This window comes from Nothobranchius furzeri, chromosome 18 (genome assembly GCF_043380555.1).
Source record: "Nothobranchius furzeri strain GRZ-AD chromosome 18, NfurGRZ-RIMD1, whole genome shotgun sequence".
NCBI lineage: Eukaryota > Metazoa > Chordata > Actinopteri > Cyprinodontiformes > Nothobranchiidae > Nothobranchius > Nothobranchius furzeri.
Window position 1 is genome coordinate 36,703,660 of NC_091758.1, and position 144,179 is coordinate 36,847,838.

The 144,179-nt window shown below is 42.0% G+C and overlaps 4 protein-coding genes and 1 long non-coding RNA gene across 12 annotated transcripts in view; 3 read left to right on the forward strand and 2 right to left on the reverse strand.

Moving 5' to 3' along the window:
- Positions 1-2,982, forward strand: part of LOC107392564 (cell cycle control protein 50A) — a 7,307-nt gene extending 4,325 nt beyond the window's left edge. Inside the window, exons 6-7 of the mRNA XM_015970443.3 lie at positions 1-100; positions 2,512-2,982. The exon at positions 1-100 is cut by the window's left edge and continues 110 nt beyond it. Of these exons, the coding sequence (XP_015825929.1) occupies positions 1-100; positions 2,512-2,705 (294 nt within the window). The 3' untranslated portion in view covers positions 2,706-2,982. The remainder of the gene's footprint in view (positions 101-2,511) is intronic.
- A 14,948-nt stretch (positions 2,983-17,930) lies between these two features.
- On the forward strand, positions 17,931-32,229 carry LOC129163624 (uncharacterized). 3 transcript variants are annotated; one of them, XM_070546814.1, is made up of 12 exons: positions 17,931-18,112; positions 19,236-19,355; positions 20,026-20,171; positions 20,382-20,498; positions 23,959-23,998; positions 24,071-24,103; positions 24,478-24,623; positions 24,840-24,956; positions 25,233-25,272; positions 25,346-25,378; positions 25,460-25,550; positions 32,005-32,229. In XM_070546814.1, the coding sequence occupies exons 1-12, from the start codon at positions 18,073-18,075 to the stop codon at positions 32,114-32,116; spliced, it is 1,035 nt and encodes a 344-aa protein (XP_070402915.1). In that variant the 5' UTR covers positions 17,931-18,072; the 3' UTR covers positions 32,117-32,229. The 3 variants fall into 3 exon arrangements, with proteins under 3 accessions (XP_070402915.1, XP_070402916.1, XP_070402917.1); XM_070546815.1 differs by having other exon boundaries at positions 32,010-32,229; XM_070546816.1 differs by having other exon boundaries at positions 17,983-18,141.
- Positions 32,230-62,216: 29,987 nt separating this feature from the next.
- On the forward strand, positions 62,217-69,771 carry LOC107392565 (S100P-binding protein). Of its 3 annotated transcripts, none has more exons than XM_054741476.2 (8): positions 62,217-62,367; positions 63,030-63,093; positions 63,271-63,360; positions 65,285-66,177; positions 66,269-66,324; positions 66,460-66,560; positions 68,950-69,046; positions 69,116-69,771. In XM_054741476.2, the coding sequence occupies exons 2-8, from the start codon at positions 63,075-63,077 to the stop codon at positions 69,222-69,224; spliced, it is 1,365 nt and encodes a 454-aa protein (XP_054597451.1). In that variant the 5' UTR covers positions 62,217-62,367; positions 63,030-63,074; the 3' UTR covers positions 69,225-69,771. The 3 variants fall into 3 exon arrangements, with proteins under 3 accessions (XP_054597451.1, XP_054597452.1, XP_015825931.1); XM_054741477.2 differs by having other exon boundaries at positions 62,218-62,367; positions 63,271-63,342; XM_015970445.3 differs by lacking the exon at positions 63,271-63,360 and having other exon boundaries at positions 62,221-62,367.
- fndc5a (fibronectin type III domain containing 5a) lies at positions 69,599-108,489 on the reverse strand. Of its 4 annotated transcripts, none has more exons than XR_001573807.3 (6): positions 107,433-108,033; positions 84,235-84,350; positions 83,202-83,400; positions 75,940-76,029; positions 75,626-75,831; positions 69,599-73,836 (listed from the first exon to the last, which is right to left on the reverse strand). XR_001573807.3 is itself a non-coding variant. In XM_054741478.2 (6 exons), exons 3-6 carry the CDS (start codon positions 83,383-83,385, stop codon positions 73,780-73,782), a joined length of 465 nt encoding a protein of 154 aa, XP_054597453.1. In that variant the 5' UTR covers positions 83,386-83,400; positions 84,235-84,350; positions 108,350-108,489; the 3' UTR covers positions 69,599-73,779. The 4 variants fall into 4 exon arrangements, 3 of the variants coding, with proteins under 3 accessions (XP_054597453.1, XP_070402918.1, XP_015825933.1); XM_054741478.2 differs by lacking the exon at positions 107,433-108,033 and adding an exon at positions 108,350-108,489 and having other exon boundaries at positions 75,698-75,831; XM_070546817.1 differs by having other exon boundaries at positions 75,703-75,831; positions 107,433-108,043.
- A 2,406-nt stretch (positions 108,490-110,895) lies between these two features.
- Positions 110,896-113,722, reverse strand: LOC139063813 (uncharacterized). The gene is made up of 3 exons (XR_011517149.1): positions 111,362-113,722; positions 111,020-111,257; positions 110,896-110,953 (listed from the first exon to the last, which is right to left on the reverse strand). It is a non-coding gene; the product is annotated as an uncharacterized lncRNA (long non-coding RNA).
- Between the last annotated feature and the right edge of the window lie 30,457 nt (positions 113,723-144,179).

The following is a 144,179-nucleotide window of genomic DNA, read 5'->3' on the forward strand; positions in this document are numbered from 1 at the left end:
GCTCTGCCCACCTTCCGGAAGCTCTACCGCATCATCCACAAGAACCAGAGCAGCACCTCTACTCTACCCAGCGGGAGATACGTCTTGAACATCACCTACAGTATCCTTTACACTTCAAACTGTTTACAGCTTACTCTTTTCGATTTCAACAGGTCAGGAATATTATGGTGAAGCTTTAAAATCTTACTACACTTACACAGGGCTGGGCCGTTTGGGAAGATTCCTATCAGCCGTATTTCCATATCAGCCGATATTGATACACATCAGGATAAAGTTTAATATTTACATGCTCCAGTGGGCGGCTCCAAGGAAGAGGCTCCAGCTGCTACTTTACATCTGCGCGGCTCTGTTCCGGCCTCAACACGGAGCAACTCTTACCCGGCCTTTCCACTGGATGCGTAAGCGGCGTGTGACGTAGTAGATGCGCTTTACCTGCCAGCTCAGCAGCGCTGGGTGTCTCAGACACAAACGGCAGCACACACGTACCGCACAGCTGGTTCAGCAAGGTCACAAAATCACCAGAAAATCACAAGACCACGCGCGATTTCAGCAGTTCAGCCGATAGCAAGCAAGGAGGAAGTTGGCGGCGTGCATCGTAAAAGGTCTGGTTTGTGTTCCGTTCGCCTCGGCTGTGGACGTTTCTCAGATAATGACGTATACATTTTTACTAGTTGATCAACGGGAAAGCCACGTGTCTTTTATTTTGAAAGTTTCAGGTTTTTCTACGCTGCATTTGTGTTAAATTTAGCAGAGCGACGTGTCACTACGCTTATGGGATGCATCCAACATGTGACGCTTCTCAACCAGGGGAAACGCCGACTCTAACGGCGGTTAATTGCTTCGTATTAGGCTTCGTGGACGTTATGCGATGCTTACGCGTAGGGCTAGGCAATATGGCCTCAAATCTATATTGCGATATATCTGAAGCATGTGCTATTACGATATATACTGCAATATATTTTTTCCTTTGTTTATATATGTCAAAATGACATGCTTTAAAAAAATCCTCATATGGAAAATGTATTGCAGCAGAATAAAGACGTCCAAAAAGTGTAGAATGCTGCTCCTCCTCCCGCTACGTGCTTGCGGTCACTGCCATTCTGTTGTTCCAATGTCGGCGCAGGTGCACATCTTAGTGGCTTCACGTGTTATCGCGGTAGAGCCAAAAATGTATCATTACCCAGTTTTATATCGTTTCTGCCTCATATCGTTTATAGGGCTGCAGCTATCGAATATTTTTGTAATCGAGTACTCTTATCAAATCTTTTATCGATTAATCGAGTACTCTAATAAATTACTCTTTTGCGTTTGTAATCCATTATATCAAATAGCATGTTATAAAATATGAAAGACCTCTTAAAATGAGCAATTGCCAATTATTCTTCAAGTTTTATTCAAAATGAGTTTTCAAAACTTCAACACTTCAACTTTACTTCACAGTAAACAAATGCGAGCGGCTGCGGTCCAAACAGCACCAGAACCGCTCACGGCGCATGCGCAAACATGGCTCGCCAGCTGTTCCCTATTTACACACGTCCGTTTTAATTTCTACACTTTTTGTCTCACACTAACAAGGATTACAGAGAAAGCATGTTTGCCGTGGTTATGTCGACTTATACTGATCACAAAACATTTATTTACTTCATTTCATTTTCCTCCGCCACTCATAAATACCCGTCCTCCTGCAGCGATCCTGAGGGACTTCGGACATCAATAACAACACAGTAAAAAGTCCAACGTGTTGTAAAAACTGCTATTTTTAGCACATTTTAAGTCTGACGTGTTGCTACCAGACGTACGGTGTGAGCTGAAACTGAGTGCTACAAATGAAAAAGTCGCACAGCGTCTGCAGAACATATAGAAATACAGGCTAAAATGCATTATCTTGTAGAGGCTCCGAGTCCGCTTGCAGAAGTGACATTTACACGTGGGCGTTTCCTGGTCAGGTGCTGCAGCATGGAGGATGTGGTGTTGTGGTACGCTACATCCATTTTACAGTATTTACACTGGACTACGTTTTCCTCCTTGGTCCCACACCTTTGACATTTTCTGTCTTTTTCGCACTCCACCAGGATCCACGCTGTCCGCCATGACTTAAGAGAAAGTTAAGTTACATTCGCTACTCGCGTTTGTGTGCGCGTCACTTATTTCGGTCCGGGTGAAACATGACCCCGGGCGATTGCAAAGCCATGAATTAATTAAACATGAATTAAACGAAGCCTCGAGGCAGAGCATTTGACTCGAGGATTTTTTGTACTCGAGGTACTCGAGGAATCATTTCAGCTCTGATCGTTTATATTGCCCACCCCTACTTATGCGTCTGATGGAAAGGCCGGTTTATTTTCATTGGCCATTCATCCCGTTCTCTTGTCTGTTAAATGAAAGTTACTTTGAGGTTTAAATCGTTGAATCGTTTTACCGCCCAGCTCCACATAAATATAAAGCCTCTGAAATGCTGATAATCCTTTTGATACTCAAGCATCTAGTCATTCCTTCACTTCATGTAATCAGATTACCCCGTGCTCAGCTTCGACGGACGAAAGCGAATGATCCTGAGCACCATCTCCTGGATGGGAGGGAAGAACCCCTTCTTGGGCATCGCCTACATCACCGTGGGCTCCATCTGCTTCTTCCTGGGTGTTGTTCTGCTCATCATCCACCATAAGTACGACACCCGCAGCAACAGCGCAGATATCCCAAACTGAGTAGCTCCCGCGCCGTTCCCTCGTCTCTGCATGCGCCGCTGGCCCTTAAGGGCCCACTGGACTGCTGGTTTGTTTCGTTTGGTTGCACTGTGAATATTTGTGGCGTGATCAGAGAATGGCAAACGTGTTTCTAAGCCTCTGATGTTTATGTCGTGTGTTTCTGTGCATTTAGCATCAGGCCATCTGATGATGAAGTCTACTTTTGTTTCATTTACACTTTATTTATCTTTTCATAATAAAAGTGCCCCCGTGTTTTGTTTTAGCGAGGCCTTGCTAACGGCTTATTTTGAAGGATGTATCTATTCTTCAGTGCAAATGTTAATGTTCCACGTTGTATTCTGGGACGCGTCCTGCTGATGAATGTAACCCGTGGGCTCTGGCTTTTAGGATGATCTGACAGAATAGTTGTTGCTCGTGTGCCGGTGATGGTAAACATTGATGTCTAACAGATTATTTAATCCTAAAACAGACACATATCTATCCTGCTCGCAGACCGATCTTCCAACATTTACTTATTTAAATTTGTATCGATTACAAATTACTGTTAAATTCAGTATTCCTAATTCCAGAACGTTTGCAGCATCTCTCTGGCTGATTGCAGCACAAAAATATAAAACTTATAGATTCATCTGATTTTTAAATAATCTACAAAAATCTTTTAACACAGACCAAATGTAATGCACTTTACTAGAGTCACGGTATTCAGTTAGTTAGTTTCCCCCATTCTGTAATGTTGTTTTCATGAATTATTGATACCAGTAGATTATTTAAATGAGAGGTTCTTGGGTTTTTTAAGGTTTCTAGGGTCCAAATAAAGAGCTTGGTCTTTATGTTGGTGTCTTTTGTGGTTTTTGTACTTAAATGGTATTCTTAAATTGACGGTAGGCATGTTTCCATTACCAGAACTCCAGGGTAGTTCCTGGGATGGGAAACTTGACCAGGAGATGGGATGTTCCCGTCCTCTCAGCTGGTGTGTCTCCGTTCAAATTCAGCCCTTTCAGAACTTGCAGCGCATCACGACCGCTTTGGCAGTGAGTGATGTCACTGATCAGCCCCAGAAAGCGCCCAAAGTAACAATAATATTAAAAGCATATATTTTATAGAAATATATCATAATTTAATCGATTCAGAGGACAAGAGCAGCTCTTGAGTTTTGTGAGACAAGCCCCATTTGTGGAGGAATTCCACCGAGTTTTCCAGTGTGGGGCGTTAGGTTTTAAATGTGATCTGTGCTTTTTGTTTATTTTTCCTTCCATTCTGTTTCACCAGCAACTCTTCTAATGGTACTGCTGCTGGTTGTTTTGGACATCTGCTGATGTCATTTCCTACTGAGTTACAACCAATCGGCGTGCGTTAACCGGAGGTTCCGCTCACCTACTCCACCTGCCGTTCGGAGCACCTACTCCAGAGCGGGTACAGTACACGGAAGCTTCCTGAAAACGGCCGTTCGGTCAGGTGGAGACCGAGTATACATGTCGATGGTGGAGACGCATGTCGGGAGGTTCCCGTAAATCTACCCTGAAGTTCTTGTAGTGGAAACACGCCTAATGTGTAGTTTTTACTGTTGATCTCTGTAAATATCAATCAAAATGTATTAAATGATGCCCAGTTGTTGAAAAATGTTCACGGTTTCCTAACATATAACCATAAAAATCAGGTCTAAAATACATGGGAGCGGGTCTAAGTCTCCGGACGCTGCCATATCAGACGCCATGTTTCCTTCTACAGGAGTGTTTACTGCCCCCTATCGCCAGGAAAAACACATGCTGTCACTTTCATGCAGTTAGTTTCTAGCTACCTTTAGATTTTGAGAATTTAAATTAGATAAAAATAATATGATTATAAATTATTACTTTATTAGGCTCCATTATTTTGAAAGTTACACCACTGCTGCAGATAATAATTTTTTAGTTGATGATTTATATGGCTACATGTAGAAGTTTCTCATTAAATATTATTTAGGATGTGATATTTTGTTTAATTTAAAATATACTAATAATCGGCCCTTCAGAAATTCTCAGGAATCATTTTGTTTCGTTCTTTGCTGCCATCTGCTGGTCATTTTTTACTTTGCCACCTTTTTTTCACAGGGGCCTTTATAGAATACCTTGCAAAGAGGCCAGTTTTTACAATTGTCACTGTGGGCTCCATCTGCTTCTTCCTGGGTCAAGGGGACCGGGCCTTCTCGGTAATGGCACCAACCATTTGAATGAGCTCCCTCTGACAGTAAAGCAAGCTCCATTCAAGCAGGTAAGAGTTGGCACAAGAGGCTGAGGAAAGGGAAGTCTGGGCCTCTCATCTCCAAGTGCTCGCTGCAAAACCACAAAGGCGGAGCTGCATCAGAGTCAGTCCAATTCCTTCCAGTTGTCTGATAGAGTTGACTTGATAGCATTCTGGAACCAAAGAGGGTGTTATAGCTAATATCATCTAAAATGCAAGATTGAGGACGGAGTTGAGAAGTTAATTGAACCATGGACGTAATTTTCACTTTAGAAGTGGGGGGGACACGGGGGTGGGAGGGTGTATCTTTACAGTATGTTCTAATGGGAAACAGGCTTCAACACAGTTGTTTTCTGCTTGGTCCTAGAGCTCAACCAGTGTCAATTTAATATAGCGTAATATTGTTTTTGGATGGTGAAAAATGCAGGGGTCAACGCTTGACTTTGGAAAAAGTGGGGGGGACATGTCCCCCCTGTCCCCCCCAAAAATTACGTCCATGAATTGAACAGTTTTTGTAAAGCTTCCATATAATTAAAAATCTAACTTTTGGAACTTTTTACCATGTTATATTGTCGTTTCCTCATAAGAAACGTGCCAAAGCCATTTTTGGCCTCATTCATGCATTTTCCTCCCATCTCAGCTTCAATTTGGTCTCCTCCCCCGAAGCCGGTCTGGTCTTGGTTCTCAAATCTGGATATTCTGTGAATTTTCTGACAAATTATTTCTGAAATGACTTCTACTGAGACACCGCCGGAAAAACCATACATCCCATCTACAAAGACACACTGGATGGGACAATTACATGTAACGCCACTTCCTTTTTTTTATCAGATGTGGTGGTGTAGTAGTTATGGAGGCAGGTTGACATGCGGTTTTGCACTGGTTCGCTTCCCATTAGAGGTAGTATAGAAGTAGTTTACAACCCTTTTCCTTCTTTTCTAGCTACACTTGCCAGAACTATGTTTACAACAATTTATTGGTATACCGTTTACAATATAATGACTAATGTTTCTTTTTTTTTTGTTGTTGTTGTTTATTTAGCCAGTGTGAGTCCATTTGTGGGCAGAGTTTCAACTAAAATGCTGTTTAGGAACGACCAAATTCAAAGAACTTTTAGAGACATAAACATTTTGCAGAAAATAAACATTACAACTAAAATATAAACAAATTAAATGTTTCAGCTGGCTAAATAGATTTCTGCCGACCCCACCTAGAGTCGAACCAGCATCAGCTGAGGGGAAAACAAAATTCCTACGTGACGATCTTGTCACTGGACTACCAGAACCCATTCAGATACCGTAAATGCTGTTGTTCACAGCTTTTGTTGGAGCGGCTGTGGGCAGCTATTTATTGCTAAAAGAAATCTTTTCATTTCGGGATATATTTAGGCTTTGTCATGTAGAAAGTTATATTTATCTTGTTTAATTGGAGCATAGAACATAGCATTAACATTTGTAAACTAGTAACAGCCATAATTCATGGGGATCAGGTTGGTTTGCGATAAAGTTGAAAAACAAAAACAGAAGTCAGTGGGCTAGGCTGAGTTTGCGTGAATGGGCGGGGCTGACTCTGGTGCAGCTCCGCCTTTGTGGTTCTGGAGCACCCTCGATTTGGGCTGCTGCACTCGCGAGCCGACTCTGGATAAGCGGAGCCCCGGCGTCAAGGGCGGGCCCGGCCCGCCCATTTTCCGATCTGGCCCGCCCAGGACAGATTACAGCACCTCATGCAAATGTACTGGCTTGAGACGATCAACAGAGGGCGCTCTAAGTTACTAATCGACAGTTTTAGATGCAGTAGAAGAAGACGCTTTGTTACAGTAGCTTCCCTACTAAAGTCGGAGAGGGAGGCAAGATGGCGGAAGGAGCAGACGTTCTGTAAGGAGCTCCGGTAGCAACCTCAAAGAATGGTCTAATTTAAGAACTATTGTTACTTAATGTTTAATGAAAAATCTCATCGGGAATATAAAACTACCCTCTACAACTAGTACTGGTATTAGCTAAACAAGAGTGGATGAGGCCATACGTGAAACACGAAGAAATGGCTAAAGCTAACAGCAAAGCTCACAAAGCCCTGCTAACTCACGACTACCTTGGTTCAGAAAATATGGACACCAACTCAAGAGGTAATAAAAACCCACTTTCATCACCCTGCAAAGCCACAACATCACACAAAAAACAAAAAGGAGAAGAAGAAACCGACTCTAATGTATCCAACAGTGCGCTACTAGCCGCCATTGAAGGTCTACAAAAAATGATGGAAAGCTTTGGCGCTGACCTCAAACAAAATACACTCTCCATCTCTAACATTGCCAAAGCGGTTGAATTTAACAGCGCTGAAATTCAAGACCGTAAAGAGAAAAATAAGCAGATGGAAAAGCAAATAACTCAGCTGAAAACCACAAATGAAGTGTTAACCAAAAAAGTTGACAACTTGGAAAACAAAGCTTCAAACCTTGACCGATACCAAAGAAAATGGAACCTACGGCTCAAAGGGTTAAAAGAGGACAAAGAGGAGGACACAAGACAAAGTGTATCGGACATCATTAAAAAGATCCAACCCAGCTGGAAGGAGAAGGTTAACTTCATTCTGGATTCTGTTCACCGTATCGGCCCCAAAAACCCTGATCACCCAATACAAGTCATCATACAATTCACCAGCCGTTTCTACAGAGATGAACTTTGGAGATCCACTAAACAACATCCCACATGCAGAGAGCTCAACATCCGATTCGCCGAGGACCTCACCAAGGAGGACCGTGAAGCACGTCGTGCGGTATGGCCTAGGGTGGAACAAGCGAGAAAAGCAGGGCTGAAAACCACCTTTAAAGGTCCATATGCCTTCATCAATGGACAGCGGGTTACACCCTAGCCAGTTTAACATAAACATGTGTAAGTGAAAATGAGACCACTTATGATTATTTACATATGTATGTAGTTGTAGTTGTATGAGGATACAGATCCACAAATGTTATAAATGTTGTTCACTCAGATTATCATTTTTTGGGGATTGCTACCTAGGTTCTCTTATTGCTTTAGGTTAGCTCATCCTATATTGTTCTTATTTGTTCATTATATGGTTATTATAAACAGCGAACTTTCGTTAATCTCTATCAATGCAAGAGGATTGAGAGATATCACTAAAAGGAAAAGCCTTTTCTTATTCTGCAAAGGGAAAAATGCTGTGTTTACCTTTTTACAAGAAACTCATTCTACACATGAAGACAGCAACTTTTGGACTAAGCAATGGGGAGATGAAGCCTTTTTTTTCTCATGGCTCTTCAAGGTCAGCTGGGGTTGCCATCTTGTTGAAAAACTTTCGAGGTAAAATTACTTCTATTGAGAATGATATTGTTGGCCGTTGGTTAATTCTTACCATAAACATAGAAAATTCTATTTTTATTCTAGTAAATATATATGGATATAATACCTTAACTCAAAATAAATTATTGCTGGAAGAAATAGGTTTACGGTTAGACCATCTAAAAGCCAAACATTCCACCAATAATGTCCTTATTGGAGGAGATTTCAACCTTGTTCAGGATGAATTTCTGGATAGATGGCCATCTAAATATGAGATAAGCTACCCAAATCCATTATTTACCAACTTCTGTTTTGAACATAATTTTATGGATATATGGAGACACCTTAACCCAGTCACTCAGAAATTCTCATGGTTTAATTCAACTAATAAATCAAGGATCGACCATTGGCTTATTACTAATGACTTACTTTTATTATATGACTTCATCTCTGATATATCTGCTGCCCCACTAACGGACCATTACCTTATATCACTTAAAATTAAGCCGAAAAACAACACTTATAGAATAAACAAATATTGGAAATTTAACTCTTGCCTTCTCCAAAATGACCATTACTGTAAAAAAATAAAGTCACTTATTACAGATATTGTAAACTCAAAAGAGTTAAACAGTCCAACCACTAAATGGGAATTTTTAAAGTACAAAATCAGACAACTTTCCATTTCATTTAGTAAGCAACTTAAAAACGAACTTCAGGTTTTAGAATTAGACATTATACAAAAACTAAACTTATATTGCAATAAACCTAATCCATCTGAGATAGACAAGCAAAATGTCCTAACCCTTCAAATAAAGTTGGATAACATATACATACAAAAAACTAAAGGAGCCTTCATTAGATCGAGAGCCAAATGGATTGAGGAAGGTGAGAAAAACACTGCTTATTTCTGTAACCTAGAAAAAAGAAGACAACAAAGAAATTCTATAAACTCTTTACTAATAAATGATGTTGAATCCACGGATGAAAATTTAATAGGACAAGAAATTTTCAACTTTTACCAAAATTTATATACTTCTAAATTTTCAGCCCCTAATTCTAATGCTTTTCTAAACCATATTGATTCCTTCATCCCTAAAATAGATGACTCCTTCCAAAATACCTGTGAAAAGGAAATTACAATGAGCGAACTAGATAAGGCAGTCAAAAGATTAGCGATTAATAAAGCACCTGGCCCAGACGGCCTTACAGGTAACTTCTACCGTCACTTCTGGGAGGACATAAAACCTTTACTCTTTGAAGTTTTTTCGGAAATCTTTAATAATTCTACTCTTCCACCCACGATGAGACAAGGCATCATCATATCTATCCCCAAACCAGGCAAAGACCCAAGAATTATTGAAAACAGACGACCCATCACACTTAGAAATACGGACTATAAATTGCTTACTTACATATTTACCTTACGCCTCCAGTCAGGAATTTCAGATATTGTCAGTGAATCACAATCCGATTTCTAAAAGGCAGATCGATCCATAATAACATTAGATTGGTAATGGACTTAATTGAATACAAAGATCTGATTACTGACAATGGATTCATACTTTTCTTAGACTTTTACAAAGCCTTCGACTCTGTAGAACATCAGTTCATCTTCTCAGTCTTAGAACGCCTGGGTTTTGGTACCAACTTTATCAACTTAATTAAAGGCCTATATGACAACATAAACAGCTGTGTCATCCTACCAAAAAACACCACCCCTAGATTTAATATTAATGTTGGAATCCCACAAGGTTGCCCAATCTCACCATATCTATTCATTCTGGTTACCGAAATGTTGGCATTGTACTTAAAAAACTGTGATAACATTGCAAAATTGAATGTTCTAGGCACTGATCTAATTATAAGTCAACTTGCAGATGACACCACGCTTTTTTTAAAGGATTCTAAACAAATTTCTATAGCCATCCAAAAGATTCAACTCTTCTCTGAGGCCTCAGGTCTGAACCTAAATCTAAAAAAATATGAACTTCTAGCAATTCACGACACAATGTTAAAAGAAATACATAATATCCCTATAAAATCTGAGGTTAAATATCCAGGAGTGACCATTAACAAAAACCCTAAACTTAAGTCAGTCTTAAACTTTGAAAATAAACTTAAAGAAGGAAATTCTAAACTTAACCTGTGGCTCCAACGTGACCTTTCTATTCTAGGTCGTATCTATCTCACCAAAATGGAAAGTCTATCAAGATTAGTTTACCCAACCTGTAACCTTGCCTTACCAAACGACTTAATTAAAAAAAAAATCAAACAAACTTTAACTTTATTTGGAGAAACAAACCACACTACCTTAAAAAGGCTCATATGACTAAAGAAATAAAAGATGGAGGTTTAAAGGCCATTGACTTTGAATGTCTTAATGGCACCCTAAAGATTAACTGGTTAAAATTTTGGTTAAATCACCCAGACGTCTTTTGGTATAGTATCCCCAATTACATCTTTAACAAAATTGGTGGCTTAAAAATTCTTCTCCTAACTGACTACAATATAAACAAACTCCCCATTAAACTTTCAGAGTTCCATAAACAAATATTATTGTATTGGAAAATGATATATGTACATAACTACTCACCACACTCTATAAATCATTTGGAACAATCAAATTTATATTGCACCGAAACAAATCATTATTCTATAAAGATTGGTTAGATAACAATATATGGTCTATTATACACTTAATGGATGTAGATGGTCAGCTCTTGAATTATGACAATTTCTGCAGAAGATACAATTTTGAAGCTTCTGAGCTTGACTTTAACAGGTTACATAATGCACTTCCAATACAGTTTATCATCCAAGCCCAAGAATATCTAAAACATCACTGTTCTATTCCAATCCTTCCTATCTTATCTATTAAAGGTCTTCTGTTAACTGACAGAAAATGCAACAATCTTACAATAAGATCAGCCTTAAATGAATCTCTTTTTCCTGGAAAAACAAACAAAAATAACATAATTTACAAATTTGATAAAATATCTGTTGAGAAAATAAGAACGATCTACCTAAAATTACCTATACCACCAAAAGCTAAAGAACCCCACTTTAAAATAATGAATGCAATCTATCCTTCAAAAGAGTTGTTAAGAGCTCGTTTTAATATTGATAGCAACAACTGCTCTTTTTGCGAAAATCACATAGAAACTATAGATCATATATTTTATGAATGTCAGAAAACACAATTGTTCTGGAAAAAGCTAGAGATGTGGATCAGAACTAAAATACCACTCCCAGTTCACATCACTAAAGATATGATAATATTTGGGATTATATTCAATAATAAAGATAAAGAACTCTGCTATAATATCATCCTCTGTTTAGCCAAATTTTTTATCCATAAACAACGAATTTTGCAATCATCCCCTGTCTTCGATGTTTTTTTAATAGAATTTCAATTATATTTAAAATCCCTGAAACAACTCAACAAATATAGTGAAAATCTATATAACATGGTAGCTGAACTTCCAAAGTGATTTCATAATTCTATATGATATATGCTGTACCCTCATTGAAAGCTGTACTTGTTCTTCATGTTCTTTTGTCTCTTGTTGTTCTGTTTTACTGGATACTTACAAATGTTATATTAACTGCTCCTTTTGAATTTAAGTTTTGAACTTAACATTGTCAAGGTGCCATGTTTGTTTGTAAATTTACTAAATTAAAAAAAAAAAAAAACAGAAAGTCGCCACAACGTCGCATTTTGCGACGTTTCGTTTGTGACGTAGTGACAACGTAGCTGCTTTTTTTTTTTTGTATTCTTTATTTATAATTGAACAAGATACATATTCTCATTGAGGATTACAGTCTCGTCAATACAACAGCCAAAACCAACAGCTTAGTGAACAACATGACAGCATATATGTACAACATAAAATAGATACGTGAAAAGAAAAGGGACATAACAAAAATAAAAGGAACATTTCCAAAATCAAGACACAAGATGGGGGGTTAATGTAAACACAACGTCCAAATAATACTCCTGCAAGTACAAATACAATCCTGTAGCACCGGAGATAAGAGTCTAATAGTCTAAGACCAAGAGAGATGAGATTTTGTCATAAATTGTAACAAATCGGCCTTATTTTAGATGCTTAAGCGAGGAAAAATATTGTTTAAATTCATTCATAAATCTGGCAAAGGAGGGTAATAGGTTTTTCCACTTGCTACAGTGAACATGGTATTTCCCAAGGAGAATCACTACATTGATCATATCCGATATAGAAGGAGGCAGATTATCCATGTAGAAAATAATATGATCAACTTCAAATCTTGGAATATTATTAATTTTTAGTGAAATCCAATTATATATTTGCCACCAGAAAGTAGTTGATATTGGGCACCAAAAAAAGAGATGATGTAATGTTTCGCAGGCTGAATCACAAAAAGCACACTGCATACTTTCAAATTTGAACCTTCTCTCTAGAAAATCAGCAACTGGGTAAACATTATTGATTACTTTAAAATGTGTTTCTTTGACTTTGGGTGCAACTGGCCACTTTACAAATTTAGAAAAGGCTTTTTCCATAAAGGATTGGTCCCTATTAAGGGCTTGTAAAAACCTTCCAGCAGTAAAACCTTGATATAGAATAGCTTTAAAATTTGCATTAATGATTTTATTTCCCAATTTACTGTCCAGTAGCCTAAATTCACCTATTTTAAGATTAGGCAGTGCTGGTGAAACCTTGGAATATAACATATTATTATGTATTAGGAGCCGTAGCGCCACTGGGACTGCTCTACAAACTTTATGGAATTCTTTTTGATCACAGTTAAAGTTAAATTTTTGTGTAAATGGTTTAACATCTAGGAAATTCCCATTTGAGTCCATAAGGTCATGTATAAACAGAATACCTTTCTCATGCCAGTTTCTAATGTAAAGGGACTTTCCGTTAACCGTAACTACTCTGTTGTTCCATAATGTTGACATGTGGGGAGAAAAATTGTGCGTAAATGCCATTTTCCAAAACAAAAGAATTTGTCTATGAAAGTTCGAAAGTTTCATTGGAATTTTGTTGATCTGGAAATCACATTTTAACAAAAATTCCAATCCTCCTAGTTTCTTAAATAAAGATTTGGGTATATGGAACCACATAGAATCAGACTGAGTTAAACAAGCTTTGAGCCAATTAACTTTAAAGGTTCCAACTAAGGACTCAAAATCCAGGGCTTTAACACCACCTTTGTTGTAGTCCTTTACTAACTGGGACCTTCTAATATAATGAGTTTTGTTTCTCCAGAGAAACTGGAAAATTATGGAGCTAGCTTTCTTAATATTTTTGGGAGAAATATAGAGAGAATGGCAGGGGTATATTAATTTAGAGATTCCTTCTGCTTTAGAGAGAATGACTCTTCCAAAAATAGTTAGGTCTCGAGTTAGCCATCTACTGAGAGAACATTTCATGTTCGATATACAATTAGAGATGTTTATTTCTTCTCTCCTTATTGTGTTTTTGGTCATAACTATACCTAGATATTTCACTTCGGTTACCACCCTTATTGAATCTATCTCCGATTCATTGCATGAATGAACCGGAAGTAATTCACACTTGTTGATATTTAGAAACAGTCCTGAAGCCTGGGAAAATAACGAGATGGTGTTGAGGGCGTGCACTACCATAGATTTATCTTTTAGAAATAGGGCCATATCGTCAGCAGATTGGCTTATTTTAAATTCCTTATCAAAAATATTTATGCCTTTTAAATTTTGGTCTTTTAGGATTGCAAGCGCTAACAATTGTGTGGTCAATATGAACAGTTTGGGGGAGACTGGACATCCCTGTCGAATACCTCTTTCAACCTCAAATCTGTTGGTCATTCCTGGATTAAGAGATACATAACTAGAGATATCAGAGTAAAACATTTTTATTATTTTGCAAAATGTGTCCCCAAAACCCAAGTGATGTAGTGTATCTAACAGAAAGGGATGCTCAACCGTATCAAAGGCTTTACAGAAGTCTAGAAACAAAATCAAGCTTTCCTTTTCTATCAGCTCGTTATAATCAAGCATATCAAGGATTAACCGAATATGATTGTGTATATTTCTACCCTTTATAAAGGCTGATTGATATTCACCTATTAGTTGGGGTAAACAACTGTTTAAGCGGTTAGCATATACACGGGCCAGTAATTTATAATCATTACATAGGAGCGTTATGGGTCTCCAGTTATCTAGAAGCAATTTATCTTTGTTGGGTTTTGGGATTAGTGTTATAAGACCATATTTCATTGTAGGGGAGAGACTATTTTTAGAGATGCATTCCAGAAGAGCGTTAAACAACATTACTCTAATATTTTCCCAAAAACCGATGTAAAACTCTACAGTCAACCCATCAATTCCTGGAGATTTACCTTTAGGTATTTGTTTTAATGATTTATCCAACTCACCAATCTCAAGTTTTCCCTCTGTAAGATTTTTTAAGTCATTTGCTAGTGGTGTGATGTGTTCTTTTATTTTTCCAAAAAAATCTGTGGCAGCTTCCTTAGAATAATGGGATTTGTATAATTCCCTGTAAAAGTAAAATATTTCCTTATTTATTTTATCTGGATCATCCGTTATTCCATCTTGCAATGAGAGTTTACAAATTTTTTTCTTTGTTTGTCTTTGTTTTTCTAGGTTGAAAAAATATGAAGAGTTTTTTTCTCCTTCTTCGATCCATCGCGCTCTTGAGCGTACATAAGCACCAGTAGCTTTTTCTAGATAAACATTATCTAGTTGAGATTGAAAATTATTAAGAAGAATATGGTCCTCCAGTGATAGATCCTTTTTGAGGCATAGTTTGTTGATACCTTCAACAATGTTTTGTTGCTCGTGTTTTTTCTGTTTTGAGGATTTGCTTATTTTGATCGATACCGTTTTAATTTGGAATTTGAACCATTCCCATTTGTTCAAGCTTGACATTTCCAGCGCTTCAATTTCCTCAGCTAAAGCTTTAACTTCTGTACAGAAGTCCAAATTATGTAAAAGGCTGTTATTAAACTTCCATACTGCAGTTATCTGTTCTCGCTTGTCAAGTAAAACATCTAAGATGATAACACAATGATCCGTCGGGGGGGATGCAGATATATCACATTTAGAAACCATATCACTTAAATTGTTTGATAGTAACCAATAATCTATTCGAGAGCATTGACCATTGTTTGAAGGATTAAACCATGAGAATTTGGTTGCAAATGGGTTTTTCATTCTCCAGTAATCACAAAGGTTGTTTGTGGTAGTCAAGTTAAGAATATAATCTTCATAAGTATGACATGTTGCCCTAGAAGGAAGGCGGTCCAAGAATAAATCAGGGGCAACGTTATAATCTCCACCAATAACAACTCTGTCAGACAAATAATTAAGTTTCCATTTTTTGCAGCTGATCACTCAATAAGGACATTAGTTTCTTGTTTTGAGATCTGACATTATATCCATATAAGCACAGCAGAATATAGTTCAAACCTTGAATTTCTACCACCACCATTATCCAATGACCTTCAGGATCCTTCTTACAGTCAATAACATTACCTGGAAACCGGTTAAATAAAATCATCACGCCAGCTGAGTGCGAGGAGCCATGGCTAAAAAACACAGTATCCCCCCACTGTAACTTCCAGAACTTTGTGTCCTTTTCAACTGAGTGTGTCTCTTGTAAAAAAAACACAATTAGACTTTTGCTCCTTGCAAAACAGAAAAATTGCTTTACGTTTTACATTATTTCTTAACCCCCTTGTATTTAAAGAAATAAAAGATAACATAGAATGCTTCTGAACACTTAGTTTTTTTGTTTTTTTTTCTTTTCCTTTTTTTTAAGAGAAGTAATTTGGCGCAGGAACAACCAGCTTTATCCTGAACATATATTTCAAGAACATACTTGTGCAATAACCCTTTATTAAGAAATAAGCTATTTTTGCAACCTTTTAACAATCACATGTCTTTGAGGTAGAGTAGATTAGAATCCCACCTATTAATTCAGTTTGGATCCACTCTCTTGTTGTCAATAGTTGAGCACTTGTTTCTAGTCAACTCTGGATGTTAATTAGGTTTCTCGTGTTTGTTTGTTTTTTGTTTTTTAACGACTGTTATACTTGTCTTACAGGAGCTTCTGAAGATGTTCTGTCTTGCTTCTCCATCATCACTCTCCAGCTCCTCAGACCAGCCACTCCAGAACCTTTCCAGATCCAGGATCAGAGCACTTTAATAAAAGTTTGAAACATGTCTGCTTGTTGTTCTCCTATAGAAGCCTTAAACTAGAATTTGCTAATGAGCTTTCTTGGCTAAAATATGCTCTTAAATGTTTTTATTTACATAATCAAGAAACACGTTTTTCATTGCTGCTTCACCAAGACATGACTCTGAAAATGTCCTCATGATCCTGAAACGCTGGTTAAAACAAATTACTGTTAACCTCTTATAAAACAAACGTGTCTGTTGATGATTATGCCCACTATACTGAAGCACCTGCATACTTGCTACCGATTTGCTAACTTTCTGTAATATTTGATATTTAAGTTGAAAACATGAAATGCTGTAACACAAATTCCAAATGTTCTAGTTGAGCACTTGTTTCTAATCAACTAATCATTATTTCTGTGATTAGTCAGCTTTTTCCTTTTCTATAAACACATGGAAAAATTACAATTATCTTACTGAAAAATGGTTTAACAGTGTTGCACATGTATAATAATCTGCACTGGTTTTCACAGTTATGGCATTCTTCAAACTATAATAATAAAATTAAGTGAAAAGTTATTTACAATTGATTACTTCAAGTTCCTACTATTTACATTTTATGCATCGATACTGTAAATGGCTGTTTACTAAGGCATACAAAGTCAGTGCCTGGTATTTTACATGGCCAGTTTTTAAAATGTCTTTTAAACTGTCTCTTCTATAAAATAAAACATTCATTGTAACTTCTGAAACCACGTCTACTGTCAAGTGAAATGAATCTATATGCTTTAATTCCTTGGGTGAAATTCCCAAGGTGGCGTTAATAAAATTACACTCGAGCAGGTACAATTGCCATCCTTGGCGTCAACAGGTCATAGACGCCACCCGTATTGCCACATAATCATCAGGTCTGACTGAAACAGCGTTTCTGCCTTTTACAGGTAGACAGAAAAAATAATAACGTTGACACATTGTTGATAATATTACTACATTTCAAGGCTTTTTCATTACAGTGAAATGAGTTGAAACAGAGCCGAGTTGTATTAGAAAACAGCAATACGCACAGCCCGACAGCCCGGTGAATCTGGGATGAATTAGTGCTGCCTCAACCTCCTCGTCTTTCATTGGGTCACTGGAGTTTAAATTAAGTGGATGAGAAACCCATGGGGAGGGCTCTGCATAAATGAGAGTAAAGTTGAATTTTAAACGCGTTAAAACTGTCACAAAGTGGCGTTAAAAGCGGCGTTTTATGTCACAGAACGGCGAAATAAGCGGCGTTCAATGTCCGTACCAAACGCCGTATTTTGCGCCACCCACACAGAACGCGTCTGGGATTAGGTGACGTAAAAAACGGCGTTCAATGTCCGGAAAAAACGTCGTATTTTACGGGCGTTCTACGGGACCGTTCAGAATGGCGTCAATTACGGCGTTCTGGCAGAGTTTTCGCCGTATTTTACGACGTCTTGGCACATCAAATGGCGTTTTTTTCGCCATTTCTTAACTAGACGGGTTGGGAAAGTGGCGTATTGTGGCGGTTTTGGCTTGCCATAAGAAATTGCCAAGACAGTAGCGCATGCGCAAGAGCGTTATGTCGCCGGTCCCTGCGAGCTAGTTGTAAACAGAGCAGCATGGGTAGAAAGAACGCACGCTAAAACTTGGGTCCACTTCACTAAATGTGATGGGTAACTGGATGAAACCAGCGACAGACAATGATCTAAGTGAGACATCCTCATTTTAATCTGCTCCGGTAGGTAAATAAAATGTTTAAGATAACGTTACCTTGATATGTTAGCCTTCGTTTCGCTAATGGTGCGTTCGCTTTCTCCTCGGAACTCCCATTTTCCGACTAGATGAACATGAACGCGCTCTAAAGTTTGGCTTTACTTTACTAAATGCGACGGGTGATTGGGTGAAGGTAAAACCAGTGACAACAATCTAAGTGTGAGGCATCATCGTTTTAATCTGCTCCAGCAGCTAAATAAACTGTTAAAGATAACGTTAGCTTGATATGTTAGCTTCCATTGCCACCGTTATCAGCTAATGGTGCGTTCGCTTTCTCCTCGGATATTCTAACTTCCCAGTAGGAAAAATCAAAAGAAAAAGGACGGTGAAAGGAATGAAGATACACAGTAAATTTAGTTCACAGTAAAGATGTTTGCTTCAGTTTAATTATCAGCTTATAAAACTACAAGGACGATGCTAAAATACAAACAGTTGTATGTTATTTATCGTGATATTTATCAAATATGGTTATATATTGAGAAAAATATATATTTAATTATAAAAGAGAATTAAAATAATAAACACTCAAATGTATCAAATTGGTACCGTTAAGTACCGGTATCGACTCGTAGGTACCGGGAATTAGTACCGGTGTTCTGTCCAGTACACAACACCGGATCGATTCAAATGTCAAAGGTACCCATCCCTAGGCAGTACTCTCATCCTCCACTGGCTGGTTTCCAGACCCTCTTTTCTTCTTCAGGTTAGGGTTTTTAGTTGGTGTGTGGAACCTGTTGATTTTTCTCCTCTTTTGAGATATCTTGAATTGCTTCCATTTCCTCTATTTCATCATCGTCGCAAGCCTCCCTTAGAGCTGCTGAGCTGTAGTCGTGTTCCATCATTGCTTCCAAATAGGTCTTAAACTGGCGAATATTCGATGACGAAACTCTTTAAAAGTGTAGGTTTCGGGTTCCTTGCAAAATTTAAGGTTGAAACTACTGGGTTAAGCACAAACTACTTTAAGTAATCAGGATAAAAAAACGTATCTTTTTACACTGCCTGCATGAAGACGCTGCTCATTCCGCCATCTTGGGTCCTCTCTCTTGGTTGAACATACAGATACAGATAGTGGTGTACTCCTCATCCCTAGTGACAACACGAGTGCTCACCTGGCTGTAGCACACAGAGCGTTGGACATGTCGGTCGTGAGGGCTGTTCTGTGGAGTGTTCTGCTGTGGAGTGAGTAATAATGTTTATTAATATTTGTAAAGGAGGGTTAGGTTATTGGTTAAAGATAGCTCTTTCCAGGTGAGGTGGCTATGGTGTATCTGTTAGAATACAGGTAGAGGCTAGATGCATCCTTTGCTGTAGATCCAAATCTTTAATCTTGGTTGATGGTAATCATTAACTAACCCTAGACTTAACCGGTGGTCCAGAAGAAGGTGGGCGTGGCTCCCTGAGATTGCGGGTTTGCATGTGCGCCCAACCAACACAAGCAGACAGACAGCAGTGGGGTGGCGATGTATTTTCTTTATCTGCGCATGTGTTGCATTTCAGAACAACCCCACCAAAATAATAAAAATCGGATTTAAGTGTGAACCTGGTGTGAACATAGCCTAATTTAGCTTCAAGTGGAATTTTAGCTAAGGACAACTCACACCTAACGTGTTTAAGTCCAACTGGAGGTGCAGCATCATTTAATTACCTCACATTTGATTATTATGATAATAAGGGTCATTAATGGAACAATATAACAGTCTGCTTTTGTTTTATCAGTTATTTGGGCATTTAGATATGTTTATATAAAGAATCACAATGGAATCAGTTTAGACACTTGATTAATAAATACAAATGTTATTTTGTTTTGTAAATTACTTGTAATATGTTGTTTTGTAACTTGTATCCCCAGCATTACCTTTCCAGCTGTGTGAGGCTGTTAACCTCAAATGTACCGCCACTCGCAGAGGAAACCTGATGATTTACAGCATAGACCACCAGGGTTTCCCTCCAGATGTCAACCTGTCTAGCTGTTATTTCTCGTGGAGCAATGACAGTGTAAGATGAGCATCACCACAACAACTTTGCCTTCTGTTTTCTTTTATTTTAAAATCTATTTTACCAGCACACTTATTTTTTTTAGGTTTTAGCTCATAAAATATACCCTTTTGTTTCGGTTTCATTTATTTTAAAAGTCTTCCAGGAATGTCATACCTTTAATTTTCTTATAGCTGATCACGCCAAACAATTTTTTCTGTTTTATTTTAGACCGTTCTTGCCAGTCATCAGGACAAACTCCCATCGGTGAAGACAAAAAGCCTAAAAAATCTAGAGACTACGGAATGCTTCACGAACGTTGTTCACAAATCCCATTGTGCATCAAAGGTGATCATCTTTACATTTCTTTGAAAAAAATAAGCACAGTACATGTCACAACCTAGATGCATAATTTACTTAATGATGTAACAATCAAAAAATATAATGTCAACACTGTTATTTTCCTTCAAACACTAGTCATGTTAGCATATGGGACTTTAGGTGCAATTCTCAGAGAACATTGTATAATGGATCACAGGATCTTTCATGGATGTAAATTCAAAGAGTCGGAGTACCCGACCCGGAGGGTTACCGGGGTCCCACCCTGGAGCCAGGCCTGGGGTTGGGGCCCGTGAGCGAGCGCCTGGTGGCCGGGCTTTCGCCCATGGGGCCCGGCCGGGACCAGCCCGAACCGGATACATGGGCTCATCCAACTGTGGATCCACCACCCGCAGCAGGAACGTGAAGGGTCTGGTGCAATGTGGATCAGGTGGCAGACCAAGGCGGGAGCCTTGGCGGTCCGATCCCCGGACAAGAAAACTGGTTTTTGGGACATGGAACGTCACCTCGCTGGCGGGGGAGGAGCAGGAGCTTGTGGCAGAGGTTGAGCGGTACCGGCTAGATATAGTCGGACTCACCTCGACACATAGCATTGGCTCTGGAACCCAAGTCCTTGAGAGGGGTTGGACACTCTCCTTTGCTGGAGTTGCTCCGGGTGAGAGGCGGAGGGCTGGGGTTGGCTTTTTGTTAGCCCCAAGACTCTCTGCCTGTGTGTTGGGATTTACCCCGGGGGACGAGAGGGTAGCTTCCCTGTGCCTTCGGGTCGGGGAACGGGTCCTGACTGTTGTTTGTGCTTATGGGCCAAATGTCAGTTCAGAGGACCCACCCTTTTTGGAGTCCCTGGGACGAGTGCTAGATAGTGCTCCATCAGGGGACTCCATTGTCCTGCTGGGGGACTTCAATGCTCACGTGGGCAATGACAGCTTGACCTGGAGGGGTGTGATTGGGAGGAATGGCCCGCCTGATCTGAACTCGAGTGGTGTTTCGTTATTGGACTTCTGTGCAAGCCGCAGTTTGGCCATAACGAACACCATGTTCGAACATAAGGATGCCCATCGGTACACTTGGTACCAGGGCAGCCTAGGTCGCTGGTCGATGATAGACTTTGTAGTCGTATCATCTGACCTGCGGCCGTATGTTTTGGACACCTGAGTGAAGAGAGGAGCGGAGCTGTCAACTGATCACCACCTGGTGGTGAGTTGTATCAGATGCCGCGTAGACCTGGCAGACCCAAACGCATAGTGAGGGTCTGCTGGGAATGCCTGGCAGAAGAACCTGTTAAGACAGTCTTCAACTCCCACCTCCGGCAGAGCTTTGACTGCATCCCGAGTGCAGTGGGGGACATTGACTCCGAGTGGGCCTTGTTCCACTCTGCGATTGTTGAGGCGGCTGTTGCTAGCTGTGGTCGCAAGGTGGCCGGTGCCAATCGTTTTGGCAACCCCCGTACCCGCTGGTGGACACCAGAGGTTCGGGGAGCCGTCAGGCTGAAAAAGGAGGCCAACAGGGAGTGGCTGGTGTGTGGGTCTCCGGAGGCAGCAGACAGGTACCAGATAGCCAAGCGGGGTGCAGCAGTGGCAGTTGCCGAGGCAAAATCTCGGGTGTGGGAGGAGTTTGGTGAGGCCATGGAGAACGACTATCGATCGGCTCCAAAGAGGTTCTGGCAAACTGTCCGGCGCCTCAGGAGAGGAAGGCAGCAACTCGCTCACACTGTTTACAGTGGGGATGGGGAGCTGCTGACGTCAACTGGGGCTATAGTCGGACGGTGGAAGGAATACTTTGAGGAGCTCCTCAATCTCACCTATGTGCATTCCGAAGAGGAACCAGAGCCGGGGGACCTGGGGATGGACTGTCCAATCTCGGGGGCAGAAGTTGCTGAGGTAGTCAAACAACTACACAGCGGCGGAGCCCCGGGGGCGGATGAGGTTTGTCCTGGGTATCTCAAGGCTATGGATGTTGTAGGGCTGTCATGGTTGACACGTCTCTGCAACATTGCGTGGTCATCAGGGGCAGTTCCTGTGGAGTGGCAGACCGGGGTGGTGGTCCCCATCTTTAAGAAGGGTGACCTGAGGGTGTGTTCCAACTATAGGGGGATCACACTCCTCTGCCTCCCTGGAAAGGTCTACTCAAAGGTACTGGAGAGAAAGGTCCGATCGATAGTTGAATCTCAGATTGAGGAGGAGCAATGTGGTTTTCGTCCTGGCCGTGGAACTGTGGACCAGCTCTATAACCCTTGCAAGGGTGATGGAGGGGGCATGGAAGTTGTGTTTTATGGATTTGGAGAAGGCTTATGACCGTGTCCCCAGGGGCACCCAGTGGGGGACGCTCCAGGAGTATGGGGTGGGTGGCTTTCTGTTAAGGGCCATTCAGTCCCTATACCAGAGGAGCGTGAGTTTGGTCTGCATAGCTGGTAGTAAGTCGGACCTGTTCCCGGTGAGGGTTGGACTCTGCCAGGGCTGCCCTTTGTCACCGGTTCTGTTCATTATCTTTATGGACAGAATTTCTAGGCGCAGCCGTGGTGTGGAGTGTGTCGAGTTTGGTGGCAGGAGAATCTCGTCTCTGCTTTTTGCGGATGATGTGGTCTTCCTTGCTTCATCCAGCTCTGACCTTCAGCTCTTGCTGGGTAGGTTCGCGGCCGAGTGTGAAGCGGCTGGGATGAGGATCAGCACCTCCAAATCTGAGACCATGGTTCTCGACCGGAAAAGGGTGGCTTGCCAACTCCGGGTCGGGAGAGAGGTCCTACCTCAAGTGGAGGAGTTTAAGTATCACGAGTGAGGGTAGGAGGGATCGGGAGATCGACAGGCGGATTGGTTCGGCGTCTGCAGTGATGCGGACGCTAAGCCGATCTGTCGTGGTGAAGAGGGAGAAGAGCCAGAAAGCCAGGCTCTCGATTTACCAGTGGATCTACGTCCCAATCCTCACCTATGGTCATGAGCTTTGGGTAATGACCAAAAGAACGAGATCGCGGATACAAGCGGCCGAAATGAGTTTCATCCGTAGGGTGACCAGGCTCAGCCTTAGAGATAGGGTGAGGAGTTTGGACATTCGGGAGGGACTCGGAGTAGAACCGCTGCTCCTCCGGATCGAAAGGAGCCAGTTGAGGTGGTTTGGGCATCTGGTCAGGATGCCTCCTGGACGCCTCCCCGGGGAGGTTTTTCGGGCATGTCCTGCCGGCAGGAGGCCCCCGGGTCGACCCAGGACACGTTGGAGAGGTTACATCTCCAATCTGGTCCGGGAACGCCTTGGGGTCCTGCCGGAGGAGCTGGTGAAGGTGGCCGGGGAGAGGACAGTCTGGAGCTCCCTAGTTGGGATGTTGCCCCCGCGACCCGGACCCGGATAAGCGGAGGAAGACGACAATGACATTATATAATGGATATTCCATAATAATTATTATTACTAATATTAATATTATTATTATTATTTCTACCTTAATCTTCTGATCACAGTCACATCTGTTATGTGTTTTTCACAGACAACTGGATTTCTGACAAATTTCCAGGCGAAATGCAACGGTGAGTATTTTTGTCTGTTTCATTTCCTTTGAGTTATTTTGACATTTTTAACAAATTGTTTTCATTTCACAGCAAATTGCAGCAAAGAGGGTCACAAAGTTACAGGTGAGCATTCTGTATGTAGATCACTGTAACAAGTTCAGAAATGCAGGATTTAAGTGTGAACCTGGCGTGAACATAGCCTAATTTAGCTTCAAGTTGAATTTTAGCTAAGGACGACTCATCACACCTAACGTGTTTAAGTCCAACTGGAGGTGCAGCATCATTTAATAACCTTACATTTGATTATTAATGATAATAAGGGTCATTATTGGAACAATATAACAGTCTGCTTTTGTTTGATCAGTTATTTGGGCATTTAGATATGTTTATATAAAGAATCACAATGGAATCAGTTTAGACACGTGATTAATAAATACAAATGTTATTTTGTTTTGTAAATTACTTGTAATATGTTGTTTTATAACTTGTATCCCCAGCATTACCTCTCCAGCTGTGTGAGGCTGTTAACCTCAAATGTACCGCCACTCGCAGAGGAAACCTGATGATTTACAGCATAGACCACCAGGGTTTCCCTCCAGATGTCAACCTGTCTAGCTGTGATTCCTCATGGAGCAATGACGGTGTAAGATGAGCATCACCACAACAACTTTGCCTTCTGTTTTCTTTTATTTTAAAATCTATTTTACCAGCACACTTATTATTTTAGGTTTTAGCTCATAAAATATACCCTTTTGTTTCAGTTTCATTTATTTTAAAAGTCTTTAAGTCTTCCAGGAATGTCATACCTTTAATTTTCTTATAGCTGATTATGCCAAACAATTTTTTCTGTTTATTTTAGACCGTTCTTGCCAATCATCAGGACAAACTCCCATCGGTGAAGACAAAAAGCCTCAAAAATCTAGAGACTACGGAATGCTTCACGAACGTTGTTCACAAATCCCATTGTGCATCAAAGGTGATAATCTTTACATTTGTTTGAAAAAATAAGCACATTACATGTCACAACCTAGATGCATAATTTACTTGATGATGTAACAATCAAAAAATATAATTTCAACACTTATTTTCCTTCAAACACTAGTCATGTTAGCATATGGGACTTTAGGTGCAATTCTCAGAGAACATTGTATAATGGATATTCCATTATTATTATTATTATTATTATTATTATTATTATTATTTCTACCCTAATCTCCTGATCACAGTCACATCTGTTATGTGTTTTCCACAGACAACCGCATGTCGGACTAATTTCCGGGCGAACTGCACCGGTGAGTATTTTTGTCTGTCTTGATTTCCTTTGAGTTATTTTGACATTTTTAACAAATTGTTTTTGTTTCACAGCAAGTTGCAGAGAAGAGGGTCACAAAGTTACGGGTGAGCATTCTGTATGTAGATCACTGTAACAAGCTCAAAAAGACAGGATTTAATTTTAATAATATTCTGATGGACATTCAGTTCCTCTGGTTCTCGGTATCGTAGCCGTAGTAGGACTGTGTATGGCTGTGGGTGGATACTTCTTCTACAAATCCAGAAAGGAAAATCACAGGTACTGTTTCATTTTCATCCTTTTAACCTAACAGGGAGCCCAAGTCTCCTTTCCGGTCGGCCCATGGGTCCACGGAAGAACGAAAAAATGAAAGCAAGTCAACGGGGCTGAAAATGCTATTTTTTAACCCGCTTTGCCTTACGCCCTGGATCACACATGTTGTACTGCAATTTAGATGAAAAGTAACGACGGGTGTTTCAGCCACGCCAGTCACGTACTTTGGGATTTATCAGCTTGTAAAAGTTCGTAATTAGCATGATTACAAACTAGAAATCAGCGTGTTCCATTTGTGACGTCACCACATAATCTCCTCTCCCCTAGCGTAGCTGCTACTTACCACATGACCAAATTTATGGTGGTTCTTTCCTCCTGTGGGAAGTTTGCTGAACTTACGGCCATTTTCCCTCAGTTTTCTCCGTGTCTGGTTCGATGACATCACTTTAATGAAGCGCATTTGTAGTCCTGGACTTATTTTCACACAAAACCTAAAATATTGTTCCCCCCGTTCGAAAATAAGCTCGTTCTTAACAACATGTGTCTTTAAAATTCACGGACGTCAAATGTGAAATCCATGGAACAAAACAAGCGGAATTAGAAAATAGCCGTTTTGCCCCGTTGACTTGCATTCATTTTTTTGTTCTTCTGGGGACCCGTGGTGCTGAAGTGACTTAGTCTCGTTATGAACAGCATCTCTTCTCATCATTGGTCATGACTGAAACATTTTGTCTGTTTTCAGCTAACTTTACTTGCCCCTGCACCCAGTGGGGTGGGGGTGGGGGTGGGGGGGGGGTGTCTGTACAAGAATGTGAAGGTATCCAACCCTGACTCACCTTTGTAGGTGATGCTCTGTGTGTTGGGGGTTTTGGACGACTGCAGAGCTTTCACCATCACCAATCATTCTAAAGTGCTGTTACTCTTCACCTGCTGCTGCTTTCTATTTAGATTCATTAGTCACAAGCGTTTGGAGCTCATCTATACTGTAACGTGCTTATTTAAACTTTTTATACACTTTGTGTCCTCTGCATTATCATCAGCATTAATAACACTTAGCTTTAAAAAGTATTGTTTAAAGGTCCCAGTTTTCCAGATGCCATCACTTTTATGTATTGGGACTTCTTAGCCACTTTTATCCTAAAATAACATTTATATTGGTAAAACAAAAGTGCCTGTGGCAGTTTTTAGCAACAGATGGACACATGATATTCACAACTCAGGACAAAAATGCACGCCGGACACCCACTCATGCTCCCCATACACACCCTATTCATTCTGGTCCCGGTACTGCTGCACATGGGGTACAACCATTACCGGTTCCCAGAGTTCGGCCCTTTCTGCTTGGGTGCTGATGAGCAGGCTCCCCCGCCCAATGCCGAGCAAAGTGACCCACCACCCAGACCCCAGCCAGATGGCCAGATCCCCCTCCTAGCCTCCAGCCCCGGGAAGCCAAGTGACAACAGAGGTGTGCTAAGACCCCTAGTTTCACTCCGCCTGCTCCAATATGGTGTTAGTGAGTGTTGATGAGGCGTATTCCATGGCTGTGGTGAGCGGGCAGTGCAGGCATCGTCTGGCCTATGCCAGCTGATGCCACCACACCACCCCACTTGCACCCACAGCCCTCAGTGTCTAAGTGCAGTTTAAAATTGGAAGTGGGCACCGGCACTTGGGATGAGGCTGAGAAATCCCCCTGCCAAATGCCGTTGAATGTGCTCACTCCCAAGGCCCTAAGTGTGTGTTTGCGTGGAATGTCGTTGGTGGAAGTGTTTAAGGTACAAATAAAATTGGGGGGCAGTTTGCCACAGGAATGTGGAAATGGGGTCCATACCCAGACCCCCTGACTTGTCCACCCCCCAAGGTCCTATGTGCATGAAACCGGTACTAATTCCCGGTACCTACGAATCGATACCGGTACTTAACGGTACCAATTTTTGATACTTTTGAGTGTTTAATATTTTAATTCTCTTTTATAATTAGATATAATTTTTTCTCAATTTATAACCATATTTGATAAATATCACGATAAATAACATACAACTGTTTGTATTTTAACATCGTCCTTGTAGTTTTAAAAGCTGATAATTAAACTGAAGCAAACATCTTTACTGTGAACTAAATTTACTGTGTATCTTCATTCCTTTTACCGTCCTTTTTCAATTGATTTTTCCTACTGGGAAGTTAGAATTTCCGAGGAGAAAGCGAACGCACCATTAGATGATAACAATGGTGGCATAGAAAGCTAACATATCAAGCTACGTTATCTTAAACAGTTTAACTGCTGGAGCAGATTTAAACGATTATGCCTCACACTTAGATCGTTGTCACTGGTTTCATCTTCACCCAATCACCCGTCGCATTTAGTAAAGTGAAGCCAAACTTTAGTGCGCGTTCATGTTCTTCTAGTCGGAATTCCGGAGTTCCGAGGAGAAAGCGAACGCACCATTAGTGAAACAGAAGCTAACAAATCAAGCTAACGTTATCTTACATTTTATTTACCTACCGGAGCAGATTAAGATGAGGATGTCTCACTTAGATCATTGTCGCTGCATCACCCAGTTACCCATCACATTTAGTGAAGTGGACCCAAGCTTAAGCGTGCGTTCTTTCTACCATGCTGCTCTGTTTACAAGTCGCTCGCAGCGACTGATGACATAACGCTCTTGCGCATGCGCAGCTGTCTAGGCAAGTTCTCGTTGAGAAGGACGGGTACCGAAACGAGGCACCGTTTCAAATGAAGTGAATCAGTGCTCGGTCGTTGCTGTGGAATTCGGTCGGTACCTTTAAAAGTACCGAATTCGGTACCCATGACTGTAGAGGAGAAAAATGTGTGGGGATGGGGAGGAATGGCTGGTTGGACTTAAGCCCTCCAGGGAGCCAGCTCCCCCACTGGCCCCAATAGGCACCTCTGTTGCCAAAATGCCACCCAGGGCATGGAGACCCCAGCCCATCTTGCCAGGGCCCAAAGCAGCAGTATTACAGAGCCTCACGGAGTCCGAGGGCACCAACCCAGCCCCACGCCAGCAGAATATCTACTCCCATCCCTGCATTTGCACAACTTCCAGAATATAAAAGACATAGGACATCCAGGTAAGGCTGGGTCCTCCCCCTCCTGGACATCCCCCCCTGTGATGGAACAGCAGAGGAGCCAAGGTCTACCCGAGGCCCCTGAGCCTGGACCAGGCACTGCCACATGTTCCTGCCTTCTTCCCGGCAGCATACATGTCAGGACCAGACCCCCAAGACCCCGCCCAGATCCCCACATGGGGCCGGCCGCCCCCAGGCCCCCAGACCCCCACCTAGACCTGCTCAGGGGCAATGCAGCTGCCAGGCGTCGACCCATGGTCACCGCCAAGACCCCCAAGGGGCCCCACTCACAACCGCCAGTAGTCCACCCCTTGAAGCAACCCAAGCACCTCCACACTGTAATAAAAGCAACTTGTGTTTTTTGAGATGAAAAGGTATTTTAAGTTGTTCAAACTTAAAATCTATGTTTCACGAATTAAGTAAGTGCAATAAATTAAGTCAGCCTGACAAACCAAATTAGTTGTGTGCTTCAACAATATTAAGTGAGTTGTATGAACTTACATATTTAAGTTGGACTTCATAATATCGTGCCCAAGTTCTGCTAACGTCCATGCTTTTAATGTGAAATGCGGGAAAGTCAGCTTTTGGAGTTGGAGAAGTCAGTCTAATTCTGCGTGTGGTCGGAGGCAAAGGAGGCTGCATAGGTAAGTTTTCCCCTTTTTCCTGGGTTCAAATTATGTTAAAAATAAATTATAAATATGTTTTGTGCTATAAAAAAGGTAGCCTACACGCTTAAACAACTTTTACAGGTGATTTTTTTAAGGTAAGGCTGTCGACGGTTGAGATTTATGCTATAGGCTATATTCTGCAACTAGCCTGTACTTAAAAAACATGGACCTCTGTAACTAACTGTTTCATTTCGTACTTGTTTATAGTTTGAAATGATATCTCCTTTACCACTAATAATATTTCAATTTCTTTTGATAAACAAGCTAAATATTGAGAGAATAATTGCCAACTCACATTGCTAATGGCTAATGTAGCAACAGCAGCTAGCAATTAGTGTTGAATGTGTGTTGACTTAAAAACTACAAAATTATGCTTTAATACACTTTACACTCATAGACGGTGGAGCAGATTTAGCACTGGGATGGAGCAGTGGGACTGCGTGGCAGACGACACGGAGGAGCAAACACCGATAGATGGCGGAGGAAATACACAGAGCAGCAGGACGTGGAGGAGCCTGTCCAAACACTGGCAAACAGTGCACCAACGCAGAGCTGTGGGTCCAAACACTTTAACTCTGGACCAGGCTGCTTAAAGGTGAGTTTCTGTTCTGAATTTTTTTTTCTTTTGTTCTTTTTTTTCATTTTGTCATATAACTTCATCAGGTGTCTGCAAGAAATATATGATATGGCCCACCTCTAGATGAAATAAAAATTTTTTTACATTAATTATAAGTATATAATTTAAAAGTGCCTGTGGGACATTTGATACACCTCTAACTCTCAACTGTGTGTGTGTGTGTGTGTGTGTGTGTGTGTGTGTGTGTGTGTGTGTGTGTGTGTGTGTGTGTGTGTGTGTGTGTGTGTGTGTCAGCAGACAGCTGTACCAGTGTTTCTAAAGCTCAGGCTGGTAGAGAATAGACACTAAAGTTAGTTTGACAAGAATCAATACATTGTTATGAATTTAATCTACTGATTTTTGTATATAATTTCTCAAGACAGCTTGAAGTGAGTTAACTTGTAAATAATTTACAGGAGGAAAAATATAGAGATGTATATCGTATATCGGAATTCAGCTAAAAGATATTGAGATATCAGTTTTGGTCCATATTGCCCAGCCCTACAATAAAGCATTAACATTGTTTTCCATCTCTTCTTAAAAGGATACTGACCCAGAGGAGGAGCAGACAAGAGGTCTCTCCGTGGGTATCCTCACTCTGCTGGAGGATGACTGTACTTCACCTGCTGTAAATGTGATGAACCTTGCTGTGGTTGTTGAAGAAACAATCATCCTTCAGGATCTCCCAGATCTGCCAACGGCTTTTGGCTTTGTCTTTGGGTTGATCTATGTCTTAAACCTTCAATACCCAAAAGATCTCAGGTACACCTTTGAAACAGTTCAGAAAATCTTTATGGGACTTGGGACAGATCTCTCGGCAAGGGTAAGATCCCTCAAAAACAGGCTTTTTCTATGAATCCTATATGGTGGCTGTTGGATGTACCTTACCTTTTTTTTTCTTTAATGTCTTGCAGTTTTTCAGTTTTGGGCTTACGTAAATGTAGAGTTCAAGTCATTGTTTCCACTGTTGCCACTTTAATAAAAAAGACAGTTTTATACAGAAAGGAAATTATATAAATTTTTATTTGTAATGCTATGCTAGATATTTTTATGTTTTACTGGAGTTTCTCTTAAAATGTGTGGTACAAGGTCAGCATTTTGTTTGTTCCTGTTCAGCCAGTTATTCTGGAGTTGGGCTACTCAACCAGATAGACGCCAGGGTCTTGTAATTGTACATTAAAGTGCATAAGTTTAAAATAATTTAGTCTTACAGCTGGTCTCACAGCTAGATATGTTGGGCTTCCTACAGTTGTAGTTCAGCTTTTTCAGCTGTTCTGTATCAAACAGATCTTAATGTTTTAATACCAATATTGTCTGTCGAGATAAGTTTTATGCTCCATAGCTTAACTTGTGTAGTGTTTTACTAAGCATTCTCAGTTTTTGGGAAGTGTTACACATGGTGTTTAACATGATGTGACAAAAGTTCAAAATAAAAACACTTTTGTCATCAGCATCTGAATTTGCTTTTGTTTAGAATTTGCTGTTTAAACCCATCTGTTACATTATTAAGTGTGGTCTGTTATCAAAAATGACATTTTCCTATACTGTTTAATAACAGAGTTGGTATATGCAATATATACATGAGGTGGTAATTCAACTTTTTGCTGTGAAATGTGTTAAAAGTTGCAGCACGTTGTAGTGGAGTAAGCTAAGGTCACAATTAAAAGTTGTTGAAATGTAAAATGTTATGCCTCAATAACTTAGATGAGTTTGGAAAAGTTAAAAATAATAGCTGGGGTAATGTTAAATTTTAAGTAAGTGGAACTTTTAAAATTGAGGTATAAATTAGGATTTACAGTTAGTACTATTTAAAATTTAAAGTTTTTACAACTTAAAATTGGGTAACAAAAACTTGGGATTCAAAGTTGCTACAACATACACTTGAGTTAGATAAACTCAGGTTTCGTACTTATTACAGTTTAAAATTTTGAGTCTTCCCAACTTATAACTAAGTTAGCAAAACTTAGAATTGAGAGTTTGTCAAAATCAAATGCATAACTTAGAATATTAAGTTGGTGTGCCAAACTTAAAATTTTCCTGAAATTTGTTGCCTCAAAATTTTGAGTTTTCCCAACTTTTTTTTTTTTTACAGTGCAGCAGTCCCAGACACCCCCAGTGAACCCACCTCCAAGGAACGTCCGGATACTCCAAACTCAGACCCTCCACCCCATCACCCACATCATCCTGCAGGACAATATCAATGATCCCCCATCATTGCTATGTGGAACTGATCAAATGAGCCCAGAGAGATTGTTTTGAAGTGAAAGCAGAGGCTGTATCAAGTGTAATATGAATAAAAGATTCCTTTACTGGTTAATGCAAAGATATTTTCCAATTCACGACGATAGTTTTCTTAGCGATGCATTTGGCAGTCAGAACCACATGAACTAAAGATGTTTCAATCGGGACATCGCAGGCTTCCCAATAAACTAAGAGAGGGGGGAGTTGGGATATGACATTTCAGACACTTTCAATCAATCAATCAAAGCTTTATTTATAAACTGCCTTCCGCAACCCTGTCAGGAAGCCCAAAGAGTTGAACATGGTACAGTTGTAGGTAAATATTGTAAGGTTATGAAGTTCATTATTTTCAACTCCATACAGCTGCCCCCTGTGCACAATAACACCCGTGTAGAAAAGCCAAGGTCGGGTGTTCCTCAGACTGTTTACATTCCAGGAGAAGAGTCCGAAGGAGGAGAAGAAGCTTTACTTAATCAAAGTACTTTATTTGTGATTAAAATTATTAAGCAAAACAGATGTTGATCAACAATAATCAAGTGAATGATCTGTGAAATAAATATGTCATGAGTTATGTTTAATGAAAACAGGACTACGGCACAGACATACTGATCCTCATCTCCATAGAAACACATGACACATTGTTCCAACCAATCAGAGCTTTCGGCTGCCGCAGGAGAATCTGGTGTTGACTTCAAGTGTCCAATCCACTTTACTACAACTTATCAACAATTCAGAGATATAAAACAAGGCAACGCCATTTTAAGTCAGTTCCATTTTGACTTCAGTTCTAGTCACCGTCATCCTAAAGAAAAGCACAGCCTGGCCAGATGTGTTTTCGTCTTTAAACTAAGAACTGTGAAGTTGGAGATTTTCGTCGTTTAACAACCAGACGACGTCCTTTCAAAATAAGAGCACCTGCTGACGCCGCCGAACGGTACCGGGGTCGACCCTCCAGACGGGCTTTGAAACGTTGCGACCGCTGCACCGACAGCTCCAGCGTACATCCGAGGTTCTTGGACCTGGCATTTCCTGATCTACCTGGGAGGCCCCCCACTGGGTACGTACACGGCAAAATAGCGGCTCATGTCATCACTTTATAAGCCTCGTGATATCTAGTCATAACAAAGACTACCAGATTCAATGACGTCATCCTAAAGAGTCTGAACCAACCACACACACACACACACACGCACCAACACAACATCCAAATCCATTTTCATCCATCACAGAGTTAGTCCTGGTAGATTGTTTAGAATTTATAATTACGAAATTAAAGATTCTCAAACCCAGGACACGTTGGAGAGGTTACATCTTCAATCTGGTCCGGGAACGCCTTGGGCTCCTGCCGGAGGAGCTGGTGGACAAGGCCGGGGAGAGGACGGCCTGGAGCTCCCTAGTTGGGATGCTGCCCCCGCGACCCGTCCCGGATAAGCGGAGGAAGACGACGACGAGACGACGACGACGAAGATTCTCAAACGATCCCATCTCTCTCTCTTTTCTTGTCTCAAAGTCAATACAGAGTGTTTAATTAAACTCCCTGATGATAAAAACAGCCTATTCTTCTGTTTATAAAAAGTGATCTACTTACAGTGTATTAAAATACAACTCTAGATAGTTACATCACTTCAATTCCGTTACAATATATTGAATAAATCAACAATAAAAGCAATTCAAATTACAAAATACAAATTACAAGATAGATGAAACATTCTGGTACAGGACAAATGTGTGAAACACATTTGGATTGAGTGGATTGAGTGAACCAATGAAAACTGTGAAATAAATTCAACATAAAAGAGGGCCAAAATTAAACATGTTCTGGAAACATGTTCTGTACTTTGACAGGTACTCTACCCCAAAACCCATATTTATATTTTTAACCAAAGTCAGGGGAAGCGTTTCTATCTCGTTTATTTTATTTTAATATTTTAATAGGTCGGTAAGTTTATCTTGTGCTTGACATCATGTAACTTTAAAAGCCTTCTCTTATCTTCTGCACTAAAACACCCGTCATGCTAGCATTTTATTTTGAAATCCAACATGCATTTAAAAAGCTGTGAGAATTGCTCCATTACTGAGAAGCTTCAGACAAAAGGATGCACGGATGAATGATGCACTTGTTTCTGGGGAAGCGGACAAACTTTGAAGCCATTTTTATTATAAGCTCTGGAAGCTTATAGACCTGCAAAGCAACACCAGAAAGTGTTATTTAAGAGTTGTAGAACTTTACAGATAATATATAATAAGTATTGATTATCATAATAACACTAAAGTTGCATTAATGTTATAATATTCTCTATTTTATTCTTGTATCTTCATAACATTATTTTTACTCTCTTTAGTTTTAGTGATTTACTTTTTAAAATCAGAATCAGCTGTTATCCTGTGATTTTTTATTTTGTCTAAATAAATCAAGAAGCTCTGACTGAAAACAGTGTCACACAGTTTTTTCATTCCTGTGGTTAGACGGGTGTACTTCATTACCACCTGGTGGTTCTTCCCTGCCAATAAAGGCAAACATCGTGGTGGAGTGACTTGTGACAGGAAATGGCTTCTTAGACGCTGAGTTCACGTTTCTCTGAGGGCATCATCTAAATAATGAAAACAGTCAAGTTCTGATCTGATAATGATTTTATAAAACTTCAGAAACTGGTTTTCATTTCAGGGTTACAAAGTGTCCTAGAGCTACAGAATATTTACACCCAGAGTTTTGTCCTCACCTAAAATGTTCAAGGATCAGAATCTGATTGGTGGACGGTCAGGTGGAATCAAGCTCCACTCAAGAAAAATAATGCTCAAAAACGAATTTGTAGATTTTTTCAGCTCTAACAGTGGAAGCTTCCTTTGTTTTGAGTCAGTTGGGAGTTTTAGGCATCAGAAACTGCTTTGATGTTGTCCTCAAAAGCGCAATCCAGATTATGAGCATTGCTATGAGAGAAAGTTTTAATCTGAGGTAATTTTTTACAGATGGATGAAGCTGCTGAGACCTCTATGACCAAGCCCGCTAATAAGGGCAAAATATTACTTTAGAGCAAAACTGTTCATCCTTTTACAATCAGCAGATGTTAAGTTATGTGACAGTGTTTGTGTACGCTGCAGTTTGTGGAAAGAAATGATGATTTTCTGTAAACGTGCAAAAAAAGTGATTAGTGGGGAAAAAAAGGAAAAACTTCAACGAAACCTTTTTTATGAAATCTGGTAAGAGAAGCATGTAAATGGAGCACAACTCTGCCATCTGCTGGCAGTTTTTCTAACTACATATAAAAGCGCTTCAAGTATAAAACTTGATTTTTGTTTTATAGAAAGTATTTTTTGCACCAACATCACACTGATATATGCATCTTAAGCATCAAAAGATAAACCCAGTTTGCTTATACACAGCCAGATTTAATATAGGAACTTTGCTACGGCTGCCTGTTATGGAACGAATGTGTGAAGTTTCACATTGGAAATAATTTTTTTTATGAAAAAAGTCTATTTCAATTCAAACATAGGCTTAATTTAAATGACATCAATATGGATTTTTTGTGGCACAGTTTTAATAGAAAAATTACTAAAATAAAATCAAACAAATGTTCTACATTTTGTGTACATAAAGCAGCTATGAGTTTTGAATGATTCATGATATCAGAAATAATTAGACCAAATAGAACTTAGACAAAACAAAACCCCTTTCTTCAGACCACAGACACAGAGGCGGAGCTGGCCTAAATGGCGCCCTGTGCGAGATCCCCCTGTGACGCCCCCCCCTCCCTTCACACACACACACACACACACACACACACACACACACACACACACACACACACACACACACACACACACACAAAACTTTGTTTCAAATTGTGTGGAGTGTATATATAACGTTTGCTAACTGAACACAACATCCAGCTCCTGGCCACCTTCTCACCACTTGTCAAAGTTCTACTGAAATAGACACACTTAACGCAACATGATGGTATCATCGATGTAACTGCAGCATATAGTCTCACAATGTAATCCATATAGTTCGCTGTTGAAGTTCTATTATGTGTAGTCTAACATGTCACCTCTAGAGGGTGCTATCAGCTACCGGATGAATAGATGAGCCAACGGTAATCAGTTGCAAGCTGTACTGAGACTTGCTTGTGAGAAGTGTCAGTTGTCAGTTGAAGGAGCAGCTGGAGGAAACTGTTACGAGTTTCACTTCGGGATTAACGGCAGATAAGCATGGACTTTGGTCGGTAGATGAGCCGGAAGAAGCGGAAAAGAAGAAAATTAGTTAATTCCTTTCGGCAGCACGCAGCCAACGAGTTTTCACGGTGGATAAAGGTGTATGAAAGTTCATTAAATTCACCAGTTGGAGGAAACCACTTGTGTCCGAACGTGCTTCAGGGGAATTACAGTGAAAACTCGCACTGCTCATCAGCACAGGTGGGCGGACTACTTCCGAGAAGACGGAGCTGTAAAGAGACATTTGAACCGCGGATGCGCAAGGACGTAAGAAGAGCACAGCTGTTAAGGGACATTCAAGATAAGACCAAAGGTTTGGACACGCAACGGTCAAGAGCGGTCTAAGTAAAAGGGTCAAGTCTGACAGTCAATTAAGCAAACTGTGATTGAAAGAAAGGTCTTCATGGCAAACCTGGGTTCATTCGTGTATATTACCGAAAGTGTATTTAACGTTTATTGGAACTTATAAACTAAGGATTTCAGTTAGAGGGCCAATAATTTTCTATATTGGTACATTTTATTTTGTAACCTTTATTTGTTTAAAAGGTGTTAAGTATTATATTTGACGACATTTAGTACTGCATGAGAAGTAGTTTAGTGTACTATTTGTTATGAGTTACTACCAGATGTGACTGCAAAGGACACAATTAGTGTATAGTTCAACAGACATGTTTAGTTAGTTATTTAGACATAAGATGACTGAGCCAAATCAGCCCCTATTTTATTTTGAAGAAGATCAAGAAGTTGAAAGCTCAGAAGTTTCACAAGGACCTGTGCCTCGAACAAGAAAGAGCCAAAGAGTCAGGACTCTCACAGAAAAGGGAAAGGGAATGCAGGATGAACGAATTAAAAGCCTTCGTCAGAAATTCAACTACCTTTTTGAGAAGTGGAGAGTATGTGCCAAAGCATCTAAACGATCCTTATCACAATTAGAATACTTAACTGAAGATTTACTTAACGACATTATTGGTGATATAACAGGACTTTCTGCAGATGTTCAGCGGGCATTCAGTGAGTTACGTCTTAACACACCTCCTGATCAGGAAACACGGCGCAAGGTGGATCTCTGTGTACAGATATCTAAGTTTATTGTATCCAAAGCTAACAGTAATGTTGAAGGAAGGCCAGAGGAAGAAGAACAAGAATGGCCAGATATGGGATCTCTATTTGAGTCAACTATCTCAAAGTCCCGTGCTTCTGAACGCTCCAGTAAATCGTCTGTAAGACACCAAGAAGCTGCTGCAGAAGTAGCTGCAAGCCAAGCTGTTCTAAGAGTGCTAGAAGAGCAAGAAATTGAACAGAAAGAAATTGAGAGGCTTGAAGCTGAAGTAAAAAGAAAAGCAGCCGAGCAAGAAGCTTTAAGTAAAAAGCTTCGTCTGGAAGGAGAAGCAGAGGAACTCAAACTGAGAATGCAAATAGAAGAAAATGAAGCAAAGTTAAAGGCTAAACAAGAAGAAGAATACGCAACTCTGCAACGGTCTCTTGATGAAAGAAAACGTAAGTTACAGCACTTAGAGAAGGTGAAAGATCTATGTGCAGCTCAAGCGAGAATGCAAGTGTATGATCAGAGCAGTGTAACGGAGGACATCATAGTGGACATGTCAAACACTAAGGATGAAGCCCTCCGACAGCCGAGTCGTGAGCTACATCAAGGGCACATTGTTACCCAAGCTACAACAAACAATGTAGACAATGTTACAGCAGAGCTTGTTAAGGCGCTAGCAGGAGCATTAAATGCTAGCAGGATACCGGTTCCAGAACCACCAATCTTTAATGGGGATCCACTAAGATACAGTGACTGGAAACTCTCATTCCACACGCTCATTGATCAGAAGAACATTCCAGAACAGGAGAAAGTATTCTATCTTCGCCGCTATGTGGGTGGACAAGTAAAGAGTGCACTGGATGGATACTTCCTGCTTGGAACTGAAACAGCTTATGTTGCTGCATGGAAGTTACTTGATGAAAGATACGGTAATCCATTCATAATTGCAAAGGCCTACAGAGATAAGCTTCAAGCTTGGCCCAAAATCTCAGCAAAAGACAGCATTCAGCTAAGAGATTTTGCAGACTTTTTACGTAGCTGCGAAACAGCCATGTTTCATATTAAGTCATTAGAGATTTTGAATGACTGCAATGAGAACCGAAAGATCCTCACCACGTAATCCAGATTGGCTCATAGCTAGCTGGAATCGTACGGCTACGGAAATTGAGGAAGCAACACATAGGTTTCCCAATTTCAGCCAGTTTGTTTCATTCATCACAAGAGAAGCAAAAATCGCCTGTAACCCTATTACATCGTTACAGTCACTAAAGCAGAGTGAGTCCAACAGTCCAGAAAGGTTGAAACCTGCAAGACAAAGAAACATTGAGGTTAAAACGTTAACTACAACTACTCAAGAACAGACAGTTGTGACCTGCATGTTCTGCAAAGGGCCCAATCATGTGCTCACGAGATGTAGAGGCTTTCTGGAAAAGGCTGTAACTGACAGAGTCAAGTTTATTAGAACAGAGGGATTGTGCTTTGGTTGTCTCCAGCCTGGCCACCAGTCAAAGGGCTGTAACAACCGAAGTATTTGTGAAAAGTGCAACAAAGGACATCCTACGTGCTTGCACGAAGAACGTAACAAACAAGAGCAAATTCCACAACAAAACGAGATGGATGTAAGTTATAAAAATCCAACTCAAAGGAAGCAACCTCAAACTCAAGGAGCGACATCTACGGCTACAACGAACAGAGTCATCTGTCAAGAAGGTCACACACAAACTTCAGCAATAGTTCCTGTTTGGCTCTCGTCTTCTACAGAACCAACACGAGAAATACTGACGTACGCTCTGCTAGACTCTCAAAGTGATACTACCTTCGTCCTCAGTGAGATTGCAGAATCTCTGGATACTCCTAAAGAATCAGTCAAGTTAGAGTTATCGACTATCACGTCAAAGAATACAATCGTTCAGTCTCAAAAGGTAAAGAATCTACAAGTTCGTGGGTTTTACTCAAACAAAACTATTCCTTTGCCACCTGCTTTCACGCGAGAGTTTATTCCAGCTAACAAAGATCATATTCCGTCAAATGAGACTGCGAGGGCTTGGGCGCATCTGAAGCATCTTCAAGCAGAGATAGCTCCTCTGCAGGAATGTGAAGCAGGACTGTTAATTGGATACAACTGCTCGCAAGCATTACTTCCGAGACAGGTTGTGTCAGGCAAAGAAAATGAACCCTACGCACAGCGTACAGACCTCGGCTGGAGTATAGTGGGACAAGGTAGCCAATGCCTGAACTTTGGAGATGCTATTGGCATCAGTCATCGCATCATAGTGAAAAGGGTCGTCCCAGACCTTAATCCTTCTGTTGATCTACAGACAAAGATACATTACGTAAACAGAACTAAAGTGAAAGACATCACTCCTTCTGAGATCATTAAGGCACTAGAGATAGACTTCCCAGAAAGAGGAGTTGATGACAAGAAGGTGTCTCAAGATGATTTTAAGTTTCTTTCTAAACTTAAAGAAACCATCAAGCAGAACGACGACGGACATTATGAGATGCCACTGCCATTTCGTGATGAACGACCTAAACTACCAGACAACAGAATATGTGCAGTGTACCGTCTGAAATGTTTGGAGAAAAGACTAAGGCGAAACAAAGAGTACTGCAAGGATTATGTCAAGTTCATGGACGATATGATCTCCAGAGGTGACGCAGAAAGGGTTCCGGAACAAGAGTTAAACAATCCTGCGTGGTATATTCCCCACCACGGGGTCTATCATCCACACAAACCAGGGAAAATCCGAATAGTATTCGACTGTTCGGCCAAGTACCAAGAGACGTCCCTGAATGACCATCTGTTGACTGGTACCGATTTAACAAACACATTGGTGGGAGTGCTGTGTCGCTTTCGCAACGGTCCTATCGCGTTAATGTGCGATATAGAGAGAATGTTCCACCAGTTTTATGTAGAAAAGGGAGATCAAGATTACCTACGTTTCTTATGGTGGGAGCAAGGAGACCCTAGCACGACACCATCTGTCTATAGATTGAAGGTCCACTTGTTCGGAGCAGCTTCATCTCCTGGATGCGCCAATTTCGGCCTGAAACATCTTGCGGCGCAAGGACAAGGTCGGTTCAAGGAGAATGTCATTCGATTCATCCAAAGAAATTTCTATGTCGATGACGGCTTGGCGAGCGTCTCAACAGAGAAGGAGGCTATTCAGCTTGTGAAAGACTCAAGAGACTTATGTGCTACGGGCAAACTGAGACTCCATAAGTTTGTGTCAAACAGTGAACAAGTACTTGCGTCTATTCCTGAAGAGGAACGAGCAACAACTAAGACCCAAGACATGTCTCTTAGTTTACCTCACATTGAAAGAGCGCTTGGAGTCGAATGGTGTGTTTCATCGGATACATTTAAGTTCAGGGTACAAGTCAAAGCCAATCCGTTGACCAGAAGAGGTGTACTTTCCACTGTCGCCTCAATCTATGATCCTTTAGGGTTCATAGCACCATTTGTCCTTCTAGGCAAACAAGTTCTCAAACAGATGTGTAAAGACAAAGTAGACTGGGACGAAGAAATTCCAGACTATTTGAGACCTCAATGGGAGTCATGGATTACAGATCTACCAGAACTAGCTGATGTACAAATCAAGAGATGTTACATTCCTCCTGATTTTGGACGAGTCAACGGCTTTGAACTTCATCACTTTGCCGATGCAAGCACATCAGGTTATGGCGAATGTTCCTATTTACGAGTCACTAACCAAGAAGGCCAAGTCCATTGTTGTTTAGTCATGGGCAAAGCAAGAATCACACCCAACAACATTATGACTATTCCAAGACTTGAGCTTTTAGCATCAGTCGTGGCAGTTAGAGTCAGTGACCTGTTAAGAAACGAACTAGAAATAAAGGATTTAAAGGAGTTCTTTTGGACAGATTCCACAGTAGTTCTTGGCTACTTAAATAATGATGCCAAACGATTCCAAGTATTCGTGGCTAATCGTGTACAAAGAATTAAATCTAGTACGACTCCAGAACAATGGGCTTACGTTGCATCAGAAGATAATCCTGCGGATCACGCTTCCCGGGGTTTAACTGCAAAACAGTTGAAGTCGTCCAACTGGTTTACGGGTCCAGTGTTTCTCTGGACAGAGAAACTACCGGAAAGAAATATCAATGTGGGGAAGATCAAGGATGAAGCACTTGAGCTTCGTAAAACTATCGCATGTGCCACCGAAGTGAGAAAGGAGAGAACAATGTTGGCACGTCTCCAGAAGTTCTCAGATTGGTCCAGATTGGTCAGAGCTGTAGCAAGGCTGAGACATAAAATCAAAACATACAAAGTGTGCCGGCTTGTTCACATACACGAGAGACACGAGCGTTCCTTTTACTGATGTTTAATGCGGTCTTGCATCTTCTTACTCTTTACACCACATGAACACCGTAGAACTAATGAAAAAGCATAAATCATGTACAAATTAACAAGTTAGTTGCCTTAAGTTGGCTAACATACAGAATTTGTAAATAAAGAATAAACATACCACTTTGGCCTGCTAGTAGACAAACCGGTAGACTTGAAAACACTTTACCTTCTTCTCAAATGTTCTTAACTGGCACACATTTGTCCGTGCGCAGCAATAAAATCTCCGAAGCTTCGAGATACAGGAAGTGACGTCACAGCGCTCTTAAACACGCCTTATCAAAATAAACCAATTCAAAATTACTCAAATATCAAAAGTATTAATTCTGTGCACCTGTAAATGCTACAAAATGTATTGAAAAACATGAAAAATAATACTTTCAATAAACATGTTAAATAAACTTACTAGGGCAATCACAAAATCACAGTGCCATCTTGTGGTGAAACTTTGAACAAAAAAGTTACTTAAACTGCATTTACACTCCCACCATCACACTGCAACTAGCATGGGTGATTCTAAATATGAATAAACAAGATAATGAACTTAGCAATATTACAAAATAGACATTACTTATGAGCCCTTACTCTGCTTCAAGCAAAAGTACAGTCTTGTGTATAGGTCTTTCTAAAACGGTCTTAGCTGAATGTTTTCCTTTGTTGTTCCGAGTAGTGTCACCGATGAGAAGTTTCACCTTTCTGACTCTGCCGTCAGCTCCTGGGGTGACTTCTACTACTCTGGCAAGTTTCCATTGGTTCCTTGGAACACAATCCTCTTGTAGCAGAACAATGTCATTTATCTGTGTGTTTCTGCGGTTCTTATTCCACTTTCTTCTCTGCTGCAGGTTTAACAGGTACTCCTTTCTCCATCTGGTCCAAAATACATTAGCCAAATACTGCACTCTTTTCCACCTTTTCTGCAGATAAAGATCTTCTTTGACAAATTCGCCAGATGGTGGTGAGATCACTTCTGACTTCATGGTCAAAATATGGTTTGGCGTCAGCGGCTCTGGCCCTACAGGGTCGTTGATACACTCCACAGTTAATGGTCGACTATTTACAATTGCCATGGCTTCATACATGAAAGTTCTTAATGATGAAGTATCTAATCTTGAGGCAGACTGGTCGAGAATGGATCTTAGAACATTCCTTATAGTACGGATCTGTCTCTCCCAGACTCCGCCCATATGACTAGCAGCAGGTGGGTTGAAAACAAAAGTAATGCCCAGCTCTTTAACCTTCTCTTGAGTTGCTTGCGGGAACAGTTCGTTTCTTGCACCAACGAAATTAGTGCCTTGATCGCAATGTAATTGACTGATCTTGCCACGTATTGCGATGAAACAACGAAGTGCATTGAGAAAACAGTCTGTACTGAGGTCATCCAGGACTTCTATATGGATAGCTCTTGAGCACATGCATGTAAACAACAGTCCATATCTCTTTACTTCTTTCCTCCCTTCCTTTACACAGAATGGGCCGAAGCAGTCCATACCGCTGTATGTAAATGGAGGGGTGGCTTCCAGTCTTTCAGATGGCAAATCGTTCATCTGTTGATCTTGATTGCATTTCCTGTATTTCCTGCATTTAACACATTTGTATATGAATGATGACACTTCTGTACTGCAGCCAATAATCCATATGCCATTAGCACGTATTTCATTGACTGTCATCCCTCGACCTTGATGATGTATCTTCTCATGGAAGTGTTTGATGAGAAGCTGTGAAACATGATGCTCTTTTGGCAGGATAGCTGGATGTTTGATGTTAGGATGGAGTGACGCTTGTGTTAGTCTTCCTCCCACCCTCAGGATATTGTGTTTGTCAAGGAATGGACTTAACTGGTGTAACTTGGAGCTTGATGCCTTGACTTCTTCCTTTTCTTTGAGCGACTTGATTTCTGTGCCAAATGATTCACTTTGGATGGTGCGTAAAATGAACTCCTCTGCATCCTTTCTTTCATCTAGCGTTGTGCTTTCCTTGGGCATTTCATTTAAGTTTTTTGCATACTTTACACGTCGCCGTAGTCTTGCTATTGCTTTGACAGCTCTTGTCCAATCTGAAAACTTGTGCAGTCGCTCTGAGAAAGGTTTATCTTCTTTTGTCTTCACTGTGAAAACTTGTGCAACCTTGAGTTCTGGGTCTTCCGTACTGATCTCGTTCACTTCGATTTCTTGTTTTGGTAGTTCCTTATCCCATAAGAAGCTCGGTCCTGTGAACCAATTGGAGTCTACAAGTTCCTTTGTCATGACTCCACGTGATGCGTGATCAGCAGGATTTTGTTGAGAGGCAACGTATTGCCATTGACTTGGTTCTGTACTTGACTTGATTCTCTGTACTCTGTTGGCAACAAATACATGGAATCGTTTTGCATCATTTTTTATATAGCCAAGAACGACCTTGGAATCAGTCCAGTAGTACTGCTGAAGATCTTGGATTTCTAACTCGTTCTTTAGAAAGTTAGCAGTTTTTGCAGCTACTGCAGCCGCTGAAAGCTCCAATCTTGGGATGGTAACCACTTTAGTAGGAGCTACTCTGGCTTTCCCCATCACAAGGGTGCATTGCACGTTTCCAGATTTGGTCACAGTTCTTAAGTATGAGCACACCCCATAACCGTGTTCACTGGCATCAGCAAAACTGTGCAACTCATACTTCAGATCTTGGTTGAATGTTGGTGGTACATAACAACGTGGTATCTTTATGGAAGACAAGTTCTGAAGGTCCCTGAGCCAAGCTTCCCATTGAGGTTTGAGATCTTCTGGAAGTGGCTCATCCCAACCCAGTTTTTTCTGACACATTCTTTGAAGGATTCTTTTGCCAACTAGAATGAATGGAGCAACAAATCCAAGTGGGTCAAATATTGAAGCCACTGTGGAGAGCACTCCTCTTCTAGTGAAGGGGTTGTCCTTTACAACAACTCTAAAGCAAAATGTGTCTGAGGTTACACACCAATGGACCCCTAAAGCCCTTTCCATCTTTGGCTCACCAAGAGCTAGGTCCAAATCAGTTGCTCCAGCTGCACATTCTTTCTTTGGGATAGTGGCAATCACTGTTTTGCTGTTGCTGATGAACTTATGTAGGTGGAGCTTTCCTGTGTTACAGAGTTCTCTGGCTTCTTTCACAAGCAGAATTGCTTCTTGCTCTGAGTCCACGCTGGCCAACCCATCATCCACGTAGAAGTTGCGTTGTACAAACTTCACAGCAGCTTCACTAAACTTGCCTTCACCTTGAGCAGCTAGGTGCTTAAATCCAAAGTTCGCGCATCCAGGCGAGGATGCTGCACCGAATAAGTGCACTCTCATACGAAAAACTGATGGTGGCTTATCCAGATTGCCATCCTCCCACCATAAGAATCGAAGATAATCTTGATCTTCTGGGGCGACTTGAAACTGATGAAACATACGCTCAACGTCGCAGATAATAGCCACATGCCCTTTCCTGAAACGACACAAAACTCCAACAAGGGTATTTGTGAGATCTGGGCCTGATAGAAGGTGTTCGTTTAGAGAGGTATTCTGAAACTTAGCTGAGCAATCAAAGACAACACGTATCTTATTTGGCTTTTGTGGATGATAGATGCCATGGTGAGGTATATACCATGCTGGTTGGTTTTTTAATTCAGCCTCTGGTACTTTCTCAGCATCACCTCTTATTATGATGTCATGCATGAATGCCACATAATCTTTGAAGTAGTGCTCGTCTTTCCTCAGGCGCCTTTCCAGGCACTTTAGTCTCAGTTCTGCACAAAGTTTGTTGTTGGGCAGTTTGGGTTTTTCTTGCTTGAAGGGTAGCGGCATTTCAAAATGACCATTTTGCTTTAGTTTTATACCGTCTTTCATTTTAGTCAGAAACAATAAATCTTCTTGTGACACTGGCTCTTTCTCAACACTTCTTTCAACAAAGTCCATCTCCAGCACTTTAATTATGTCAGCTGGATTGATCACTTCTTTGACTTTGTTTCTGCTTACAAAGTGAACTTCAGTTTTGAGCTTATGAGTGAGTTCTACTGCTGGCAGGACTTGTTTAACAATAACATGATGACTTACTCCTATTTCATCTTCATAATCATTCTCAGAGTTACTATAACCAATGATGCTCCAACCAAGCAGGGATTTCTGTGCAAATGGCTGGTCTCTTTTGCCACTAATCACCTCCAGAGGGAGTAAAGCTTGAGGACAGTTATATCCAATCAGCAATCCGACTTCACAGTCGAGCTTAGGAGCCATTTCTTCTGATAGATGTGAAAGATGGGGCCAACTCTCTGCGGTAGTGTTTGTGGGAATGTGTGACCTATTGGCAGGAATATAGCTTCTGGTGTAAGTTGTTGGCAGCTTGATTCTGACTTCAGAGTTCATTCCTCTTACTTGTAAGTCCTTTAACTTGTGACTTGACACAATCCTTGTTTTGGAGGTCATAGTGGAAATCTTGAGTTGGACAGGTTCAAATTTTGTATTCAGTGATTCAGCTGTGTTCTTCAGGATGAAAGTTGTATCACTTTGAGTGTCGAGCAAAGCATACACAAGCCTTTCTTTCTCTGGTTCATCCACGGTCGATACATAAACTGGGATAACTGAGGAAGTACAACCCTTTGATTTTTGTTGTAATACTCTGTTGGATGTGACTTGCTGAGATTCTTGCTCTTGTGCTTCAGACACCTTTTCTGTCTCCTGATTGTGGTTTGTTGGTTGTTGATTATTCTTTGCTCTTTTCTCTTTATCCCCCTTTTCCCTGTCTTGATGTAGACAACTTGGGTGAGGTTTCTGACATCTGTCGCACACACTTCTAGACTTACAGTTCTTAGAGTTATGACCATACTTGAGGCAACCAAAGCACAGGTTTTCAGCCTTCACAAACTTAACTCTTTCTTCAACTGATATTTCCATCATCTTTCGACATTTATGTAGTGTGTGACCAGGTTTCTTACAAAAGAGACATGTAACAAATGTCTTTTCATTTGAGCTTGTGTTAAGAGTTTTAGCACTCAGGGTACCACTTCTTCTTGATTTGTCTTTGTATGGATGCTTGTTATCAAATTCAGTTGGCTTTATTGCCTGTAGTGAGGTAATCGGGTTGCATGCAATTCTTGCTTCTTTATTTAAAAATTTAACAAAATGACTGAAGTCAGGAAACATTTTGTGTTCATCTTGGAACTCTGTAACTTTCCTGTTCCAACGTGCACTTAACCAATCAGGTAACTTTGCTGCTATTCTCTGATTTTCCACACAGTCATTTAAAACTTGTAAACCTTGGACATATGGAATGGCTGATTCAACACTTGTTAAGAAATCAGCAAACTCACGTAAATCTTTACAGTCCTTGGCTGTGATTTTAGGCCATGATTGAATCTTGTCACGATAAGACTTGCCAATCACAAAAGGATCTCCAAATCTGTCTTCGAGCATTTCCCAAGCAGCACAATATGCTGTATCTGTTCCAGCTAGAAAGTGACCTTCGATAGCCTTCTTAGCTGAACCTCCAACGTACTTTCTCAAGAAGAAAAGCTTTTCTTGTGTTGGCAGATTTTTGCGATCAACCAATGTTTGAAAAGACAGCTTCCAGTCATTATACTGCAGCGGGTCACCTGTGAAGACTGCAGGTTCAGGCACTGGAAGTCTATTGGCTGTGATTGCTTCAGCAAGTGTCTTTACAAGATCAATGGAGGCTGCTTCACATGCAATTGGAATTTCTGTTTTCTGGACAAATCGTTGATTTGCAGGATCTTTAACTTGAGAAGGAATGAATGGCTTTGAGTGAACATTCAGAAAGCGTGATGGTAGAAGGGAGCTATCTTGTTTGACTTGTAAATGTACACTAGTAGGCGGTTCTTCACCCTCATTTTTTATGCTTTCAGCGTACACTTTTAATCTTGCTTGTGCTGCATTGTGCTTTTGCAGCTCTTTCAATAGTTCCACTTCTTTTCTTTTCTCTTCCAATTTTGTCTTTATTGTAGTGCTCTCTGTTAGAAATTGGGCTCTTTTCTTTGCATCCTCAACTTCAAGTTCTCTGATTTCTTCCTCACATTGATGTTGTGTTTTCATTATTTTAATTACCTCTTCTGTTGCTGCCACTTCAGCTGCAGCTTCCTGTCTTTGTTGCAGTGAAACTAGAGATGACTGCCTGGACATTTCAGAGATGGACTTTGACTTAAATGTGATCCTTGAGCTGATGCTGGATGTACTGCTTTCAAACACAGATTCAGAATCTGGCCAAGGAATACTATCTGGATCCCCATTTTCCTCCAAAAGGCACTTTGCCTTTGCTCTGGCAGCTTCACTGACAGCACAACAAACATCACATCTTCTCCGTATTTCTACATCAGGACTTTCAATCCTTCTAATATCATCATATGTGTTGCAGATATCAGTCATAATGGCGTCTATGGCACTCACAGCTTCAGGTATTAAATCAATATCTTCATTTTTCACCATTCTCTTAAAAGAGTTTATGTGATATTTCCATTTCTTGTAGAATCGCTGAAAATCCTTGGTCAAACCATGTAACTTTGCATCTTCCAAAGATTTTCCCTTTTCAGTGAGTGTGCGTGTGCGCTGGCTTCTGCGTGGGTTTTCTGATTGTGAATTAATAGATATTGAGGACTGTTGAGCTTCCTCTCCATTTGGCTGTTCTTCTGTATCCACTTGCCTTTCATCATCTTGTGTTTTAAGCTCAGCACAACTTACAGTGGGCTTACTTTCATCTGCCATTTTGTTTTGATATCACTTTTATGAACTTATTTCAATTTTGGCCATGTACCTTTAATCTTAATTGATGCAAACTGCTATTTCTTTTGATGGAGAAGCCACATTCAGTGCAACAATCCACAAGCGCTTGCGCTACTTTCAAGACACAAACTTGAGTGCTTGCTTATTTAGCTTCTGCTTGTTAGCTTGTTTCATGTGTTTGTCCAAACACGTGATACTTCCCTTAGCACGTTGGTAGCATCCCTTGCTAATAGCTTGCTTCCAACCGTCTCCTCCGAGGCAGTGTAGTGTTCTACTGTGCCGGCTTGTTCACATACACGAGAGACACGAGCGTTCCTTTTACTGATGTTTAATGCGGTCTTGCATCTTCTTACTCTTTACACCACATGAACACCGTAGAACTAATGAAAAAGCATAAATCATGTACAAATTAACAAGTTAGTTGCCTTAAGTTGGCTAACATACAGAATTTGTAAATAAAGAATAAACATACCACTTTGGCCTGCTAGTAGACAAACCGGTAGACTTGAAAACACTTTACCTTCTTCTCAAATGTTCTTAACTGGCACACATTTGTCCGTGCGCAGCAATAAAATCTCCGAAGCTTCGAGATACAGGAAGTGACGTCACAGCGCTCTTAAACACGCCTTATCAAAATAAACCAATTCAAAATTACTCAAATATCAAAAGTATTAATTCTGTGCACCTGTAAATGCTACAAAATGTATTGAAAAACATGAAAAATAATACTTTCAATAAACATGTTAAATAAACTTACTAGGGCAATCACAAAATCACAGTGCCATCTTGTGGTGAAACTTTGAACAAAAAAGTTACTTAAACTGCATTTACACAAAGGTATAATAACAACCATAGAAAGAGATACAAGTTTAGAAGAAAGGAAGGAGTCTGAACTTGTAATCATCAAGCTTGTCCAAGCCGAAGCTTTCTCAGAGGAGATAAATGCTCTGAGAACAAAGAAAACAGTTCCTGAGTCAAAGGATGGCAGGCTGTGTCGATTGTGTCCGTTTCTGGATGAGGAAGGGATACTTCGAGTCGGAGGACGTTTGACTCATGCATCACTTCACCCTCATGTGAAGCATCCCGCGATTCTACCGAAAGAGAGTCATATTTCTACTTTGCTTGTCAGACATTTTCATGCAAAGGTTGAACATCAAGGACGTGGAATGACAATGAACGAACTACGAGCTAATGGATGGTGGATCCTTGGCTGCAGCAGTTTGGTTTCTTCGCAAGTCTACAAATGCCTCAAATGCAGGAAATACAGGAGAGGTACTGAAACACAGAAAATGGGAGACTTACCTTCAGACAGAATTGAACCAACTCCACCCTTTACGTGTGTTGGGATGGACTGTTTCGGACCACTTTACGTTAAAGATGGACGTAAAGAGCTGAAGAGATATGGTCTAATACTAACTTGTCTTTGTTCCCGAGCTATCCACATAGAAGTGGTAGATAATCTGAGCACAGATTCATTCATAAATGCTTTGAGGGCGTTTATTGCTATCAGAGGGAATGTTCGCCAACTGAGATGTGATAGAGGAATCAATTTTGTTGGCGCTCAAAGAGAATTTGCAAACCTGATGAAGGACATGGATCAGGAAAAGTTCAAAGCTTTCGGTTGTGACTTTCTCATGAATCCCCCTTCGGCGAGTCATATGGGAGGAGTATGGGAAAGGCAGATAAGGACAATAAGGAGTGTTCTTTCTGCTATTCTTGATCGTTCAGCAAGAAGACTGGATTCAACGTCATTAAGAACCCTTTTGTATGAAGTTATGGCGATCATTAACAGCAGGCCGCTGTCTGCTGAGAGTCTGAATGATCCTGCTGGACCGGAGCCATTAACGCCTAATCATATTCTAACTATGAAGTCAACCATCATTCAGCCTCCTCCTGGACAGTTCCTGAAAAAAGATATTTATCTTCGAAAGAGATGGAAAAGAGTGCAGTACTTGGTCAATGACTTTTGGATCCGTTGGAGGAAGGAGTACTTACTCAACTTACAAGCAAGACAAAAGTGGCATGTATCTAAAAGAGACTTGAAGGTCGGAGATATTGTTCTACTCCAAGAAGATTTTGCGCCACGTAATACATGGAAGATGGCTAGAGTCACAGATGTCTTTCCTGGGGCAGACAATAAGGTTAGAAAGGTCAGACTCTTAGTTCAAGAAAGTACAGTCAACAAACAGGGTACATCTACGACTAAGACAGTTTCACTTGACCGACCTATTCACAAGGTTATTGTTTTGGTTGAAGCTGAGTGATTCCTTTTCGAATTTATGTTTACACTTGTTAGTTTATTTCAAGGAAATCTCACAAAATGATTGTGACATTCGGTGGGAGTGTAACTGCAGCATATAGTCTCACAATGTAATCCATATAGTTCGCTGTTTATTATGTGTAGTCTAACATGTCACCTCTAGAGGGTGCTATCAGCTACCGGATGAATAGATAGAATAGAATAGAATAGAATAATCCTTTAATAGTCCCACAAGGGGAAATTTGGTTGTGTCAGCAGCAACATCACACATATACAAACAATGCAGGACACAGAACAGAAGCACAGTTATTACATATTTACATCATGGACAATAGTTACCAGAGCAGAGTACAATACAGTTGTTTATATAAGCGCACACATAATGTGTAAGCATAGCAGGATACTGAAGATGTTAAAATAGTTTTAAAAGTTTAAGATGATTAAAAGAGTGCAGATTGTTTATTTTTTACCCGTTCATTAAAAAGTAGACATGTAGCCTTCAATAAATTATTGCATGTATAAGCTGAGAAAAAGTAATGTGTAAGTTATAATTGTAGAAGTTATTACAGCACTGATGCCGACAACTGTTTTTTTGGGAGCAGTTCTGATTGTACAGTCTAACAGCTGCAGGGAGGAAGGACCTTCGGAAACGCTCCTTCATGCATCTAGGATGCAGCAGTCTGTCACTAAAGGAGCTCTGCAGTTGAGCAACATTTACATGCATGGGGTGGGAGACTCTGTCCATCAGAGATGTTATTTTGGCCAGAGACCTTCTGTCTCCCACCACCTGCACTGGGTCTAGGGTGCATCCTAGAACAGAGCTGGCCTTCCTGATGAGTTTATCCAACCTCTTCCTCTCAGCTGCCAATAAACTGCTGCTCCAACATACCACGCTGTAAAAAATGACAGATGCTACCACAGAGTCATAGAAGCTCTTTAAAAGCGCTCCCTGTACCCCAAATGACCTCAGCCGCCTCAGCAGGTAGAGTCTGCTCTGACCCTTCCTATAAAGAGCATCCGTGTTATGGCTCCAGTCCAGTTTATTATTCAGGTGAACACCCAGGTACCTATAAGAGTCCACTATCTCAATGCCCACTCCCTGGATGTTCACCGGTGTCACTGTGGTGGGTCTGCGTCTCCTGAAATCCACCACCAACTCCTTGGTTTTCCCGGCGTTGATCAGCAGGTGGTTCTGCTGACACCAGTCCACAAAGTCCAGAGTCCCCCGTCTGTACTCTGAGTCATCCTCACCAGTGATGAGGCCAACTATGGCAGAGTCGTCAGAGAACTTCTGTAGGTGGCAGCGTGGGGAGCTGATGGAGAAGTCAGCAGTGTAGAGGGTGAAGAGGAACGGTGCCAGCACAGTTCCCTGTGGGGCCCCCGTACTGCAGACCAGCGTGTCAGAGACACAGCCCTGTGACCTCACATACTGTGGTCGTTCTGTGAGGTAGTCCAGTATCCACTGAGACATGTGGTGGTGAGCCAACGGTAATCAGTTGCAAGCTGTACTGAGACTTGCTTGTGAGAAGTGTCAGTTGTCAGTTGAAGGAGCAGCTGGAGGAAACTGTTACGAGTTTCACTTCGGGATTAACGGCAAATAAGCATGGACTTTGGTCGGTAGATGAGCCGGAAGAAGCGGAAAAGAAGAAAATTAGTTAATTCCTTTCGGCAGCACGCAGCCAACGAGTTTTCACGGTGGATAAAGGTGTATGAAAGTTCATTAAATTCACCAGTTGGAGGAAACCACTTGTGTCCGAACGTGCTTCAGGGGAATTACAGTGAAAACTCGCACTGCTCATCAGCACAGGTGGGCGGACTACTTCCGAGAAGACGGAGCTGTAAAGAGACATTTGAACCGCGGATGCGCAAGGACGTAAGAAGAGCACAGCTGTTAAGGGACATTCAAGATAAGACCAAAGGTTTGGACACGCAACGGTCAAGAGCGGTCTAAGTAAAAGGGTCAAGTCTGACAGTCAATTAAGCAAACTGTGATTGAAAGAAAGGTCTTCATGGCAAACCTGGGTTCATTCGTGTATATTACCGAAAGTGTATTTAACGTTTATTGGAACTTATAAACTAAGGATTTCAGTTAGAGGGCCAATAATTTTCTATATTGGTACATTTTATTTTGTAACCTTTATTTGTTTAAAAGGTGTTAAGTATTATATTTGACGACATTTAGTACTGCATGAGAAGTAGTTTAGTGTACTATTTGTTATGAGTTACTACCAGATGTGACTGCAAAGGACACAATTAGTGTATAGTTCAACAGACATGTTTAGTTAGTTATTTAGACATAAGATGACTGAGCCAAATCAGCCCCTATTTTATTTTGAAGAAGATCAAGAAGTTGAAAGCTCAGAAGTTTCACAAGGACCTGTGCCTCGAACAAGAAAGAGCCAAAGAGTCAGGACTCTCACAGAAAAGGGAAAGGGAATGCAGGATGAACGAATTAAAAGCCTTCGTCAGAAATTCAACTACCTTTTTGAGAAGTGGAGAGTATGTGCCAAAGCATCTAAACGATCCTTATCACAATTAGAATACTTAACTGAAGATTTACTTAACGACATTATTGGTGATATAACAGGACTTTCTGCAGATGTTCAGCGGGCATTCAGTGAGTTACGTCTTAACACACCTCCTGATCAGGAAACACGGCGCAAGGTGGATCTCTGTGTACAGATATCTAAGTTTATTGTATCCAAAGCTAACAGTAATGTTGAAGGAAGGCCAGAGGAAGAAGAACAAGAATGGCCAGATATGGGATCTCTATTTGAGTCAACTATCTCAAAGTCCCGTGCTTCTGAACGCTCCAGTAAATCGTCTGTAAGACACCAAGAAGCTGCTGCAGAAGTAGCTGCAAGCCAAGCTGTTCTAAGAGTGCTAGAAGAGCAAGAAATTGAACAGAAAGAAATTGAGAGGCTTGAAGCTGAAGTAAAAAGAAAAGCAGCCGAGCAAGAAGCTTTAAGTAAAAAGCTTCGTCTGGAAGGAGAAGCAGAGGAACTCAAACTGAGAATGCAAATAGAAGAAAATGAAGCAAAGTTAAAGGCTAAACAAGAAGAAGAATACGCAACTCTGCAACGGTCTCTTGATGAAAGAAAACGTAAGTTACAGCACTTAGAGAAGGTGAAAGATCTATGTGCAGCTCAAGCGAGAATGCAAGTGTATGATCAGAGCAGTGTAACGGAGGACATCATAGTGGACATGTCAAACACTAAGGATGAAGCCCTCCGACAGCCGAGTCGTGAGCTACATCAAGGGCACATTGTTACCCAAGCTACAACAAACAATGTAGACAATGTTACAGCAGAGCTTGTTAAGGCGCTAGCAGGAGCATTAAATGCTAGCAGGATACCGGTTCCAGAACCACCAATCTTTAATGGGGATCCACTAAGATACAGTGACTGGAAACTCTCATTCCACACGCTCATTGATCAGAAGAACATTCCAGAACAGGAGAAAGTATTCTATCTTCGCCGCTATGTGGGTGGACAAGTAAAGAGTGCACTGGATGGATACTTCCTGCTTGGAACTGAAACAGCTTATGTTGCTGCATGGAAGTTACTTGATGAAAGATACGGTAATCCATTCATAATTGCAAAGGCCTACAGAGATAAGCTTCAAGCTTGGCCCAAAATCTCAGCAAAAGACAGCATTCAGCTAAGAGATTTTGCAGACTTTTTACGTAGCTGCGAAACAGCCATGTTTCATATTAAGTCATTAGAGATTTTGAATGACTGCAATGAGAACCGAAAGATCCTCACCACGTAATCCAGATTGGCTCATAGCTAGCTGGAATCGTACGGCTACGGAAATTGAGGAAGCAACACATAGGTTTCCCAATTTCAGCCAGTTTGTTTCATTCATCACAAGAGAAGCAAAAATCGCCTGTAACCCTATTACATCGTTACAGTCACTAAAGCAGAGTGAGTCCAACAGTCCAGAAAGGTTGAAACCTGCAAGACAAAGAAACATTGAGGTTAAAACGTTAACTACAACTACTCAAGAACAGACAGTTGTGACCTGCATGTTCTGCAAAGGGCCCAATCATGTGCTCACGAGATGTAGAGGCTTTCTGGAAAAGGCTGTAACTGACAGAGTCAAGTTTATTAGAACAGAGGGATTGTGCTTTGGTTGTCTCCAGCCTGGCCACCAGTCAAAGGGCTGTAACAACCGAAGTATTTGTGAAAAGTGCAACAAAGGACATCCTACGTGCTTGCACGAAGAACGTAACAAACAAGAGCAAATTCCACAACAAAACGAGATGGATGTAAGTTATAAAAATCCAACTCAAAGGAAGCAACCTCAAACTCAAGGAGCGACATCTACGGCTACAACGAACAGAGTCATCTGTCAAGAAGGTCACACACAAACTTCAGCAATAGTTCCTGTTTGGCTCTCGTCTTCTACAGAACCAACACGAGAAATACTGACGTACGCTCTGCTAGACTCTCAAAGTGATACTACCTTCGTCCTCAGTGAGATTGCAGAATCTCTGGATACTCCTAAAGAATCAGTCAAGTTAGAGTTATCGACTATCACGTCAAAGAATACAATCGTTCAGTCTCAAAAGGTAAAGAATCTACAAGTTCGTGGGTTTTACTCAAACAAAACTATTCCTTTGCCACCTGCTTTCACGCGAGAGTTTATTCCAGCTAACAAAGATCATATTCCGTCAAATGAGACTGCGAGGGCTTGGGCGCATCTGAAGCATCTTCAAGCAGAGATAGCTCCTCTGCAGGAATGTGAAGCAGGACTGTTAATTGGATACAACTGCTCGCAAGCATTACTTCCGAGACAGGTTGTGTCAGGCAAAGAAAATGAACCCTACGCACAGCGTACAGACCTCGGCTGGAGTATAGTGGGACAAGGTAGCCAATGCCTGAACTTTGGAGATGCTATTGGCATCAGTCATCGCATCATAGTGAAAAGGGTCGTCCCAGACCTTAATCCTTCTGTTGATCTACAGACAAAGATACATTACGTAAACAGAACTAAAGTGAAAGACATCACTCCTTCTGAGATCATTAAGGCACTAGAGATAGACTTCCCAGAAAGAGGAGTTGATGACAAGAAGGTGTCTCAAGATGATTTTAAGTTTCTTTCTAAACTTAAAGAAACCATCAAGCAGAACGACGACGGACATTATGAGATGCCACTGCCATTTCGTGATGAACGACCTAAACTACCAGACAACAGAATATGTGCAGTGTACCGTCTGAAATGTTTGGAGAAAAGACTAAGGCGAAACAAAGAGTACTGCAAGGATTATGTCAAGTTCATGGACGATATGATCTCCAGAGGTGACGCAGAAAGGGTTCCGGAACAAGAGTTAAACAATCCTGCGTGGTATATTCCCCACCACGGGGTCTATCATCCACACAAACCAGGGAAAATCCGAATAGTATTCGACTGTTCGGCCAAGTACCAAGAGACGTCCCTGAATGACCATCTGTTGACTGGTACCGATTTAACAAACACATTGGTGGGAGTGCTGTGTCGCTTTCGCAACGGTCCTATCGCGTTAATGTGCGATATAGAGAGAATGTTCCACCAGTTTTATGTAGAAAAGGGAGATCAAGATTACCTACGTTTCTTATGGTGGGAGCAAGGAGACCCTAGCACGACACCATCTGTCTATAGATTGAAGGTCCACTTGTTCGGAGCAGCTTCATCTCCTGGATGCGCCAATTTCGGCCTGAAACATCTTGCGGCGCAAGGACAAGGTCGGTTCAAGGAGAATGTCATTCGATTCATCCAAAGAAATTTCTATGTCGATGACGACTTGGCGAGCGTCTCAACAGAGAAGGAGGCTATTCAGCTTGTGAAAGACTCAAGAGACTTATGTGCTACGGGCAAACTGAGACTCCATAAGTTTGTGTCAAACAGTGAACAAGTACTTGCGTCTATTCCTGAAGAGGAACGAGCAACAACTAAGACCCAAGACATGTCTCTTAGTTTACCTCACATTGAAAGAGCGCTTGGAGTCGAATGGTGTGTTTCATCGGATACATTTAAGTTCAGGGTACAAGTCAAAGCCAATCCGTTGACCAGAAGAGGTGTACTTTCCACTGTCGCCTCAATCTATGATCCTTTAGGGTTCATAGCACCATTTGTCCTTCTAGGCAAACAAGTTCTCAAACAGATGTGTAAAGACAAAGTAGACTGGGACGAAGAAATTCCAGACTATTTGAGACCTCAATGGGAGTCATGGATTACAGATCTACCAGAACTAGCTGATGTACAAATCAAGAGATGTTACATTCCTCCTGATTTTGGACGAGTCAACGGCTTTGAACTTCATCACTTTGCCGATGCAAGCACATCAGGTTATGGCGAATGTTCCTATTTACGAGTCACTAACCAAGAAGGCCAAGTCCATTGTTGTTTAGTCATGGGCAAAGCAAGAATCACACCCAACAACATTATGACTATTCCAAGACTTGAGCTTTTAGCATCAGTCGTGGCAGTTAGAGTCAGTGACCTGTTAAGAAACGAACTAGAAATAAAGGATTTAAAGGAGTTCTTTTGGACAGATTCCACAGTAGTTCTTGGCTACTTAAATAATGATGCCAAACGATTCCAAGTATTCGTGGCTAATCGTGTACAAAGAATTAAATCTAGTACGACTCCAGAACAATGGGCTTACGTTGCATCAGAAGATAATCCTGCGGATCACGCTTCCCGGGGTTTAACTGCAAAACAGTTGAAGTCGTCCAACTGGTTTACGGGTCCAGTGTTTCTCTGGACAGAGAAACTACCGGAAAGAAATATCAATGTGGGGAAGATCAAGGATGAAGCACTTGAGCTTCGTAAAACTATCGCATGTGCCACCGAAGTGAGAAAGGAGAGAACAATGTTGGCACGTCTCCAGAAGTTCTCAGATTGGTCCAGATTGGTCAGAGCTGTAGCAAGGCTGAGACATAAAATCAAAACATACAAAGGTATAATAACAACCATAGAAAGAGATACAAGTTTAGAAGAAAGGAAGGAGTCTGAACTTGTAATCATCAAGCTTGTCCAAGCCGAAGCTTTCTCAGAGGAGATAAATGCTCTGAGAACAAAGAAAACAGTTCCTGAGTCAAAGGATGGCAGGCTGTGTCGATTGTGTCCGTTTCTGGATGAGGAAGGGATACTTCGAGTCGGAGGACGTTTGACTCATGCATCACTTCACCCTCATGTGAAGCATCCCGCGATTCTACCGAAAGAGAGTCATATTTCTACTTTGCTTGTCAGACATTTTCATGCAAAGGTTGAACATCAAGGACGTGGAATGACAATGAACGAACTACGAGCTAATGGATGGTGGATCCTTGGCTGCAGCAGTTTGGTTTCTTCGCAAGTCTACAAATGCCTCAAATGCAGGAAATACAGGAGAGGTACTGAAACACAGAAAATGGGAGACTTACCTTCAGACAGAATTGAACCAACTCCACCCTTTACGTGTGTTGGGATGGACTGTTTCGGACCACTTTACGTTAAAGATGGACGTAAAGAGCTGAAGAGATATGGTCTAATACTAACTTGTCTTTGTTCCCGAGCTATCCACATAGAAGTGGTAGATGATCTGAGCACAGATTCATTCATAAATGCTTTGAGGGCGTTTATTGCTATCAGAGGGAATGTTCGCCAACTGAGATGTGATAGAGGAATCAATTTTGTTGGCGCTCAAAGAGAATTTGCAAACCTGATGAAGGACATGGATCAGGAAAAGTTCAAAGCTTTCGGTTGTGACTTTCTCATGAATCCCCCTTCGGCGAGTCATATGGGAGGAGTATGGGAAAGGCAGATAAGGACAATAAGGAGTGTTCTTTCTGCTATTCTTGATCGTTCAGCAAGAAGACTGGATTCAACGTCATTAAGAACCCTTTTGTATGAAGTTATGGCGATCATTAACAGCAGGCCGCTGTCTGCTGAGAGTCTGAATGATCCTGCTGGACCGGAGCCATTAACGCCTAATCATATTCTAACTATGAAGTCAACCATCATTCAGCCTCCTCCTGGACAGTTCCTGAAAAAAGATATTTATCTTCGAAAGAGATGGAAAAGAGTGCAGTACTTGGTCAATGACTTTTGGATCCGTTGGAGGAAGGAGTACTTACTCAACTTACAAGCAAGACAAAAGTGGCATGTATCTAAAAGAGACTTGAAGGTCGGAGATATTGTTCTACTCCAAGAAGATTTTGCGCCACGTAATACATGGAAGATGGCTAGAGTCACAGATGTCTTTCCTGGGGCAGACAATAAGGTTAGAAAGGTCAGACTCTTAGTTCGAGAAAGTACAGTCAACAAACAGGGTACATCTACGACTAAGACAGTTTCACTTGACCGACCTATTCACAAGGTTATTGTTTTGGTTGAAGCTGAGTGATTCCTTTTCGAATTTATGTTTACACTTGTTAGTTTATTTCAAGGAAATCTCACAAAATGATTGTGACATTCGGTGGGAGTGTAACTGCAGCATATAGTCTCACAATGTAATCCATATAGTTCGCTGTTTATTATGTGTAGTCTAACATGTCACCTCTAGAGGGTGCTATCAGCTACCGGATGAATAGATAGAATAGAATAGAATAGAATAATCCTTTAATAGTCCCACAAGGGGAAATTTGGTTGTGTCAGCAGCAACATCACACATATACAAACAATGCAGGACACAGAACAGAAGCACAGTTATTACATATTTACATCATGGACAATAGTTACCAGAGCAGAGTACAATACAGTTGTTTATATAAGCGCACACATAATGTGTAAGCATAGCAGGATACTGAAGATGTTAAAATAGTTTTAAAAGTTTAAGATGATTAAAAGAGTGCAGATTGTTTATTTTTTACCCGTTCATTAAAAAGTAGACATGTAGCCTTCAATAAATTATTGCATGTATAAGCTGAGAAAAAGTAATGTGTAAGTTATAATTGTAGAAGTTATTACAGCACTGATGCCGACAACTGTTTTTTTGGGAGCAGTTCTGATTGTACAGTCTAACAGCTGCAGGGAGGAAGGACCTTCGGAAACGCTCCTTCATGCATCTAGGATGCAGCAGTCTGTCACTAAAGGAGCTCTGCAGTTGAGCAACATTTACATGCATGGGGTGGGAGACTCTGTCCATCAGAGATGTTATTTTGGCCAGAGACCTTCTGTCTCCCACCACCTGCACTGGGTCTAGGGTGCATCCTAGAACAGAGCTGGCCTTCCTGATGAGTTTATCCAACCTCTTCCTCTCAGCTGCCAATAAACTGCTGCTCCAACATACCACGCTGTAAAAAATGACAGATGCTACCACAGAGTCATAGAAGCTCTTTAAAAGCGCTCCCTGTACCCCAAATGACCTCAGCCGCCTCAGCAGGTAGAGTCTGCTCTGACCCTTCCTATAAAGAGCATCCGTGTTATGGCTCCAGTCCAGTTTATTATTCAGGTGAACACCCAGGTACCTATAAGAGTCCACTATCTCAATGCCCACTCCCTGGATGTTCACCGGTGTCACTGTGGTGGGTCTGCGTCTCCTGAAATCCACCACCAACTCCTTGGTTTTCCCGGCGTTGATCAGCAGGTGGTTCTGCTGACACCAGTCCACAAAGTCCAGAGTCCCCCGTCTGTACTCTGAGTCATCCTCACCAGTGATGAGGCCAACTATGGCAGAGTCGTCAGAGAACTTCTGTAGGTGGCAGCGTGGGGAGCTGATGGAGAAGTCAGCAGTGTAGAGGGTGAAGAGGAACGGTGCCAGCACAGTTCCCTGTGGGGCCCCCGTACTGCAGACCAGCGTGTCAGAGACACAGCCCTGTGACCTCACATACTGTGGTCGTTCTGTGAGGTAGTCCAGTATCCACTGAGACATGTGGTGGTGAGCCAACGGTAATCAGTTGCAAGCTGTACTGAGACTTGCTTGTGAGAAGTGTCAGTTGTCAGTTGAAGGAGCAGCTGGAGGAAACTGTTACGAGTTTCACTTCGGGATTAACGGCAAATAAGCATGGACTTTGGTCGGTAGATGAGCCGGAAGAAGCGGAAAAGAAGAAAATTAGTTAATTCCTTTCGGCAGCACGCAGCCAACGAGTTTTCACGGTGGATAAAGGTGTATGAAAGTTCATTAAATTCACCAGTTGGAGGAAACCACTTGTGTCCGAACGTGCTTCAGGGGAATTACAATCGACTTGTACAGTACAGATGTGCTGAAAGGCAAGAGTCTCAACTTTCAGCTAAAAAAAGACCGCTCTAGCTATTATAGTTTTTATTTTATGGCAGTTTAAAGTTTAAACGGGATCATACTAGCAGGGCACTTCCAGCGGCCCGCTGCCGCTCCGTTTTTCATGGGGTAAATAATAGCTCATTTCCCGATTCCAAAAAGAAAGAATGGTCCTACCAGCTCGCCACTTCAATATGAAGATCAGTTCAACATGGGGAAAAAAACCTGACCTGTAGGCCAGAGAAACGTTCATTAACACATCAAGTTCTATTCAGTTTACCGGTAAACATATCACGAATGTACAACAGGTCAATTATTAATCATCTTGGCTACGTAGCTCAATCTATGCATTCCAGTAGCATTTGCTACAAACAAATACAAAAACAACAATAAAGGAAAACAACTGTCTGACAGACAGCATAGCCGAATTCAAGGCAACACATAACAATAATCATTTGATTGCTCTTGGTTTCAAGTTAAGCCCACTAAAGTGCTTAAGTAAATAAAAGTGTTTCAAAAACAGCGTTTTTGAACCGGAGTTCTGCTCGCGGTGGGAACTCCGCCGAACAAGGTCATTTTTATAGCGAAAACGATCGACTGGTCACTGACAAGTAAAAGGGTGTTATTGGTAGATGTTAAGAACACTTACCGCTGAGGTAAAATGAGAGTATAAATGAATTGAGGGGAGAAAAACGCTTTGTTTTCCAACGCCGTTCTACAAGCAACAAGCTTACAGCCACGGCAGGAGCAGCTTTCATGTTTGCCGCGACGTGGAAGGAGCCAATCAGGAGAGGGACCTCACATCAGCTGACGTGGGTCATGTGACAGGGAGTAGTTGATATGGGTTACGCTTTGTTGTGCTTTTATTACAGAAATATTATTATTATCATCCTATTATTATTAAGAACATGCGACTTCTATGTTTTGTTTATGTATTGGTTGATGCTAAAAAAATTATTTTTTAGAAAAAAAAAAAGAAGAAAAAAGGAAATTAAATGCCGCCCCCTGCAGACTGCCGCCCTGTTCGGCCCTATGGTTCGGCCGCACATGTTGCACATATCAAGCTCCGCCACTGCACAGACATCATGCTTCAGACTAACCAGCATAGTTTTAGACTAAATCAAAATGAAATGTTTTCAAATCGAAAAATAACTTCCTAAAAGAACATACCCGATCTTTAAAACATTTATTTGAAGGATAAGGATTAAACACCACAAAAAAGGAAGAAATGCTGGCAAACACTGGTTTGCCCGCATTTTTTAAATTTGTGCTCCAACAGCGTCTTCTAGAACTGTGCCAGCGTTGAATTACAGCGCCCCCTTAAGGCTGGGAACCGATCTGCGCTGCAGCGTTAATAACTTCCGCTTGTCGCGCGCCAGGCAATCAAAGACCCGCGTTTGCTCGATGCATCGTCACATTTCAAAAGGAGGTAAGTGTTATTTTAAGAAAAGTGTTGTTATATTTTAATTTTTAAAAAGGTCACCCAACTTAGCCCGAACCACGTCTTTCATTAAGTTGTTAGCTGCTAAAGCCGATGGTGTTTGTTGAAAACCCCGCCTTTTCTATTTCAGGGCCAAAAATGGATTACAATCACTGCTATCTAAGTAAAAATGTAAAATCGAAAAATAAATAAAATGCCTTGTGGTTTCAATGTGCGACTTATTTAAATAAAGCCGTACGTTTAACTCACCGAACGTGCTGAATGTTAACCATTTAGCTAATGTCGTTTTAAGCTAATCCAAAAGTTGTTGTTTAGTTTCAAATTTTCGTTCTTTTAATCAAAATCATATAATTTAAACGTAACCAGAATGTTCAGATACACTTGACTTTTTGTTTCTCATCTCCTTTACATCTGGTACACGTTTTAAATGATTTACCAGGTGCATTTGTTTTTATTTTAGGTGATTTAAAATGTTACTGAAACAAGTAATGATTTTTTTTCTGTTCAGATATACTTTTACATCTGATAAAACGGGAAAAGGTTATTTTTTCATTGTTGCATATTTCCGTGATTTATCGTAGTCTAGTTGAATAGATATAATTTAATGAGGAAATTGTTGCTCTTTGAGAACGCTTTCTTTCCTTTTTCAGGTGTTTGACGGATTTGAGGGCTTGTTTACAGGAAAGAAGGTGAACATGTCTCACAAAGTTCAGAGTGAGTACAAAGCTGTGATCCTGAAGCGTTTAGCATCAGAGCGTAAATATTCAGGTCAATTTAACCTCTGATGCTTCTCCTTATAAGCCTTATTGTTATTCAACAACTTCAAAATGGGTCTAGGGAACAAATGAGTAATTCAGCTGCCTCTTTCTTTTCAATTTGCATTTGTAATAGATCATCGTTGGGAATGCTGTGCATCCTCAAACAATCAGAAATTTTGCATCCCCCTGCCACCCAGAAGACTGGGTAGTACAGCTTTCTGGGGTATATTTCCACCTGGGTGTTTTGTTTTCACCTTCATGCATGATGTAAAAAAAAAGGGGGCATTAAAAACTTCACTGGTCTCTGGGGGAAAAATGGTGTAAACACACCTCAAAAACTGCTAGATAATTGTACCCAGTGGTTGGATTTTGTGCTCTGTCTCTACACAAACCATTCGTAGTTTACTGCTCACGGAGAAAGTGGTGTTTGTTTACCTCGGGGAAAGGATTTTTATGTGGATTAAAGCTTGTAACTTGTGGTCTAAATACAGTGTTTGTGTATTCAGATTTTTCTGACCTATAGACCCTTTTACTGTTTGTAAACAATATGACGTCAGCGAGAATGCGCGCGCAGCTTGGCAACAGAGAATGGCGTTGTTTCAGGCTTTATAAAGCTATGCTGCAGGGTTATCACCGGCAAATCTTGAATGTTATATTATTAAACTCACTTTAACGAATGGCAACAGACTCCCGGATCCCTGTGGCATTACGGAATGGGTGGAAGATGTAGGTGCGTGGCCAGATATCCAGTGGCCCGATATATATACGTTTTTAGTGGAGAGGCCCGGTAAGTACACACGTGAGAAGCTACGGGCATACACATCGTTAGATGCATACAACTATGTTGTCTGTGGCCACGTACAGAAAGTAAAATATCACGACAGTTTTGCGTCTTGAAGGCAGAAGTCCTTCCTAGCCAAAGACAAGTACACAAGACTGCTATGTATGAGGCTTGGGTCATAGTAAACAAACCAGAGAACTACGTACCTGCATGGCAGGGTGAGTATAGCATAGGTTTCTTTTTTTAGCGTGCTCAGAGTACAATTGTGTTAATTGTAGAGAAATACAGTTTATACTAATATGCAGTGGGAAAATACAGATGAATTAGAATGAAATGTTAATTTGAAGCATGAAATAAAGCGTATAAATTTGTTTAATTCTGTCATTTTGATGTTCCAGACTTGGGTCATGCTGCAGCCATGCAGCAGCAATTGTATTCAAAGTTGAGCTTTGTGTTTGGATGGGAAAAACAGAAAAGGCTGCAGTTACCCGTTTGATGGCCTGCAGCCACAGACGCCTCCGATTTTGTTGAAATGGATGTGCTCCCTTCGGAATTCTGTAAAGTTTCAGTCCACTGCTTGAAGAGGAGCGATTCTGGCATCCATACACGCAACAACCCGACATTTTTATGTGCTCAGAACTTCAAAACAAAGGGTTTAAAACGCTGTTTTAGTATCGAGTGTGAATGAGGAAGCCTTCACTCTTGTTGCCAGGCGCAACTTTTGATGACGTAGGTAGTAAAAGGGTCTTTTGTTTTAAATTCAAGTCTGCCTATCTGCGGGCCCTTAAAAAGTCTTAAATTTGCTTTTCAATATTTAAGGCCTTAAAAATCCTTAAAAAATGACAAATAATCCTTAAATACAATTTCCAAAGGTCTTAAATTACCAAAGTCCCACTAAACAAGATTCTTTTATTTCTATAAACATTTTGTGAATTTCTAGTTGGTGTTCATGATTTTTTGTGTACGATGTTGGCGTAAGTGGAACCGTACACATTCAGCTGGTTGTGAAAGGGGGCTATTTTAAGATGAGCACATTAGCTGGTTAAGCTAGTGGGAGCTTGCGCCATGGGGAAGTTTAATGGTAACTGGATGGCTAATCCCACGTTCGCGATGTGGTTAGCACCGGTTCCAGGCAATAGCTGGAAATTATAGCTTAAATTAAATTTTAAAAATAGCTTAAATTTGGTCAAAGTGGCCTTAAAAAGTCTTAAATTTGGCTCCCTTAAACCTGCAGATGCCCTGAGTACAGGAAAGTGGAAAGGCAGTTGGAGCTTGAATTATTTTGTAATTTTTGCTATTATATTCTTTAGCCAAGCACTTAATTTACAAAATGCATGATTTAGAGAGAACTCTCTTTTCTCTGCAGAAACAAACATGTCCCGCTGGAAGACTGTATTCAGTAGGCTTTCTCCACCAGAACCAGGCCACCAGAAGCCTCAGTCCGCCTATTCCCGGAAGGTCACGTGTGATCAAAAGGACGATCTTCCCCCTCCTAGCCAGTTTGTAAATTTTCAAGTGAAGTTGGTGAATGACTGTGAGAGGAAAAGAAAATACGATGATTCCACTCCCAGAAGCAGCTCGTTTAAGAAGCCGTGCACTGGGAGTGCTCTGTCCCCAGACCTTGGTTGCTTCATAGATCACAGCAGCCCTCTTGCCAGAAGCAATTCAGCATCCCCTGTTACCTTCTCACGCTCTCCACTGAAGAATAAACAAGTTTCAAGCTCTCAGCCAGACTCGGAGATCTACAAAGATCCATCGGATGAGGTGAAGGCTGTGCAGCTCAGCCCTGGGAGCGAAGAGCACCTCATAAATATCTCGCGTACCTTTGACGCTGAAGTTGATGACATCTTGTGCCTCAATCCATTGAAAAAAGACGGGCAAGAAGAAACCTGCACAGGAGCAAAAACTGGCCAGAGAGCAGTGGAAGAGGACAGAGGGTACAACTCAGATTGTTCCCCAAATGGCAAAGAGGGGGAATGCTCCCCAGAGCCACGGAGTCCGGAAAATTCTTCCATCCCAAACGAGGACGTACTGGAGATTCGGGCACCAGCTGTTAGTTTTCTGGAAGGGGAAGTGGAGGATCTGATTATTGGACTACCAATGTTTGAGTCTTCAGTGTGCCAGCCATGTTCCATGGATGAGCAGGGGAGTCTGCTGCCAGAAGTTCATAAGGAGCCCTTGCTGGACGTTCAGGCCCCAAATCCTGAAAACTCTGCTGTGGAATCCTCTTATGATGTCACCCTGCCTTTACAGGTGCAGGTAAGTTGGCTCACCTGTTTTGCTGCATCAGAAATTCACCTGGTTGAGTCGTGTGCTGTTAACACAGAAGATCTATGTTCTTGTCTTCAAGGTGAGATCTCAAGTGGTGGTGCCACACCAGGATGTCAAATGCACGAGCATTCCAAGGTGATGTAATGATCACTGCTGACACTAGAGGGAGCCATGTGACCATAACGGGCATTAACTTTTGTGTGTTGACTAGTGTGTTTTGTGGTTTTATTTGTGGTTTGAAGATGAAAGGTGTGTTTTGCTGTTTTTCAGGCCCAAAATCTACGAAGACGAGCTGGAGTGGGAACGTCTGAAGAGACAGTACGTGTTTTCTGTCACCAGCCACATGACCGAGAACCAGGCAACATCTCAAGGTATGACAGTGGGGTCCAACAGAGGACGCTTGTACACTCAGAAAAGCTGTGATGGCTTTAGTGTTACTAGTGCTTAAAAAGTCCAGTTTGGGTTAAATATATGCACATATACGTATAGGGGTGACGGTGGCACAGGAGTTGAGTGCTTATCCCTGTAATTGGAAGGTTGTAGGTTCTAGCCCCGCTCAGTCTGTCGCTGTCGTTGTGTCCTTGGGCAAGACACTTAACCCGCCTTGCCTGCTGGTGGTGGTCGGAGGGACCGGTGGTGCCAGTGTTTGGCAGCCTCGCCTCCATCAGTGTGCTGCCCAGGGCTGCTATGGCTACATCATAGCTCATCCCCACCAGCGTGTGATTGTGTGTGTGAATGGGTGAATGACTGATTGTGTGGTAAAGTGCCTTGGGGGGTTCCAGGACTCTAGAAGGCGCTGTATCAAATACGGGCCATTTACCATCCATCTAGAAAACCCTGTTTAAGGGTTATAACTTATACGCATGGTGAGTGTTTTGCTGGCCATCCTAATTGAAACTAATTATTGATGATTGGTTTTGGCTCCAGTTGTGCAGTGGGAAGGATTTCAGACAGCACAGGAACTGGATCTGTTCTTTAGCCTCTGTCTAGATTTCAGTGGAGCTGTTTCTTTGTGCATCTTGTAAACATGGAGATCTGAAATCACCATCTGAAAAATGTTTAATGAGTTCATGTAAGTGTAAAGCTGCAAAAACATCCCCTGACTTTGGAAATGGTCGTGGTCTTTATCATCTTTCTCTTTGGGTTTGTCCCATCAGGTGTTTCCACTTCCAGCCACCTGTCTCCATCTAGTCCGGTCTTCTGCGTCCTCTCCCTCACACCAGCTAACTTCATGCCCTCTTTCCCCACATCCAGAAATCTTCTTTTAGGTCTTCTTCTCAGCCTGCTGCCTGGTGGCTCCAACCTCAGCATCCTTCTACTTGTGTAATCATTGTCTCTCCTCTGGACACGTTCAAACAACCCAGTCTGTCCTCTGATGTCCTCATTCCCGATCCTCTCCATCCTCATCGCTCCTAAAGGGAGCCTCAACATCTTGAGTCCTGGCTTATGAAACCATACACCGACAGGGTTGGGCGTCGTTTGATTTTAAACAATTCCGATTCCTCGTTTCGATTCCGGTTCTTTGAAGACACGACATGTTTAACACGAGCCAGCTAACCAGAGGTCCTACTTGATGAAATAATCTGAACTTCAACATGAATTTTAACTCTATGAACAACAACATCACCTTCATTTAGACAAAAACATGTTTTGGAGACAAAAAAGAAAAAGACTTGCAGCACAACCAGCGTGTTTGTTTCTGACCACAACCAAAGTGTGGAAGAAGCCTCTGGGATGAGAGGCTAAATGTCTCCAACACATCCAGAAACGTCCAGCTGTTTCCAGCTGAAACTCTCAGGATGATCACGTCCAGGATGACTGAGAACTACGCCTCCATGCTGCAGCAGCATTCAGTCACAACAGGAAGTGAAACTTAAATGTAGCTGCTGTCAGTAACAATCTAACAGATTTTATACATTAAAACTCAACAGAAATAGTTCAGAAAGGAAATTAAAATGTTCACAGCTTTGTGTGTAATTTATTATTATTATTATTATTATTTATTGTGGCAGAAGCTGGTGATGTCCACCACACAGAAGCTGCTCTAGCATGATGACTTTATTCTTCAGGTTATTGTTCAGCCATCTGACACTCACACACACACACACACACACACACATACACACACGAGTCTGACTGCTGACGCTCCGTGTGTGTTTTTATTTCTGCAGTGAGACAAACTCGCCTCACACCGTCCAGAGTTTGTTCTTTAAAGCTTCTATTAAATCCACCGTGTTGACGTATTTAACACGTATCCTCTACGCTGCAGGAGTTAAAGTTTACATTACGGAGTAAAAGTTCGGCAGACGCGTTTGTTTATATCTGGCCGCTGCGCGCCGGGTGGGGGGAGGGGGGACTCGGTGCTGCACACACACAGCTGGTGTGATCAGCTCTGAAAAGCGTTGATCACAATTTGCAGATCATGTTTATTTTTCCACAGAGATCGGCCGCGGATTCGTCTTCCGGTCGGCATTCTAGGAATCGAAATAAAAAACTTTGAACGATTCCAGGAAAAACTAACCGTTGGTCCCGGTTCCAGTCGCTGCTCGATGCCCAACCCTGTACATCACTAGTCTTCTACGCGTTTTCTTTCATTCATGCCGGAACCCTTTCATCACACCGGACACTTTCCTTCGTCCATTCCAGCTTCTGCACATGCTTCTCCTCTTCCCCTCTCCTTCTTTGGACGGTAGAGCCTAATCACTCAAAGTCCTCTACCTTCTGAACCACTCATCATTTCTAACATATTTTCCTTCACAGGATTCGTGAGCGAGCTCCTGACCCTGATGACCCACGTGGCCGATCAGACGGGCTCTAATGGCTCCCAGTGGCAACACCCCTCTGATCTCACATGCAGGTGTGTTATCTACTTTAGGTTCCCAACTAGGAGACAAATCTGCATCTGAGACACTCTTCTGTCTTCCAGGAACTACCAAAAGCGCTTCGGCAGCGAGAGGTCTGCAGTGACTCTCGGCGAGTGGCGGGTGAAGAATTCCCCCCACTATAAACGCTTCGGGAAAAACAATTCCTATTAGCGCTTTCTGTTGGACTAACACTTTTAGGTTTGCTGTGTTGCATTCTTTCCTTGTGGTTTGTTTTTCTGCTGTTCGTAGATGTTTTACTAAATAAATGCATGTTTTAGGAGTTTTTATATTCTTCACGTTGGTGTTTATTGGTTTCAAACACCAGGACTTTTTATAGAGTTGAAATTTTGAAAAACATTTTCTTGTACTAAAGGTTGTTTGCTTTTTTTGTCTTTTTACGCAGATGTGCTGCTTTTTTTGTCTTTTTACGCAGATGTGCTGCTTTTTTTGTCTTTTTACGCAGATGTGCTGCTTTTTTTGTCTTTTTACGCAGATGCGCTGCATTTGTTTAACATCCTTGTTCCACAGTTAAAAGCACACCAAACCATTTTTCAATAGAAAACATTTGAACTTTATTTCATTTAAGCATTTACAAGTAAGCATACACCGTTTGTAAATCTTGTGCATAATAGTTGAACCATGCTAGCCCTCATGACTGCTGCACCACATGATCTTAAACCATTGCACTAATAAAGGAGTTGATTCTTGTTTGTTGAAACCATGCTTGAAGAGCTCATTCCTTGTTTTTCTAAACCCGGGCGAAACGTGGGCTGGGAGAGCAAATTCGTTCTCTATCAGCTTGCTTTTTTGTCACAGCCAAGCACTTTTATTATTTTTTACGCTCAAACAAGAACAAATTGTGTTAGTTCCACTAAAACCAGATCCTCCGGTTAAAGGGGTTTGATCTCAAATGGCTAAAGTGGAATGTTTTTAAGTCGTCACCATTTGTAGAGCGATAGAGGAAGTGCACGTCCTTGTTTTAATCCGAATCGTTAAGCAGCGCTGCCTGTGTGTGTTTTTATAAACACCTTTGGGTTTAATGATCTGTTTAGTGCAAAACGTGTACCTCAAATGAAAAAAATTTGGATAAAAGTCAGTGAAGTAAGGATGAGTGCCTCAGGGAAGGAAGAAATGATGACATTTGGTTTAACCCAAGAACCAGCATTCACTTATTTAAAGAGCAAGTCACCCCCAAATCAACTTTTTATTTGCTGATAAACTAAATAAGCGAGTGTCTAATTGTGCCGTTTATCAGCAAAAAAAAAGTTGATTTGGGGGTGACTTGCTCTTTAAGTGCAAGTTTAGTTTTTTTTATCTTGCAAGGTTTTGATGCATTTTAACCAATATTTCTAACCAACCTACAAAAAGACAAATCCAGTGAATCAAGTCTCCTTTGTTCACGTTTCAGCTCTAAATGGCACTCCGGAGGATTTTTCCACTCCTATTTTAAAATATGTGGATAAATCACCCAACATAAAATCTCAGACCAATCAGCTCCACGTAGAAATCAAACATTGCACTAAAATCTGTAAAAGACCAGTTTAAATACTAAACGCCTGTGTGGGACCTGATCTGGTCGTTTACAGCAGCATCGCTTCATGGAGGAGAAGAAAGTTCACATTTAAACAGCTGAGTAATGTAAACACTGATTTTATACATGAAAACACTCGTGACTAACTAACGGCGTGGATGGATGTGTATCGATTAGAGTGCCTCATGGGGGAGGGGGGCAGTGTTCCTGGGGAAGGATGGCTTTAACCTTGAGTCGTGTTCGGTGCTGATCCTGGCGGCAGCTGAATGAGTGACCAGTCTCCGCTTTACTCTTGACATCAGTCAGCGCTCTTTAGAGCAGCTCAGGCATCTTTTTTAGTCTTCCACTTTCATTAAGTGAAAAGTTTAACGTGTGAGTGGTAAAAGCAGCTGTTGAGTTAGTCACTGCTCTCCGTTTCCTGCCCCCCCCCCCCCCCACACACACACACACACACACTCAGATGGACTCAAGGCTGGAGGGGCTTTGGCCTGTTTTTGCACGCACTCATGCATTGATGTGTTTACAGTAAATGAGCTGTTAGTTTACGGCGGCAGCGTTCACCAAACCACCTCCTGAACTCCAAAACAAGAGAAGAGTCCTCTAACTGAACATAAACGGCACAACGACATGGAAACATAATTAGAGAAGCGTTTTGCAAAAGCTTTCCAGATAAAAAGGACGAGTGCTACAGAGGGCTCATCCTGCAAAACAGACCAATATAGAAACATTTTGGAAATAAAAAAACAAAAACAACAAATTTGGAAAAATGTGAACATATGAAGAAAATAAGTAAATACACATATATGTGTATGTATTCAGCAGACGCTTTTGTCCAAAGCGGCTTGCGTGATAATGAAGCCAGCAGGTTCCCTTGAGGCTAACAACACTAATCAGTCAAACCCAGGGATATATCGAGAAATAAAGAAATAAAACTTGGTATTAATTATTTCCACATGTCGTCGTCGTCGTCTTCCTCCGCTTATCCGGGTCCGGGTCGTGGGGGCAACATCCCAACTAGGGAGCTCCAGACCGTCCTCTCCCCGGCCACCTCCACCAGCTCCTCCGGCAGGACCCCAAGGCGTTCCCGGACCAGATTGGAGATGTAACCTCTCCAACGTGTCCTGGGTCGACCCGGGGGCCTCCTGCCGGCAGGACATGCCCGAAACACCTCCCCAGGGAGGCGTCCAGGAGGCATCCTGACCAGATGCCCAAACCACCTCAACTGACTCCTTTCGATCCGGAGGAGCAGCGGTTCTACTCCGAGTCCCTCCCGAATGTCCGAGCTCCTCACCCTATCTCTAAGGCTGAGCCCGGCCACCCTACGGAGGAAACTCATTTCGGCCGCTTGTATCCGCGATCTCGTTCTTTCGGTCATTACCCAAAGCTCATGACCATAGGTGAGGATTGGGATGTAGATCGACCGGTAAATCGAGAGCCTGGCTTTCTGGCTCAGCTCCCACTTCACCACGACAGATCGGCTCAGCGTCCGCATCACTGCAGACGCCGATCCAATCCGCCTGTCGATCTCCCGATCCCTCCTACCCTCACTCGTGAACAAGACCCCGAGATACTTAAACTCCTCCACTTGAGGTAGGACCTCTCCCCCGACATTTAAAAATGTTATTTCATTGTTTATTTAAAATGTCATCAACATGTGTTATTTATTTTTAATTTGTTTATGGACCATTCTGGCAGGATGAGTCCTCCATACGAGCAAAAAGCAAGTGACTCATTTTGGTTGGTTTACTCCATAAAAAGCTCTAAAAGGAAGCAGAACAACATTTAAAATGTATTTACACATCAAACTCCTCCAAACGCCGTGTAATATTTCTTACCACATTTAAATACTGAGTAAATGGTAAATAATGTATGCCACAAATGTGAGATACAAGGCCTTAAAAATGTAAAGAATCCATTACAATTATTTTTAAGGCAGTACTACTGAGTTTGATTCAGCCCTCGGATGCATCATTAAACTCCTCACCACCACATGAAGCCTCTCAAACATGGAGTTTGGGTCAGAAGAAGTGGAAAAGTCTCCATAGAAGCCCTTCTGTCTCGACATCTGTTCGGAATGCCGTAATGAAGTCTCAGGCTTGCAGGTTAGGCCCATAAAAAAGTTTTTTGTGTTTCTTCATGCTTGCCAAGTTTTTTTTTTAAATAACAGCGCTAAAAGATTTTTTTTGTTTTGGATTTTCTGAAAACCAAGACTTCTTCCACCGTACCGGATGTGCAGTTTGCTCATCGGTCACATGCTGAGAGGTTGCTTTAGTTCCTTTTGCGTCCGCTGAGGGCTGTTATTGCTGCTTTAAGGTCTCTCTTTAGCATCTCTGCAGAGGCACGTCTCTCTGCAAACATCCGCAGAGTTCAGCCCCGTTTAGCTAATTAGTTAGATGAATGGACTCCATCGTAGGAGTTCTGCTCCTCACAAGAAAACGGTGAAGTCCATCACCCTCAGAACCAACGACACCAGGAAACTCTAAAGGCTCGTTCTGCGTGTGGAGTGTTACATTTGAGACGTCTGTAATAAAATGCATGAAAAAGATGAGAGGGATTCCATACATAGTCTCAAAGAAATTCAGCGTACTTGGCTGCGGCCTCTAAAGCTGCTCTGGTGTCTTTCCAGCACGTAGAAGAAGCTCCTCAGTTACCAAAGGGCCACCTGAACTCCCGAAGGGGGAATAAGAGCTTAGCAGAACAGCAAATAGTCTATCTGTAAAAAGGTACCTTAAAAATATCCAGATACCAGGATTTAAGAGCAAAAAACCTAAGTGCTGACTAAAAAAGCACACAACACATGTGATTCTGAGTGAAATTAGAGGAAAGGATGAAATATGACAACGTTCTAGTTCCATCCAGAGAAGATAGAGATTCTGGGATCTGCTGATCAGCCTTGATCCCTGGGGTTGGTTCAAAAGCGGTCTCTCCTCAGCGGCTCTAACAACTGCTACCCCGTGGTTTCGTCGCAGAGCCCAGAACAGTCGCCAAACTCGCCCTGCAGTTTCTCCACGGACCCGGCTTATCCTGGCCTCGACTCCCGGAGTCCCGCAGGTTCATCTCAGCACCAGGACCCGTGTTAAAGGACACGGCGCCGCCGTGGGGCCCAAGGTCCCAGCGTCATGCTGCAGCAGCAGATGGGCCTAAAACGGGCTAGCTTGTTTCAGTCTTTTGAGAGAAGAGAAGACGTCTTGGCAGTCACACCTCGATGATGTTGACAGATGGCATCCTGTTGTTGTTGTTGTTCTTGGGGAACTGTTTGAATAAAAAGTGGTATGAGAAGACAGAACCCAACTTTTACAAGGAACATTAATGAGCGTGAGCATGCCTCTGACTGTTGATGTTTGCAGCAGCAGAGTGCAAGGACTCAAGTGCTGTGCAAAAGTTTAAAACCACCCCTAATTTCCCAGGACACAGTTCTTGTCACTCTAAAATGTATTTTTTTTCCTTGGACAAGACACATTGCCCTTCTTGCCTGCTGGTGGTAGTCGGAGGGACTGGTGGCGCCTGCGCACGGCAGCCTCGCCGTTGTCAGGACGCCCCACGACGGCTGCGGGTACAAAGCAGCTCCTCACCACCAGCGTGCGAATGGGTGACTACAGTGTAAAGTGCTTTGGAGTCCGCTGACTCAGAACAAACCCTTCTTGGCCTTGATTTGCTGCAAACCTTGGTGTTGCTCTTGGTCGATTTCCCTTAAATTCACCGTGGCTAAAAACAGTGACGAATGGTGCGATCTAACACCAGGTAGACATAACACATCAAGCCCTGACCCCGGCTTTCCACGGGAGCCGTCAGCGGCACATCATAGCTGCTGATAGGAACCGCTGTGGTCAACAGAACCTTTTCCACTGGAGCCGTCAGCAGCGCGAGTCGGCCGCATCTCAGGAGCAGCATGTCGCGGCCTTTACGCGCCGGTTCTATTTTTTACGCGCGACGCCTCTGAAACGGGTCAAGTTCGACATTTTTGGGGAAGGAAAGACAGGAAATCGGACGCTGAAATGGAGAGAAGCTCCCGAGATGTTCAGAATAAAGAAACGTACTGCCTTCCGGTTGCTTTACTTTTAAAAAAAGTTACTAACTGTGCGTCCCCGTGAGAAGTTATCACCTAGCTAGCGGTCTCCTTTGTTTTTCAGGTCCGTATTGGCGATTATAAAATGGACAGAACATAAAACACAAACCATGTTGTAATTTTCTCCTGCTTGTTGTTGTGTTTACTGACGAAGTCACTCGTGTGACTTCGTGCTCGGTCGGTGACAGCTGCTCCCCTGCTGCTTCGCGTCTCGTGGGAAGGGCCAAGCAGCAGTTTACGCGAGCAAGACGTGCTGCTGCAGTAACGTGCTGCTGACGGCTCCCGTGGAAACCCGGGGTCAGCCCCTTCAGGACCAGCCTTTAATTTTAACCCGCTGGCCAATAACTGTCTTTCTGATCTCCTGAGACGAGTCTCAACGCTTTCTATAGTTTCTGTAGTTAGTGTGGTACACACCCGGATACCAAACAGCACTGTGACTACCATGGACGTAATTTTCACTTTAGAAGAGGGGGGGACACGGGGGGGGGGGGGTGTCTTTACAGTATGCTCTAATGGGAAACAGGCTTCAACACAAACGGTTGTTTTCCGCTCTGTCCTAGAGCTCAACCAGTGTCAGTTTAATATAGCGTAATATTGTTTTTGGATGGTAAAAAGTGCAGGGGTCAAAACTTGACTTTGGAAAAAGTGGGGGGGACATGTCCCCCCTGTCCCCCCCCAAAATTACGTCCATGGTGACTACATTCCACCTGCCACAGAGGCAGACTGACTGATTAAAGGAGCGAACACACCTTGGTTTAACGTGTCACGTGTCTTTTAGCAGAAATAAAGGGTGGCTGAAGACTTTTGCATTCTACTTTAGCGTTTTAGCGTGGTGTGAGGCTGCGTGTTGGAATAGAAGCTGTGACTTGAGTCCGTCATGCACGTGATGGCGTCATGTTTAGCCTGAAGCTGGCGCTATGAGAGTCAGTGAAGTGTCGGTGGAGTAAAAGTCTAGAAGTGGCCGGGACCATTCACCTGCCCAGCGTCGCTGAGGGGGGAGGCACCCAGGGAGAGGAGGGGAAGGAGGGGTGGTGGGGGTGGTTATACCTTACTGCGCAACAGCCCCCCTGTCGGGTGCTCAGGAGTGCTGCACTCAGACGAGTTTTTGGCTTTGTCCTTGTTGTTGTTGGGCTCGTTGTCTTTGATGATGTCATACTGGCGACAGAAGAGGGCGATCACGCCTGGAAGGAGAGATCATTAGAGCTCGGCTCATTATTATTTTCCCTGTGAACTTAAAATAGAAATGCAGAAGCCTGTTTGGTGGGTTTATTAAACAAGTTTGTCCTCACCCGCCCACATAATGAGTACCACTACGATGATGATGAGCTCCCCCGCCCTCAGCTGGGTGGACTGGCCCACTTCCTCCATCGTCACTTCGTCTACAGGAGCCAGGATGCAACGAGACGTGGATTATTAAAGCAGGACCATTCAAATTAAAGCAGGAAACAGAAAAATAAACAAAGATTTCCCGTTTATTGTGTAGACACCCCAAAAGAGCCAAGATTGACTTTTTTCCATATTTTAAAATTTTGTTTAGTTTTAAGCTTAAAATTAAAGAAACAGATCATGTTTTATGTCACATTAGTAATGAGTCTGATTTAATATATACATAAATCAGGAGTGACTACTTTCTTCTACAATCTGCTCTTTAACTGTATTATTTCCTGCTATTTCAGCTGTTAACTTTATTTTTTCTCTTAGTGTTTTTCTCCCCAGAAGAAGCTACAATGATGTTCTGCTGAGCTGTGGTGGCCTCATGGAGGGGGCCATCAGCTAGCACACTGCTGCTAACCACTAAAACATTCTCCCTCTCCTGATAACTTTTTACTCTCTTTGACATTGAATGTGCTACTACTAGTTTACCCGTTTAATTATAGATCCACTAGGATAAATACAATAAAGTTTATCTCTCACCAAATAGAATATTTACTAAGAAATCAATTCAATTCAATTCAATTCAAGTTTATTTATATAGCGCCAAATCACAACAGGAGTCATCTCAAGGCACTTCACCTAATAAACATTCCAGTACAGGTCAGTTCATTAAGCCAATCAGAAATAATTTTTCATATATAAGGAACCCAGCAAATTGCATCAAGTCACTGACTAGTGTCAGTGACTATACAGCAATCCTCATACTAAGCAAGCATGCAGCGACAGTGGAGAGGAAAACTCCCTTTTAACAGGAAGAAACCTCCAGAGAATCCTGGCTCAGTATAAGCAGCCATCCTCCACGACTCACTGGGGATCGAGAAGACAGAGCAGACACACACACACACACACACACACACACACACACACACACACACACACACACACACACACACACACACACACACACACACACACACACACACACACACACACAAATCACAATGTAACCATAGAAACACTACTTGGTATATATGTTGTGTGTGTGTGTGTGTGTGTGTCTGCTCTGTCTTCTTGATCCCCAATGAGTCGTGGAGGATGGCTGCTTATACTGAGCCAGGATCATCTGGAGGTTTCTTCCTGTTAAAAGGGAGTTTTCCTCTCCACTGTCGCTAAATGCTTGCTTAGTATGAGGATTGCTGTATAGTCACTGACACTAGTCAGTGACTCGATGCAATTTGCTGGGTTCCTTATATAGGAAACATTATTTCTGATTGGCTTAATGAACTGACCTGTATTGGAATGTTTATTATGTGAAGTGCCTTGAGATGACTTGTCGTGATTTGGCGCTATATAAATAAACTTGAATTGAAAGAAAGAAAACGATCTTTTATATAACGCCTCTCAAGATAAAAATCATGAGACGCTTCACAAAAACAAACTAAATTAAAGTATAAAAAAGATTTAAAAAATGATTAAAATATGTTTAAATGAGAAAATAATAAAAATAGTAAAAAAAAGTAAGGAAATGAAGAGAAAAAGTGAACAGGAAAGAGGGAAATCAGTAATTCCTGGGAAAGGCGGAATAAGAGCAGAATAAGGAAAGGGTGGTGACGAAGGTCACACAAAAGCCTGAACAGGTGAGTTTTAGCTGCTTTTTAAAGGAGACCACTGAGTCCACTGATCTCAGGCTCAGGGGGGTGGGTCCAGAGTCTGGGGGCCACAGCAGCAGATTGGTTGATTGTGCTGCAGCTGAGCTCAACTCATAAACTATTCAGGGTGGTGTTTCTTATCAAACCGCTGCTCTCTGCAGGGACCCCGTTAATGATTTTTCTCTCTGCAGCTTCAAACGTGCCGAAGAGCAACGGCAGACTTTACTGAACCGCAGCACTTTGTCATTTTCTCCACTCGGGGTTTCACTGACAATCGTTTTTAAGACAGCCGCCGCTCAAAGTCTGGATTTGTCCTCCTTAAGTTTGTCGAACTTCATCCAAAGTGCGTCTCTGACTGTCGTAGCTGCAGCTGCTTAAAATTTCATCCACTTTTTCAGTTTTCCTGTAGCGTCCGTGAGATCATTTTCTCCCGTTGTCTTTAAGTTTTGAGTTAAAACAGGATGACAGGTGCATGCTAATAAAAGAAGAGGGTTTGGGTGAAAAACTGCCTGTAATCTGCCTTTTTCTCGCGCTGCTGCGTCTGACCTAGAGTTACTGAAACAGAGCTTTCAGTCCCAGCTCCCAGGTTCACACTCCAGCAGCTAAGCACTTCAGCTAAGCAGTTGCTCTCTTCTGCCTTGAATTATATAATCAAGCTCAACAGCTCGCTGGATCCTGATGACAAATTAATATGGCTACAATTAGGTTTGATACATTAACCGTACACGGCGTGTCACCTTCATTCCGGGCCCTTGAACCTGGTCAGAACATGAAGGAACTCTTGGATCTCTTGCAGCTTGGGACTTGGTGCCGCCTGCTGTTTGTTTAAATAAACCACCTGAAGTTTTCTAGCTGATCTTTTCATGGTTTTTAGACTTTGAGAGCATGCAGCAGTGTAAGAAGATGATTATTTTTGTCCAAACCACAGCAGATGCTTTAGCTTTGCTCTGACATGAGATTAACTCACATCTCAGAGAAACTTCAGGCTCTTTTAATCTCTCAAAGGATTCCTCCCTTTAGTCTCTTGTGCACGTTCGGGAGTTTTTCCAGTTTGTTTCAGATGCAGCTGAGTGAAAAATATCACAGCAATCTCTGGAAGCCCATCTTTGATGCACAGATGACAGGAAAAAGAAAAACCTCAGCTGTTTTTGTTATTTCCCCTCCCGCAGCACTAGTGAGGAATATTAGATCTAAGGGGACCAATCAGCCGTGCTTGCAGCATCATTTATTTTCAACGTTTCTACATCTTGTTCACATTATTTTCCCAGCGAGGGCGAACATGTTTGAAAACAGACCATTTGTGTGTCTCCAGCGGGATGATTTATTTTCTTTTTTTTTTGCCTTTTTCTCTCCATCACACCTTTTTTATTCCCTCTGACTTCAAATCAATAATTCCTGCCTTGTGCACAGCTAATGATTTGTTTTGATCCATTTAACTCTTTTTGGATCTCTTGCAGGTTTAATCAATCAATAAAGATCAAACGAGAAGAGGCCCAGAATAATCAGGAATTTCAGGCTCATCCTTCACGGCCGAACCGAAGCATCTGAAAAGAGTGGAAACTACTTTTCCTCGGGATGTTCTCCGCTCACATCGAGATGACAGCTGGACCTTCTAAACATCACCAGTAAATTAATTAAACTTTTAAAATCAGATTTCTATTAACACACTTTTGAAAACAAAGTTAAGCTGAACTTCAAACCCGGTTTTTAAATAATCTTTTTCTTTTCTTTTTTTTCTGAAATTGTGTTTTTTAAACTAATTTATTCACTTTTCTGCCTCATTTTACTCTCTTTTCTCTTGTGTTTCGCTGTAAACCCCAAAGTTCAAATAATCAAATATACTGAGTAGATAAAACTCATAATAAAAAATGTTTTTAGAACTCAAATGTGTTGAGCTTGTTCAACCTTTTCCTTGTTTTAAGAACGTTTTAATTAATCTGAACTATTTCTTCTTTAAGTAAGCATAACTTAAATTAATCAATAAAGGACAACTTAACTTTAATAAGTAATGTTAACCAAAAAATAATTGATTTACTATTTTATGTTTCTATATTATTCCATTCATCTTTACGTCAACCCTAAAGTGTGATAAACAGACTTGTAAATTATTTTAAATATTTGTGGATTTACAAGAAAAACAACCACAAACTAGCAATTTTGTTTGATTTCAGGAACAATAAACAACTGGTGGGCGTGGTGCATTGTGGGTAGTCATGTTTTCAGTTATTTAGCTCTATTTAGGGGTGTTTATGCATGTTCATTGTGGAGGATTGTTGTTCTCAGTTATTATTTCATTCACTGTTGCAGATGTGGTGTTACTTTTTGTATCATGTTGGCCTCATAAGTGAGGAGATTGGTCAAAGTAATGCTGTACGGCTGTGCCATCCCATTGTTAATAATACTGTGGTTGTTCACACCAGATGCTCTTGACTTGACTGAGTGTCCCACTTTCATTGGCTGTTAGCATTTATGGGTGTGTGAGTCATGATCTGGTGTTAGTTACTGCCTTCACCAGCATGTGACATTGTCATTTTTAAGTAAATTCAACTTATTTGGGTTAGGGTATAATAGGTCCATTTAGAGTTCATATAAGTTATATTATTTAAGTTAGTAAAAACATGTAATAAAGTTAAATAAAATGAAATATGCAAGTTTAGTGAAATTAAACTTTTTAAGTTGCTTAAGTACCAAGTTATAGGTTGGAGGTAGTTAAATGCTTTGATTTTATTCAGGTCATATTTTTTAAGTTATGGCAAACTTATATTTTTTAAATAAGTTAACTTAAAATTATTAGGTAATCAGCTTCCTCATAAATTTTGAGTTCAGTGAACGTATTTGGGGTTACAGTGTTGTTAAACGGTTGTTTAAACAGAATCACAGACTCGCAGGTTGGTAATTTCAAGCAGATGTCACTAAACACACTAACACTGATTTCCCATTGAATTACAAAATGTTTACTGGGAGAAAAAAAGACTTCCTCCTCTGTTCCATCCCAGCTGAGCTAATTAAACAAACATCATCAGAAAGCAGCGGAAACAAGACGAAGGTTTGCTGTGATGGCTCATAAAAATCTGCTCTATGTGGAGATTTGTGAATCGCGTGTATCTGTGGACTTTATTCATATCTGCAAAACCTGCTAATGCCTTTTGCATGGCGGCTTTTTAAAATAAATGATCAAAATTTGCACACAAATATTATTAATGTGGCTTTAAATGGAGAAATCTGCACAAAAAAATCATATAAAAACAGAAAAATATAAGTATTTTCCTTTAAAGTGATTTTGAAATGTCTGCTTTGATGAAGAACTATCAGCTTTAGAAAGGAAGGACTTGAATTTTGTACATTTAATTTTGAAGTATTTTAATGACTAACTTTAGTATTGATTGGGCTTGTAAGGTGTATTTCACTAAAGTCAGTTATATGTTAGTAGCAAGTGTTTACCAAACAATATATTTAATTATGTTGCAAAGAGTTTGTGATATTTACACAAGACATGTACACAAATTTTCCAAATAAAAAAATACATTAAAGTAAAAATTTAAGTAACCGGCTCCAATAAAACAGTTTTTGTGTGAGAGAACCAACCGTAAGACTTTGTTAGCTTGCTTTTAATACAGATCAGTATTTGTTTGCAGACGTTTTTATGGTTAGACATAACAAGCAAATTGTTAAAACTGATTTTAAGCTAAATATTTTTAGTGTTTAGTCAAAAATTGAGTTTTACTGGATGATGTGGGCGGGTCAGTCAAGATGAACCGTCTTTGGACCAGGGGCGTGTCCAGGGAGTGGCCTGGGGTAGCACATGCCACCCTTGGAATCTGATTGGCCACCCCAGGTGTCACCACACTAATTTACCTTCAAATAGGCTTTTCATTGTCCACAGAAGGCTTGGGGGTAACACAAAAAAAACATAACCAATGGTGCCACCCATGCACAAAGTTGTGCCTCACCTGGGCAACCTCATTTTAAAAGATCTGGACATGCCACTGCTTTGGACCTCCCTCTCACTTTGTCTTTTATGGTCTTGTCACGGTTCTGCTGGTCTACAAGGATTCATCAGTTTTCATCATGTTTGCTCCTCTGAGCTTGTTGCAGGTGGGTGTGTCGGAGAGCCTCAGTTTTGGCTGATTTCCTCATCAGCAAGGCCCGGGGAACTAAGGTTTCCACACTTCAGCTTTGGTTGATACTCTCACTTTGGGTAACCTCCAGCCTTGTCCTGGCTCAGGGTCAGGGTCAGGCTCAGACTCAGACAGACTCAGGCTCAGGGTCAGACTCAGACTCAGACTCAGGCTCAGGGTCAGGCTCAGACTCAGGTGGTCAGGTGGATATTTTTCACTTGCTCTAAAACAGACCTCCCTGTCCACAGAGTACTCACCTTGGATTTTGTCTCAGCCGTAGCCCACCTGAAGTGTGTCCGTCCTTGCATCGCTCACCAACACTGGATCTTCCTCGACTACAGCCTACTCGCCTCAGCCTGACCCACCCTACACCAGACCAGAACTGACCAGCCTCCCCCGTCCTCAGATCCTGCACATTTCTGAGTTTCGTCCTGCCTCGTTTTGTGGAACAGCGCCCTCAGTTTCTTTTTAGTTTCCTTTAAAATAAACGTTTGTAAAAATCTTACCTATTATACATGTGATTCTTTCATACGGGTCAAAAGACACCATGACAGGTCTCTGTGGTACCTTGTGGTTACATTTATCTTTTTTGCCACATGTTTGTTTATCGAGTAAACAATGAAACACAAGCTGTCTCTGGAGATTTTTGATAAAAACTATGCCATATTGTAAAAACACGCTTAAAGACACAAAAGAAGCTGCTTTTTCTGAATCTGTTGCCATGACGAATGTCTCCTAATTCTTCCCCACTGAAGATAAAACAAAGGGACAACACAAACCCGTGCTAATTAGGCCTCAGTGGCCACCGGAGCATCTCTCAACTAGTTGGCGGTGACTGTTTTAATGTTCTACATGTTTTCTGGCAGCACACTTACCACCTCAGCACAAGTCCAGACTCCCTCTGGCTCTGCACCCTGTGAAGTATCAAAGAACGGCAGCAGCTCATAAGAGAGATGAGTGTAAATGAGAGGAGGAATAGATGGAGCGGTGCCTCAGCCAAAAGCACATTGATTCTCCACCCTTTAAAGCTTCCTACTGCCTCCTCTCTGTCTGATAAATGCCCTTCCTCGTTTTGGTTTACAGTGCAGCTGTGCAGAGTGCATACAGAGTGAGGCTTGTGGAGGAACATCAATACACTGTGATGTATGCATCCCCTTCAGGCGTTTTGCTCCTTCGCCGTGGTCAGAAGGGGAGAGCTGAGGCACTCTGTTGTGAAATTTCATTTCACGCTTTGTGTGTCTATTGATTCCTTTTGGTTTTTGGCCAAAATCTGTCACTACATCGTCAAAAGGCCAAGTCCCCTCTGCACTCGTGTCTTAAAAATGGACAGATTTTCACTTTTCATTTATTTTCTTTCTTTGTGCACAACAGTTGTACGACTAAATACGAGTGAGTGTCTCTTGGCTTCACCTTTGCTCTTAGATGCTTGGGTTTCGGCCTCCTTCTGTGTTCGGAAGCGCAGCGGCTCGCTCAGCGGGCTCGTCCCAGACATGCTGATGGACTGGACGTGCACAATGTAGTCTGTCTCCTCCTCCAAGTCCCATAATACACAGGAGCGTGTGGTGGTGTTAACTTCCTGGATGAACCGCAGCATGCGAACATCTTTCTTCTGTTGGAGCAGAAAACAGAAATTTATGTAATCTAACTACAGGCATGAACTGCTGATGTCAAAGGTGAGGTCACTCTGGCTTGTTGCCAAATCTGCTTTTGTTATTCTGATTGGTCCTTCCAAGTTTTTACAACTTGGCAAAAACAGCGCAGCTGTGTCATTTTCAAAACGGACAAACAGGAAGCTCAATCATCTCTGCAATCCATCAAAGCAGCAATATCGGATTTCCAGTTGACGTAGAACAAAACTTCTCGTTTGTATTCATCTCGCACACCACCGGCCCTAAAGCCACACAGGTGCGTATTTCTATGTATTTTGCTGGAGGGGAAAAGCACAAGTTTATGTTGTGTTTATGTGTTTGCAACATAACTTCCAACCAGTTTGTCAAAGATAATTATATTTTAGGAGTTTAAAGGGGTCCTAGAACAACTTTTATGCAATAGAAAACTTAGAAACGTGTGCTAAAATCAGCAGTAGCTTAGGCTAGCATTAGCAGTAGCTCAAGCTACTAGCTGTACCGCAACCAAGGTTTGTAAGTTGCTGATATTGAATTGAGTTGGGATATGCTAACCTGGTGCTGTGTTGGACCAGCTTTTCTCTGAACAAACCATTTTTCAGCTATGACAACACCACTAATAGAAAAACATAGAAAAGCAGGTCAGAGATGTTTTGGGATGCTACATTTGACACTCCAAGCTGGTAAATGTGGCTTTGAGCTCTAGGACTCCTTTAAACTTGCTTAATGTTTAATTCTCTACATTTACTTTAATTTAAAAACAAGAAATCCAACAAAAGAGAGAAACATCTCCATCTTGTTTCGTTTCTGAACCACACCTGCTGTGTGATAGCAAAGCCGATGACGAGGTCTCCATCGGGGATGTCCCATGACACCACCGCTGAGTTCGCTTTCAGCTCTTTGATGGTCACATTGACGGGAGGCGACAAGCTATCTGCAAATAAAGAGACAAAGAAAAACAGAACAGGTTTTGTTCACTGTGGAGGGAATTAAAAGGCTTGCTGAAATCTCCACCGGCATGGCAGAAAGCCAGGTTCAGTGGTGTGAATGAGTGGCTCGGCTGAGTCCGTTAGGAGCTGGGATTCATAGTGGCGGATTTAATTAGACAACCCCATCAGAGGCTTGGTTTGTGTGGTGAGGAAGACTCGGTGGGGAAAAGTCAGTGGATTCACTTAGAATTCACATAAAAGCAGAAAGTTTCACTGTAAATTTCTACTTTAACTCTTTCGTTTTCACACATAGATGAGCGATGTTTTATTTCTGAAATGACCTCAGATGTGAGGGTAGGAGGGATCGGGAGATCGATAGGCGGATCGGTTCAGCATCTGCAGTGATGCGGACGCTGAGCCGATCTGTCGTGGTGAAGAGGGAGCTGAGCCAGAAAGCCAGACTCTCGATTTACCGGTCGATCTACGTCCCAATCCTCACCTATGGTCATGAGCTTTGGGTAATGACCGAAAGAACGAGATCGCGGATACAAGCGGCCGAAATGAGTTTCCTCCGTAGGGTGGCCGGGCTCAGCCTTAGAGATAGGGTGAGGATCTCGGACATTCGGGAGGGACTCGGAGTAGAACCGCTGCTCCTCCGGATCGAAAGGAGTCAGTTGAGGTGGTTTGGGCATCTGGTCAGGATGCCTCCTGGACGCCTCTCTGGGGAGGTGTTTCGGGCATGTCCTGCCGGCAGGAGGCCCCCGGGTCGACCCAGGACACGTTGGAGAGGTTACATCTCCAATCTGGTCCGGGAACGCCTTGGGGTCCTGCCGGAGGAGCTGGTGGAGGTGGCCGGGGAGAGGACGGTCTGGAGCTCCCTAGTTGGGATGCTTCCCCCACGACCCGGACCCGGATCAGCGGAGGAAGACGCCGACGACCTCAGATGTGGGGCTAAAAGTGTCGCCTTCACTACCATTCACATTCTGCTTCATTTTTCCCAGCATCAAATGAGTAATTGCTATTAAATGTGTAAGAAAGATGAAAATTTGAACGTAGCAGCCAGGGCAAGCACCTAAAAAAGATCTGAGGTGATATTTAATATTTTAGCCCGGTCCTTTTGGTTTACATGGAGGGGGTGGGACTTAACATTTGCATGGAACCAGCCATTACACTTCCTGTTCAGTCGTCATGATGATCCACACTCTACACAGCTTTAGGGTTTGTAACTCCACATGATGCATCATCACTTCCTTTGTTTCCATGGCAACATTAAAGCTGGATAAAACAGTGTGGCTGCTATGTTTGTTAACAAAACCTTTAACTTGTTTGCATAAAAATGAGTTTTAGCTCCGCTATAATGAAGAGTGATAAATTAAAAAACCCTAGTCTGGCCGTTACTCTCTGATTCAAACAACCCCGCCCCCTGAGATTTCTAACCCAGCCAATCAGCGCTGTGCAGCGTATCACACACTCCAACGTTCAGTTATTCCTAAACAACGAAGACGGAGTTCGCCGCGGCTCTTTCCTCTGTTCTAAATCGATTAGACGTGTCTTTAAAACCACAAGAAGAAGAAGCACTAAAAGCCTTTCTTCTAACTACAGCGTTGCGATGCAGCCGGCATTTCTGCCTTTTCTCTGATTGGTTATAAAAAATCCCATGATGCATACAACAATGCTGGTATTTAGGTTTGATTCTTACTAAGCAGGAACAAAATAGTCTCTGGTTTAAAAGGAGATTGCTGAAGTGAATTAAGATTTAAAGTCATGCGATGCAACTTTTTCATATTTGTAAATCACTTTCTTGAGCCAGTATGTGTTAAAACGACCCTTTACAGGGTCAATGAAAACTCCCTCAGACCCCCACTGTGGCCAGAATATCGCACTTGCAACTTCAGAGAGGTGGGCCGCCATCTGTTGGACTGATGAGCTAATGAAGGCTGAGGAGACATTTCAGCTTTTAGATGACATTGTTAAAAAGATGAATGAGGAGATGTGTTTCACTAAACGGACACTAGAGGGTGCAAAGCAAGCAAAAACTACTAAGTGTGCCTTTAAATCAATCTTTTTAAGCTTTAACTGCACAAAGTTTTGGAAACAAAAGGTATGAAATTCTTCAGCACAAAGACAGAAACACAGAAAACTTCCTGTGTGTGTGTGTGTGTGTGTGTGTGTGTGTGTGTGTGTGTGTGTGTGTGTGTGTGTGTGTGTGTGTGTGTGTGTGCGTGTGCGTGCGTGCGTGCGTGTGTGTGCAAAGTGTTTTTAACTTGGTGTCATGTTCCAAGCACACCCTTGGTTTAATTAGGGTCACAATCTACAAGAGGTGCGAATAATAATCTTCATTCATTAGATAATTAAGGTGTGTGTGTGTGCGTGTGCATGTGCGTGTGTGTGTGTGTGTGTGTGTGTGTGTGTGTAGTTCGGTGGCCTTGGCTGCTGGGGAATCAGGGTCTAATTATTGAGCCCCGAACTGCACACAATAATTAAACACATCTGACGGCTGCAGATCGGATTATCAAAATATAAGGAAATATCAAAATATCATGAAGTCATGAGGAAATACCAAATGGGGCTCTTAAATGATGATTTATTTTATGAGATTTAGGTCAAAGGTCAAATGTTCTCCCTCTGGAATTTCTGACATTGAAATTCAGAGTCCATCAATTACAGCAGGTTGTCCAGGTCCTGAAGCAGCCGCCTCTATTAAACTGTTCTATTAAAAACATTCAGTGACAGTCCAACCCCCCCCCCCCCCCCCCCCCCATGTTCTACGGTCAATACACAACATGTTTATGAAGTTATTTGCACCAAATCCTTCTCACATAAAGCCATTTTAGCAGTTTAATTCTTGACAGTATCAGTACCTTCCAGAATGAGTCGTTTCAGGGCTCTGGTAAGCAAGCTGTTACTGGCCACGCCCACCCATTCTCTGATTTGCTGCTATGAGGCGAGAAGCTCAGATGTCCAGGAGGGGCTTGGCGCGGAGCTGCTGTTTCTCCAACAGTAGCTCTCTATTGCACACGAGAGGTGGTTCTACTTTAATTTGTGATGTCACAAACAGGGACCTTTTGAGACGGCTTGTTTTAGGCACATGGTTCCTAAAACAAAGCACTGACAGATGGATTCTTATGTAGTTTTTCATGTTTTTCATGTTTGGAGACACACAGCAGCACAAAAGTTTTGCATAATATGTCCCCTTTAAGCTCAAACGCTTGAGTCCTGAAAGATGTGGGTGCGGTTCTGGATTCTGTTGTTATAGAACGAGGCCTGATGTGTTGCTTTTTGACATCTTTTGCCTTCTTCATGTTGCCATACATATTATGATTGGAAGTGGTTTCTTAATTCATGATATAACAAGTGGGGAATTAATGATTCTCGCTGTTATAAAATGTAAAAATTTCTCAGGTTATCTTTGTCTGATATTTGTTTTCTTATTTTAAACATTTAAGCAAACAGAAGAAATCTAAGGGGTTAAATACTGATGCTTAAGCCTGATTCATGCTTCTCCGTCAGCTCCAACAGGGAGAGACGCACGCACGACCGGAGACGTTTTGCCCTCATACTTCTCCGTCTCCTGTGGAGTGTTGCAAAGCAATTCCCCACCAGGACAACAGAGGGCGTAGCGCTGTTCTGTGGTATCCTGTCATGTTTGCGGTCCAAGATAGTGTGTTTATATTGTGTTTTTTTGTATATAAGAGACTTTTTAACACGGACAAATTTGTCTTTCATCCTCATCCACCTCTTCATGCGCTCGCCACCTCTAAACCCACGTTTCCTGTCATTTCTGTCCACAAATAAAACGCTTACTGCGGATATTTCACTCCTCCAGTCACAGGGAATTAACTCATTCACTGCCAATGACAACTAAAGTTGTCATTCGCATTTTTTTACTGTTTGAGCATCGGAACGAGCCCCTGCGCTGAGAGAACAAATATCTCAGCCCTGAAGCCGATCTTCATCCGCATACGTCACAGATCACACGATCAGGAAGCAACACATCCATGTGTTAGGAGATCGTTTTGGGCCGTTCCAGTTAAAAAAAAAAGTGAGGCGCGAACCGGAAAAGCGTCTGCCGATCACAATTCGACAACGGATTATGAAAGAACGGATAACGCTCGAAACGTGCGGAATCTTCCTGATGTAAGAGGTGAGTCTCTGCTTTGTTTTGGTTGTTTTGGCATCGACGTCATGCTAGCGCGCAACGTTCTGTGACTCTTAAAAAAACGATAAAACGGTGAGAAACGCTGGCAGCAAAGGCCGTTAGTGATCAGGAAACGGCTGGCAGTGAATGAGTTAAACGTTCATGTTTTTAGAGTTTTTTCGCGAGGTATTCTTCAAGCTGCTCCGTGTCTGCCGGCTCTCTTTATGTTTTTGAGGGCGCAATGGCGGCGGTGTAGACGACAGCGGCGTCCTGACCAATCACAAGCTTGCGTTGTCCATCTCGACGGATGGATGTTTAGGAAAGAGAGCTCGACTCCGTGCGTCCTTGCGGAGCTCTCCAGCAGGCCCGCAAGGACGGATAATGGCGTTGCGTGTCTCCGCTCTGACGCAGACGCAGAAGCATGACTCAGCTTTACTGCTACTAACACTGCAACACTATAAATGTTAATAACTGTAATAACTGGAGACGGCTGAGTCCTTTCTGTCACAGCAGGTCCTTATTCTAGTGAAACGGGGTCCCTTTAAGGTCTGACTGATGCTTATTTCATGTAGAAGAGCTGAGAGGTGAGTAAAGACGAGGAGGATTGTTGACTCAAAGGCCTTTTAACGGCCCATAAATCTTATTCAGCCAATCAAATAAAATCAATGAGTCATTGAATAGGTTAACGCTCGCTTGCCCCACGACCGCTAAGGCCCTCACAGCAGGTAATTACAGAACAATGGTTCTGCTGCAGCTCTTCTACTGTACTCAGAAACCAAACCCAAAGCAGCCCTTTGTGTTTCCACTCGGCTCGCTGCTGCTGACATTTTGATGAATGACCTGACTAACAGCAGATGACGGGGACGGAGACTCGCTGCATCTCTTCATCAGCAGGGGAGGATGCTGATGTTTGTAGACTTTGCTTTTGTTTACTGTTTGATGTTTACTTGTTTTATGCCTGGAGGACAGGCGTCGGAGGCTGTGGAGTCTGAAGAAATCACAAATGAAACTGAATGTCTCCGTTCAGTCTCAAGAAACAGATTTATTTCTGTGACACCATTACTTTGTTTGCACATGCTAAAAAGAGTAAACAGGAGAAAACACAACATAATCACTTTATGATTCTTGGTTTGAACTGGAAACGAGGCAGGGGGTGACGGACACGTAGTTGGACCCCACCTGGACTTGTCAGAAACGTCACTCATCCTAATGACCTGATCATTTACACCTGAGCAGCTCTGGCTTTAGACCTCACCTGTCTCACCCTTTCACCCTGGTCACGCCTAGCTGGGTCTCTCACAAAAGGAGGATATTTTCTACGGCTGGCCTTTCATCCACATTAAAGTGAAGGTATCGGCACTAAAACCATCCTTTTAGAACTCTGACCAGAGTGGGGATTTGTGAATTCTCTGCTGTCGGCGTTTGCTTGTGGATGTAAATAATCAGGGTTTTAGGTTTCACATCACCGCTCCTTTCAAAATGCTCTCGTCTCGTGTGCGACCTGTTTACGTTCATCTTTTACCTGCTCCATGTAGAAAAGCACGGGGAAGGATAGCATATGAATGCTAATTCACAGCGCGATGTAGATCTGTGAGGATTTTCAAATCCTAGATCAGAAGCTGACGCAGGAGATGGGTGTAGAAGACTTTTTACGTTCATCCTGCATAAAAACTCAGAGTGACTGATTGTAATCAAAAACTGTTTTTTCAGTCAGCTACACCTTTAAAACATTTTTTCATGCCTCAACAACATTCTAACATAATATAGCTTACTTAAAATATTGTAGAGATTAAAAAATAAATGAAAAAAGAAGGTTCTCTCGCTCGTGACTAAAACCTCTAAAAACCTCCTTCAGTGAGATGTTTGGGACTGAAAGCGACCGTTGGACCATGAGGTTGTTGGTCTCGCCGAACTGCCGAACTTCTCTGGGTCCTCCATTTATTACGCACATGCGTGTTTAGCAACAGAAGGAGAATCAGCCGGCTGCTACCACCAGGGCGACGGTGGCACAGGAGATAAGTGCTCGCCCCATAATCGGAAGGTTGCTGGTTCGAGCCCCGCTCCGTTTGCTGCTGTCATTGTGTCCTTGGGCAAGACACCCAATCCACATTGCCTGCTGGTGGTGGTCAGAGGGACTGTGGCTACATCGTAGCTCATCCACCAGGGTGTGGATGTGTGTTGTAAAGTGCTTTGGGGGGTTCCAGGACTCTAGAAGGCCCTATGTCAAATACAGGCCATTTATCATTTACTTCAACTTTAGGACAAACTAAAAGAAAAACACCATCTGAAGTCACGGACGACAAAAGATGTTTGGGCATGGAAAAAGTCGACTGGTGTTTAGCGCTATCTCGTTTCCTCTGTGGGTTTCTGGTTCTGGTGGACGCAGATCTACGGAAGATCTCCAAGGGGAGGGGTGGGTGTTCCGTGGCCGTGTTGGCATTCAACACTTTGTGTGTGTGTGTGTGTGTGTGTGTGTGCTGCAGACTGATTTTTGCTTGCATAAAATAAATTACAGGGGTTTTCTGTCTCTCCTTGAAGCAGGTATTGATCTGTCTAAGAGCTTTAGACTTATATATAATAATAATGGACAAATGTAAACTATAAAAGCTTAAACATCACTTAGTTTCCAGAACACAAAGTCAAACCAGACTTTACCGTAGGTGACCTCACGTTATAGTTCTCGTTAACTTTTCTTGTCTTTGTCCGTCTCCTCTTCCTGGTATGACAGTGTTTCATCGAGGGACGTAGCGATGAAGCCAATCGTGACCGCGTTCCTGAAATATCCGTGACACGAGAGTCGGCTCTAATGAAACACCAGACAGATGTCTCCATGAACTCTCTGTGGCTAAAACCTGAGAGATCAGGGTGACTTTCAGCCACGACGGTTGTCCCTGATGCACGTGTGTGTCTACGTTATCCCGATGATCCGAGTGGCAGTCTCACGCTGGGAAGTGTGGAGGATGAAGAGTTCCTGATGCCATCCACCCAACTTACAACAGAACTCCCTGAGACGGTGGGCAGGTAAGATGATGCAGAAACAACGCTGCTGCACATCCTCCATCATGCTCTATGAACACGTTCCTTTGCTGACCTGAGGCAGACAAGATTTGTTGCACGCATTGCAAAGTGTGCAGCCGCAGAAGCAGAGGGGAAATACACAAGGAAAGACTGCAGGAAGCACGAGAATTTATAATGTGGAGCTTTACTGTAGGGTGCTGTAAAGATCAAATGGTTTTTCTTTCATTTTCAGCTGTGTGGCTTCATTTCCTGGCTGATCTCAGAGGAAGTATTTCTTTAGCTTCATAATTCTGTGTGTCTAATTAACAAACATGCAGAGCAGCGCAAGCCCGAAATCTTCCAGTAAAATAAACCAGATTTTGCCTATCAATAAACCTTTAAAACTAAAATTTCTATCTCTAACGAAAGACATTTTACTCCATCAATAGGATGCAAAACTATCTTATTGTATCTTTTGCTAGAATGTCAAATAATTAAACTATTTAATTTTATTATTTGTTCCAGAAGCCGCCATCTCCTCCTCATTAGATCTTTTAAGTCACTTCAGTTTGATAGATTTAATTTGAAAACACATAAACGAGTCACATTAATGTCATGCATGTTTATTAAATCAGACATTTTAATTTAAAATATGTCATTTAATCTAACTATTTACATTAAAACAATATATAAATAAATAAAACGTCTGTTATTGATAGTTAAAGAGCAAGTCACTCCCAAATCTACTTTTTTGCTGATAAACTACTGTATATAAATTAGTGTCCAATCACGCTGCAGACACGTGTAGTCAGTAATTTAACACGTTAACGCATCTTAGTTCAAATTTAAAATTTCTGCCTAAAACTGTTAATGTTGCGCCGTTGTCAGGTAAAAACTCTGAACTACATTTGAATTTAAATCTGCGACCGCTATTGGCTAAGAGGAACACAATGACGTTAGCTGGTACATTATGATGTCACAATGCTGTTGTGAGCCTGTGTGTGTGTGTGTATTTGTTTGCGGCTCCACCCTCTCGGTCTGCCAGGCAACAACATTTGTTGCATTTTTCAAACATGAAGTGGGAGGGGAGTAAGACTCTGGTAGGGGGTGACTTGCACTTTAAACTAAAATAAACAATACAGTTCCTTTGAACTCATTTTATTTTAAATTATAATTTAATGATGTGTGAAAAGTGACGAGTCAGAAAAAGAAAACAAAAGGAATTGGAGGGGAAGGGGTTTAATCAATCTAACCAGGTTGTGGGTAGGGTTTGAGTAAAAAAAATTGCAAACATTTAATGCATCATATGTTTCAACCAATAGCTAGCTATCGATTGAGCAACTTAATTCTACTTCATCAGCAGATTTGAGTAAAATCCCGATGCCGAGTTCCTTCGGATCAGATACAAACGTATTCACCTCAGACTCATTTTCAGCGAACTTTTAATTTTCTTGGAAATAAAGCTCTAATGTCTCAACTCTGTTTGCATTTTAGGGCTAAACAGATGTTTTTCACCTTAACAGATGTTGCACATATGTCTTAAAACATGTCATCAGCACAAACAGCTGTCAGAATGTGTTCATATGCATTTTCACCGTTCTGTACCTTTGCTATCAATGAACGGACCTTATCACACCCCAAACCCCCGGAACCAAACAAGCAGAGGTGGAAAGAGTACTGAAATGTCCTACTTAAGTACGAGTACCAATACTTTGATAATATTTTACTCAAGTACAAGTAAAAGTACTTGGCTAAATTTTTACTCAAGTAAAAGTGAAAAATATCGTAAATAAAATGTACTCAAAGTAAAAGTTACTTAGTTACATTTTTGTCAGCGTAAGGATGGCTACATAAGTAGTGCAAAATCACAACGCCGGTTTACAATTAGCTCGTGTGCGCAAAACGCTGAGAATCCGCTTGTTATGAGCGCTAACCGTTATTTTGCCGCTGCTGTGCAGAGCGGTTGGGTAAACACATTTCAAACACGGAACCGAGTCCGGCTACCGAACCGAGCAGAATTCTGATGATGTACACCGTAGCGCGAAGGTGCGGGTTGCAACCCACAGGAGAGGAGGGAGAGAGGATGTAAGCAGCGAGTGGATCACAAGGACTGAACTGATGTTTTTGAGCAACACAGTGGTAAAAATGGCTGTTTGTCCTCATTAGCAAAAGTGTACCCCCCCCCCCCCCCCCACACACACACACACGGTTTAGACGCGACGCTCATGCAGGTGTCTTTCGGTTCCAACGCTGCTACACGCAATATTTTTAATTTATGAAGCCTAAAATGTATTTTTACTCAGTAACGGATATGATTTCAAATGTAGCGAATTACAATTCTTTAAAAAAACTTACTCAAGTAAAAGTAAAAGTACAGATTTTAAAAACGACTTAAAAAGTATAAATACACAAAAAAGTTACTCAATTACAGTAACTTGAGTAAATGTAATTCGTTACTTTCCATCTCTGCAAACAAGGAGGGAAACAGAGATGTATGCACAAGCTGTGGTTTCTCTGTCAGTAGCCTTCATTACCTGCCTTCATCCCGCTCTGTTGCTCTAAGTTTGTGACCCTGCTGATTCGGTGTGCCGGTGGTGTTCCAGCTTCCATCCAGCCCCATGGGCAGACACGGGCTTGTACCACCTTATTACAGCTCTGCAATCATTAGAAATGCCTTTCTCCGATCCAGGCCTTTGGGCTGCTTCTGCTCCCCTGGATGCTAATGAGCTAGTCTGTAGGTTGGTGAGTTAAAAGTGAAAACTGCCTGTTAGATGCATCGTGTTCTACCATCAGCTGGCCTTTTAAAAGGGAAAGCAGGCCCTCCGGTGCGTTTCCTGCTCTCTGAGTTAGCTTCAACCGCTTTGATCAATTTTATGCCTAATGATAAGTAAACAGTGATTGTATGGAAGCTATAAAACCAGCAGTGGGGTAGAACAACAGTGTGAACACTTTGGTGGTGGGATGGAGAATAGTAATAATAATAATAATAATGCATTGAACTTATATAGTGCTTTTTCTAGACACCCAAAGACACTTTCACACACTCTCACATTCACACACTGCTAGTGATGGTAAGCTACTTGTAGCCACAGCCGCCCTGGGGAGGTCTGACAGAGGCGAGGCTGCCATTTGGCGCCATCGGCCCCTCTGACCACCACTAACACAGGCAAGTTGGGTGAAGTGTCTTGCCCAAGGACACAACAGCAGGATACCCCTGGCGGGAGCTGGAATCGAACCCATGACCCTCCGATCATGAGGCAACCCGCTCTACCACCTGAGCCACTGCTGCCCCAATAGTGTTAAGCCTAAAGGGAAACTGGCTCCTATGAATTAAGCCATGATGATTAACAACGGGAAGAAAAATCTGGATTGAAATTGTTTTGAGGGGAAATTTGTGACAATTTTTAAAAAGCCTCGTCAAAATTCCAGCAACACAAAGTCAGGGTTAGAACTCTTGGGAATATTCAGACACCTGGGATGGAAACACTCTCAAATGTCTGGAATTTGTGATGCAGAGTTTATTAAGGAATCTATTTTTTCAGTGTAAAACGGTCTTTTTGGAAAATTACAGATGTGGGACATGGGAATCAAATCAAATCAATTCCAACGTTATCTAAAAAGCACTTCTCATACAGAAAATGTCACTCAAAATGTTGTACAGATTTAAAAGACCCCACATATCTCACAAATGTCATTGACTATTAACCCCCCCTGCCCCCAACCCAGTAAAACACACACACACACACACACACACACACACACACACACACACACACACACACACACACACACACACACACGCACACGCACACGCACACGCACACACAGATTTACAGAAGCATGACGTTTTGATGAGCAGAAGGTGTTTCAGACTCACTAAGTGAATAATTACGGTACTTGCTAACACGTATGCTCTCTAATGTGTTGTCATGCTTTATAATTGGTTGCTCATGATGCCATTCCATTAGAGACTGCCAGCTGCTTTCCTCCCATGCCACTCTACGTATCTCTGCTTTGTATGGTAGATCATCTACAACAAAGAAACGTCTCCCTGGACGTTTACTGTATTTATTTGTTTACTACATCACTGTTGTGAACCTCCCCCTGACGCCTGCATTGCCTCTTCTTATTTTCTATCTTTGCCCATCTCTGCTCTCTCTGTATTTCTCTAGAATTCTTTCAGAACTTTGGACAGCTCCTCCATCACCTGCTGTTCAAAGCCTTCAGCCCAAACTGATGCATCAATGGAAAATCTAAGGAAGTGGTGGGTGAACAGGGGAGATGGTTGCTGTGGCTCACCCACATGCCTTTCTGTTATTGATTTACCACAAGCATCAGCTGGTTTACAGTGTAGGACTAAGGGGTGCTAAATTTAACGTTATGCGTGATTGTTTTTTACATGCATGAAAAGTTTGGTCATTTTTGGGTTAACCAAAAATTAAATTTTTGGTGGCGCAGTGGTTAGCACTGTTGCCTCGCAGCACGAAGGTCGCAGGTTCAAAACTCGGCTGCGGCCTTTCTGCGTGGAGTTGCGTGTTCTCCACATGCATGCGTGGGTTTCCTCCGGGTACTCCGGTTTCCCCCACAGATCACAACATGCCCTATAGGTTATAAATTGTAAGCCGCTTTGGATCAAAGCGTCTGCTAAGTGAATAAACATAAACATAAACATACGTTTATTTAAGAAATTAAATGATGACCCACACGAGCACAGCACCTTTCAGAGTCAAAGGACTCCAAAGCTCTTTACACCACAGTGTATCATTCACCCGTTCACACACACATTCACACGCAGATGGTGATGTGCCAGAGAGGCGAGGCTGCCCAGCTATGGCGCTACGGGTCCCTCCGACCACCCCCAGCAGGCTAGGTGGGTTAAGTGTCTTGCCCAAGGACACAACAGCAGCAATCTCTTACTTACTGGACAACCCGCTCCACCTCCTGAGCTACTGCCGCCCATTTGAAATTTCAATCAAATATCTAAATGCTTAAATATAAATCAAAATTACATTTAAAGTGAAGTTATAATCAAATCTAAAAATAGAACAAATCTAAACATTAATAATCAAATCCAACTAATTGGGTCTCCATTTTGAAATCTAAATAAAACAAGTTGTGGATTTAAATAAATACTTAGCTATAACACAAATTCAGACATACAACCTACCAAAATAAAAGCCAGGTGAAGAGGGGTCTCGTATAACGTCTCACGTTGAGCGAAGTTCTCTTCACTACTTTCATTTTGCAAGTCAGCCAGATTTCCAATTTATATTCTGATTATAATTTTTGATGCAACTTTATTTAGATTTGGTTTCAAACATTATTTAAATTCAACTAGAATTAACTACATGTTCAGTTTGGAAATTTTAAACCAGTCATAAAATATTTTGGTTTGACTTTGTATTTAGTATGATTTACCTAAATGTTTATATTCTAAATATTGAGTTTCACCCTTAAATATTTAAATCAGATTTTGAAATTTCGGCCTATATATTTAGATTAAAAGGTAAAAAAGGTAAATGGCCTTTATTCAAATAGCACTTTCAAGAGTCCAACAACCACCCAAGGCACTTAATAACACACCAGTCGTTCACCAATCACACGCAGGTTTAGATTAGACGCTTTGTGACATTATTTTTCTGGAGCTAAAAAGTAGTTTTGTGAACGTGTTACTTTATGATTGGCACCCCCACATATGGTGACAAGCTGCTGCTGTAAAAAAGACACAGTTTCAGCCTGGAATGTGGTCTTTCATGTGACGTTTCATTCAGAAGCCTTTTAAACCGTCCCAGTTCGTGGATTTATGAGGCTGCCTTGTGTTTGTTTCCATACATGCACTTCCAACGGAGCGCTCTCCGAGGTCCTGCTTGCCTCTGCAAACAGCAGCTCAGCTCTGTCAAATAATCGCACCTGAGATTTTTTGATTTCATTTTATTTTTTTGTCGCTTTGTAGAAAAATGAGTTATTTACTCGTGGGAAATGAGTTTCCCAACCATGCCAGCTAAAAGTGCATTGAAGTGGAGAAGGTGCGGTTGCAAAACATCATCTTTCTATTTGATGACACACACACGCACACACACACACACACACACACACACACACACACACACACACACACACACACACACACACACGGTTTCTTTAATTAAATGTCAAAGAGCCGAGTATGAAAATCAATGCTGCATTGTGCGCAGAAGGAACGCGAGCCAGCTGATTCAGAAGGGCACCGGAGTGCCGCGAGGCTGATTATTTGACAACTCCGATCCTAATGAAATCTGCTATCAAATTAGAAACACCCCTCCCGCTTTTCTCTTCATTCAGCCAGGCCAGTAATGTGAGACGGCGCTGATAACTCTTAAGGAGCTCACAGGTTGATGTGGGGTTATGAATGCAACATTAGCACCTCATAAAACACCTTCCCTGTTGTTCACTTTCCACTTCCAGTGGATTCGGTCTCTCTGAGGGTTTAATGCAATCCAGAGGATGACAGAAGCACAGAGGGGATCCTACCACCTAAAGGATTGGTGTCGCAGGCGGGCAGAGGAGCAGGAGATGGATAAAAGTCATTCTGGTTCTCTCATGTTTCAAACTATTCTTTTGTTATTTTGCCTCTGGCAGTTTTCTTGTGTTTTCCTTTGCTTCCTTCCTCTGTACTTCATTACTGTCATGCCAATAACTTCTCACTCCTGTAGTTTGTTCTTAATTTACAGAATAGCATATTTTGGAGGTGTTTTAGGTTACTATTCAAGATAAAACCGATCCCAGTCCAGTGCTGTTGTCACGTTGTGAGCCAGGAGGAGGTTAGGACCCAAAGATGCAGATACTCCAGACGACCCAGGGTAGGTAGAAAATACGTAAAAAATCCTTTATTAAAGAGTAAATCCAAAAGAGGCAGGAGCCAAAAAACCGAAGTCCAAAAATCCAAATGTCAAATCCTAGAGAAATCCAAAAACACAAAAGACCTAGAGAGATACAAAATCTAGAGAGGGGACCGAGACGAGGCTGACACAAACAATGAACCAGCAACACACTGAGATGCAGACAGGGTTAAACACACTGGGGCAGGATGAGTGGGAGATAAGCTGCAGGTGCGTGGGGAGAGAAACCTAGTGAAAACAATTAACTAATCAGGGAGTGGAGAGTGAGCTGAGGAGGAGAAACTAAGGCCTAGTCCACACGTAGCGGGTTTTTTAAAAAAAAATGAATATCCGCCCCTCCAAAAACTTGCATCCACACCACCTCGTTTAAAAAAAAAACTCTGTCCACACGTACCCGGATAAATACGTTGTTAAGGACATACCAGACCTGTAGGCGGCAGTACTTCCCCCGTTCTTAACCTCGTCCTTCGTCTGTGGTCTTCCGCAAGGAGCAGTAATTCCTCTTGCAAAAACAAACAAGCAAACAGCGCTTGGACAATTGATAAAGCGAGCGCAGCTCTGAGGGCATCCATGCTGTCGGCTAGTGTAAACACAGGTCGCACACGTGATGTCAGCATTTTTTTGTCGTGGAAAGTGACGTTGCGGACCTTAAAACTCCGGTTTTGTCCGTCCACACGCAGACACCCAAAACGGAGAAAACGCAGATCTTCACTTTGGCCGAAGTTTTTAAAAAACTCAGTTTTCGTGTGGATGACAGGCCAAAACGTAGAAAAATATCTACGTTTTGTTAAAGTTAAAGTTAAAGTCCCATTAGTTGTCACACACACAGGTGTGTGTGCGAAATTTGTTCTCCGCATTTGACCCATCCCCTGGGGGAGCGGTGAGCTGCAGACACAGCCGCGCTCGGGAACCATTTGGTGTTTTAACCCCCCCAATCCAACCCCGTAATGCTGAGTGTCAAGCAGAGAGGCATTGGGTCCCATTTTTTCAAAGTCTTTGGTATGACCCGACCAGGAATCGAACCCTGATCTCCCAGGCTCAGGGCGGACACTCTACCACTAGTTCACTGAGCTGGTTTTGGCAGATCCTCGGCTACGTGTGGACGTGTGGACAGGGCCTGAGACGCAGACAGGGTTAAACACACTGGGGCAGGATGAGTGGGAGATAAGCTGCAGGTGCGTGGGGAGAGAAACCTAGTGAAAACAATTAACTGATCAGGGAGTGGAGAGTGAGCTGAGGAGGAGAAACTAACATGACCTAAGAATAAAAACAAAACCTAAAGACAAGAAGAGCAAGAAAAATAACTAATATTCTAAGGAGGAAGGAGAACTAAAAAAAACGGTGAGGAAAGAAACACACTAAAAGAGACTAATTAAATGAAACGCTGAACCAAATTACAGAGGGGTGACTAGGGGAGACCAACGGGAGCACAGGACCTGGGAGGGAGAACCTGGAGGGGCTGCAGACCAGGGGACACATGAGAGAGACGCAGACATAGACCATGACAGCTGTCCTTCTCCTCTGCACAGATCCCTTATTTTCTAATCTCTAAAGCACCATCAGACCTTCACACTGTCCAGCACAACAGAAATCAATGCGCCTTAAAAGGATTCACTTGAACTGGCAGCCATAAATGGAGGTAGATGCAGAAGACTGATGATGTTCCTCTTTTTACAGAACTGTAGATGTTAAGTTAAATTGTTTTGCATTCATATGCAACATCAATCTTTTAGTTGGTCGAGTAGAAAAGAAACAATCAGTGATTAGTTGAACTTTCACACAATAGACGCTTCCATCGTTTTGCTACAGGTGCAGTATGTAAGAACATATAGAGAACTTTACAGAGAGAAAATCCCAGAAGAGTCTGATGTTTCAGTCATTTTGGAAGGAAGGTTATACTGAAACATGTTTCATATCCATATGGCTGCTGGATTGTCAGTTTGTCTCCTTTCAAAACAAATAAGGAGGGACGTAAGTACTGTTTACCATCAGCAAGTGTGGGGGTGCCGTGTCTCCTGTGAGCTAATGCTGCAGCACAGACAATTGTTAATTTGATGACAGACATCAAAAAAGCTCCAGTTGTTTAACCCTCCCGCTGTCTTTATGGCTCTGACCCCACAAGGAAAGTCGACCATTCAGCAGGACTGATGGTTTATCCCTTGAGGTCCACGTGGCAGGGGTGAGGTGGTGCTCACTCCTCACCCCTGCCACAGGGACCCAAGGGATAAACCATCAATCCTGCTCAATGGTCAACCTTCCTTGTGGGGTCACACCCATTAGGAGGGTTTAAGTGGTTGGAGTAACCACATTTTATCACAGGAAGTCATTTTTACTTTATTTCTACATGATGCACCTTTAAAGCAGACAAAATTGTCACGTTGCGAGTCGGGGGGAGGTTAGGACCCAAGAAGCAGAACCAGGGAGACACGAGGCAGGAGTTGGAATAAACGTAAAAATCCTTTATAAGGCGCGATTGTCCAAAAGTAAATCCAATAGGGTTGGAAGCCAAAACCAAAAATCCAAAAATCCTGATGCGCAAATCCTAGAGACCTAGAGACAAAGTGCTCCTTTAAAGAGCAGACCTGGACATATCCAAAAACCAAGAGACCACGAGAGGGAGCGAGCCAACGCTGACACAAACAATGGAACGGCAAACACAGAAAGACAGGACAGGGTTTTATATTCAGGGGCTGGGTGATTAGGAGGATTGGTCACAGGTGGTGCTGATAACCAAGAGGAGCAGAACGGGGCAGGTGAGGAAAACCCCAACTGAAGCCTGTTAAACAAAGCTAGTGAACTAAATAACTTAAAACACTGTTGAAATAAGACACTGGAGAACTGAAGATAATAAAACTAATGATCTAGGGGTAATAAAACAAGAAACACCGGAAGACAGGGGAGGATGATACCTAAAGGGAGAAACAAACTAGACAATCTACAAGAACAGAAAACTAATGATAAGAAAAGTGACTAAGGGAAACGTGGAGAGAACCTGGAGAGAACCTGGAGGGGGGCTGGGGAACCACAAGGAGACACATGAGGGAGACGCAGAACTCAGGCCTAGTCCACACGTAGCCGTTTTTTTTAAAACGAATATCTGCCCCTCCAAAAACTTGCATCCACACCACCTCGTTTAATAAAAACAACTCTGTCCACACGTACCCGGATAAATACGTTGTTAAGGACATGCCAGACCTGCAGGTGGCAGTACTTCCCCCGTTCTTAACCTCGTCCTTCATCTGTGGTCTTCCACAAGGAGCAGTAATTCCGCTTGCAAAAACAAACAAGCAAAAAGCGCTTGGACAATTGATAAAGCGAGCGCAGCTCTGAGGGCATCCATGATGCCGGCTAGTGTAAACACGGGTCGCACACGTGATGTCAGCATTTTTTGTCACGGAAAGTGACGTTGCGGAGCTTAAAACTCCAGTTTTGTCTGTCCACACGCAGACACCCAAAACGGAGAAAACGCAGATCTTCACTTTGGCCGGAGTTTTTAAAAAGATCCGTTTTCGTGTGAAAAAACTCCGTTTTCGTATGGATGACAGGCCAAAACGTAGAAAAATATCTACGTTTTGGCAGATCCCTGGCTACGTGTGGACAGGGCCTAAAACCTGTTAAACAAAGCTAGTGAACTAAATAACTTAAAATACTGTTGAAATAAGACACTGGAGAACTAAAGATAATAAAACTAATGATCTAGGGCTAATAAAACCAGAAACACTGGAAGACAGGGGAGGATGATACCTAAAGGGAGAAACAAACTAGACAATCTACAATGACAGAAAACTAATGATAAGAAAAGTGAGTAAGGGAAACATGAGGGGAAACCTGGAGAGAACCTGGAGGGGGGCTGGGGAACCACAGGTAGGCACATGAGGGAGACAAACTCAGACCATGACAAAAATCTCTGGATTTGATTTTGTACTTTCTAATTTTATTTTGAGTCCCACTTTTCTAAAATGCAATCCCCCAGTGACCATCTGTGGCTTCTTGTGCTACAACGTTATCTTCAGTTCAGAGAGTTTGGTCTCTCATTTATATCTGTATTATTTTCATATATAAAGATCAGAACTCTAAAGTCAAAAAGTAGAAAACTTGACTGGAATGAAGCAAGACTTTCTTTTCTTCATAAAATAACTGGGAGAGACGATAATTTACATTTTTACTGCACCTTCATTTCATGTAGAAAATAGAAACTGGACAAAAACTGAAGCTAAATAGAAGGTTTACCTGCACAATAATTAACTAATGCAATAATAATAATAATAAAGTTGATCAAACAAATATTCTGAACCCTAAAGGACTTCGTGAAAAGTGAAGATACTGAATCATTTTCATAAAAGTTCATGTTTCATGCAGATCTTAACAACTAGGGACAAAATAGAGCATCAGAATCTATGTATTTCAAAAATGAATGGACTCAAAACTAATTTTGTAAACTAAAAAGTAATTTTCTTCTAAAAAACCCAAATCAGATGGTGTTGTTTCATCAAAGGAGTGAATTCTGCAGGTCCATCTGCTCCAAACGGCACACAGCAGCTCAGATTTGGACAAATACAGAAAAAAAACACATCTGCAATGAGATTTAAAACCACCGGTACTCATTTTTCAAATGAAATGTTTTTCAGCTGTAATAAATCTGCCATCGTAAATACGCTGTCACAATTAGGAAAACATTCAACAGTTTTTCAGACTGAACATTTAACCCGCCCAGTGTTATTAAATGTGAAGGGACAATTAAATGAAATGATTTTCCTTATTTAGCTTGATTTGCACAAACAAGCCACCCAATGACATCAATGCAGAGCTGACAGCCTAATCAAAGGGTTGGAGTTTACTGTGAATGGAGTTTCTGTCTTCGTCTGACAGGAGACAGATGGTGAAATTAATCACTGCTCACTGCTCTGAAGGTGAAAGCAAACACCTTCACATTCATGCTATTAATTTCCCTCCTAATGACAGCTCAGATTCCACCAGAACACCAGACAGGACCGACCGCGTCAGCGCAGCGTCGCTGCCACGTCAGTCTGTTTGTATCGCCGCCTCTCTCTCCCACAGGCCTCATGTCCACATGATGGCACCATTCTGTCCTCTGATTCCCAACTTGACCCAGAAAAGAGGAAAAAAGGGACAACCAGATATTCCTGAATGAGCATCTTCAAGCAAAACAAAACTAGATCCGTCTAAATGACCTTCTTTGTTTTTGCTTTTGCTCCAGCTGCTGGGCTGAAGCCCAGTGCTGCTGCCACATCTTAAAGATTTAACACATTTGAGCCCTCGCTGTTAACCACAAGGCCGCTGCTCTTTTCATCTGCTGCTTACTAAGCCACCGGCGAGCTCTCAGGGAGCTCAAAGAGGCTTTATGAAGTGAAGGAGGGAGTTGCACAGTGCCAGAGGAAAGAACAGCAGCAGGTTGATGCAAACACTTAGCTGCACTCCTGCTGCAGGAAGACCGTGAGAAAAAAATCACCTCCTCTTCTTCAAATCGACTTGTCAGGCGATGATTAATATGTGACAGGGTCTGAGTATTACTGACACGTTGTGGTTTTATATCCCCTGGTAGCGTTTAGAGTTTACAAAAATGTGTGATTTTAGGCCACATTTTCAACAACAAACGGACCGAACCTCATTAGAACACAGTCAGTAAACTGCTCGCAGCACAAATAAATGTGTCCCACACATCTGAGGGTTCACAAAGACGATTCAAGACTGGAATCAGGACGCTGCTGCAGAAACACAGCAGGTTGAAAGGAAACAGATTTGAACAGAACCAGGCCAGCACGGTTTCATTTAGACTCCTAAAATGCACCACAAAAAAAAAAAAAAAAAACGAATAAATAAAAATAAACACAACATAAAAACCTGTTTCTGATTTGTGACTGAACACGAGGAGTCCTGCTCGTCCTCGGACATCAGTAGTGCACCTCTCTGTCCAACAACAATCATTTTGAGCACGGTGAATCTGATTGAGTAGAAACAAGAACATCTGAGACCTGATTTCATTTTTCAGACGAATCATTTTGCAAAATGCACAAATGCATCCATAAAATGAGTATTTGTGACAATCAGTTACAAAAAGAGCAGGACATTTCTGATTGGACATCTGCACGACTGTTTAGAGCGAGAGATAGAAGACGAGTTGTTTTTCCAATCCGTCTCATGGAGCTGCAGCTTATAACTTCCCTGCAGATGCTTGATGCCTCAGCGTTTGACACATAATGAACTGCTCCCACTTGGCAGAGGGTTTATCACTTGGCAGGTGACTGCCAAAATTTTCCAACATTTTTGGGGCTCGTAGCACAAAAAAATGACCTCAGATAAGAATAAACTGTTTGTTTTTACTTTGTTTGTTGACTGAGTTGTAATCTTGTGCTCTAGAAACTCAGGACGTTCAGGAAAAGCCACACCTGTAAGGAGTTATGTTTTCGTTAAGCTTATTTACATTTGAAACTCAAACATCACTTATCCCGTGGATCAACCTGCTGTTTCAGAGTCACTGTTAGAAGCATCACCATGGTGTTAATTTAGGGTTCCATCAAACCTTACTTCTCCACTCCATTTCTGGTTTTGCTCTTGCTGGTGTCCAAATCCTCAAAGTAAAGCTCCAGACAGCAAAAACAATCGGGTTGTCTCTGAATGAAAGATTTCTGATTTATTTAGAGCATTCCAGAATTCAATCTTGTCCCGCTAAATGAAACGTCATCCTTCAGATGTTGCAGTTTGTCACTTTTTGACATTTTTTAGAAGAAATACGTTAAATTTAGCAGAGATTTAGGTACAGTAAATAAATAATTAATTTTCACAGGAAATGCTACATCTTCAAATGCACGAGTTTCATAAATAAAACAAACATGTAGCAGATATTGTGTCACATATGTTGATGAGATTGTGGGAAATTATAGGAATGAGCCCAATTTTCACTCCTGCACAGCTTTAGTCCTGTTTATCGATACTTTAAATGGTTTGATCCTCCATGGTCCACTGTTTGTTTTTAATGAGATCATTTGGTTGTTACTCACACGCACGCACGCACACACACATGCACGCACGCACGCACGCGGGCGCGCGCACGCACGCACACACACACACACATTTAGCTCATTTCCTGCTTGTTGATTGCTTTTGCTCTCCTCTCTCCCACCACACCTGGTTCTTATTTGTCTCACCTGCCTGGTTTTGGTTTATTAGTGAATGCAATCCCATCTTTTTTTTGTTGTTGCTAGCCAGATTTGTACTTTTTTTTTCTTTTTGTCTTCCCAGCTCTCCCATTAGCCCAGTTTTGAAATGAGCTCCAGTCCAGTCTGCTTTTATTCTTCCATGCTGCTCGTGCTGAACCGTCTGTTTTGACCACGTTAGTAAAAACATCTCCTTGGGGTTTGGATCCTTTTCTTCTTGGCCATGGATTACGTCAGAGTTCGTGAGCAACTTATTAAAGTAAAGTTTTCAAACAATGATAATTGTAAACAAAATAAAGACGATGCATGAGACCTGTCTAACGGAAAGAGAAGAAACCAGATTTAGGTTCTAGGATCACAAACATCAGCAAGCTGTCACGAGCCATAACATTAAGACCACCAGAAAAATTGCTCATCCTCTTAATGGAATCCACATTTCTTCAATCCAGTAATAAATTGGTCTCCAAATCTCCTCTCAGAATCTTTGATATTTAGAGAACATATATATATTTCCACAACCCTCACAGTACCTAAGATACCACAAAATCAGTCCAGACCATTGATTTCCTAAATCCTCCTCTGAAAGTTAAACATTTTTCTTTCATGTTTCAGCTTAGAGGTTAACGTTGCAACCCTACATTTACTAATTTGGAGGCAACATAATGATTTAGGTCATTAAACTCTAATCTGGGCATTTAAATGTATTCTTTCCAGTCTGTAACTTCTCCGTCATTCACCTGGAGATATCCTGCAGCTGAAAACCACTTTGTTTCAGTTTTAACCATATGATCACACCCCTAGAATTAAACCTCTTATATTATTCAGCCTATGCATGATAATGCAGGCAAAATAACAGATAAACAAGTCAACATTGATAACAACTGTTGGCTTTGGTGCAGGATTTGCATAGTAACATGTCAATAAAGGATTTACACCTGCAGTTATGAAGGGTTTTTGTATTCTTTGAATCATTCAAGTGTCCCCCATATATTATTTGTAAGATAATAAAATAATTAATATATCAGTGCAACTGTGTCAGCAAAGTGATCATTTATCGTTTATAAATGTCCCATTGAAATTATTTAGTTGATGATTTTTCCAAAATTGTTTTAACTTTTTATATTAAAGCTCATAAAATTAATTTGTATTCCTTACAAAAAAGAAATGCTGATTTCAGCAACACACTCTTAAAGAATCAAAAAAGATGACTGTTGTGGGTGCGAGAGAAATAACACAAGATGGAGAAAGAGTGTGCAATTAAATTACTTGTGTCAATAAATGGTGTAAGTGTGTGTGTGAGAGCAGCAGCACGGTGATCCATCATCTGCGGTAAGGCTGTGAAGTGGGAGGTTGCTGAGCCAAGCAAAGGTGCATGATGATGGCAGGAGTGTGTCTGGAAAGAAGGGTGGCTCTTCATCTCTGTGAACAGTCTGGAGCTCTGAGAAACATGTTTTATGAATGCATGCCCATGTTGAGAAAACTAGCACTCAGCATGCATCAGTGGTGTTTCTGTAAATCTGTGATGAGACAGAGGCAGCTGTCACTCCTCAGCTGACCGGTGGGAGTTCATTAGAGTCCCACTTGGATTCAGAAGGTCTGGTGATGATCATTATTTGAGTAATTTTCCCTCAAAATGCTGTTTTTCTGCTGTTTTCTTACAGATTAGAGATTTTTGCCTGTTTGGTTCTCACACACACACACACACACACACACACACACACACACACACGCACACGCACACGCACACACACACGCTTGGAAATCACCGATTGAAAGACCTGCATGGTGAGTTCAATCAGGCAGGAAATGACTACTCAGGTGTTCAGACGTGGCCAGGTCATAATTGTAAATGAGAACATGTAAAATTAAGGTTTAAGACATCCCTAAACACAAACTTACCCGCCAGGACTCGAGAGACACCAAGGCAGCTAACAACGAGCAGAAAAATTCTCTCCATGTTTCAAAAGCTCGAACGACGTGCGGTCCCATTTACTCAGGCCGGTGGGTGCTGCTGCTGCTCGGCATTCGCGTTAGTTCATGCGAGTCATCTGCGACTGGGAAAAAGGGGCGTCTGATCAGCACCTCGGACAGCGCCACTCCACATTCAACAGTCCCGTTTGTCTTCGAATCCAGCGAGCGTCTGCTCAACGCTTCAGCACCACGGACAGCGCCGCTCCGCTCCACAAAGCCAGCAAGCGTCTGATCAACGCTTCAGCACCACGGACAGCGCCGCTTCGCTCCACAGAGCCAGCGAGCGTTTGATCAGCACCAAGGACAGCGCCACTTCGTTCTACAGCCTCCAGAGCCAGTGATCATCATCATCATCATCATCATCATCATCATCATCAAATGCGCCGTTCACATGCCTTCAAATGTGCTCTGGAACCCGCCCCTGCTCAGCACCACTGGGCTGCTGCAGACAGACTGAAACGTGCAGGCTCCTGCCTACTATTACAAGGACTCCTGACAGGGCAGAGTCAGGTGGAGGCACCAACAACATATGTATTTTACAATCAAAAAACAATCAGAGTGAACAAAACTTTAGAAATTTTCAAATAAAAGAGATATGAAAAGAAAAACTAATTTTCTTCCAGGCTTCTATCAAGCAGCATTACGACCGAACACAGCCCGCTTACTGAGCTCAGAGTCATCGCTGCCCACTCATCAGTTTAACATGCATGCAACACAGCTCCACACAAACACTTTTCTCCTCTTCACAAACAGCTGAGCTGACCCCCCCCCCCCCCCCCCCCCAACTTCTCCTTCAGCTCACAGTTGTATCTCCAGCAGATGCACTGGTGTGTGGAGCCAAGTACCTGACAGGGACCCTGCAGTGTGTTCCGGGATGGTCGTGTGTCCCAAGCCGCTGTCCCCTGGCTGTGTCCCTGAGAAGTGTTTTCTTTACTCCGCTGTGCACCTCGGCTCATGCCTGGCTACCTCTGACGTGCTTCAGGGGTACACTGTGGGTGGTGGAGGGGTTATTGTTCTATGTCTTTCTGCACACTTCACTCTCTACCCCCCTCATGTGCTTCAGATGGAGAGCGACAATCTGTAAGGACATGACATTATTGTCCTCCATAAGGTGCACGCTTTGTGCCAATGAAGCATTTAAGAAGATGGACGATTTGCATAAGTTCAAAGAGTTTATAGTGCCTATCAAATAAAATGATACAAGCATGCTTAAACTATTTGGCTCTATTTTCTTCACCGTCAGCAGAAACTGTTGTCTCAAACTTGAATGAGCATTTATCCAGGCAGTGTCTGTCTTTGCTCCACTTTTCCCAACATGTGATTTTATTAATTTGACTGGTGCTCCTCCTCACCAAAGGAGTCGGCTGAGGTGGTGGTCACCTCCCTGTAGGGGATTCTGAAAAGTTTGAAAAGATGGCGACATGATGCTGTTACCTGCTTATATTAATAATCATTTTCAGTCTGGCTTGTATTAGAACAACATTTCCCAAATGGTATTCTGACTTTCAACTGGGATGTATCTAACTTGGTCAGTTCCTGAAATGAAATCGAATCTTGAAGGCAAATAAAAGAAAGCTTAGGAACAAAAACCCACAAGTGAAAATTGGTAACCAACAAATCAATTTCCCTCTGGGATTAATAAAGTTTCTTTGAATTGAATTGAATTACTGCTTTTAAAAAAACATTTTATTTTGTGTCTGGAGAAAATTTAAGAGAAGTAAACGATCTTGTGCAGCTTGCAAGAGGTCTAGTTTAGAGGAAGCCCCCTTATGGGTCAAATTTACTTTTTCTTGGAATAGCAGACGTAGCGCAAAATGGAAAGAAACAAAAACAGTCTCCTAAAGTTAAATCTCAATTCTGTCCCATTTGTCATTACTGACATTTTGCACTTTTCCTGTCCTCCTATGTGACTTGCTGTTTTATGGTTGAGATGCTGGAGAGACGTTGGGGTAAAACCAGACAGCCAGAGGGAGTTCACTGGAAGCAAATATCTTCATTTCCTATACAGTAAACATTCTCCTGATCCATTTTTGGACATGCTCCAGTCCTTCCATATGGAATTCTGAAAGTGAAACACAGTCTGCCAAACATTTAGTGAAAGTAAAGCTAACAGTCAGCATCTGAATCTACTAAGATGGTGAAATGATTTAATGTTCTTCATCTTCTCCTTTTTACTTAATCTATCTTAATGATTAAAGTCCACATTCTCCACAATAGATTTTTGTTTATTATTAAAATATTTCTTTCACTAAACCGAGGCTTCTCATTTCTGACTTGTCCTTCAGATGTTCTAATTATTCTGGGATTTAAAAGGACAAGAGACACAATCTCCTAAACATGACTGAAAAAGAGCCACCAGCTCAGATAAATGTGTTCATCTCAGATCCTCACGCTGCCATCAGAAATCTCTCAAAGTTCTGCGCCAACAGAAAGTTAATGGTCTTTAAATTCAGCTTTGAGCGTACACATAAAGGATTCAGCTAGAGCAAGTCATTTGCTCCTAAAAGTTGGCCTCTTTGAATCTTTACATTCCTTGCCGTTAAACGGAGATCAAGCAGAAAATCGGCAATAAATCTGATGTCTTTATGGACTTTCCGGTTAGTCTTTGCTGCTGCGAGCTTCACCTCGGCAAAGGGGAGGTTCTGTTTGTCTTGCTGTGTGTGTTTTGCTCTCAGTTCGGGAGGGGGGATTTGTTTGGTGTTCTAATAAAATAGGGAGCTGGGGGCCATGAAGTGGAACATTAATGTAACATTACTGAGCTTCTAGACGGGTCTCTTGTGTTCACACTGATGTTCTTTGTCGATCAGATTTCCTCCCTGCAACAAATAAAAGGCCTGGCTTCACCACATGAGCTGCTGGTGATCCAGACACACTGGAAAGTAGTTTGGAGTGTATTGTGGCAATTAGATGTCTCACACCGACTATTTGCAAACATCTAGCCTGCTAATTAGTTTGGAAAGCTTTCAATTTCCTCTTTAAATGTTATGAATATAATTACACTTATTTTGTAAATGTTTGCAGGGATTCACTAAAATCCTTCCATCTGCTATTATGGATCATCAGATGTGCATTTAATCCATCCACAACCCACTTCCAAAAAGGGTTGAAGTGAAATGAAAGAGCTCATGTGTGTAAGATACCAGGCATTTCTAATGATGAAAGGCTACCTCTGCTACCTTTATAATGTTGTCTCTGTTTGTGATGAGCCAATTTGAAACGATGCAGCTCAGAGCCGCTCGCCTCCTCCAGCCTGCTGCAGTTTCTCTGTTTGCTCGTTCTACTGAGCGGTGAGTCTGCTGTGTGTGTGTGTGTGTGTCATGTTGGGTTGCAGTTTTTTGACCCACGGCATGCAGAATCACACACAAAGGCAGAAGGTAAGTAAAAAAGGTTTATTTTTGTACGGTGGAGGTGAAGATGAAGGTCGGAGTTCGGGTGGTTCCGGTGGAGTTCTAAAGCAGAGACAGGAGTGAGTAATTGCAGATCGGCAGCTTAAAGAGATATGAGATTCTGCTTACGGTTTCCAGATTGTTGGAGAAGGCTTAGAGAGGAGGGTAAGTCAAGGCTGGCTGAGCGGGTCGAGTGAGAGTCAGAAGTAATGGCTGGGAGCTGAGCACCAGAGTCCGAGATGTCCAGGTTGGCAGGTGGGGGTTTGAGAGCAGGCGGTCAGGGGCGAGCGACGGGGCTGGCAGGCAGGGTTTGAATCAGATGAGTCTATTTCTTGATGATGAAATCTGGCTGGTGGAGGAGAAGTTCCTGAGGAGGTCGGAGGAAACAGGACAGGTAAGTACAGGGAGGCGAGGCACACAGGAGATAAAAAACGAACTTAGATACAGGCAAGGAGCTGGCAAGAATACTACCCAATACTGAATAATCATCCGGCACTGATCATCCGTTTGTCCCGGCGCTCCTTAAATCCCCTGACCACTGGTGAGCAGATTGACAGCAGCTGCTCTCCGGACACACCCACCTGCACACAGAGCGACTCAGCACAACACAGGGGTTAACTCAGCACAGACCATGACAGTGTGTGCTCGTGCACACACGCTCGTTAACGACTCTGGATGAGAAACTCCAAGAACGCGCGGGGGGTGAGGGGGTGATGTCAATCACTGCCTCAGTGTCGTTCACTCGGTCCACCAGGGATGCCTCCTTTAGGTGCATTTTTCTAACCGGCAGTGTGGGTGAATTAAGACTCTACTAGGGTGTGATTTACCCTTTACGGTTCTTTTAATGTTTTTTAAGTGTTTTAATGTTCTTGGGCTTTATTATCTCTCAGAACTGCTGCTACCATACGAGTGAGTAGTGTAGTGTCCTCTCCAACGTTTTTGTTTAGTTGGGCCTTTTGTCTATTTTAGCCAGTTTGATTATTTTGCGAGTATTTAATTAGTGTTATATTATTTAGTATTTTACTTATACAGCATCTGCTTTATATAAAATACTTGTTTTACTCAAACTCACTTTTGAGGGAGATGTCGTTTCATAATTCACGAGCGCTGAAGGCTGTGATGCAGTTGCAACTGCAGTCCATGCTTGCATTAGTGACTAAGAATTCTGGGAAATCCCAAATATGTAAATATGTTTTATATTAGCGTGGATAGTAATCACACATCTTCAGTTAAACACTAGTAAAATAATCCATCCATCACCTCTGATCCAATGTTTTTGAACACTTTGGGATTATTTTTCATGTAAAATCTATCTGAAACAGTATTTTTTATCATACTTCATCAAAGTTGTGTCTGAAGAGCACAACTGTTTGTCGATCCTGGCGTTCTACACAGTGAATTTGATTTGTGACAACCGAATACTTCCACATCTGAAGGGTATTGTTGATACTAAAAGTATTTTGGACATTTCTTCTGACTGGTCAGCAGGTAATTCAGACCCACAGCTTCTATCGTGGTTCATAAAATAATACTGCAGTTAGTGTAAAATGTATAATCCGATGTATATTGCAAGACGGGAACATTAATCCATGGTTGTCTGAGACAATTCACAAGTTTTTGCCGTGCGTTTAATTTGAAATTGCTGAGGCATGGAGTCATAATCACTTTCACTCGCTGAGTAGGAGCTCTGTCTGACCAAGCATTATGGCCACAGTAACAGATTATAAAAAGTAATAAATAGTCCACCACCTGATTCGGCATTCCCGTTCTTATACGCGGAATAAAATCAGCAACACCTCCCCATGAATATTTTACATGCATCAATTTTTCCTGACGTGATGTTTGAGCTTACGGCGACTTTTCCCCCTCTCGGAACGATTTTGGATTATGAGCTCTGGCAGGGCGCTCAAAGGTGATGACCCGGATCAAGAGGAGAATCTTTTTTCTTCTTCTTTGGGGTTGAAGCAGTGATTGAGGGAGAGCCGGACACCAGCTTTTGTTCCTGTCTCATCCTGATAAGATTGGAACTCCAGCTCAGAGAGAAGATTCAATAAATACCAAGCTGTCCCCACAGGGAGGGAAGTGAGGGGAATTTTTTTTATCTTATTCAAAAAGCTTTTCCAAGATTTCTTCAACTCTTTATTCTCAGTTTGAAAAAGTTTGATTGGCACCCACGGCTGACGCATTAGGGGGCTTGAATCCATTAATTCTGCTGACATGTGGTGCAGCTGGCGCTGCAAATGATTGAGTTCTTGCTCATAATCCCATTACAGCAGATTCAGAGTTCATTTTGCAGCTTTGTGTGAAGACATGCTTCCGTCTGAAAATGGAGCAGAACAGAATTGGCAGCTGCTCGCCAACTGAAAGCCTCTTATGGACGGGACACTTTAGACTGATGAAAAATAAAACAACGGTGAATTTTGATGGTCTTTAAAAAACGAATCAGACATTCTGAGATGTGCTCGTGATGCACCACTCAGCCACCGAGGCCGTGTTTACACTACAGCAGAATAAAAGGGAGGATTTCTGTCAAGTATTGTATTCATGTTGGCCCTTTGTGTTGGATAAAAATAATGTTATTCTGTCAAACCGAGTTCATTAACCTTATCCACATTAATAATGATAAATAATTGGATGCATAAATGATGATTTTGTCTGGGAAAACATCGGGTGTTGTTTTGCTCCTGCTAGAGGGAAAAGTCGACCTTGTAAGTCTGCTGTCGTGTTACCACAACAAACTCTGTGAAGGAGGAGGCTGAGTCAACTTTCAATGTGTGTGTGTGTGTTTTGAACTCTGTGAATAAAACCTTTTGATGAGCTTCTGCTCGTTGGGAGACTAAACCGCCCCCCCCCCCCCCCCCCCGTTGTGTGCGTGGTTCTTTGGTCTCCCCCAATAATCTCTGATTATTGATTGTTTGTGTTTAAATGGTAAATGGTTTTAACTGTAATATCTCTAACCCCCCTTGTGTGTTGCTGACTTTCTTTGAGGTACGCCTGGATTAAATAAATAAAAATACCCAACACTTTGTGCGTTCCTTAGTTTTACATCTTACATCTTTTCATGTCCAACACCCGGTTGTTTGCTGTATTTTTTCAGTCTCTGACTGGAGCCAGATCCCTGCCCAGGTAGCATATTTGGTTTGTTACAACAATTAGCAACTTACAAGTGATTAAACAAAAAAAAAAAAAGCAAACTGGGAGTTGTGTGTTGCCCAGAGGCACTTCAAAAAGCTGAGGGTTGAAGCCTCAAAGCTCTAACTAGGAATGTAGATGTACTCTGGGGTGTACAGTCGGGGTTTTGCTTTTGTGTAAATCTGTGTGTCTGAAGCTGACTGAAAAGAAAACAGCCTGAGAGATCAAACCATCATGTAGCCGAAGGGTGAAGAGCAGGTGCTGATGTTTTAGCATGCCTGAGTGTGTGTGTGTGTGTCTATTATTTGTTTTATTTGTCTGTTGGCAGACTGTCTCATGAACCACTTTATTACAGTGGCCAAGAAGGTTCAATAAAATACAAATGATGCTAAACTCTAAGAGAAGAAATGCCGACACAGAAGCTGCAGTTGCACAGTAACAGGTCATGTCGTTAGCAGAAGAACAACATCGTGAGGCTGCTTGAAGGGGGATCCTGGTCTCCTGAGTTCCAGTTCGCTGTCCGACCACCTCCGTGGGTTTCAGGCTTCAGAGCTCCTCGGCTTACACCCCTGGGAGATCCTGTGTTGGGTGTTCAGGTAGAGGAGTGGTGGAGAACTTGTGCTAAAATAAAAACGTAAGGAAATGAAGGACAACAGCATTCGGGACCTGGTCGTAGGACCTAAAGCCCCACAGCAAGGCGAAAGGCTGTTGGCTCTCTTTTGCATGTTCTTGGCGTTTGGCTGAGCGACGCAGGCCCGGATAAGCAGATATCAGTCGAAGATCAAACTCTTTTTGTTTAAGGCCTAGTCCACACGTAGCCGATTTTTTTTTTTAAAAATGAATATCCGCCCCTCCAAAAACTTGCATCCACACCACCTTGTTTAAAAAAAAACTCTGTCCACACGTACCCGGATAAATACATTGTTAAGGACATGCCAGACCTGTAGGCAGCCGTTCTTAATCTCATCCTTCTTCTGTGGTCTTCCACAAGGAGCAGTAATTCTGCTTGCAAAAACAAACAAGCAAAAAGCGCTTGGACAATTGATAAAGCGAGCCCAGCTCTGAGGGCATCCATGCTGTCGGCTAGTGTAAACACAGGTCGCACACGTGATGTCAGCATTTTTTTGTCGCGGAAAGTGACGTTGCGGACCTTAAAACTCCGGTTTTGTCCGTCCACACGCAGACACCCAAAACGGAGAAAACGCAGATCTTCACTTTGGCCGGAGTTTTTAAAAAGATCCCTTTTCGTGTGAAAAAACTCCGTTTTCGTGTGGACGACAGGCCAAAACGTAGACAAGTATCTACGTTTTGGCAGATCCCCGGCTACGTGTGGACAGGGCCTAAATCTCCTGCGTGAGAGGTGGTCTTTCGTTTGCTTTGGATTTATAACCTCCTCTGAAAAATTCTTCCCCTTCAAATAAAGCTTCAGCCCCTCTGGGCATTCACTTCACCGCGTCTCTGGAGCCCTGCAGGCACCAAGTCTAGTTGAGCAGGATTATCTTAGATTCTTTCCCCGATCAGGATCTGGGGGGATTTGGAGCTCACCCTTTAACCGTTATTTTGCAGAGCGACAGAGGGGAAAATCTGGGAATGCTGCTTCCACAAGCCTGTGCCTTTCTGCTGCAACAGCACTTATTGTCTGTGTCAGGGTGGCATCAGAATAGACGTCGGGACCAAAAAGCATCACACTGCTTCACATCTAGACTTCATTCAGCCGCCAGCTCATGCACAGAGCTGCCCACACCGTGTAAAAGAAAACCACTCCACCTACTTTCGTGCCTTCAATCTGAAGCTCTCTGAGCAGTGGACAGGGCTCATCACCAGCTGGTCCAGAGATACTCGGCTTTCTTCTCATCTTCAGCATTAGAGGTTTCAATCTTGCTGACTATTATCATGCATGCCAGTATTCTTTCCTGCTTCGAGGAGTTCCTAAAACTGACTGCTCACCCGCTTCTGACAGGTTTCATTGTGATGAGATAATAATCAACGTTATTCTCGTCGCCTGTCAGTGATTTTAACAGTGCTGTGAGTGACGTGTCTGCTGATGTCAATTAGCTGTGGTTTAACAAAGAATGTGCCCCTGACAAGGTAATTATTAGGCTCTCATCGTGGGCGCTCAAAACATTCTTCTTTTGTCTCCACTTTTATACATTTTCAGCGGTTCTTCCTGCTTGCCGGGGAAGAATGGTGGTCGGAGGAGTGCGGATAACTAAAAGCAGAAGGTTGAGCTGACTTTTCTCTGAAGTGAGGGATCCATCACTGCAGAAAATAGAAGTCAGGTCAGGGAAACGGATGTAGACATCAGACTGTCTCTGCCTCCTCATCTCTTCCTGTTTGACTTGAATCTAGGGAATTACTCTCATTGAACTTAGGTCTTCTTTTCCAAACAATCACACGAAAATTTCTGATGCAGCCTTGAAACCTTTTCCGGTTAGAGATTGCCTCTCAGCAGTCTCCGAGTGGCTGCTGGTCTGGAATAGTTACAGAGCCTTTTATCCCCAAGTGGAGATGGTTTCAGTGGCCACATTTTGCATCACTGCTTACAAATGTGCGCTAGTTTCCCTTTTAAAAAGTGTTTTTATGAGTGGAGTAAAATTGACTCGGCTGCTTCACCCATTTATCATGAATGTAATCTTTACTCACACGAGGGAGAGTTAATGCGCCTTGCGCGTTGTGCTCAGAACTTCCTAATGATTTACGGCCGCACCTTCAGAGGACAGAAGCTCAGATTGGAGTTTGTTTAATAGAATAATCTCTTAAAAATTGAGGAGGTCAGGTTGAATTGGGATTTCCAGCCCAACAGGCTCTCTCTGGGTTACTCATTGAGCCGTTGACATTCTGCTCAGAGCTGCTGCTCATCTAACATCCAAACAAAAATCGGCATTTGTAAATTTCCCTTCACCAAAGATGCTTCTGAATCCACCTAGTCAAAAAGCTCAGATTGTGAACAGATCAACTGAGATGAAACGGCAGCGATTAATCGAGAGGACCCCCCCCCCCCCCAGCTGCTTCTGCAATCTGGTTCCTGCCTCTCTTTAACTCTTCATATGAAATATCGCTGAAGATCTGCAGCATTCTGAGAAATTACTACAGAGAATTAAAAAAGACAAAGGAATGATGTCATCTGCACCCGTCTGATAAATATTCATGATGTTGGAGGAGAAGGAAAGATGCTCCTGTGCAGAAACTGTTTTTCTACGGGCACACGCGCACACACACACACACACACAGACAACATAATGAAAATACACATTTCACTAGTGTCTCAGTGGTTTGACAGCAGAGAGGTCATGGTGTCCTGCTTGGCACTGATGGAGCTGTCACATCTACTGTTGTCATGTACTGATGCTCTCTCTCTGACACACACACACACACACACACACACACACACACACACTGCTGCTTTCTGAGTTTAAGTGCGATAAAGAAGTCTGTTTCCACCAAACGACTGAATGATAAAGTTCCACCTGATAAATCAACCAAAATGGTTTAATTAGCGGTAGCTGAAATCATTCCTTCACAACAGATAACATTCACTTTTCATTTATTACAGATGGAAAACTCTCCAAAAAAGTCAAGTTTCTGATGTGGTTTGTGTAAAAATGCTCCTCAAACCATATTAGTTTGTTTCACTGTGAGTGAAGAATTTAACTTTAGTAAGAAAACAGATCTCACAAATGTCTGGAATTGAAATAGATTTAATTATTTAGATGAATTTTTATATTTTACAGTTTTTTTCTGTGATAATTGTATACATTTTGTAACCATACTGGCTTGTTTTTGCACTTGTTTTGATCTTGGCCACGTGCTTGTAAAAGGCATTTTCTGACTTCAAAGGATTTTCTTCCTGGGTAAATAAAGATTAAATAAATTAAATAAAACTTGGACTGCATGGTGGCACAGCTGGCAGCAGGCCTTTCAACAAGGAGTTAGCATGTTCTCTCCATGCATGCATGTTTTCTATGGGTGCTTTGATTTCCTCCCACATACCAAAAACATGGAGGTTAGATTCATTAGTGACTCTAGTTGTGACTGAAATGTGTTTTTCCTGGTGAGTGAGTCAGAACTGAACAGTTTCTTCATTCAAAGTTTTGCAATAAATGTATGTATTTTGGCCTTTTCAACACCTGAATTAAAATAAAACAAATAGTTTTCCCCATATATATATATATATATATATATAGGGTTAGGGTTAAGACATCTAATTGTAAAAGAGAACTAAAATGATAAATTTAAAGGCTTTTACCGTTATCATGTTACATCCAACACACATGGGTAGTAAATCATGTTCTTTTAAATTAGTGACAGTTGATATGGTGAATAAGTGTATACAGAAAATGAAGGTGAGACCTGCTGGTACTGATGAATTGGATGTGAAGTTATTGCAATTAGTGGTGGATGGGATTGCAATTCCGGTGTCTCACATTATTAATTTGAGTTTGGAAAAATGTAAATGTCCAGGGAAATGGAAAATGGCAAAAATTGTTCCTCTTCCAAAAAATAATAAGGAGCATTTTTTCTGAGAAAAATAGTAGGCCGTTGAGTATTTAACCGATTTTAGGGAAATTAATTGAAAAACTGTTTTTTGATCAAATAACTCTATATTTCGAGGAAAATTAGTTGAATTCTAAGTTTCAGCATGCATATAAAAAGGGGTACTCAACAACAACGGCACTAGCATAGATGACTAACAATTGGATGACTAATATGGATAATAGAAAACTAACTGGGATGGTATTATTGGATATGAGTGCGGCATTTGATCTAGTGGATCATAATCTATACTGACAAAATTAGGGTTATATGGTTTTCATGAATAAGCTATTAAACGAGTGGAAAGTTACTTAACTGGAAGGGGGTTTATGGTATTGTTTAATGGCAGTTGTTCTCGAAGGAAGAATCTTTTATGTGGGGTTCTGCAGGGAAGTTGTCTTGGACCATTGTTATTTTCAATTTTTACTAATGACCTTCCATTTATGTTAGAATGTGCCACAATTGTATTATATGCAGATTATTTGACTTTATATGTCGAGGAAAGGAATCTGGAGGAATTAAATTCTATTTTGGGAAAGGAACTGAGGTTAGTAGAAGGGTGGATTAATGAAAATGAGTTGGCTATTAATGTGGAGAAGACTAAATGTATGGTGATGGGGTCACCTCATGCGTTGAGAGAACCTGTATTGAATTTATGTATAAGGGAAATGCCAACTGAGCAGGTTAGAGAAGTTAGGTTACTGGGTTTAACAACTGATGAAACGCTAAGTTGGAATAGTCAAGTGAAACAGATTTTAATTAAAATGGGAAAGAACATGGCAATGGTAGAAAATGTATTCCATATTTAAGTAGAAAAGTGTTAGTTGAAGCTACTGTTTTGTGTCACTTGGACTATTGTGCGGTAATTTAGGCTGCTACCACGGAAACAAATTTAAATAAGATACAGGTCGCACAAAATAAGGCAGCTAGATTAGTCTTAAATTGCTCTTTTAGAAGGAGTTGTGAGGACATGCATACTGCTCTAGCATGAATGGGTGTAAGGAGTAGAATAAAGTACTTACTTACAAAATGTATTAGGACTGTTATAAATACACAGACACCAGACATTATTTTAAATCAGGCCCTGTCCACACGTAGCCGGGGATCTGCCAAAACGTAGATATTTTTCTACGTTTTGGCCTGTCATCCACACGAAAACGGATATTTTTAAAAACTCCGGCCAAAGTGAAGATCTGCGTTTTCTCCGTTTTGGGTGTCTGCGTGTGGACAGACAAAACCGGAGTTTTAAGGTCCGCAACGTCACTTTCCGCGACAAAAAAATGCTGACATCACGTGTGCGACCTGTGTTTACACTAGCCGACAGCATGGATGCCCTCAGAGCTGCGCTCGCTTTATCAATTGTCCAAGCGCTTTCTGCTTGTTTGTTTTTGCAAGAGGAATTACTGCTCCTTGCGGAAGACCACAGACGAAGGACGAGGTTAAGAACGGGGGAAGTACTGCCGCCTACAGGTCTGGCATGTCCTTAACAACGTATTTATCCGGGTACGTGTGGACAGAGTTTGTTTTTTAAACGCGGTGGTGTGGATGCAAGTTTTTGGAGGGGCGGATATTCGTTTTTAAAAAACCCGGCTACGTGTGGACTAGGCCTGAGTTGACATTTTTTAGAGATGTTCACCAACATGCTACGCGTCAAGCTGATGGCTGCTTTTTGTTGCCAGTTAGTCGAACTAATTGTCTTCACGGGTCAGGATTGTATAGAGCTATGGTGGAATGGAATAGTTTACCACAATTCTTGAGGGGTCAGCTACAACGGAGTGATTTTTGTGGGAGGTTGCGGATATTTATTTATACCCTTTTTACACGAGTTTGAGGAAGATGAGTTTTATGTTTTATTAATTTTATGTTTTGCTGTCCAGTATGTGTGGAGTGATATGCGTTTTATGTTACGGGAAATGTTTGTTACTTTGGTGCTGTAGTGGGTGGAATGTGGTGTGCTCTTATAGCGGAGATTTATATTGTATGGTGAAATGGAGTGTTTGTTTGTGAGCCCAGCGTTGATGCATGAATAATGTATTTTTTTGGATGATGTTATGACCCCAGGAAGAATAGTAACTGTTGTAACAGTGGCTAATGGGGATCTTAATAAACAAACAAACAAACAACCAAACAAACAAACACAAATGCCTTTGTTACGCCTCAAAGTCATTGAGGTGCCCTTTAATGCTTTAGTTAAATTTTTTCTGCATTTATTTCACCAAAAAACTAAACATTAAACACATCACTGGATTTTAAAGGGAATAATAATAATGGATTAGATTAAATTGTGCTTTTCTAGGCACTTAAAGCACTCACCATTATTCACACACACTCACATTAACACGCTGCCGGTGATGGTAGGCTACTAACCACAGCCACCCTGGGGCAGTCTGAAAGAGGAAAGGCTGCCATTTTGCACCATCTGCCCCTCTGACCACCACCAACACAGGTAACTCGGGTGAAGTGTCTTGCCCAAGGAGACAACAGCAAAATATCCCTGGCAGGAGCTGGAATCAATCCCGTAATCCTTCGATCTCGGGGGAACCCGCTCTACCGCCTGAGCCACTGCTGCCCTGGAGTGCATGAAGGATTTAACAACAATCTTAGGAATGTTTTTTTACTAGTGCACTTGTCAAGTATCAGTGAGTGGGAGGACTAGTGGATCCTCTTGTCCAAACACGCCTCCATAAACACGCTTTAGACAACAAAAGCAAACGCTGAGGATTTCCTCATGAATCCAAAGGAGTCAAACTGGGAATTTCAGGTCACCCGAGGCATTGATCCAAACAGCTGAGAAGACCAAAGACTTCCTGCTATTTCAAGACTCAGGCAAAGCTTCTTCCCCTCTTTTCCCCTTATTAACCGAGTAATGCAAAAACACGACCAGACTGATGATTATAAAGGACCAGAGTCTTAATAATGTGTACATTTCCTTGACAGTTCCCTCCAGTCCTGCAACCGCCCATGTGCACAAACCCACACAACATGTGCACACATTCGCAGCTGAGAATTAGCAGAGAGGACCGTGGGAGCTCACGCGGGAGAAATGAAAGCAAATTACAGCAACAGGAGGATTGCACTGAACCCTCTATTTTGCATCAGGCACACTGAGCTTGTGGGGGCGAACTCACTGACTGGAGGAATGTAATATCTGATGCACCACTGCGCTCATTTGCTCTCTGAAACCACGCGCTCGCCGCTGTCTTACACGATTCCTCACTCTGAATCCTGCTTGGCCTTCCTGCATTCCTGTGCTGCCCTGAGCGTAACCCCGGCTTTTCACAGGAGCCGTCAGCAGCACGTTACTGCAGCAGCACGTCATAGCTGCTGATAGGAACCGCTGTGGTCAACAGAACCTTTTCCACTGGAGCCGTCAGCAGCGCGAGTCAGCCGCGTCTCAGGAGCAGCATGTCGCGGCCTTTACGCACCGGTTCTATTTTCTACACGCGATGCCTCTGAAACGGGTCAAGTTCGACATTTTTGGGGAAGGAAAGACAGGAAATCGGACGCGGAAATGGAGAGAAGCTCCCGAGATTTTCAGAATAAAGAACGTACTGCCTTCCGGTTGCTTTACTTTTAAAAAAAGGTTACTAACTGTGCGTCCCCGTGAGAAGTTATCACCTGGCTAGAGGTCTCCTTTGTTTTTCAGGTCCGTATTGGCGATTATAAAACAGACAGAACATAAAACACAAACCATGTTGTAGTTTTCTCCTGCCAGTTGTTGTGTTTACTGATGAAGTCACTCGTGTGAATTCGTGTTCTGTCGGTGACAGCTGCTCCCCTGCTACTTCGCGTCTTGTGGGAAGGGCCAAGCAGCAGCTTACGCGAGCAAGACGTGCTGCTGCAGTAACGTGCTGCTGACGGCTCCCGTGGAAACCCGGGGTAAAGTGTTGGTCACAGCATGGATGTTGCTCTTCCTGGTCAATTTGTTCCACTTCAAGTCACGCTCGCTGTCATGGTCTCAATGGCCCACCCTGGACCCATTCTAGAACCGCCCCTGTATCAGATGTTGCTCAGGCCAGAGCTTCTGTTGAGAATCAGGCTTCAAATTAAAACCAGAGATGTTTTAATGGTCTTGAGTAGGAAAAAGGGTAGAATGTCTTCTTCAGGTCAGGGAAGACGTCCTGCCCCAAGTGGAGGTGTTTAAATATCTCGGGGTCTTGTTCATGAGTGGGGGATAGATTGAGCGGGAGATCGGGGTGGATTGGTGCTGCATCTGCAGTGATGCGGGCGTTGTGTCGATCTGTCGTAGTGAAGGGAGAGCTGAGCTCTCCATTTACCGATCGATTTACGTTCCTCATCTATGGTCACGAGCTTTGAGTAGAGACTGAAAGAATGAAATCTTAGATACAAGCGGCAGAAAGGAGTTTTCTCTGCAGGGTGTCACCCTATCTGTAAGGGAGAGATGGGGTGAGAAGCTCAGTGATCCGGGAGGGGCTCGGAGTAGACCCGCTGCTCCTCCACATCAAGAGGAGCCAATCGAGAAGGCTCATGCATCTAGTTAAGATGCATCCTGGATGCCTCCCTGGGCATGTCCAACCAGGAGGAGGCCTAAAGGAAGACCCAGGACATGCTGGGACTATGTCAGCTGGCCAGGGAACGCCTTAGGATTCTCCTGGAGGAGCTGGCCTGGGTGGCTGGGGAGAGGGAAGTCTGGGCATACATGCTTAGGCTGCTGCCCTCGCGACTCGGCCTTGGATAAGAGGCCGAAGACGGATGGATGGATGGATGGGTTTTCAGTGATACGGATGTATTTTTTTACAGCTGCGGTTAACAAGCTGATCTGAAGCAACCTGAAAGGACGCGTGTGTCTGATGACGCGCCATGGACATCTTCCTCACAGCGACTGTACACGATTTGTCTGTAGATATTAGCATCTGTCCCCCCTCCCCCCCTAATTTTTCTGCTCCAGGGATAGGACATGTCCAAAACTCTGATCTCTTGAGTTCTTACCTACATGAACACAGCCTATGTGTGATGACAGCATGACATCTGCCCTTTTAGGGGAATCCCTCAGGGTTCTGCCTTGGGACCTCCTGTATTTTCATTATAAAAACTCCCCTAACAGGGATGTTTTAGGACTTGAGGTCCAGTACAATCTTTGTGCTGCCAATGCTCGGTTCTCGGTGACACAATGATGGGGAGGCAAGAGCACAAATTCAATTGATTTAAAAAACAAACCCCCCAAAAGTCTAAATATGTCAGAAAAGTTGATCATTTAGTAGAACTGAAATGGGAAACCGCAAAATGAAGTGAGGATTTGGCCAAATCACAGAAGAAAACTGGGGAATTGAATTACTGAAGGAGCAAAAGAGCAACGAGAGACAGCTGTGGAAATCAGCCAATCAGGAGCAGGTGTGAGGAAGGAGCAGGATGCAAGGTGGGGAGAAAAGTCAGAATTTAGTTAGAAATACAAAACATCAAAGACACGTCACACAACCACAGAAACCCACCTGGTATGATTACATTTGTAGTTTGTTTTCATTCACGCACCACAGAAAAAAATTCTGATGAAATCTTTTCAGAGCGTAGACCCGGGATGATAACAACTTTAGCTGGAAGACATATAGTCTGACAAATCATTGATGATATTATTGTCAACATTATCGAGACCAAATTAACCGCTTGTGTAATGTTAATGTGTCATAATAATGCAAGCACACCCTTCAAAATGCAACAAATAAACATTTAACATTGGAATGTCACTAACCAGAACTTTTAAATAAATAAATAAAACAAACAAATATAAATAATAAAAAGGACTTTCACTCTGTTAGAAAATGTGGCGCCAAAAATAAAATGGACCCTGCCTGTCCAAAACAACAAAACAACGACCTTTCCAGTGTCAACAACCAAATCGTCATTTCAATAACGATAAATAATAATAAGAGAGTTCTTAACCTCAATACATTGAGACTGGAAAAAAGATTGAGTTTATTTTCATCTATCGTACGTTTAATTGACTTATTGATTACCATCCCAGCCCTATTAGAGCAGCTTTATTTTAAAACCAAAAGGCCTCCAATTTATTTAGGAGAAAAAGATAAGCTGGTGCCTCGTAAAGGAAAACGCACGAATCGTTACAGAACAGAAGACGAATAATTGGATTTACACCTGAAACGAGATAAAATTCCTGACCCTGCATTCCTGAACCATGATGATAATTAACAGAACTGATCAGATCTTTTCTCGTTAACTCGTCACATATCTGCATTTAATTAAGAAAAATAATTAACTGGAAAACGTGTCAGAGTTCTGTTTGAGGATTTCTTGGAAATTGAGTTAGTTTAGAAAAGTTAACTTAGAAAAAGCAAAGTAGATTTTTTTTCTCTAATCAACAACGATGAGAAGTTTAACTAGAGGGGCGGAGAAGAAACATTGTTTTAGCTAAAAATCTAATATTTATTCAAAACATCTGCTATTCGTGTATGAAACTGTACAGATGTAGGGTTTCATGGTATTTTGTAGCATTACTGGCATTATGTTTTAACAAAAATGTGGATTTTTGTAAATATTTACATTTGAAACTACTTCCATAGCAGCCAGTGGCGGCTGGCCAGTAGAGGGCGATAGGGCGCCGCCCTCCCAGTTTTTCCGTGTTTTTAATTTTTATTTAAAAAAATAAATAAATAAAATTAACAATAATCACATATTCTAAGTTAATTGTGTGTTTTGTAACAAAAATAAATCATTTATATATATCTATATTGGTCTCTGCCGATCTCTGCCAAGCGGCGGAGGCTGTGTGCTGTTTTTCAATCGCCCAAACAGGACGAGACCAGCTGTCCAATTGCTGACAAGAATATCAAAGGGTAGGAATGGGAATGCATCCAATCAGCGTTGACGTTGTTTCAGAACGTTTCAGAAGCATGATGGGCGATGGAGCTACCGCCAAAGTATTCGTTGGTGTTCGGTAGAACTCGGCAGAGTCGTTTTTTGGTCGTGACGCAGATGTAACATGGACCCCGCCGGTGACTACAACCAGCATGGATACCGGATCTCTGCAGCCACTGAATTCAGTTCAGTCTCTTCTCCAGCATCCGTTCGAGAGGAGAACTATGGTGGAAAAACTTAATGTCAAAGAGCTTGGACCAGATCAGCCCGACGTAAAGATAAGCCAGCAGGAGAAGGAGAGAGGTAAACTGTACACACTAGGCTTCTCCCGAAATTGGTACACCAGGAAGCAGTGGCTAGCTGGATGCAATCACGCTAATGCGTTATTTTGCTTTCCGTGTTTGTTATTCAAAACGGCTGGGACAGATAAGGCATGGATGAGTCAGGAGTTACAGACATGAAACATTTTTCTGAGAAGGTGAAGAAACACGAGTCATCCCGGACACACATGGACAACAACACGGTGAAGCTAGCCATGCTAGGCAGCAGAGCTAACGTTGCCATGCAGGGAACAACAGCAGCTGGGTGCAGAGGTAAGCTGTACATTACATTTCTGTGAACAAGACAATCAGAATCAGAAATCCTTGGTTGTCCCACAAACCGGGACATTTGTTTAATAACGTTTAATGTGCAATAACTGTAAAAACTAATTTCAACACACATACTTATTATACATATTTAATCACGTAAATGTGTATTTCATGTAAATTTGTACATACATCAATCTGATTCCATTTTACTTGTTACACTTCTGCTGCAGCAAACACATTTCCCAGCTTTTGGGACAATTAAACATTTCTGATTCTCAATTAGATGTTTTTACCTCAAATGTAAAAACATCTGATTGAGAATCAGAAATGTTTTATTGTCCCAAAAACTGGGAAATATGACATTTGTAAGAGGATATTGATGACATTATTTCCTATAAAAGTGTTTCCTATGTACTTATCTGTTGTTTTTTATTTATCATATGACAGGTTTTTCACACCATCCTGAGCCATGCAAAAGAAGGTTCTTGTCACCACACCCATGACCACAGCCGAAACAGAAAGGTGCTTTTCTACTTTAAAGAGGATTAAGACTTTCCTTGAGGAACACCATGACACAGGATGGGCTGAATGCTCTTGCCATGCTCTCCATGGAAAAAAAGCTTGTCACAAACATTCCTGACTTCAATAAAAAGCTCATCGAGAGCTTTGCCACTCAGAAGGACAGAAGGGCAAAATTTCTGTACAAATGAGGTATCTCACACACACACACACACACACACACACACACACAAATGCATCCACTTGATCTTTGTATAAAGTTGACCTTGGCACAACACTCCAGAAATATTTAACAGTGTAAATTTCTGGCATTTTGTCTAAGTAGTGTTTACTACCATTACTGTAACAGTGACCTGCTCATAATTTTTGGTGTTCACTCAAATGTTGAAATTAAACAAAATGTTTTTGTTACTTGCCTCTTGCATTGCCTATTTACCATTTATGGCCGTGTTATTTTATGTGCAATTTAATGCAGTATTTTTCAACCTTGGTCCGCAAGGCAGCGTGCCAATAGTCAGACACACCTGGATTAATCAGTTTGTCCATTGATGTAAGACAGGAAATAAAAGAGCTGTGCGTAATTCAGGAAATAGTGAAGTTGTGCACAAAGCTCAGAAAGCACAAGTTTGTTTAAAAATAAAAAAATAGCACAGCCCCACCAAAAATATTTTTCACCAGCCGCCACTGATAGCAGCACAAGGCCCTTGTTTTTTTATCGTCATAATTCTTGGTAAATATCTTAAATCTACAAGAGACGTCCCACTTTTTCTGTTAATTAGCAGAAAACTCTTGCTGACGGATAATTGATTTGTTTTCCTGCTTTTTCTTAACCTTTTCAGCATCGTTATCAAAACTTCAATCAGGATCCAAAAACAAACGCCTGCATTTCACTGGGAAATCACACAAAAACATTTTCTGCTTCACCGTCTTCTTCTTGTAAATATCTCCTTTATTCCCCTCATTGTCCTCCTGATTATTCCTGTTAGACATTTTTCAGGCTGACAAACCCTGCCTGCTGCATGCGGATACAGCCACAGAGCACCCTCCTCTCGGATCTTATGCCATGCACTAGGGCTGGGGGTAAACGATTATTTTTAAAACGATTATTCTGACGATTATTTTATCGAATAGTCGACTATTCTAATGACTATTTAGAAAATTAATCTAATGATTATTTTTCTATTGCACAATTAACAAAAACCAGAAAATCTCAAATAAATTCCTCAAAAAAAAATTGATAAATTCTTACTGTAAGAGAATAAACACTACAGGCCTTCCATTTTGTATAACACTGCGTTTATTGTGTTGCGGTTGGTTATGTTCTGGTGACGTGTAGAACTTGGGAGTGCAGGCTGCTGCCTGAGAGGTGGTAGAAGATGGAGTGTCTCCATGCTGCTTTGTTTTGGTCACTTATGTGCGTGAGGCGAGTGGTCTTACGGGTTAAACCAAACTCAAGGTGATATTTTACACTAAACCGAAAACCCACAACACTCTAAATGTAATAAAAGGGAGATCTACACCACAAAAAAGATGAACTCTAAACCAAAACGTAACAGCTTATCCCAACGCAAGAAGCTGTTAGCGAAGATGCTAACAGTAGCTTTACCAACATTAAGTTCAAGTTACCAAGTTTAAATAAACCAAAAACACCCAGCAGCAAACAGACCAGCACGGAGGAGAGACTGCTACCACCAAAACAGCTCTCCTCATGTCTGAAAGAAGCTCCGTTATGAAGGGAGAAACGCTCCCGGTGATTTTCTACATCTGCGATAGACACGAAGCAGCGCATCTGACCCCGGAAGTTGTTGTCCGTTGCCGGGAGACGAAAGGGCAAAACAGGAAAATAATCTAGTAGTGGACGGACGTTGTTCCGGGTTTTCGGTATTTGGCGGAGATGTTAGTGAAGGCGGAGAAGAGGGCGAACTAGAGGAAGAACAGGCAGATTCCTCCTCTATTTACAAACTCCTGGGGATGCAACAAGTGGGCGCGGTGCGTCGACTTCCGGATCTGACGTCGACAAATTTTTAGAATCGAGCCGTCGACTTCGTCGAGGCTTCGCTACAGCCCTACCATGCACACACAAACACACTCTATTTGCACTAGAATGACGTTCCTTCTCCCAAGCCCAGAGAGGCGGAAAGAGTTGAAGCACCCCCTCTTAATAATATTCTTTGCATGTTCAGAGAACAAAGGTGCAAAAGCATTTCATAGATTCTGATTGGCCTAAGTCGGATATGTAACCTGGGCAACGCTAGAGCTGCAGAGCTCAAGCGTCACACCTGGGATTCGCAACGACACAGGTGGAGAGCGAGGGACAGAGGCACCAGAGAGCAGAAGTTTGTCTGCGACCTCTTTTATTAAATAAATAAAGAAGTTTTTGCTTAGTAAATGATCCCCAGTCTAAGAGTGTTTAAAACCTTTAAAAAATGCTTAAGAATCAATGCAGACTAAAAAAAGTTCGAGTCCATAAAAGCAATTAACACAAGTTCTATAAGAAGACCCCCAAAGATACTTGGGCTCCTCCCAGATCCACAACGTCATGCAGAGGGAATTTCCAGGATGGGAAAGGCGACCTCCCGGCTTCTGCGTCCGACTCCAGCAGTCTCTGGTCTCTGGTCTCGCTCTCATCAGGCGATCGTCTCAGGCGTGATCTCCCGGCGGCTCTCGCTGCTCCTCCGGATGCTGCTGTCATTCAAAGGCGTTGCTCCCACTCGTTGTCACTGCACGCCAGGGATGAACCGCTCCTCCTGCGATCCAACCCGTTCTGTGCTACGTCCTCTTCTATTAGTGCAATCCCTCTGCCTTTGTCTCTTTCCCCTCCTGCAGTTCTGCAGCTTCTTCCTTTTATCAGCCTGCCAACTATGCACACCTGGTGCGCTCTCACAGTCACGCCCACCTCTTCAGGTGACTATCATCAGTCATGTCAACAGTGGCAAAACAATCTAAACTATACATGCACATAAAACCAGCAACACACAACAAAATCATGCAACAACACAAAAGTGCTAAGAAATTCAAACAATTATTAAAAGAATTTAAAGCAACAGAAAACACCAGTGTTGGGAGTAACGCGGTACAAAAGTAATTAATTACTGTAATGCATTGCTTTTTGCTGTAATGTGGTAATGTAAGGCATTACAGGGAAAGAAAATGGTAATATTTACTTGGTACAATTGTCAGTAACGCGGTAATTACAATGCATTTTTAAACCCAGAATCAAGATGCGTTCCTTAAAAATTCTAATTGCGGGAAACTCGAGAAAAGATCCAGTATCTGCATATATGACATCATTTATGAACTCAGCTTTGCAGGCAGAGAGGACGCAGCGGTAACGGCTCAACTACTCCAGCTGCGTCCTGCACGCGGCCGCTGTAACATTCACAAAATCGCTCCACTAAAACAAAATAATTCACCTGCGATCGTTCATATCAGCGCATGTTCTCTGGTATTCTGTACTTTTCTGACGTGCTTTGCCTCAGCTGAGTTAATCTGGGCCCCGGTGATTTCAACTCATTGCTGCTGGAGCGCCGCGCATGTGAAGATCCCTCTGGCTGATAGTTAGAAAGTAGGACGTCTAGGAAACAGTTTTTCTGGAAGACGGAGAAAACATGCAGCATGCAGGAAAAAGTCGGTAGATTTATCCCCAATACTCATTTTTACCAGTGAAAAGCAATAATATATAAGCATTTAATATTTATACATGTGATAGAATCAGATCACACCAGAAGTCAGTCCCACATCCAGGGCCGTATCAAGACATTTGGGGACCAAGGCTAAATAGACTTGGAGCCCCCACCACCTCACGCCCTGCTCAGTTAATCTAAGATGGCAGCGTGTTGAGAGTACAGATTGTTGTTCCATTTATTACATAAACAATCCTTCTAAAGAACTGTTTTTAACAGCAATCCTAGCTCAGACACCACATCACCTTCCACCGGATGTGTCATGAGGTCACCAGGCATCAGATTACCAAACTCATACTGACGCTGTTTTGTTGAAAGTAACTTCGAGTAATGCATAAGTAGTGTAATGCCTTATATTTTAAAATCAGTAATATTGTAATGTAATGAATTACTTTAAAATGAGGGTAACAAGTAATAAATAATGCATTACAGTTTTGAAGTAACTTGCCCAGCACTGGAAAACACACATTCCACTGTGTGACAGACAGAAGGTTTTTGGAAGAGGTGAAAGGATGCGGCAGTGACGGATGCATTTAGATGGTAGCTGAGTGAAAAATGAGCTCTTGATGCGACGCAAACTGATGACGACATCTGCTGAGCAAAGAACAGACCTAAAGATGGAGCAGTAGTCCGCTGCATAGCTTACATGGGATTGTTTTAGTTTTAAAACAGGAAAGCAAAACAAAAATGATCACATTTCACATAAATGAAGCTTTTTTTTTTATCCAATAAAAATGTTTTCCAACTGTGGTTAGCCATGCATCTATCGTTGTTTTGGGCCAGAGCCACCAAATAATCTTCATGTTTTATGAACATATATTTTAAAATGTTTCAGATGGAATCTTTGCATGTTTGCTAAATGTCCTGATGTCACCATCATCTGAGGCACAAATCGTCCATTTGAAAAGAATTTCTAAGAGTTAAAAACCTGAATCATCTGAAGTCGGATTAAATTGTCGAGTAAAATTCTAAATTTATAATCCTAACAGAATCCAGATTAGCTTTCAAAGAAATCCTCCTTTGGCTGGAGGAGGCTAATTAAAGAGTTGATTTCTATTTCCCAAGAAATTTCTGTTAAAATAACAAATTCTTGCTCTGATAATCCAATCAGATTCTGTCATATGTCATCGAAACACATTCATAAACAAGTTATTTCTTCTTGTGAGAGTTTAAATCAACTATAATGTTTCTCCCCAGCCCCAGATTTTTAGTACTTCCTCAATCTGTAAAGGTGAAATCTTAAAAAGCATCAAACTTAACTTAAATTGCAAAAGGATGAAAGCAAATTTAACACAAAATGTTTTATTTCATACAATTCAGAGTAGGAATTAAGGATTGTGCGTGTCTATATGCTTAACTATGCTGCAAGACTTTTTTTTTACGTTGAAGAGTTAAACAGACGCTAGAACATCGTGTTGTGTTTTTTCCCCAAGCCGAGCTGACGCAGGCTGTGGTATTTGGGTCCAGCAGCAGCTGTTGTGTGGCCACCTGCTCCGCACATGCGAAGCATCACATCCAGTCTGACTTCCTGTGAAGGGACGAAAAACAAGGAGACTACTCCTTCTCTGCACACTCCAAAAACCAAAAACATATCTGGGTTCTGTTTGCACAGATCTCTCTGAATGGATCCAAGCTGAATAAAGTTCTCATTAGCAGATGATGGATAAAGTCTGTTCTTCCATCAGAAGCACATTTTGTTTATGAGTCATAAACATTGTTCTGCACGGATCTGACGTTCAACGGCCAGGCGATCAATCTCTCACTCGTTCCGTCCCACTGAGGGGAACTAAAAGGCTTGCAGCTGAATTATTGTGCCGCGCCATCACTGGTAGAAATTACGGTGGTGCACTCTGACTGCTGCGTGAATGATGAGGAGCACAACTGCCGAGAAGACTTTGGCAGCTGAGAGAGGTTAGCCCCGGGTGACCTCCATTTGTTCAAAGAGAACTGCTCATTTTGCAAAGGGAACTCTACTGTAACTGAACTGATTGAAGGGCACATCTCAGAGGAGCAGTCCTAAAAATCAAGAAAGCACTTCACAGTTCAGTTGGCTTTAAAGTACTGGAGGCCAAACTTAAGGAGAATGGTGTTGCAATGTGGGACGGCCTTTCTGAAGCTGATAGGGACCTATGTTGTCTATAATTTTGGCTGCACTATAGGTCCTGGTGGGCGGAGCTAATCACTTGGATTTGTAGAACATGCTGGCATGTTAATGAGGCAGGATAATGGTGACAATTTTTGACTTGATCTCTCCCTTCTGACGATCTTTAGGATGCACTTTATTACCATAATGGCTCGAAAGACAATCTTATCAGATAATCCTACTGTGTGTAGTGTAGGGGCTGCATGACTTAATTTTTTTAAAGTCGACAGTCAAGTAAAATGGCCTGTATTTGATATAGTGCCTTCTAGAGTCCTGGGGGCTGGGGGGTGTTCGCTGGAGTTTTTGACTATTAAAATTGCGCCCACATTTTCAAAGTTAAACACATCTCTTTTAACAACGGTAGCTCTCTCCCCCCTCCCCGTGCGCAGTGCCCCTGCAGCCTCTCAGAGTTCCTGCTGCTCTAAACATTAAAATAATTATTTCATTTTCTGTTCCTCACTTCTGATTACCTTCAATGGTGTCTGTTTGTTGCAACAGCAGGTACAAAAACAAACTTGTTTTTATTTGACTATTTTTCTGTCCTGCCTGTTTATTATCTTCCTGCATACCTGGCTTCATATATACACCTTATGAGTTACCTTTGAACTGCAGTTCTAAAAGATCTACCGACCGCAAAAACAGCGGAGTGCACGCCGGCCGCATCAGTGAGGTGCGTCACCGGAGGACAAAACACAGCAGCGAAACGCATCAGGCACAAATAAAAGACAGAAAACAAAAGGAAATGTGGCGACATGAACGATCACTTGTTAAATTTGTTTTTGAGGTGGCGACACCTGATTTGATAATGTTACTGTGGCCGTGCTCAGGACGCAGAAGTCTGGAGCGCGTCAACGATCAGAGCTTCACATGTGCAAGCTGGTTAGGAAGGGGGTGAGGGAAAGGTTAAATTGCAAGAGGGTAAAGGTCACAATTCGGTCAAATGTCCGTTTTACCGCGAGCGTCAGTACCGACGCTCTGGCACAGCGGGTCGCCTCTCGACGTGCAGGGGCTCGTCACCTGCTGTCTTTTCCCAGGACTGCATCTTGTCGCTCATTATCGCGTGACAGCGACTAGCCGATGACAGGCATAAAAAGTCACTACAGAGCAGTAAAGTCGACTAGTTGACTAGTTCATACAACCCCTGGTGCAGTGTGTTAGCACTCTGGTCCAACCGGAAGGATGTCAGGACCACTCGGTTCCTAAATCAGGGCTTCAAAGGTGATGGATTGTCTTTGTCTGGTTTTCAAGGACAAGCAATGCGTTGCCTGTTGAACGAGGCGTGTAGCTAATCAGAAAGCAATGTAGCATAAGCACATGCTCACTCCTCCTCTGCCATGTTTGTTTACTCTGCAGTCATATTTGGTCTTCAGAGAATTACCATCTGACCAAGGAATGTTGGCGCGACATTGGTTTGTGTGTTGTGTGTAGTTTGTTGCCACAAGCCAAACACTGTAGACTAAAACTGGTGTAGCCATGATTTATTTTGTCGTCATTTGTGGTCTCTCATGTTTGGAAAATCCGCTGACAATTTAAAAGTCCTGCCCTGTGAACTGAGATTAGACATTTTGTAAGCTTAAACAGTTTTATCGTTAATAAATGAATTCACACTTTTACTAAAACCTACAAATGAGTAATTTTTTTTACTTGACTGAGCATTGCCATGACAAATTGGGGGCTTGTCCGGAATACAAACCCAGAATTTATCATACCTGAGTGAGGATCAGTTTGTGTACCAGGTTGCTGTGCTGTCTGATTGTGGCTTTTTAATATTGCTGAGGATAAAGTGATGAGCGGTGTGACTCACAGGGTGGACAAGCAACCACTTCCTTTTCTCTCCCACTAAAGTGAAACATTAACATACATTCTTCTTCTTGTGTAAATGTTGTAGTTTTAGCTTCAGTAGTATTTGATGTAAGTAACCGTTACTGGCTGCTGACAAAGTAAGAATCATATAAGCTTCTTTATATTTGGGATGTTTAGATTTGATTTTGGATCTCCAAATGACCTTCTCGCTGTTGTGCAGCCAACTGCTTCTGTCTTGTTAGGGAAGCACAGGTGTCACTGGGATACTGGTAAACTTGCTCTTCACGCTGGCGTGAGCAGCTTTCGAAAACTTCATCCTCTCTTGCATCAGCTGGTTTTGAGCTGGGCCAGACTGGTCATTTCATAAAGACTTGCTGCCTCATGAGCTACGAAGGGAGGGCAATGAGAGGAGAGAATGGATGGTAATGACTTGAAAACCTACAAAAGCAGGTTCTTTGTACCAACAAAGAAACCCTTTTCCTGATGAAAGTGGGTCTTTTGTTCTGCTTAAGGCACACTCCGGATGACCTTAGTGATCAAAGCGATTAAAGCCACTCTACCATTCAGCTCCATGATAAATGGGGGAATTATTACTCACCAGCAGTGTATTGGGCTTTCATTTTAACTTATTGGTTCTTTTGTGCAATCTCTCATGTACCTAAAGGATATTTTTACTTGCAGAGGTAGCTCTTTTCTGAGCTTTACATTACAGGGCAAGTCCCATAAAGAAACCATAAATAGACACAGAAAAAACTTTGTCTTTTGGCTGAAAGTGTTATTTTTTTTAGTTAAGTAAGTAAGTAAGTAAAAGTTTATTTATATAGCGCCTTTCTCAGATATAAATCACAAAGTGCTGTAGAACATGATAAAGATCAGGGCAAATACCTCTAACCAATAAAAACATCAGAAAAAACAATAGCAGTGTTAAACGTAGAAAATAAAATCATGAGTATAAACAAAGTGAAGGTGTGAACCCAAACAAAGCCATCTATTTGAAACATTTAGGGAGGGAACGCCTGGATGAAAAGGTGAGTTTTTAGATGATTTTTAAAGACCTCTACAGTGTTAGAGAGATGGAGATTTGAAGGTAGACTGTTCCAAAGTCTGGGTGCAATAGTCTGAAAGGCCCTGTCCCCTTTGGTTTTCAGTTAACCTGCATTACCTTATCAAAAAGGTGCTGCCCAGTGACAGATTCAATATAAGTTTTTATTGTTTTCCACTAGATTGCGTATATTTCCCATACACAGCAGGGCAATGATTGACACTGCATTTAAATGAAAAAATAACATCTAAATATATTTTTGTGCCCATTAGTGACTCTCCAAGGCAATAAAAATCACCCCCAAAACTGAAATGGCCCAGAGAGGGGTCCCTGTGGAGCTTCGTGAGGGTGATGTTAGTGAAGTTCTGATGGTAGAAACAGGACTACACATTTTTCTTGTGTCCACATGTTGCCCCTGACTAATCTTCCAGTAGATGATTCCCTTTTTAAATATCAACAGATGCTGGAGAAGACCCAATCCGGTTAGAGCAGGAAACCCATCTCACCCCGTGTGTGCTAGTGCGTTTGTGCTCCTGATCCTCTGCAGCCTCCAGAACTTCACGCCAAGTTATGACGCCCTGTTTTCAAGCTAACGTGATTTATACGGTTATTCTCGTAACGTAAGCTCCTGCAACAATGGTGGCGAATTTCCATTTAGAGGAGCTTTATTGAGGCTGGAGAAATGATAAAGCAAATGATTTATGAGCTGGAGCAACATGCCAGGCTAAATCTAATCCCGTTCTTGGAGGAATGGGTGGGGGTGGACGGAGTCCCACCAATTCCTCTCAACAAGAAAGGCCAGTTTGTCAAACTGCAGGAGCTGGATGGAGATGAGAGCCGTGTGAGAGGAAATGAGATGCTTGGTGAATATTACCATTCAAACATGGCAGAAAGATGCATCAAGGGTCACAGCCTACACGATCTGATCCCTCTACCAGCTGCACAAACAGCAGGGAACATTTTTCTTATGAATCTTAGAAGTATTTCCTGTCCAGATTTGATCCTCAGTGCAACAGCGAGGTTAAAACCAAGTTTATCCCTAAAACTGCTTTTTGTTTTTGGCTTGCCCCATCAGTGTGGCATTCACCCGTGTCTTCTGGCTGCTTGGTGCTCATTAGGCAGACGTGAACACAACTTCCTCTGTCTGGGAGCCTCGAGCAGCACACGCTGTACCCCATTTAGAATAATAAGGAACTGAAACTATGAGTCAGTTTTGAGTGGGACGTGCACACGGGTATCCCCTCCCTCAACTCGACTGAAACTTTATTTACACAGTACTTTACAGACAAAAACATGCCACCAACGCGCTTCACAAACACAGGCAACAACACATCAAATCTACCACAACATCAATAAAACTACACAAGCAAATAAAGCCTAAAATAATCTAAATTAAATAGCAGCACAGAGCTATTGTAAAAATGGGTCTTGAATGTAAAACTGCTGCAGAAGAGGCGCGCCGATCTCGCCTCTTCAGCCGTGACCAGGGGGCCGGCGAGCAAGGGCAGGTTTTCTGAACAGAGAGCCCAAGAGGGAACATGAAACTGCAGCACGTCTGCCAAATATGCCGGAGCCAAACCATTAAGAGCTTTAAAAGCCAATAAAAGGACTTTAAAATGAATCCTTAAAGAGGCAGTTAGCCAATGTGGATCTACCAGCATCGGTGTAGCACGGTTAACCCTCTGGAGGCAGGCGTTGCAGATTTGCAACGTTGAAACCTAGTTACCTGGTTACTCCACATTTGTATTTCATGAGCATTTTTTAACTCAAACGTACCCCTGAAGGACTCAGTTGTTTGTCCTTTTATCAAAACTTATTTTGAGCCTGAGATGGTTAAACGTTTGCCTGCCGTCAGAAATCTCCCAGCAGCATTCTGGACAAGCTGCAGACGACCTGAGGCACTCTGACTCACTCCGAGTAGGACAGAGTTACAGTCTAAAGTAGTCCTGTTTCCAGATCTCGTCTCGACAAGAAGGGTTGACCTTAGCCAAGCGTCTTAGATCAGTGGTTCCCAACCTTTTTCCCAAGGGACCCCATTTTTACCAGTAAAATTTCTGACGACCCCCTCCCATTCTCTCTTCCAGTACAAACATTATTAAGAAATGATAAAATTGTTCAAGCACATTTTAATATGCTTTGATTCAATAGATAACAGTAATAGTAGGCTCCAGTACAGAACAAAGTCATTAACAAAACCAAACAGAGCATAATGTGCTCGACAGTTTGTATTACTTTTCTGAACACATTGTTTCTTGTAAACACTGATAAATCAATCATTCCTTTCAATAAATGTTTGACACATAAAAAATACACTGAGCAAAATGTACTTAAATGTGTATATTACTGTTTATACTAGATTATTTACTGTAAAGGCTGTGATTAATCAACCAGTCCTATCTTTAATGAACTTTTGACACTTGAAAATAAAACAGTGAGCTGAGCAAAATGTTCTTAAAAGTGTGTTACTTTTTCTGTACTAATTATTTCCTGTCTTAATATCAGTAAACTTTTCACTCATGAAAAAAAAATGTGAGCAAAATGTAGGCTATAAACAAGTAATAAATGAAGTTTTAACCCCTTGAAGTGGAGAGGTCCTGGCGACCCACTGAGAGGCTTTGGCGCCCCCTTGTGGGGGTCGGGACCCCCAGGTTAGGAACCACCGTCTTAGATGATAAAAGGAAGATGCTACGACCCCGTTTATGCGACCTCTAAAACAAAAGTCTTTGTCGATCGCCACACCCAGATTACCAACAGAACCCCTCACGAGGGGAGTTAAATCACCACAGTCCACCGTGGAGGTGTCAGTGTAACAACTGGGACCAAAAGCAGCGTTCGTGGAAGTTCTCCACCATCCGTGCCTTGACTTCACTGAGACGTCTTAAAGCTTTGAGATTGGTCTACCGCCAGACTCACGGTCTTTATGTGCAGCGCTTTAATGTTCTGTTAACGCAGAAAAGAATGAGCTGCAAAAACCCTTTAAAGAGAATTGATCATTTTAACAATTGTTTTATGTAAAAAGCTTGAACAAAAAGATCTAGTCAGCTCACTCGATCATGATTTATTTAGTATAACGCTAAACTTCAGCTTGTATTTGATGTTTTTTGAAAACTAGGACCAGCGGTGGAATATGTAAAGTATGAAGCGACGTGTCAGCACAGCAATGGGGGCTTTTAGTGAGGCAGGGGTGGCTGTCAGAAAATATTAAATCCATCCACAAGTCCCACTCGGGGAAGGCTGTAAATGAGCAACAGTATGCTTATTTGTTAATGCTGCTGCATTCATTCATCTCCTCTGACAAAATATTTGTGCAAATGCCGACTGAACAACATGGATTTACTCACTTATTCTATTTTTGTGACCTGCTGTTTTTACCCACAGAGGAAATTGTTTTTGTGATTGTGCAATGGCTTACTCTAAGCCCAATTATAAACAGTACGGCATGCAGTTTGAGCATGATTGCTCCCAGTGAGAGGCAAGTCACCAACCCAGTGGAAAACTATGAAACATCTTGCTTCGTTAAGTGTTTTTTCACTTGCAAATGAACTCTTTTGGAGCTGGGGCAAATTGGATTTACTGTTGATGGGAATGCTCAACAAAACCCGTTTCAGCTTGTTTAAAATTCTCGCAATCTCTCAAGCCTGGTCCAGCAGCCCTGACAGACAGCACCGTTTCCTCCATTCATATGGTCACTGGCCACTTTAATAGACACGTAGGTTTGTTTATGCAAACAGCTAGTTGGCTAGTGGCAGAAACTCAGTGCATCTATAGATGCGTCCAAGACGACTTGCTGAAATTCAAACTGGGCATCAACATCGACCAGGACCTTCTTGCTGTTAGGCAAAAGTGATTAATGCAAAAGAGGAATTTTACTCCAAACGTAACATTCATCTGAAATACCTACAACGCTTGACACAAAATCAGTGAAAACTTAAATTATTTCAACTTTCTTGCAAGGATGAACAATTTTGGATGTAAAGAGCCAACGCAGATTTACACGTTACATAACAGGAACGACAGATTTAAACCAAGTAAGAAAGAGTCAGAGGGATGAACACGTGGTGCAATTCATGTGCTACAAAAGCGGGATCAACGCTTTTCTGTTCACTGGAGGGATTACATGAAGGAGGCGGCACAGACTATCCATCTGAGGTGCAGATGAGACTTTTTCACACACTTAAAATGATTTATGAGATAGAAAAGGCTGGAAGCGAGAGAAGTGGAAGAGAAGAGATGTAGGCGAGTGAATTGGGAATGAGAAGGAAGCTGGAAATGAGGTTGGTTTGAGTGACAGGTGGCTTAATTGTCTACAGAGGCCTGTGCAGTTTGAATGTCTGATTCAGCTGTAATTTTATCCTGACAAGTTAACTACTTTTGAAAATATGTAAATTAGAGCTGGGCTGTAAAAGTCTCAATTGTCCAGTGAGGCCCAGAGGCTGGACAGGAGGTCACTATAAGGGCAAAAGTGGTGCATTAAGGTGAAGAGTCATTGTGAAATGGGAAACTTAAATGAAGACTCAAAGATTTAAAACCTGAAATGCGAAGATGAAAAACACATCCTAATCCTGGGAGTGCCTCCTCCTGGCGCCACTGATGGACGGTTCTCCTCATCACCACTTCAGAAGTCCACTGGGCCAGATGGAGACTTGATGGGTGGCTCTTTATCGACTCCACACATCAGCAAACGGATCAATCATGAGGAAAAATGGTCCCACTTGTGAATTTGGATTGACTTTGCCTGCAAATCAAATGCCACCCACAGGAGTGGCCATTACGTACATTATCTGAATAAATATCAGCTGCCACGAGGAAGTGAATGAGTGACTGTAAATTTTAACTTTCCACTTACTCTCAGGCCTTTACCCAACTCCTTTGCCTTCCTCAGCTCTTGTGTCTGCGGTGTTTATCTGCAAATGCATGATGACATATTGGCAATTAGAGAAGAGCAGCTTTAATGCTTTCACCAGACCTGCAGCTTTATTTAATTGCGATCCAGAGAACGTTTGATGGAAATTTCTGATAGGAGTCATACACAGATGTGCCAGCAAAGTGAAATTTATTTGAATTTCTTCATGGAGATCAATACAACGAATGAAAGTGGAGGCATGTAATGAATTGGGCCGGATCCATTTGATGCTGGCTGCTGGAAAAGTAAGGACATTGAACTGTGAAAAGTTGTGATGATACAGTGAAGGAAAGGTTTTTGTAAAACATCTTAGTAAATCCTTAATAAGTTTGGAATTGTAGCAACTATTTTCAAATGATTTTGTTCCCAGTGAATTTGTTAAAATAGTTTAATTCCAGGGGCGTGTCCTCGGCGTGGCCTGGGGTTAGTAAACAGTAGGTGGCAGCATGCACCTTTAACATTTGTTTCTAGCCCCCCGCCTGCAGAACATTTATGTGTTATCATTCATCAGTTGTTGACATTGACATAAATAGTATTTAGAGTTCTGGGGTCTCATTTATTTAGAATCCTTACTAAAACCGTACTTAAGCTCAGCAAAAAAAAAAAAAAAGTACTCACGCCAAGCAGGTTTGTGATCTATCAAACATGGAGTACGCACAGCTACACGCAATCTCCGCTTCATAAATCAGAGACTTAACGAGAATGTTTCTCAGCTGCTTTTTAGTCACATCCCTCCCTCACCACGCCCACTTACTGCCATAAATGGTCAATGCAAAGTGCCTTGTGGATCTCATGCATATATATAAGCCGGCTTGTTGCAGCATTTCGATTGTGACCGCAGATCAAGGAAGCGCTATTTCACAAGCAGAAATTTAGGTACTTTGTGGGTGAGGTGGAGAAATGAAAGGAAGTGCTTTTGCTAAACAAATAAGAGAAAATCTGGAGTGGCACAGCGTTGCTGAAGCCGTCAATGTTGTGAATTCTTCAGAAAGATCTGTGGCAGATATAAAAAAATGGTCCAATTGGAATTCGATCCCCAGACTCCCAAGTGAAAGTCACGCGCGCTAACCAGTCACCCAAACGGAGATCTTCCCTGTACAAGTAGCCAGGGCGCATGATCAATCGGGTTATAGTGACAGGACACACACTGTCACAGACGCATGTCATTCTGTCTCAATCTGTCCCCCTGCTGATATTCTGCATTATTCCGTATTCTGGGTTTCAGGCTTTGTGTGTGTGTGCACGCGCGTGCGTGTGTGTGTGTGAGTGTGTGTGTGTGTGTGTGTGTGTGAGTGTGCGCGCGCGCGTGTGTGTGGGGGAGTTCTTGTTCTGTGTGAAAACGAAGCAGTACAAGTTATAATGCTGCAGGATTTCATAATTTTATCCTTCTCAGCAGCAGCACTGCAGATGCTCTCCATGTCCAACATGTGCGTAAGCCAGGTCCTTAGTCAACTTAAAGTTGCGCACATTTTTCCGCTAAGTTTTCTTTCATAAATCCCAAAGTTTGAGTGGAAAGTTGCTTACGCAGTTTTCTGACCCCGTTTTGTGCGTAAGCAAGCTTGATAAATGAGGCCCCTGGTCAATACTCCACTCCAGGTGGTGGTGGTAATGCACAAAGAAGGGGTGTGCTAATTACCAAAAAACTGTTCAAAGAAGAAGAACAAATTGCCAAGGCACAAAGTGAAACTCACAAATTTACTAGGATGCAAAAAATGGAAAAGTTCAGTGAGGGGTGACCCTTGACCCTCCCCAGGCCCCATCTGGGGCACCCCATCTTTGAAGGCCTGGACACGCCACTGCTTCACGCTATGTAAGAAATAAAAAATAAAAATGTAATTCAAAATGAAGACGTGTGGTGATGATTTGTTTGAACTGGATGCTAAAACTGTGTTTCAACTGGATCAATCAAAGGGTTAAAATCTTTATTTAATGAGCAAAACCTGTTAAGTTAAGCTGCAGGTCAAGTCATCACTGAGGATAAACACACGTTCTCACTCAGGTGTTGGTTAACAAAATGCTCTTTTTCCCAAATGCCAGTTAAATCCACTCATAAGATGATTGGTGGTCCATTAGTGTGTTTTTGACTTATATAGATTTGAAAAGCAACACAAACTAAACAATAAACATCACGACCTCATCGTAGATTGAAAGAGGCGTGTTTAATATGCGTAAAATGACTCGGTGAGATATTAAGCTGCTGTATAATCTCAGTTCCTTGGAGGATTTCTGAACATGATTTAATCAACAGTAGCTGTGATCACTGGTGTAATTTTATGAGCCAGTGAAGCAGCGTATCAGTTGGATCAAACGAACCGTGTCGGTTGTTGGTTAAAACAAAGAAGCAGAACTCTGTTCAGGTTTTGTGACTGTTTGACTTTAGCAGCATGTTTCATCCGTCTGAAGGTGCCAAGGTGATTCAAGCCCTTTTGTCGGGGACACTATCAAATCTATGCTCACCTATCTCTGTTCAGTGATTGTTTCAACCTAAACTTCTCAGGTGCAACATGAAAGGCAGAATAAACTCGTGACTTTATTAAAGAGGGAGTTTGATCATCAAGATCAACCAAGCCCCCACAATGCGGCTCAAAAATTGAGGCCAACACGGAAGTACAAAAAATTGCAGTTCCACCCTCATCCACTGGGGGCTGGTGTCAGAAGCGAGCAAATCCTCATTGACTCCCATGTTAAAAATACCAGTTTCACAGCAGAAATAAACATGTTTACAGCCTGGTACCAAAACATGTTTTAGGTTTAAATGATCTAGTTTACACTCATGACAACTCTGAGGGGGGTGAATTTTTTTCTAACTCTTCTGTTTAAGTGTATTAAAAACCTAAAATTCTGCATAATTAATGAGCATCAGACCCACGTGACCACAGAGCTAGCTCCGTGGATGAGCTTCAGTAGAGCCTCGGTCTGGCCTGGAAACTGCTCCGGGATTTTGAGTCTCTGTGTTTGTGTATTCTGTTTTGGATATTTTTTGTGCAATTGTTGGACAAAATGACTTGCTGTGGCATTAATTGCACTAATAGAGCGTCCAAGAAGTTTCCACTTCATTTTTTTCGGTAAGTAGAATTATATTTATGTATTTTAGGTCACTGCCGAGCTGAGCTTAGATTTTAACATGTACTGTTTAACCATGAAATTTAAATGTAATAGGGTAAAACCCAGTGCATTTAACATAATGCTGCACTTTAGAAAATGGGTTGAAATATAACATGTTGGTGGAGCTGGGTTCCGACTATCGGTTTGTGGAGCTCTCGGGAGATCTCTGTTTTCCACCCGTTCTCCCCTCCCCGCAGCTCGGCGCATCTCTGTCTGATCGCAGCTTCTGTCTGCTGCGCGGGCTGCTGGCTTTCAGCAGCTTTCGGGAGACCTCTGTGTTCCACCCGGTTTTACCCAGCGGTCAGCCCGGCGTATCTCTGACTCAGAAGCTCTGGTGTTGTGCACAGTTATCTCCGATTGTAGCTAGGTTTTTACCTCCGTTAGCTTAGCTCCCACCTCCGCGTTAGCTTTGGGTTAGCTTCAGGTTAGCTTGTAGCTAGTTCGACCGGGTGTCGTCAGTTGATCCCAGCCTTACAGCCCCACCCTCAGCTCCACCTCTCTTCCCTTTTGTGGAATTGTCTGGGCTTGACGGAACCTGTGACACGGTCAAAATGGCGGTGGTGGCCACCTCCCATTTAGCCTCAAAAACGTGATATTGGAGTCTATGGAAATGAATTGTCCAGTATATATGTTGATGAGATCAACCCATCTAAGGACCTTGAGTTTGAATGTTTGTCACAAATAACAGAAACATCACAATATGAATAAGCTAGCTTAAGCTACTGTAGCGTAGGAAATGCCATGTAATGTCAGAGGCCATCAGGCAGGACACTGTCTCGCCGTCTCCACTTTGCCCGAGAAGCCGTGAAAGCTGCCTACACCAGAAACATCCTCTGTTTATGACCTCGCCATCTGGGAATTCGTCTTAACGTGCCTGCTTCGCTGTTCCTGTTTGTGTGTCTGCAAGGCCCACGTCTCCGTCCTTTTTAACCTAATAAAAATTATTTTCCCACTTTACAGGTTAATTACAATTACATCAAACAAGGCATGCTTTATCTAATGTGA

Coding starts and splice junctions, on each gene's coding strand:
- LOC107392565 (XM_054741476.2), top strand. Junction 63,361..65,284: donor GGGTAGTACAGCTTTCTGGG/GTATATTTCCAC, acceptor TTTTCTCTGCAG/AAACAAACATGTCCCGCTGG. Junction 66,178..66,268: donor CCCTGCCTTTACAGGTGCAG/GTAAGTTGGCTC, acceptor CTTGTCTTCAAG/GTGAGATCTCAAGTGGTGGT.
- fndc5a (XM_070546817.1), bottom strand. CDS start 107,490: ATGGAGAGAATTTTTCTGCTCGTTGTTAGCTGCCTTGGTGTCTCTCGA. Junction 84,351..107,432: donor TGTCTCTCGAGTCCTGGCGG/GTAAGTTTGTGT, acceptor CTTTATTTGCAG/ATAGCTTGTCGCCTCCCGTC. Junction 73,837..75,702: donor GACAGGGGGGCTGTTGCGCA/GTAAGGTATAAC, acceptor TTATTCAAACAG/TTCCCCAAGAACAACAACAA.
- LOC129163624 (XM_070546814.1), top strand. CDS start 18,073: ATGGGTAACTGGATGAAACCAGCGACAGACAATGATCTAA. Junction 20,499..23,958: donor AATCCCATTGTGCATCAAAG/GTGATCATCTTT, acceptor TGTTTTTCACAG/ACAACTGGATTTCTGACAAA. Junction 24,957..25,232: donor AATCCCATTGTGCATCAAAG/GTGATAATCTTT, acceptor TGTTTTCCACAG/ACAACCGCATGTCGGACTAA.